Source organism: Chenopodium album, chromosome 26 (assembly GCF_948465745.1).
Source record: "Chenopodium album chromosome 26, dcCheAlbu1.1, whole genome shotgun sequence".
In the NCBI taxonomy this organism is placed as follows: domain Eukaryota; kingdom Viridiplantae; phylum Streptophyta; class Magnoliopsida; order Caryophyllales; family Amaranthaceae; genus Chenopodium; species Chenopodium album.
In genome coordinates this window covers 32,200,853-32,345,031 of record NC_137859.1, presented here as the reverse complement: position 1 = coordinate 32,345,031, position 144,179 = coordinate 32,200,853, and the positions used below count along the sequence as shown (strand labels likewise).

Here is a 144,179-nt window from a genome sequence, read left to right as displayed (position 1 = left end):
AAATAAATTTCTCTTTCTATACAAAAAAAAAAAAGAAATTATATTCACCAAAAATATTTTATTAATATGGAATGTAAATAATTAATCAATTTCTTAAATCAAGGAATGTAAATAACACAACAATCACTTAAATTTAGGGTCTGTTCTCTTCAGCTTAATTTTAGTTCAATTTAGCTCTAATTAGTTCAATTCAGTTCAGTTCAGCTCAGCTCCTAATTTCCTTCTTTCATAAAATATTCATTTCAGCTCTATTCAGTCTAGTTCAGTTCAATTCAGTTCAGCTCATAATTTCCTTCTCTCGTAAAATATTCATTTCAGCTCTATTCAGTCCAGTTCAGTTTAGTTCAGTTCAGCTCATAATTTTCTTCTCTCATAAGATATTCATTTTAGCTCTATCCAATTCAGTTCATCTCTATTCAGTTCAGTTCAGCTCCAATCAATTCAATTCAGTAAACCAGAACAAACCCTTAGGAGAGAATCGTTTTGATTTATTTATTTATTTATTTATATTTATTTATTTGTTTGTTTATTTATTTTTGCTCATGTACATTATATTTGTATATAAGGTTCATTATGGGTTTTTTTTATAAACATTTTATTTTGACCGTGTATACCATGCACATGGTACACGTGAATGTATGATGAAATTTCCATCCTAAATATAGTGTTTTAATAATTCTCTCATCTTTTATTAAAATTGAACATTCATATGTGTTATTTGGAAATATTATACATGCTTAATCATTACTAACTCTCTCATGATATCATTATTTGTTTAATTTTTTTTTTAAAATATACGATTAAACATATTAATAGTATAAGTGGTGCATGAATGCATGATCAAACAAAAAACTCTAATCATTCAAATTTATTACTACTAATTATTATGTGCAATTTTGGGGTATTAGTTGTGAGATATAAAATATTCCAAAGTTGCACATAATATTTAATGGAGGTAATACTAATATATATATATATATATATATATATATATATATATATATATATATATATATATATATATATATATATATATATATATATATATATATATATATATATATATATATTTTAAAAAAAAAAGAAAAAAGAAAAAAAGTAAGCAACTAGCATGTTATATAGGTAGCGCGCATGTCAAACATCATAATCATAAGTTAGAATTGAATAATTGAAGAATTGATGAAGGCGAAGAATATGTTGAGATTCGCATTTCACGCATTCCATTGAGACTAGTTGTAGCATCTCAATTTTTATCGGCATCATTTTTATTTATTTATAATATTTTTTTGAAAATATTATTTTTATTTGTGTGTAAACTTTAGGCGACACCTATATGTTATGAGAATTTTTGCAAGAACAGAAGAGATAAGCTTTAAGAAAATGGTAAAAAGTTAGGTACGTACTCTTTTGTCAATTTCATACGATTTTTGTGGATCACGAGAAAGTGGTGATGCTAACTCCTCCACCAAAGTTTTTTTATGTCCACCATTTCTCACGCTTCTTGGGACTTGGCTTTTGCTTACCATCGATTCTCTTGCATTAGTTTACTAGCCGGATTTCTTAATCGCATTAACAACTAATTTAGGCTATCAACATGACAATTAAATTCAAACTAATGAAGTATTACTCGTAATACATAAATCATGATACATACAATGACGGAGGTAGAATATTTAAGGTGGAGGGACACTAAATTAAAAATAAAATAAAATAAAAATGTTTGTATAAAGACTTAACCCAAGACTTCTAGCCAAACTCAATGTATTATCACTATGACAAAGCTAATTTAATATTACTTATTGCATTAAAATTGTATTTAACCTATAAATTTACACTTTTAACTTAATAAAATTTTTTTAAAAAAAAAATTAAAAAATGACGGAGCCGGTGCCACCCAGAACCCTTAATAGGTCCGCCACTGGATACATAAATATATATGTTACAACCAGTATGACTATACATATAAGGATACAAGAAATTCAATAATCCGTTATGGTCTTTCGAGCGGAAAAGAAAAAATAAATAATAAAAAGTTCCAAAGACCCTTGTATATAAATAAATAGAAGAACCAACAACAAGCAAAAAGACATCATCCACACACAACAAATACAAAACTGAGTACGTATGTACTAGTTTTTTTCTTAACTTCTAGCGTAGATTTTTAGGCTTAGTAGATTAGTTTAGCGTAGTGTACGTCTTCCATGTATTAAAATCTTTAACTTTCTTCAATTGTAGCGAGAATGATGGAGGTGATCATTTTTCTATCACAATGTCTAAGTCTAACAATTGTCCAGCCTTAATCTATCTTTTCATAATGCTTGTGTATGCAACTTTGAGTTAAATGTGTATTATCTCTTGTATGGTTTATCTTTTCATAATCTATCTTTTTATAATATGTTTAACGAACATTTGTACAAAGTAGTAAGAAATAGAACTAGGCTAGGTCGCTAGGATCAATAGGGTTGTATTTTTAACATGTTTAACAAATGAGTTATATTTGGATTGAGAAAGAGTCGCACACAATCATGGATCGAACTGGTTATAAACTAATAGGCCAAGCTCGTAGAAAGGCCACATTTACACAAGCCGGCCCAAAGGTTGTATGATGCCTAGGGTGGCCAACCAAAGGGATGAGAATGAAAAGAAGACTTGGGCCTGTTCTTTTAAGCTTCTAAATCGAGAAGAGCAGAGTAGATTTCAACAGAACAGATTTCAGTAGAGCAGATTTTAGCAGACTAGAGCAAAGCAGCTCAAAAAATCAGGGCCTTGATCTAGATTTTCTTTTCACAATGAAGTTAGTTTAGCAGAGAATCATCAGAAAATTGATTCTATTCAACAATATATTACCACATGAATAAGCATGTAATATTACGTTGAATTCATATTCACTAATCAATGCGTATCCAAACTTAAGAGGGCAATTGATCTAAATAATACGGAAAAAATACACTATAAGAAGAGTGTATTAGTAGTCCATGCACGGTGCCGGGTTAATCATACCACCTCCCACAAGCTTTTTCCAAGCCTCCAAGTAGGAGCATGCGTTACAAATAATTTGTACATGTTAGGTGAAGTTTTAGTGTCAAAACTTAAAAGAGACAAAGGAAGAAGGCAAAAAAGGAGAGAAGGACCACCAGGCCACCTAGATGGGGCACCACACGGCCATACCACTACGGCACTAATCAATGCTTGCTTTGTGCATTGTGTTGTGCATCACACATCATTCAGATTCAGCAGCCTAAGTTTATATATCAGACGTTAAAAAGTATCAGACTTAAAGTCTTATTTAATTAATACCAACATTTACTTAATCCAATGACCTTATATTATTTAACTTGTGTTTATTTAACAGTTGCATGCATTGAAAAGATGCAAAACTGCAAAAGTTAGCATTTGGCTTTAGCTTTTGCTTTTTCACTTGGTTTTATGCTCAAGTTTTTACCCTTTTCACTTAGGTTTTTGCTAGAATCTTCAACAAAAAAAAAAAAAAATAACAGTAAAATTTGACTATAAATATATTTACTGTCCTTTGTTGAAGAGCTTTTGTTTTCATTTGGGTAACAAAGGTAAAAACTTCTGTACATGAGACCTTGGCTCCATGAGTAATCATGTCAACAAGATTGCTGGTTGTTAGGAGAATAGTATAAATATCAATAAATAGCCAAACATAGAGCCCCAAAAGAAGTTGGGGAATTAAATTAAAGTGTTTCTAATTATAAATAGTAAATAATTTAATGCAGTATATTGGCATTTCTTGCATTATGATAAACGCCTAATGGTTTCATTATAAATCACACATCATTTTTTTTAAAAAAAAAATCATGTTTACAAGTTTTTATGAAATGCTAGTATATGCATTAGGAGGAAGATTAATGGAATATTGATATTAATATTTCAACTAACAAATAATAATGCATCCACCTTTTAAAAACAAATAATGTGAAATGCATAAAATTAGTTAAAATTCAGATAATATACCAAATAATATGCAAATAAATGTAGAGAGCATAATCAATTTACGTACATGGGATGATAAGTGGGAGCCATCTCCTAATCTTCAAAAAAAATTTAATTATGAAAGACACTCTTCAACTAGATAGTTTGAAAAAAGCATATCACCACTAAAGTATAGACTATAGAGTTCTCCCCCTTCAAGTGATTAATAGAAAAAGCGATATTTGTTGTGGTCATGATCCTAGAATTTGATGAAATTTGTGTAGATTAAGGTCCTTGGAATGGCTTAATAGCGAGCTTGTTCAAGGTGTTTCCAATAATGGTGTAATGGTGTTACCATTGGCTTAATAGCGAGCTTGTTCAAGGTGTTTCCAATAATGGTGTTACCATTAGTTTATGAAGAATGTTGAATAGCACCATACCTTGCATGAAATATGTTCGAAGCCATATCACTACAAGACCTCGATGTCCATTGCGGTATAAGTCTCTTTCAATTGATTCCTTGCACAAGTTTGCTTGCTTGCTTGGTAGCTTGCACAAATAATAAAGGATTGCCTTTATAGCACATTTGGGAATAATATATATACCGACATAGGATGTATGTTGTCGTAAATGTCCCAACTAATTTGGCAATACAATCTCATGCGGGGATTATCTTGGCGATATAATCTCTCAAACGTTGAATATCCAACATGAATTAAATATAATTTTTCAAATCTTAATTTCCTTTTTGATGAAGGGAATTGGCCTGAAAATTGAAATCTCTAGCAGCTGGCATTCCTATATTCCTTATTAGATTAGATAATCACTTACAACACACTCGTGTATTTAACTTGAAAAAGATATAAGATTTGATAGTAAAAGAATGAAAGTCATGCGAAAACACCTTGTAAACTTATAAAGCTATCATTAAAATTATAAATGAAGACATTTAGGCATATTTTTAGGGCATAATCTCAAAATTACACTCATACATTTATTTCACTTGCCCATTACTTTTTTAGAATTCATTTTCAATTTTCCAAACATAAGAGCAAAGAATTTAAAAAAGAGGGGAAGAAAGGATTCCTAACAACCAAGGGTTTGGAATATGTATTGGAGAAGCAGGTTAGACCAATACAAGCTCCATGGGTGCCCTTTACCCTTGTAATTAACAGTATGAGTTATCTTCTCAATACATGACTCCATATATTTTATTTCAAAAAAAAAATATATTGGGATTTTATATGTTTTTATAAATAACTATTTCCTCTATTTTTATTTTTTTTTAAATATTGTTATTTAACTTGTAACAATTTTTACTTTACACTTTATATATATACTCCACTTTGACTAGCTTTGATGATTTATACTTAAGAATAAATATAATCATGTGTGACTTTGTTAGATTTGTCTCGGTTTATACTGTAATAATATTAAAGTTTTACGAAACATAATTTTACATATTAGTAATAATAATATTAGCGATTAAAATAACATATTGATAAGCGTAAGTTGCAATTAAATAAAAATTGAGGAAGTATACTTTTTTTTTGAGGTAATTTGAAATGATGTAAAGACATCTAACGACCCACAACTGCTAGTTATTCAAGAGATGAGAAGTTTCCTTTGCTTTGACTGCAATAGATTTACTAAGACAATGTCTAATTTGATGAAAGGACATTTCATTTAACTTATTCTAGTACACCAAATTCAAATGTCCATTATCTAATAAAACAATTCAACGCTCTACCTCTCCTTCAAGGTGACCTTCCTATATTGACTATTTGACTGTATACTGCAATGTTGTTCCATCCATTCCACTAAAACTGTCTCATTTAATAAGTTCGCATTTTTTAAGAGTTGGTTCTTTAATTTGTTTTTCTTTGCGTTTACATATGTTGCTAAAGGGATAAACCCGACATATTTGATGAAAATCGAACAGCTAAAAGAAGTGTCATAACAACTACGATATCCTCATAGAGTAAACTAAAAATGTCTTACACTAGAGAACCACAAGTCATTTCTCTTGAGTATTGAGAAACACCTAAATTAGCTAGTTTAACGACTACTTTATTTCCTTCTTTGTAGCAATGATAATACAAACATCCCAATCTCTCGAACCACTTGACTCATGCAAAAGATCAACACTATTGTAGCTTTCTCTATCTTTATATCCAACATTCTTCAACATTAGATACAAACCTCATTGTTCATTTGCAACTCTGGCTTTTGATAGCCCATAGCCCAGAAATATGACTTCGTATTTCGTATGATAATTTTCTACAAAAATAAACCAAAACTGTGTTAATGTTTAAAATCTTAGATCAAATGAAATGAAACCAAGTGAATTAATGAATTAACAAACTTGAGTCACGAATAAATTTTTACAAAGGAGTGATGCTATACAAGGAATGACAGAATGGTAATTCCAGTTGAGCAGGCAACATTCGCCAACTCCTCTGTGGTTCGAAGTTTAGCTTATGACAGGGAACAAAAGAAATAGATGGTACAAACAGTGATACATACAATTGTGGCTAGATTTTCTGCTGATGATTATCATCTAAACAAAGAAATCACATATACGTCAATGTTTGAATGTTTCATGTACGATTGTACAAACAACGTACACAACACATCGAGATCCAAACTAATTAACCAAAAGAAATAAGCAACAAAAGACCTGTTTACATATTTACTAGGAGTAATGTTATTCAACTAATGACAGTTTAGAAATTCTAGTTGAGCAGGCACATCCGTTAACCTCCTCTATGGTTTGGTGTTTAGCTTACAACATGGAACAAAAGAAATACAAGTAGATAGCACAAACAGTGATACAAATGTTTAGCTTATGATTGTACAATTGAACAAACAATGTACACGACACATAACAACCCAAACTGATTAGATTAACCGCAAAGAAATGCAGAGTAAGCAGTAAAAGACCTGGCAGATTTGCTAAGAGCACCAAATAAACTTAAAACTTCAATGCTTAAAAAAAAATAAATAAAGAAAAACTCAAAATACTCAAGACTTCAAGAGATGATACGCCAATAGTTCCTAAAATTTGGAAACCACGCTCTTAGGAAGTAGGAAAGATAATATGGGCTCATGTATGGACAAATAGGAAAGATAATATGAGGCTCATGTACGGACAAGACACCATTGGCATGGCGGTATCAAGAAGAGGTACCTCTCATTGACCGTGCAGAAGAGAATGTTGATGGTGTAAAACCCTAATAAACATATGGTAATATTCTCCAGGGCACAATTTTACAGTACTCTGCCCAAATATCTTTGTACTTCTCCGCACATCGAGCTTCGTCTCTTCTCTCTCTCCAGATCAGCAAAATAAGAAGATATGTAGGATAAAAGTAAGGAATTGGGGAGCTGCAAACACGAGACAACAAGTGAATAAAGCTTCCAGGCCCATAAACAATTGCATGCATTACCATGAGATTATGAGCATGAACGTCACCTAATTCCACAGGGTAAACTGAAGGATAGTGCCAGTAACAAATCTCCTAGATAATTACAGTGCCTAGCAATTCCCCTGAAATAGCAAAGGTAAGTTGTCAAGATCAATGCATCATTACAGGAAGTGTATATTATTTTGCTATAATCATGCAAAATGTCTGCATTGGCAACAGAAACTCTTCCATGCATCCATTTCTAGAGTTTTCGCAATTTTAAACAACAATTGATATATACAGTATTAAATTCTTGTTAACTTCTACTATTGACAACATACAAGAATTATAACAATATACAGCAAAAGCAATACATAATAGACTACCAAATTTAAGCCTATTTTAATTGATACAAAGCACACAATCTCACAAATCTATGCTGATGAGCATTAGCTGAATAGGGAAAGTGTTCCAACTTGTTCTTAGCCACTGATTATAATCTCTACCTTGTGAGCAAAGCAAAGATGTCCGAGCTCTGTGCAAGAAATAATACAAGAGGAGACTTCACACAACCAAATTTTACTTGTATCTTCAGCAATCAAGTGTTCTCTAGCAATTTGCAAAAACAAGTTCAAATGTCCAACATTATTCTACCATCGATATCTCAAACATTTGCACCATAAAATAATAACAATTAAAGATTTTTCAAACACAAATCACAATTTTATTCTCAATTCTTATTTATTATACAGCGAAACTTTAGAAAATAAAAAAATTAATTCATGGAAACTTACCAATAGCCAGAAGCAAGCAATTTGCCCCCAATGACCTTAGGAGGTTTGCCCCATATCGGTGCTTTAGGATTCTTCTTAAACACATGCTTCTGCCTGTTAGCTCCCCTAAAGATGCGGTACCTGTCCAAATTAGAGCGTGTAATTAAAAGTTACAGAGTTTTTGAAAATCTCCAGTTAGGGGTAACTCAAAGAAAAGGAGACAAAAAATAAGAGGAAGAGCACAAACAAGAAAACCAACGCACAGCGCACCAAACATATTGAATGATAATTACCCCATAAAAAAGACGATGCAATTTGCCACTACTGCGGCAGTGGTTAAATCCACATTATTTCTCAAAAGCCACCACCCCTGTAAAAAAATAAAAATATTAAAAAGGAAAAATGTTGGATCACCTAGTCTTGAGAGGTAAAAATCTATATCTGTAATATACATTAAAAAAATTCCCTAATAAAGCTTACCACGCCACATGGCACTCTCTCTCATCTCATCCATATGTTAACATTTTATGTCAATTAAAAATATAAATGCAGTTGATACAAGGCTTGTACTAGCAACCTCAAATTTGATAACCAAAGACTTATCCACTAATATATGTACAACAAAACCTAATAAATGACAAATGAGGATGAAAAATGTACATGTAATTACCTAAGTAATCACACGGGCCAAAACACACTTTTATAACTCCCTCGATATCATTGACAAGTAAATTATATCCATATCCTTTATCCTTTAGCTGTCAAATTTTGTTAGTTTGTCTAGGTTGGTAGTGTTTCAACACATAAAAGGTTAGGTTCAGATTAGTTTGAACAAGCTTCTGAAAATCCTTAACGATAACAATGACTAGTACAAGAGAAGTAGAAGGAAAAGCTATGAGATGAGACTTTGAGACAAACAATGAAGAAAATATTGAATAGACAAAGATTGATTAGATAGTGAATTTAATTGGAGAAAGTGAACATGGACAATGGAGGGAGGGTTTTAGAATCGTTGACGACATCACTAGATATAGACATGTGGAGAACACACAGACACTTTGCGTGCGCGCACGCATGCACACTAGACATGTGGATAACACGCACACACACACGCAAACTAGACATTTGGAGAACACACATACACACATGTGCGCACATGCACACACACACACACCCACACCCACACACAATGTAAATTAGCAAGTTAGATGATGTCAGGTTTATCTAAATGTAAATTTTACATGGGCCATGATGCCCCACACGAATGATCATATTAAGGTTGGAGTAGCAGAGATAAGTATATTGACATAGATGTGTGGGAACACCTTACAGGATAGAATTAGAAATGAAGATATTAGGAGGAAACTTGAAGTTGTGGATATTGAAGATAAAGACATGGATGTATGGGAAGATTGGGAACACCTTAAAGGATAGAATTAAGAATAAAGATAATAGGAGGAAAGTTGGAGTTGCGGACATTGAGGATAAAATAAGAGAGAACCAATTGTGTTGGTTTGGGCATGTTAGACGGGGATCAAAAGATGCACTAGTAAGGAAAGTACAGGGTTAGGATCAAGGGGGTCTTTGAAGAGATAGGGGAAGACTAAAAGATGACTTAATGATATTAGGTTAAGATGAAAAAAAAAAAAAGTTGGGTTTGCAATAGCATATAACATTCAGACGAAGGAGAGAATCATAGCTGGCGAGTCCAGGAGATAATACCTTGGTTTAAGGCTCTGATTTTTTTTTTTTTTTTTTTTTTTTTTGGAAGACTTAAAGCTCTGAAATTTAAGCATTCTTTAAATGAGAAGGAATCATAACCATTCATTTTAATCAAAAGTCACGATGTAACACAAGCCATTCACTTTTGTGCATACTTTAATAACTGAATGTGCATATTTTTTAAACTGGATGTGCAACTTTTTCATCATGTGCATTATATTTGAATATAAAGTGCATATTTCTACACAAGTTTCCCAAAAAACTAACTTTAAGTTCAAATTGAACATATACATATTAAACTAAAAATTTAGTGTACTTCTGTTTTTGGATTTCCTCTCTTGGTAAACTCATTCCAAAATCAGGAAACAGAACATAGAAACAAAGGGAGGTGAAGAATAGCGCCACAAATTGCTCACATAACAAAAGCAATGAATGGTTCCGGTGAGGATTTTCAAATAATCAAAATATACCTGGATACTAAATGTGAAAGGAATCCACAAAAGATCCCCAAACACCAACATAAAGCCCAATCTCTCTGCAATAATGTCCCAACTACAAAATTGAGAAGATACATAATTTAGAAACAATTGTACTCCAAATATTTCCAAGTCACACCTTGATTGTGATAAAATGAGCAGCAACAATTCCAGTTTTCAAGATTCATTTTCACTTCAATGCATCCCACAATGATAATGTGCAGGTACTATATGTCACATACATGAAAAAGGCACATTTTTTTATTATAGATAATTTGGCTGTAGCATTGTAGTCTAAGAGCTCTTAAGACACCGCTTGATTTTGAGTTGTATTACACATTAAACACTAACATAAGCTTCTATTAGCTAAAAGATCACTCTTTTCTGTTCGGATTGATGAAATGAAATATAGCTACAAGCGTTTAGTATTAAAATAAGTTTGGCTAGAGACACAACACTGTCAAACCCCAAAGAAGGAAGAAGGGAGAAAATAGGATTCTTGTTGCCTCCCAAAATAATAAATATATATTTATAAATAAATAAATAATTCCCAAATCTTTTTTTCTAGATGGACTTTAAGATGGCACTGGCTGGGCCGAGCCGAGGCCCGACACAACCCAGCACGAAAAAAGCACGCACGGCACGGCACCGTACGTTACTGTGTGTGTGGGCCGTGGGTCGCCTTTATTTGGGAGAAGCATGATAAGGCACGACACGGCCGGGCCCGGCACGACAAAGCATTCTCAAATCAATGCAATTTTGCTTAGGCACGCCGTGCAAGGGCCAACCTTTTGAAAACTTCGGCCTGGCCCGACACGGACGAAACTTGTGGGCCAAGTGACGGGCCGGGCCTAACTAACCCCAAAGCACATGGGCCTGGCAAGACCCAACACGACCCAAATCCATCTTTAGGTGGACTAAGTCTACTAAGATGTGAAGACAATCAAAATAAAGCCATTCCTCACCACATAAGCAAGAAAGTATAAAAAAATGAAGTTCATCATAAGGCATCCAATATCTAAGGCCTAAAACTTTCATTGGAACTTAAGAGCATAAAGAGAAGGTGATGCACTTACGTGGAAGTCATGTATTCCTCATAGAAGAAGTAGTCCAGGATGTAAAACTGAAACAACATATGAGACAATAAATTTTTCATCCCATAAATATAGAAAGTGATGGTCTCAGCTAGAGGGTCAGAAAGAGGCATTACAGTGCAATATAGCTGGTACAAAACCATAGACCGACTTATGTTGCTATCTTGTATACTTTTAGCCAAAATTGAAAGATTAATAAGTAACCATCCCAGCATCCCAGCTCTCACAAAGAAAAATCTGCAAACAGAATGCTAAGGCATGAAACATATTTACTACACTATGTCGCTCAATGCATAATAATTAGTCAATATACAATATCAGGCGTCAACTGTAGCAAACATTACAATCTCTGCATGTTCAGATTGAGCATGACAAGTCTCTAGTCAACTTCTGTTTGACAAGCCATGTACAAGAAAAAGAAGGGGGAGGGGGGAAGGGGGTTAACGTGTACACAAAAGAACTCAAATTAACAAGAAAAAGATCAAAGTGAACCATGTACCAGGCACTTCTACAAGTTATTCGTATGCAGTATATATAAGTCACAAATTCACAAGAAGTATTAAAGATTATGAAGTAGAGAGCAGAATCCAAAAGAAGATTTAAGTGTATAAGCTTTGTCATCACAAACTATAATTTAAATTTTTAAACCAATGTCAAAAAGTTCATACAGAAGTGAATACAAATGTTGATGCATTAGTAGCATATCCTATAATTTAATCTTCGATGAGTATTTCAAGAGAGTGAAAGTTGTAATACATACTTGAGATCAATGCCCATAAATTGAGGATTCAGCTGTATTCCAAACCACCTAATAGAAATGAAATCATTAAACAGCAAGAATAAGGGGACCAAATCCTATTAAGCACTTCAAAATTGAAATTGAAAATCCATAGTCTATTCTGAATATCAGTCTTTATCATAAGCATGCAAGACAAAGGGTAATCGAATTCAAGACGCAAAATGTGTGAGACAGAGATGCATGCATTGACTTGTTGGCCGCAAATCTCTGTCCATTTCAAATGGAGAAAAGACTCACTATTCACTGGCTTTCTGTTACAGTGAGCTAAATTAAAATGTCTCATTAATATGTGCACCATTCTTGTTTGTTGTAAGATTAACATACAATTATGACTATGAGATCCAGGTCTAGTTAAATGTTTACTTATTGTTGCAAGTCCAAAGTTGGATATGCCAACCCCTTTACCCACATCATCCAAGGCAAGAACTGTTAAAAGGTATTGGGCAACATTCTTAACACGTAAATGACTCTCTCTCTCTCTCTCTCTCTCTTCACAACACATCTCTCTCTCTCTCTCTCTCTCTCTCTCTCTCTCTCTCTCACACACACACACACACAAGATGGCTTTGACAACAAAAAATTCCTAAGTTTGTAAAGTTTTACTTTATTTTTTTAAAAAAACATAGTCATGTGAGATTTTGTTAGATTCATAACAATTTACGTCCTATAATACCTAGGAAAAATTGCAAAAAATAATACTACCTCTGTTTCACATTTTTTGCAATTTTGAAGGGTGCACAGACTCCTAGGCAAAATTTGTTTGTGAGTGTAAGATAGAGAGAGAAAAATAAGAATGCATGTGATGAGGATATAGTTAGAGAAAAATGACAACCTAAAAAGGAAAGAAAACATTAGTTGCAAATAATGTTTAGCATCCATTTTTGGCAAAAGTTGTAAAATATATAAAACGAAGGTAGTACAACCTTTGGCCTGATCATTTTTTAATAATACAACCTTTGGATTACACATTAATATTACAACCATTGGGGGGTATTGAATTTAAACAGGAAAAAACCGGTTGGTAACCTGTTGTTACAAGTTATCTTGACACGTGTCATCGTTTTATTGGTTTTGTCAATTTAACTTGATTTTTTAAAATTTATTTAATGTTTTTAATTTTTTTAAAAATATACGATAGTAAAAAGTATTATTATTATTGTAATTTTTTTATATATTGTTATTATAAAAGAATAAACCACCACCACCTTCCCCTGCAAAAACTTTGTAATATCTACTAACAGATGCTCTGAAATATTAATGGTTAAAGTTGTGCATTATCGAATGTGAAAGTCATTAAGGTATTACTAAATAAATGGAGGAAGTAATGACCTTCTAATGCTCAACATAGTAGCAATTATTTATGCAGCAATGGTAGAACGGTAGAACGACTGTGTACATCAATTAATGGTCATATGTATAATTATAGGGGAAAACCCTTGGTTTAGGTTGAAAAGGCCATTAACATTTTTGGTTACTGGGCACCCTTTTATTTTCGTATTTTTACTTATCTCCATAGCAAATATAATATTGTATAAGTTTATGCCACCGGCAAAAAGCTCGAGTTGAAAGCATATGGTTTTGCTATGAACTATCTTGTAAATAGGTATGCACATTTTATTGTGGTTTCATATAGATTATATTAGCTAATGTTAATTTTAATCAAGGAACTAAGCTAGATACAATATTTTGTTTGTTGCTTTTTTGTTTCGGGTTTTCCCTCTTCTGCAGCAGCAACAAAAAAAAAAAAAAAAAAAAAAAAAAAGGGAAGATACAATATTTCCTTTTCAAGAGGTGGACTCTCTCACAATATATACTACTCATTATACACAATATATCCCTACAATTCTAACATATTCTTATGACAATTGTCCATAAAGCTCAAATGACTAATCATGGTGGGAGTAGTGGGGGGGTGGGTGTGATTCATGCATTACTCCCCGCCCAAGCTAGATATAATCTCTCTCCAAATGAAATTGTGAGTAGCTCTCGGGTCTATATGTAAGGATGCAATTGTAAATTCATAATGTGAACAATCATTGTCACTTGTTCAGCAAAGGTAGTATATAGTGATGCCACCTGTTCCTTCAAGCCGACAACCTATTCTTCAAGTGTTTCAACCCACTAGGTATAAGTCGAAGGTGCCTTGAGTGACTCGCTTAAATACCAAATTTGCTATGTATTATCTGGCAAGCAAGAACACAACATAATTTTGGGGTTTTTTATTTAATCAAGCAAAGAAGTTATGCAAACTCATAGATTGTATAAGTTAATCGCATAAATTAAGGTAGATACAATCTCTCTCTACTTTCAGGAGGTAGAATGTCTCCAAAGCAACTTCTCTCTAGAATATCTACAATTGTTCTCAATGTTTCCCTTCAATTCTAACGAACTCTTATGAAAGCTGTTAACAAAGCACAAATGACTAATCCTTGAGGTTTTATCACCCTTATAATTCTTCCTTGCATATGTGATTAGAGTGCAGTTTTTTTACTAAAAGATCTTCAAGGTGCATTGCCACAACAAAAGTAAAAATCGTGGCAAATTAGCGGTTAATTTGCATGTAAAAAGTAATTTGGTAATTCATAGGCAACTCATAAACAAAACCATTGTTTGCTACAGATTATCATTTGATAACCTACCATATCTTATAACTATTTTCAAGACCATAATCTACTATGGCTACTATGGTATGCAGTACATCAAATTTTTAAAATGTAATTATTTTTGTTCATTCAGGATAATAAGAAAACATTACCAGTCATGAATCCAATTTCCAGACACATGAGGCTTCAGTGATGAACCTTTGTCACGTGAAATGCTACCGGCAACACAAAGTAACAAGGTTACCTGACATTAAAAACTCCAGAATATAAGTCAGAATATTTTCAAGCTATAACATGTACAAGTTAAACGTCAACCACAAAATATGAATCAAAAACAATGGAAGAAATCAGGTAGACATTGCAACTTTGGAAAATCAAGATGTGTGATATCAAATGTAGAACAAACCCAATAATCAACAATTAATGAAAAATGATACAAAGAGTTAAAATAAACACAAAGACTTTGTTGCCTTTAGACTCTTACCGTCTTTTCCTCTTACTTACATCATAGACTAGATAGATAGATTCAAACTTTAATTTAACTAACTCCCATTGTCTCGACATAATTGCTATAGCTAGTTTTTCAGTTGTCAAGATACATTTTAAATAATATTTTAAATCATAAATTAGCATTTAGAAAATACATAGTAACAAAAATAACAGATTAATAATGCATATATATATATATATACACATTATTAAGGTTTTTTTTTCTTTCCACCTTAATTAATTTATGAAAATCAATAAAACAAATCATTTAAATAAACATATATACCTTCAAAATTTTTGTACAACATAAAAAAAAAAAATTAATATAAATAAATAAATAAAAATAAACCAAAAAAAAAAAAAAAACAAAAGTTGTATGTTGAAAATAATAAACCTTGTGGTTCTTTTTAGTGATCTTGTTTGGAATCTAAGATTATTTAACAATTTGAGAAATTTTTTTAAACCATTCCCAAATATATAAAAGAAGAAACAAAGTTATGTAGGGTCTTATTTGATTATTCTCAAAGAGTGCTTCAAAAATATCAAATTTCATAAACAAGATTGAACAAATGTCTTAAGCTTATCAAATAAATGAACAAAGCTCGAACAACTTCATGTTCAACTCGATTGCTCGTGAACAACTAGTTTATGTTCATTTATAAATTTGTTCACGCTCGATTATAGCTCGGTCAAAGCTCGCTCAAGCTCGAAAAATCTTTATTATATTAAATCTAATTTAGTATATTTATATCTGTTTTACTCGAGGCATATTTGTAAAAATTACAAATTATTTCACTCTATATAGGCTGGAAAGTTCTTGCTTTGTCTTTTTCTATAGATTGAATGGAAACTTTTTACATAAAATTAAATGGATGCATTAAAAGTCAAAAGAAATCATTTTTTAATTATAAATTAGGGCTCGTTTATTTAATTAAGCTAGTATTAAGTTTGTTCAAGCATGAGCTTAAATTCGAAATAAAAACAAGTAAATTCGTGAACAAAGTCTGAACAAGCTACATCTTTAACGAGCCAAGCTCGAACAAGATTTTTAAAAGCTCGTTCAAGAGATTAAAGATGTGCATTTTTAAATGTGTGCACTCTCAAAACAAGAGAGTTAAAACGAAAATAGAGGGAATAGCAATTAGCACATAACAAATGAAATAATAAATATATCTAATTTAATAGCAAATTTTCTATGTACGATTTTATATCATCATTTTCTCATGCATTGAGCCTTAAATTGAATATTTTTATTTAATATTATACCGAATGACATTAACTAGTATAAATTGAATATTCGGCGTCTAAAATTGGATTTGCATCTACCAATTCCTAATTTTTTGAAACTTTAGTTGAATGCATAACAACAAAGCATTTTTAAAGCCTAACAATTTTTTATTTAAAAAAAAAAAAAAACAATTATTACAAACTTTAAAAATGAAGACCAAAAAACTGTGAAAGTCTAGGTGAGAACACAAGTATTCTGACAAGTGTATCTAGAGAGACGTGGAAAATGAGAGCTTAATTTTTATGAGAATGATGTGTTATAATGTGATGAGCTACATTCAAGTGAATGCTATACACCAATAACACCACGCCTATATATAGGTAAGCCCCTTAGGCATGTAGGAGAAATTGCAGGCCTTTATTCAGTGCCCTTAGTTATGGAGTTTTCTAGCCTTCTTAAATATATGGTTGGAATTATGCCATTTAGTTAGCTATCTAAAATTTTCTAGATATTAAAATAAATAAGATACCGTGCTTTTCTAGAATTTTCTATTCTAGAAGGCTATTTACTAAGGGCACTAAATAAAGGCCTGCAATTTCTCCAACATGCCTCATGTGTCCTTAGCTTGTCTCCTTAGTAAGAAGCCTATATCACCTTATTTGGCCTAACGTAGCCCATTATAATGCTTCCAGCAATCCTTAAAGAAATACTTTAAACTATCTAATTTCCGTTATTTAGTAGGTAAGAAGGTGAGTTAGGAGTCTTAGGACAACCTAGACACTACATCAGATCAAAGATTGCTTAATGGACATATGTCTTCTAGCATAAGACAGCTCTAAAGTCTATCAGTCTATGTATCATCAAATAAAATGCAACAAACAAATGCAAAGACTTGAGCCACATAGAAAGAAATTTTAGTTGCTTAAAGAGCTCATACATATTATCTAGCAGGATAGAAGGGGGAACAAACGATTACACGGTCGATATGTTTGAGAATTAGCACAAGGAAAGGTGTATAAGTACACATACTCCCTCCGTGTTTTTTTAAGTGATACATTTTCCATTTCCGGCCGTGTTTTTTTAAGTGATACATTTCCTTTTTTGGCAAAACAATACATTAAAATATTATATCTCTCTCCTCTCATGGTCTCCACCCAAACCCACTACTACTTTTTTATTATATCTTTCCTCTCACATATATTACTTTTCAATAAACTATTAACCCCACTATCTTTCTTTAACAATTTTTTAATACTCCACTACCCCACTTACCTCTTATTTTATTTAAGTCAATTAAATTGCCTAAAACTATGTGCCGGTCAATATGTATCACTTAAAAAAAACACGGAGGGAGTATACAGAGTCCCTCAACACAATTTTATTTAGTTTGTCAAGAGAAAGGCAGCACTTACAACAAAACAGAATATAAAGGTCGCAGATAAAAGCTCAAGTCCCCTATCCACAATTACCTGCATATGAACAAATTGGTCCAGTTACTGCAAGCTAAAACAAAACCACAAAACCAAAGAGGCAACAATAAATGCAGACATTCTGTGTTGCTTTTTCTTGTTACATGGATAATCATCTACATACAAATAATCATGACTAGACGTCTAGACAAATACAAAGTATAATTCTGTCCAATACCATGACTATATTTCCTCGTCTCATGAGGGTGTCTGCTATGACAAGAGCAGCAGGTTATACTTCCAAACACCAACCATAGTTCATAAATTTTCTGTTCAGCAATGCATGAAGCTCTCCGGCAGAAAATTACTCTTAATAGTACAAAAACCCAAATCAACTCCCACTTAATTGAATAGAAAAATTATCCATGTTACTAAGTCTAATCATTTTACCTCAAGTACCTATGTGACTATGTCAATTTTTGACCCTTCACTCTGGCATAAACACTTCAACACTTCGTTTGATGCCAAATAACCAAAAAAATTTAATTAATTAACACAGCCAAATGAAACACTTGAACATGTATGCACCAATGTCAGACACGAGTACCTGAATCCGAGTAACATACTAAAAAAAAACATAATGCCACAACAATAGAGATTACATACTGTAGGTGATACGAATCCAGCAGCAACCCCACCTCCAAGGAGCAACACCAACAAAGTCAATGATAACAAACCTAAAACCCAACCAAAACAATCAATTTAATTAACACAGCAAAAACCCAACTTTAATTACATCAAAATAACAAACATATAGAAAAATGTGATTATAGTTATGAAATTAAAGAGGGAAAAACCATTGCAACGATAATGGAGACGAGTGCCGTCACTTAAAGTAGCGCCAGGAACAATCTTGCCGGGTAGAAGAGACCCAAATATTGCCAAGTACCCAAAATATGACAACAATAAACCCACCTATAATTTCCATGAAATCATCGAAAAGATCAATATTTATTTATTCAGCCGCAAAATCAGGTGAATTGAAGGTTCAAATCATTAGAGTTTCAGGGGATTAAGATTGAACTTACAGAGGTGAAAGAGGGAATGAGAGACTGAAGAAGTGAATTTAGATCCATATTTTTGTGAATCTGATTGTCTTCAGTTTCAGAGAAGACCAGATTTTGGTGTTGTTTCTCTGGTTGATACAGAAAAGTCACAAGCTCTTCTCGTCGTGGAGCCAAGGTCCACCCACTTAACTGTCAGATTAATTAGTTTGGGCTATTCACAAAAAAAAAAAAAAAAAAAAAAAATAGTTTGGGATTTTTCACAAGTTTAATATGTAGTACGAACTAGATACAGCCCGTGCGACGCACGGTTTGTTTGATTTTTTTTTTTTTTTTTTTTTTTTTTTTGTGTTTATGAGCTAAACTTTGTTATATATTTGGATAAAATTTCTAATATTAAAAGATAATATTTAATATTTAATTAATTTAAACTTAAAAATCCCATTCGCTAATATAATTTTGCTCACAGCATTTGAATTATCTAATTATAAAAGAAATTAATAATCTCTTATTTAATAAACTACTACTAAGATTTATAATCCTACATGGCGCGTTGAGAAAATTAGATCCTACGTGACTCTCTAAAAACTCGGAAAAAAAACTCTCCTTTATATATATATATATATATTAGATTACGAAGTACTTCGTATGGAGTACCTAACTAGTTACCCACTTACCCATATCGGTCTATCATTTATCACTCAGTTATTAGTTCAACTTTCTAGTACAACTATTACTCGGTAATTTTTAGGGTGAATTTGGTGGACCATCTTGGTGCTGGTTTGGTTCAACACGGAATAAATCTCACATGAGATCATATACCATGGGAAGTTTTTACCCTTACTAATTGCATAAAAATTGTGCAAAAGTGTTTGATTGACATCATGAAAATCAGTATTTTCTAGGAAATAACTTCCTATACATTACCAACCAAAGTTGGCTCAAATGGTAAGCAGCTTGATGTTGCTTAAGGGAGGTCTCGAGTTCGAGCCTCACCAAATGCAGAAAACGCTTGTTGGGAAACTCACCCACCATAAGCCAGGAACTCGGGTCGGATCTCGGAAATAAGTTCTGGTGGGCAAACTAAAAAAAACATCCTATACATGGTAGGAATTCACTCACCTAGGCGGGCTTGGTGAGTTATTTCCCATGCTATGTGGAAATTTACATTTCCCTTGGAAATTTCATTCCCTAGGAAATTTCTAGCCAAATATAACATATTTTGGCTATTGCCCAGGAATTTTCATTTCTAAGGAAACTATTTTCCAACCAAACAAGCACTAAATGAATACTCTACTAATTTAGTCACTCTAATATTAAGGAAAATAAGGAGTATGAAAAGTTCTGAGGACAGTATTAAGAACCCTCCCTTTGATGAAGTCATAGTTCACATGACCTTAATTTTTGGGAATAAAATGTATCCCTATGGTGAATAGTCACTAAAAAGTTTATGTAGATTCGTTGAAAAAATCATGCTTTGAATTTCCTCACCAAAACACTCATGTAGGCCTTGTCTCCTTTAAAAAATATGAAGTAACTTTTATAATTATGTAAGAGAGTGAAATATGAGAAAATACAAGTTTCTCGACATGATAAACTTCTCAAAAGGGCACACTTGTCCTTTCGCGTAAAGAAGAAGGGTTGTTTATGTCCATCAAAAATTTTGGATGGAACGGTGGATTACAACCGTTATATGCCATTATTGAAAACTGCTAGAATAAACCCACCATTCTCTCTATACCAACAATGGAACTTGAAGAATTACACAACAATAGAGCTCGAAGAATTTAATGGAGAAGGGAAAACTCACAAGCAAACAACAAAACACCTACCCTTTGGGGTTTCCATCGAAAATGGTGGTGTTGGGATCATTGGCGGAGCCAGGTGAGTAGGGGGGCCGGGGGACGGGGGGAGCTATCCCCCCACTTTTAAAAACAAAAAATTAGTTATATACAATTGTCTGCTACATAGTGTTAAACAAAAAAGGGTGGTTTAGTGGTTAGTGTACCTTCTAATTTCTATTTTAAAGTTTATTACTTTCCTTACTCATTTTCCTAGTGAGTACTTTTATTTTTGAACCGTGCATTTTCAATCTGTCCCCCCACAGGGAAAATTCTGGCTCTGCCACTGGTAGGGATTGGGGGTTTGTTGGTAGTGTTGAGGTTGGTGCTTGTTATGGTTTTAAGAGGAATCCACCATTATTGTTTATAGAAGAAAGAAGAAGAGGGAACGGAGGAAGGGGAAAGAGACAACAGACTCACGGCGTTAATTAATTGTACATGAGTCACATGTTACTTTCTCACACAATGTCCAAATGATTACGAAAGTGCCATTTGACAAATAGCCATCATTGCTTCCTTGTGAATATAGTAACGTATGAGGAAATAGTAGGAGAAAGATTAGTGAGAGAATTTTTTATTTATTTCATTTGTGGGATAAAAAAAAAATCCTCATCAAAAAACCTAATTTAGAATAGAGGGAAATGTAGACAAATAGTGGTGATGAACTTTTTTTTTTCCCTTCACCATTGTGAGTGCTATAAGGTTGGTCACTAATGATGGAGCCCCCAACAATAATCCTGATGTACAAACTTCGTATATCAAGTGGCAAATATGTAAGCACTTGTAATATTTTAGTTTTTTCTTCTAAAAAAATGATAAAAGTACTATAAATCGATCACAACATCAATGCAGTCTCCATGTTCCTCTAAGAAACTAAGGCATCATAGCCAGCATCATCTATCTCTCCATCTTCCCACCAAATAACTACTTTGCCACTACCACCTTAAATTGGATTCTTAAGGGCCAAAATGACCATAAAAATCTTAATTGAACAATATTTTCGATTCAAAAATCTATAAATTATATAGGATGTTTTTTTTTACTTTTTTTATTTACTCATGATGGTCAACGCTAGAGTCCGATAGTCAAATCTTGAAAATGAAGTACAAAATTCCTTCTCACAATCCAAACACCTGATGGTCAATGCTAGAGTTCGATGGCCAACTTATGAGAAATGGAGTAAGTTCCATTCTCACAACCTAAATCACATAAGGAGTGTATTTCGTAGTTGGTAAATGACTTTTGGAGACTTTCTCATTACTTTAGGGCTTGTATGGCATCGTTTTTTATTTTCAGTTTTCTGTTTTTTTTTAAAAACAAAAAACTAATAAAAGGAAACAAGCTAAGAAAAAGGTGTTTCCACTTTTCTGTTGTCAGTTTTCAAAATTACCATGAGTTCAATAAACTAGACAAATTTTTTATTCATTATATGAAATATATCATATGATTTTGATAAACGAAAAACCAAAAAACAGAAAACTATAGTGATGCCAAACGAACCCTTAGCTTTTGGCTTTTTCATTCTCACAACCAATAATAATATTTAATAAATGACTTTTTTACTAGCTGAGAAGTTGGATTTTTTGCCAAAAATAAAAAGATACTTTTTTTTCTTTTTTTTTTTTTTTTTTTTTTTTTTTTTTTTTTTTTTTGAGAAAAATTTTTACTAGCTTTTTGGTATTGACTTTTGGATTTTCTCCTTAGAATTTACTTTCTTATCCTTACTTTTCACTAATTTTATTTTGACAGGTACTTTTCACTAATTAATAATTAATATTATGAATTATAAAGGTCATTTTTGTATAAAGTAGCCAACAACCAACATCCAATTTTATCATACATATTCACTATAAGCTCACAGTCAAACAACCAACATAAAAAAACTAATATAAATAGCTAGTTAAACCAGCCAAAACAAACCATCAACCACCAACAACTAGTCAAACCAGCCAAGACAAACAACCAACAACCAATTGCCAAATAATGCCCAAATGTTATTTTTGCTACCTTTTCTCAAAAAATGTGAAAATTTTACAGTAGTCATTTGAAATATGACTACCATAAAGTTTTCATGTTTATATAGTTCATAATTGATATATTTTTTCCAAGTTATTAATTATATTACTTTACTTAAGGTACAAAATAGTTTTCTCAACTTTTTTTTTATTTATCAAATTTTTAGTTTCATTTATGTAATTTTTATTCTTATTTTAAAGTTTCTAGAAAAAAAATTATTTTATGTTGGATTGAAAATTTCAAAAAATATATTTGCATTGTAGATATAATAAGACTAATTGTGACCAACTGACCATTTTATAAGGTGAAAAAATAAATCAATCATATTATCACTAAATTAATGTGGTAGTCATTTTTCAAACGACTAAGAAAAAAATCAAAATTCAAAAAATCCATTACAATTGGCGTTGAGGTGGCAAGTCATTTGGATGATCTCGGTATACTATTATTAACCCACTGCACACCCTTCTGGCCTTCTGGAATCCTTTTTTACAAATTCGAAAATCACTCAGCAAGTCACACACACTCTCCCCTTCCTTCTCGCTGATCAATTTCCCTTCTTTGTTCTACCTTCCATTTCCATGGAGTTTTGGGGTATATCTCTTTCCTCCCTTCTTCTATGTTTTTGCTTCAATTCTACTTTACACGCTTTGATTTCGCATTATAGGGTTTTATTTTTATCTTATTGCATGTCCATTTTATTAGTCAATTTTTGTCTGAATTCAGTTTGATTAAGGTTTTTTTTCTGCTTTAATTTTAGTTATGTTTGTTGATTACTCAAAAAAAACGAGGAATTTCGCTTCTGTTTATCGATGTTTTGTTCCCGTTGTGCATTTTATATTCGGATTATTATTATTATTTCATTAAATTGTAAATTAGGGTCTATGAAAATTATATACTTCGTATGATGTTAATGTGTGAATGGGTATAAATATGGATAAAATTGAAATTGCAGAGTTGACTATCTACTATCTAATATTTGGTGATTACATTGGATTTTAGGGCTCTGGTTGACTGAATGGAAATTGTAGGTTGTTGTTGTTGTTATTGCCTTTGACTTTGCCGTTTTCTTTTGTAAATTTCTTTTTGGATTGAATTTGACTATCTAGTATTCAAAATTTTGGTTTTGTTTTGCCGGAGGAACCGGCCTTAAACAGATGTGAAGCCTTTTGGAGTTTTAGCGTCAAAGGCAAGTTTCTGTTTCTATCAAAATGGGATTAATTCAAATAAATAGATTTGATTAAAAATGCAAATCTTTTGAAAAACCAAATAGGACGGAGCCACGGAGGGGAAAATTTGATTGTAATTTGGTCATGTTGTTAATGAGCGAGTGAACAAGCAGTAGTTTGTAATTGTGAAGTTATAAACCGAACAAACTGCTTTTTGTTTTCTGATGCTTTCCATAGAATCAGCTATTAATACATGTAAAAGCATTGGACTGCTTGTTTCTGCATATCTCTGCATGTGGTTGCGTAGCGGGGATAGAGGGTGAAAGAGATAAAGTGATTACTTTTCTAGCATACTGTAATGTGTATGTAATCCTATATTTTTTTTTTTCCTTTTCTCTTTGGCTTTAAAAAATATATTGCAATTTCATGTTTATGCCGACTTCTTAAAAAGTGGTACTCCAATATATTACTTGCTTAATGTCCACTCTCATTGTCGCATCTGTGCCTTTGTGGCGAGCCTGATTCCTATAGTTGTTCAAGTCATGGACAACAGGTCTGGAAAAACATTAAAAGCACCAGTGTGCCCTACTTTCCTTCAAGCGGCACAAAACCTTAGATAAGGCAGTCTCATTTCTAGGGCAACCATATTCAAGTAGTTTTTTTGCATAGTGTGTATCCTCTGTCTACGAGGTCAGATTGTTGGAAGAAAGGGTTTTTAAGGGAAGGAGTGGTACACAAAGACTCAAGGGTTTAGCAAACTTCTAGCCATAGACCCTTGTCAATCATCTTTACTCTAATTGCTACCAATTCTTTGATCCTCATTATTTTGTTCGACTGTGGAGATAATTTATTACACCCTTTGTATATTCTTTGCCTTTGTTTCACATGTGAGGAATATGATAAGGTCTTCTTTATTTGAAGTTTGTAGATGAAGATGTGAAATCATTCTAGAGAGAGAAAGTGAGGGAGCTGAACTCTTTGTATCGAAATATTGGTACACCCTAGATTTGACACGCTATTAAAAAATTCCACCTTGACCATCATTTGTGATTTATATGTAAGGGAAATGTTATCATATGATACTTGTTAGAATAAGTATTGTTGAAGCATCAAGTTTCTATAAATTCCACTTTGTGATTTATATGTAATGAAAATGTGATCATATGAGATTTGTTAGAGTAACTATCGTTGAAGCATCAAAATTTTTTAGTTTTTACAAATACATAATTAGAGATATTAATGGTCAAAGTTTTATACGAAGTATCTGTAAGTGTGTAAAGGACCTAAAGTACAACCATTATTTGTGTGTGTGTGTGTGTGGGGGGGGGGGGGAAGGGGGGTTATGGAGAATACTACCGTAGGCGAAAGTACAACACATATTGCAAAATATTAAGAAAATCTCCCTTATCTCTTTGCAATTTCCACAATGGAAGGCGGAAGAGGAACTGTGACTGAAAAAGAGGGTATAAAATTTGATTTACCATTTACTGAAGAAAACTACAGTGAAAGAGAAGAAATATTCGACATTTTGTAGGGGTAGTTCAAAGAGCAGAGTAGTTATGTACTTATGTTTGGTGGGTGGGAATTAAATGCATTTTATGTTAACCATGGTTAGATTATTAGGCTTATCATCCTATTTTTTACCTCAATAATCTTATAAGAGAATACATACTAGTACATGGTTACACACTTACACGAGATAACAAGGTTTTTTTTCTTTTTTTTTTTTTTCCAGTCTACCAAAGTGAAACGAAAAAAGTATGTGGTCACCAAAGAGATTTTCCCTACTTCTAATTCTTGTAACCCGATTTCACAAGTTTTTGGTATTTTTAGTACTAGGTTTCTTTATCTATTTTTTTAAAGCTATGTTCTCTTTTTCGAAATTATTTTTGGTAAATATAGTTAGGTTTCTGTCAAGTTTATTCTAAATTTATCTTTGACAATGTTATGGGTTTCTTGCTTCTTTTTCTTTTTTTCTTCTTTTTTTTCTTTTTTTTTTCTTTTTTTTTTTTTTTTTAACAAGCAATTTATGCTCTTATGATAAGCTCATAGTTGTTCGTAACATTATTATTTCCCCCTAAAATTTTCCCATTTATTCTTTTTAGTACATAGAATTCTGCAATTTCACCTCATATTTTCATAATTATTAAAAAAAATTCTCTCCCTTTTTTACACTTTAGTAAATTTTAAGAATTTTCTGTCTAGAGTTTAGTTTATGAACTGTATTCTATTGTAGAGTATAGGACCTTAGTCATAATTATAAATCAATTGGTCTAGTATCTCCTGGTATCTTTATTCCTTGTAAATCATATGGATGTTAACCAGTAATTCAGGATAGTTAATATATGTGCATAAAATATTGTTGTTTCTAAATTCTTATCATATGCCAAAATGACTTGTTTTATGAAACAAAGGAAGTGTCTTTGTTGTGTATGTAATTATGATCTACAAACGTTGAAGTAATGGAGTTCTGAATTACTTCCTTTTGGCCTTTTGTTAGTTGAGCTACAAAGTCATTACTTTACTGTATTACTTGTTCAATATCTGCAGGTGCTGAGATAAAAAGTGGAGGCTCCCTGAAGGTGAACCCTGGTAAAGGCAAGATGTTGCATCTGTCGCAGGTGAAATAGGAGATTTTTGTCTTACTTAACTTTACTGCCTGATATCAATTTTTGTAATATTTCATCACTTGATCCTTTTGGTAGGTCTGTATTGGTGAGATCAAGAAGGACAAAGGAAATGATTATATTCGCCTTTATGTTCATAAGAATGGTCAAAAGTTTATTGCTGGAATGCTTTCCCTTGAAAGGATTCCTCAAGTAACTCTTGATCTAATATTTGAAGATGAGTTTGAACTGTCTCATGATTTGAAACAAGGAAGTGTACACGTTATTGGATATAGAGTTGATGATTCTAAATCATATCCTTTATAGCTTCCAACATCATATTTAATCTTGATTTTCTTCCTTATTATGGCTTCAATCTTTCTTTTGATTATTCATAGTGGTATATCCTGTTTCTATAATCATTTTTATATAGTTTGCCTTTTTGTATCCTCCTTGACCTTGTCTGTCATTCACGTCCACTGATGAGGATGTATCTGGTAAGAATTTTACCTTCAGTATGAGTTCCCATACCTTCTGTCTCATTGTTCTTACATTTAATTTTAAAATTCAGAGGATGATCTTGAGGAGCTTGTGCCGATTGATGCCTTGAACAATGGTAATCTGCATCAAGTCCTCCTACTTAAAATATTATCATCTACTCCATGTGACAGATTGCTTATACTTGGAAAATTTTTGCTGCTTTAGGAAAGCCTGAAGCAAATTATTTAAAGCCTTCAGGGTCCAAACCCAATGCTGGTTTGAAAACTGAAAAGGCAGAAGGTACGTCAAAGGTGAAGATTGTGGAGCCTAGCAAAGATGCTATAAAGAATGTGGAGGATGATGAAACTGAGGATGATGAAGATGACGACGAGGATGATGAATCAGTTGAGGATGAGGGTGAAGCGGATGAGGTAATTTGTTTTTAATAGTTATTAGTTAGTATAAATGTATAATTGCAGACTGATTGACTTCAATTTTCTTATGCTTTATGCTTTTTATATTTAATTACTTGGAGGCTATGTTAACCGCAGAAACCTAAGTGCTTGCATTTTGATTTTACTGGGTAAATGTGCTTGAAGAACAATGCATTATTATCATATACAAAGTATTTTCTTATTGAGTACTTTTATCGTTTTATGGCTATTCATCCCACTTGATATTATTGCATATTAAGGTATTTTGTTTATTTTGATTGTTGCAAGGCCAATTGCTGTATTGCTGGATCTTCCCAATGTCCTTATGTTTATTAGTTAGATTTGATTCGCTCTACTGTGTTTCATGTAATGCTTTGCTAAAGTGAGAAGTGAACTTCAGCTCTGTCACTTGGGATATTGTATACTGTTTAATGTTTTCCTCTATGTCTTTGCCAATGACATCCCTCTGCTTCTAGATTTTGGAGTCATGTGTTAGCATTTCTATCTTCAACAAACCACAATAGCGAAGGTCTGTAAATTTGAATGGTATTCATGTTGCGGTATGGCCGAGTTATAAAAGTTTAGTTTTTTTGGTTGAGTCATGACAATTTGTTGCATAATGCTCTTTTATTGCAGGAAATGGCGAGCTCTGATGCTGAAAGTGATGAGGAAGATGACAGCGACGAGGAAGAGGACAGTGATGAGGAGACGCCAAAGAAGGTAAAAGCTGCTGCTTGCTTCATGCTAATGTAAGTATCATATTGTTAGTATATATGAATCAGATGCTTACATGGTACCTGCTTCAGCCCGAGCCAGCCAAAAAGAGACCTGGGGAATCCTCATCAAAGACTCCAGTTCCTGAGAAAAAAGCGAAGTTTTCTACTCCACAGCAGAAAACTGGTATGTGTTGAGCCAATATTGATAAATATTTTGGTGATCATTGCAAATTTAATTTTTGGGGGATGGTTAGATGGGGGTTGTTAAAGGGTAGAAATAATTTGTTGCGTACTTGCTTGGATTGTGGAAGACTTCAATTTTCTTGATTTGGAGTTTTATGATTCTGTCTAATGCGATGCTATCTTGTGCATTTTCTGCTCCCTTTGTTAGAGTTATTGTACTGACATTCAGCTGCTGATTTAGCTTGATAAGTTTCATTCCAAGGAATGATGCAATGATGCATTGAGATGTAATTGTAGTAACTTAGATGTTACTTGTGAAAAAAGCTCAGCTCATTTGTTGGTATTATTATATAATTCAAGTTAGATGATGGCGTGACGGCATGTTAACTTTTAGTGTATGACTTTGCATTTTAGAGGGCAAGAAGGTTAGTGGCCATGTTGCTACACCGCATCCTGCAAAGCAAACTGGAAAAATGCCTGCTGTTGCTGACAAGTCTAACAAGCAGACTCCCAGCAAGTCATTTGTTTGCCCTTCTTGCAAAAAGTAGGCATTGCTTTCCTCTCTTTGTTAACTTGGTAAACATGTCCATGCAGTTGATTGACGTGGTGCTAACATGGTAAACTCCCTTTTTACAGATTATTTGGCTCTGAACAAGCTGTGCAATCTCATTCCAAGGCGAAGCATGGTGGCAATTAAGCTACATTTTGCTGAGGCCAGCAATTACTGAACTACGGCAATGTTGACATGTTCTTTTGAGAATCTGACTACTTTTATAAAACTGATCCTCGATTTTTATCTCTAGGTGTGTTATGTAGGGCCATATTATTTTCTTAGTTTCTTGTAAAATGCTGTAGACCTTACCATTGGATCATTTTGGTTTGCTAGAAGACAATGTGTAAATTGTTACTTTTCACTATAAATATGATCTCCTTGTTCTACATGAAGTTACCTTTTACCGGGATTTGTCTGTTAAACTACAAACTGCTGCTATCAGCCCCTATCAGATTTTCAGAATGAAAAGGAGCAGAGTGAGGTATTTTCTGGCTTGATGGTTTTGCATTTTCCTCGTTGCTGGGGACTTTTTTGTCAATATTGTTTGTTGATGTGGGGTGGGCTCTAGAGCTGTCAAAAGCTGACCCGACCCGAAATACCTACCCTAACCCGACCTTAACCCTAACCCGTCTGAACCCGAAAAAAATGGTTACCCGAATCCGACCTAACCCGACCTGAAACCAACCCTAGACCCGAGTTGACCCGAGTATTTGAGACCCGAACCCGACCATGAACCGACCTATAGAGGACCCGACCCGAATGTGACCCGTAAATTATTGACCTGAACCGAACCCGACTCGAACCCGAGAATGACCCAAACCCGATTTAACCCGTCAAAACCCGAATTCAACCCGACCTGTTACTAACCCGACCCGAGGTCAACCCGATCCGTTCCTAACCCGACTCGAATTTAAACCCGACCTGTTACAAACCCGATTCGAAATCAACCCGACTTGTTATTGACCCGACCCAAATTCAACCCGACTTTTATTGACCCGACCCAATTTTAAACTCGACCTATTACTAACCCGAATTTTAGGATTTAGGAGTTTTTAGGATAAAAAGAGTACTCCGTATTGACTTTTGAGTTTCAGGCTTTTTTTCAATTTATTTTGATTGATTTTCATTTTCCTAATTATCTTCAACTTCCGATATGAGCAATGAGCTTGAGCTATATGAGGAGATTGAGGATATGAGATGATAGAGGTGAGTGAGGTGGAGCTATATGAGCTGTCAATGTTTTTTAAACGCATTTGAGGCAGTATGAGGTGAGTGAGGTGGTAGTGATTTCAGCCAAATGTATCTTCCTTTTTTTTTTCCCTAAATTTATCTTCAACTTCCATATAAGTATATAGCTACTTAAAATCCTTTTAATGGTCCTTTTTTCAAAATTTATTATTATTATTATTATTATTATTTTATTTTTTTTAAGTTTTTGACTTGAACCGAACCCGACCCAAACCCGAGAATGACCCGACTTAATTATAACCCGCAAAGTATTGACTTGAATCGAACCCGACTCAAACCCGATAATGACCCGACTTGGAAATGACCCGACTTGATTATAACCCGCAAATTATTGACTTGAACTGAACCTGACTCGAACCCGATAATGACCCGACCTGATTATAACCCAAAAATAATTGACTTGAACCGAACCCGAACAGGACCCTAACTCATTTAAACCCGAATTTAACCCGACTTGTTTTTCACTCGACCCGAATGTAACCCGACTTTTTATTGACCCGACCTAAACCCGACCCGAACCCGAAAAGATGTATGACCCGACCTGACCTGACTCAAGCATGACCCAACCCGAACCCAACCCACATAGGTCCTGACATTAACCCGTATTGACCCGACCCGAGATGACCCGACCCACACAAACCCGACTCAAACCCGACCCATTTACCCGAATTGACAACTCTAGTGGGCTCACTCGCCTCACTGGTACTCAGTCTTTTTTTTTTTTTTTTGACAATAGCAAAAGAACATAAAACTAATCAAAGTTCAACAAAGTAAGCCGACATTTCCTTGCCATATCATCCGCCCTTTTTACCTGCTCTCTCGGAACCTTTAGGATTGCGCATTTCACGAATGTGGCTCCCACTTCCTTGATTTCCTTAATTAACCAGGTTATCGAAACATTCTTACCTAGATGATCCTGCAAGTTGTCCAGAAGGGAGATAGAATCAGAAAGCAGAAGGATACCCTGTTCTCCCTGCGACTTAGCCCATTTCAAGGCTTCGAGACATGCCCATGCTTCACACTGTACCGCAGATGAAGCTGCTCCACATTTTCCCATCTCCACCCCCGAGTTCCCCGAACTATTCCCTACAACTGCCCAACCAATCCCAGCCCTTGACGTCTTCTTATCCCACGAGCCATCCACTTCCACAATGAATCTAGCATACCCGCTCTTGTCTTTCCCCAGCTGCACATGATTATAACCTGGGGGAATGACTGGGTCATTGCCCCCTAAGCCCAAGGAAGGGGAGCCTTCATTGTGCTTATAAGTGAAGACCTCATGGTCTTACAAAGCCTGATTTATGAGTTCGTTGACCAGACTCGCATTCCCATTAGCACTTTTGAAACATCTCGCATTTCTTGTTTTCCATAGACCCCAAAGAGTTGCTATGAACAAAACATTACGAGTACCAAACTTACCATCCTCACTATGAAAGAGCAGGATATAACTCTGGATCCACTTCCTCAATGAACTGGAGCCAGTAGAATCATGGCTAATAGAAAGTGGGGAGTCTCCCCAAATTTCCTTAGCCAGAGAGCAATAACGGAAGAGGTGTTGACTATCTTCCGGTTCAGACCCACAGAGATCACACATTTCATCAACCTGTACGCCCCTCCTTGCTATGTTGACTTTGACAGCAATGCTATCATGAAAGAGTCTCCAAAGGAAGAGTTTCCATTTAGGTTGTATATTCATTCTCCAAATAAGCTTCACGAACTCCTGGTCTTTGGTGGAAAATGAAGCTGGATTCAACCCCCCTTCCTTCAGGAGATAGTAGTATCCTGTTTTCACCGTATATCTCCCTGATGGGTGAAATTTCCAGTAGATGAAGTCATCATCCCCTTTTTGTGGGAGTTCCATAGCCAGGATAGCCTTTGCACTATTCCACTCAAAGCACCTTCTTACCATTCCTGCATCCCAGGCTCCCGTATTCCTGTCAATGAAGTCCTCCACCTTCCATCCAAGAGCCGCTCCCAGAGTTTGGTTAGAATTAACCATTGGAACTTCCCCTTCCACCCAGGGCATACAGATGGCCTTAACATCCTTCCCATTGCCGATCTTCCAAGCGAACCCCTCCTTGAAAATTCTTGCAACTCTTTGCAAGCTTGACCTCCCCAAAGATGGGTTTCCCACCCTTACATATGGCCTAGCCATGTTGCACACCCCACAAGCCTGTAACCCTCCATGAACCCTTGCAAGTAAAAGTTGGGGATTAAGGTGCATCCTTGAGGATTGTTTGAAGAGAAGTGCATCATTGAGGACAGAAGTTCCTCTAATCCCCAAACCTCCCATGCTCTTAGGTGTCTGAATGACCTCCCTACTAACCCAATGCATACCTTTGCAACATTTGTTGGACCACCAAAACCTTGTAATAAGAGAATCGATCTTGTTGGCAATACCTTGAGGGAGCTTGAGACATTTCATAACATGTGCTGAGATACTTACTAGAATTGTGTTAATAAGAACTAGTTTAGCCGATTGTGACAAATTGAGAGAAGCCCAAGACACTACCTTGTCTGACACTCTATCCACCAAGAATTGGAAAGCAGAACTCTTCTTCCCCTGAATATCAACCGGGGCCCCCAAATGTGTTCCTATATTATCCGTCTCTGGCATAGAAATAATACTCTTCAAGACTAAACGCTTGTTGTTGTCAAAACCCGGAGAGAACTTAACAAATGACTTCTGGAGGTTCAACTGCTGACCCGACGCTTTTCCAAACCTTAGGAGAATGTCCTTAATACATAAGCATGACTCCTCATCAGCCTTAAAGAACAACATAGCATCATCTGCAAAGAAAAGATGGGAAATCGAAGGAGACCTTCTTGACACTTTCAAACCCTTAAATTGTTTGATATCTTCTGCTAGTGAAAGCATCCTTGAAAGAATATCCATGCAGAAGATGAAGAGATATGGGGAAAGGGGGTCACCTTGTCTTAGACCACACTTGGGAACGAAATGGTCTGAGGTTCTCCTGTTGATGACTGCCTTGAAGCTCACGGTCGAAATACATTGCGAGATCATCCTTATCCAATGACTAGAAAACCCATAAGCTTGTAAGACCTTTAGAAGGAACAACCAGTCCACTCCATCATAGGCCTTCGACATATCAATCTTGACTGCCGTGAAATTCGAGCCTCTTTTCGAATTGATCAAATACATAAGCTCATGACTTAAGAGAATGTTATCCTCCATGTACCTACCTGGGATAAAAGCATGCTGATTTTCCGAGATGAGACCTGGGAGAACGCTTTTCAACCTGTTCACCAGACACTTGGAGATGCATTTGTAAACTGTGTTGCATAAGCTGATAGGCCGGAACTGGCCTGCACATTCTGGGCTCCTAACCTTCGGAATCAGGACTAAAAGAGACTGATTCCATTCTTTTAACATGTTTCCTGTTCTCAAGAATTGTTGCACACTATCCACTACTAGATCCCCTACTCCTTCCCAATAGGTCTGAAAGAAATTAGCTGTGAACCCATCCGGCCCTGGCGACTTTGAACAGTGCATACTAAACAATGCCTTTTAAATTTCTGCAGCAGTAAAAGGCCTGTCTAGGCCCAACTTTTCCTCATTCGAAATTTGTGGGATGTCAAGCTGTCGAAGAAGGAGATCAATCTCCTCCCCATGACTTTCAGAATAAACCGGGTTGAAAACTCCTTTAATTGCCGCAAGAATCACCTCTTCTACCTCTTTATGCCCCTCCACCCAGACATCATTCTCATTTTTCAAAGTCAGGATTTCATTGATTGCTTGACGTTGCTTGACCTTCCTGTACATTGTAGGGGTGGGAAGATCCCCAAACTTAACCCAATTTGCCTTCATGCGTTGCTTCCAGAAACTGAAGCATAGTTGGCTTTCTGGCACAATAAGGTTTACCTGTTGAATATAGTTGTCCCCATCCTGGATTGACCTAATATCCGAAGCTGTGCCATGTAGATCCTTGGTCAACTTCCTCCAGTTAATCCCCCAAGTCCTTTTATTCTCCAAGCACCAGTACTGAAGCTTGGTCCTTACTCTCTCAAGTTTCCTTGAAAGCTGGTACATCGAGGACCCCTGGACAATTTCCTTCCATTCTGTTTCCACTATTGTCTTGACTTCCGGGAAATTAAGGCACCAATTTTCCAGTTGATAAGGCCTATTTGAGATGGCCTCTCTAGCAGTAGAGTGATAGGTAATAGCTGCATGATCCGAGCAAATGATTGGTTCATGGACTAACTTTCCCTCCGGGAAATGATGGAACCAATCCTCCGTGATATAAGCTCTATCTAGCCTTTCTAGAATTAGGCCATTACCATCCCTTTTGTTGCTCCAAGTAAACCGAGGCCCGGAGAAAGGCACTTCCGAGACATTGCTGCTAAACCTCCAATCAAGAAAGGCATCAAGCCCTCTAATTAAAACTGAACCCCCTAACTTATCACTACCACTTTCTATTTGATTGAAATCTCCTATGACTAACACATTTTTGAACTCATTCAAGAACCATTGGAGTTGTTCCCAAATTAACTTCCTATTTTCTACTTGAGGCTCGCCATAAAGAAAAAGCACATACTTAGAACTTCCATTAGATTCAATGATCTTACAAAGGATAAAATTTTTGGAAGAGTACAAGCAATCTACTACATCATTTGACCAACTTAAAACTAGCAACCCCCCACTACTCCCATCCGAATCCCAACCAAAAGTGGATGTAGGAGCCAAAACACCTAAAGAAGAAGCCGCTTCAACAAAAGCCATTTTAGTTTCTGAGACAAACATAAATAAAGGTAACTTAGAACGGTAGAGCCACACTAGGTAGGGAATTGTAAGGGAGTGTGGATCATTTAGACCCCTACAATTCCACGCCACAACCTTCATAATTCTTTTGGGGGCTGATCTGGTACAGCCTCCTTACCCCTTGACGAAACCCTCATAGACTCAAGAATGGACAATTGCAAATCGATGTCCATGTCATCCCTTATTTCCCTAAAAGCCGAAGTCACCTCTTCACTCTTTTGCCTCTTACATGATTCAGAAGATGATGAAGAGAACCCTTGGTGCCTCTTGTTGCCTGCCCGCTTCTTGATATCCTCATCAATTTCCACCCCAAACTCACGAGCCATATCCGGATCCGAAATTGCCTTAGAAGAAAACCTGTTCACCCCATTACTATCCTTGAGCCAAATGCTAAACCCACCCTTCTCGGACCATCGGTGAAGCCTTTTAAGCCTCTTGCGTTCCACCCATTCATAGTCCGTCTCACTATAGCGGACCGAATCACCATCACATGAAAGCAGCTTATGCCCCACCGCCTCTCTACTCCTCTTCTTTGTGTTAGCGCTATCATCAAAGTTAAACAAATCCGTGAAGTTGAAAGAACTAATATGTGAGAAAGGAGTGTTAGGTGATACCGGAGTGTTGGGTGGATCAAACTCCGTGAGTGGTAGATTCGGTAACCCTCCCAAGTCGGCCGGAGATAGCCTCAAAAAAGGAGTAGTACTCCTAACATTTTGATGGATAAGTTGAATTTCCCTGCGCCTAGCATTGCGAATTCCAAGAGATAAGATAGTGCTTGCCTCCATGATACAACCATACTCATCATCACCAAGTTGCTCGTCATATTCCCGCATAGTAGCCATAATAGACGAATTTTCCACCTCAACTTGCGGGATTGCAGCAGCCAGATTGTTCCCATTACCCCTTCCTAGCCAACCCAGCCCATTACTGTCAAAATTAGTTGGAGTAGTGGCCCATTCGGAGATCCCTAACGCATGAAACAAAGTTCCCGGACCTCCACCCCTCTGTTGTTGATTATGTTGGGCCGTAAAGGACTCGCCCAACTCGAATCTTGACCCAGCGAAGAAGTGACGAGGTGGCGGAGGAACATCAGCCGCCAGTGGAGGGTCTACCTCCTTGCCAGATCGTGTGCTCCTATCAAGATCCAAAACGCGTCTAGCATTTGGAGCAGCATCTCCAATCACTAGAGGTCGCTCCCTTCGCACATAAGGCGTAGCACCCACACTTGGATTTGGCTGTCTCCTTGACACAAATTCAGCATATGGATCCCCTCTCAACCCCAATCTTCTCCCTGGTGAAAGCATCAAGTCCGGCCTCACCGGGTCAACATCCATATCCGCCACTTCCAACTCGTCACCTACACTTCTTCCTCAACTGTATGATAATGGTTGCTGTCATCACTATCCGAAGATGAAAAATTCTCATCACACGGGTAACCCTCTTCAAAATCAAAGCTTTCTCTTGGTACTCTTCTATTCAATGGAGAATCAGTTGGTGCCTCTACATGCAGCAAATCTACACTTGTGTTTCTAAACCGATACCAATCCGGTAAACCCCGAATGTGATTAGTGTAGTACGGGTATTCCGCCGGCCCATACAACACTCTCACACCATCAGCTTGAACTTCATCAAGCCGCCTCCGCACCCTTCTCCTTGCTACCACTGCGTGAAGGGGGCAGCGAGAAGTTGAATGCCCTACCCGACCACATGACTTGCAAAACCTGAAAACCCCCTCATATCTCAAGTACACCCAAATAACTCGATCTCCTTCCAATGGAATAAAGCAGCCCGGGATCAATGGTAAGGAAAGATCGACTAGCATCCGCGCCCTAAGCTCAGCTTGAGGCGGAAGGTCATTCCCTTCATGCTCTAGACCCTCAATATATCCTACATGTCGTAGGATTTGCCTAGCCCAGCTTGCTGTGAGATATGCAAGTGGCAACCCATAAACCCTCACCCACATACGAGTGAGAGTGAAGCTCATCTGATGTGGAACGAAGTCCCTTTGATACCTTCTCAAGTTAATTATTCTCCCATCTATGATAGCCGAGCCTACTTGGATCAAACCCCTAAGATCCCTGCTATCTTCGCATTCAAAGAGAAAATAAGGGCCAGACTTATGAACCCTAATTTCCCCCCTCATAATCCATCTAGAATGGACTATGTGTTGCACGAATTCACGAGATGGAGGATGTGGACCCATGAATATTCCAATGACACTCGAGTTATAGTTTATATTACTATTTTCCAGATCGAAATCTGGTGGATTCGGTATAAGAGGGCCCCCTCTTAAGTCCATATGATGTTGCTCATCATTGGTTTTTGGTGGAGAATTATTTTCGTGGTTATTCATAACTAAAGTGAGAAGAATAAGACAGAAAGGAGAGAGAGAGAAGAGTAAGTAGGAAAAGATAGAAGAAGTGAAAGAAGAAGGAAACAGACAGAAGAATGGAATGAAATTGAATGAGTAACGTTCAGAAGTACTATAGCATTTATAGAAGATAAGAGTTCTTGGGAGTTAAACCACCACAAGCATGGGGAACAATAACTGAGCAAATTAAATACTATGAATAACTAGCCGCCTCCTCTACAAGATCCCTGCACTAGTAGCATTAGTGCAATAAAAGCTCAGCAAAAGATTGGGTGAGCAAACCGAAGGAGGCGCAAATGCAGCTGTTGGAATAAGAGAAAGGGAGATGAAAGGTTTAGGCCTTTTATGGAAAAACGAGGATTTAAACCACCAAGAAAACAGATCTTTGGAACAATAAAAAGACAACCAGAAAACCAAAGACACAAGCAAGAAATTGAAATCTTTCCCACTTTGCAGGAGCTAAACAGACCCTATACCAAATCTGAGCAAAGGAAGGTAAAGAATCTGGGAAATAGATTGAATCTGAGAAGAGATAAACAAGAAGAACCCTAGCAACCTAGGAGGAGCTCACTTTTAGTGAGAAATGCTCTCAAATCTTAGAGAGAGAAAAATTAGAATACAAAAGTTGAAGCAAACAAAGAACGGTACTCAGTCTTTGAGGTGCAGGATAAAAGGAATACTATCTGAAGTTCATCTTATTTGAGTACTCGTGCTCATAATTCGATCCCTGGTTGATCTTATTCCAATGCAATGCGTTTAATATTAGATTCTTTGCGATTCTGTAGTTTTTGGTAAATCAATATCACAATCTGAAAGTTGATGTATTGAAAAGTAACAAAAAGAGCAAATTTTATTGTACATGCACTGCAACTATGACTTTTTTTTTTGACGGCTAGCAAAGGAGCATATATTGGAGTCCATCAAAACGTATAGAAGCGGTCGAGAGGCGCGTAACCAGGGAGAGATTATCAGACTCGAAAATTGCTCCTTTGTAGCCAAAATTTCGGGCAAGTTTAGCTGCCATTACCATTGCTTTACCTTCAGCTACCACTGCCTCCCAAAAGTCCCGCAATCTCCTTGTGGCAGGAAGGAACTCATTTGCTCATATAAGAAAGCCATTTGTTAATAAATGAGCATGTTTGTACATGCATATGAAAAAAATGGTTATATCATGATTCATGAACATCATGAAAAAGAATAAAGCTTTATGAAAAGTGTGATGTAAATTTTACAATTCAGCTGATTGTATATCTAACAATGTTTATATTAATTTAATGCTTTATTTTTCTTAATTTGTTAAGCTCTTATTCCAAAGATTAAAAAGTTACATCCATCTCACTATCTCAGAGAATTGTCCTAGTAGTTCATGTAATGTGAATTACAAAATCATCTCAAAATCTAAGATTGTTATAGCATTGCTTCAAGTGAATTGACTTTCTTTCCCCTCCATCATCAACTAAGAACCCGATGATCGAAAAGATGTCCACTTATGGTGAATTAGCTTGTCTTTCCTTAGCCTCTCTTCTTCCTTCCATCATCAAGATTCACTATCTTCATGCTCTCTCTTTCAAGCACAACCACTTTTCCCCTCCTCTTAACCATCATCTTCACCATCTATCTAACCTCTGTTATAGCCTCTCTTTAATCCCAAAAATTATCCAAATCTAAAATCTCCTTGAAATAAGAGCAAATTCGTGTTTATAGCAATGTTCTTGTTTATCAATGTTCTTGTTTATCAAATGGCAATTTTGTAAATAAATTGCATAGATATTGGTGCTTTATGATAAAAAGAATTATTTCTTTGTACAACTGGCCACAAAACTCACTAACCTAACACCGTAAGATGAGTTTCAATGGAGCAAAGAGAAAGCTTGGAAACAGCTTCAATGGCTACTACTTCACCACTTCACGAGCAGATTTAATGGAGATGAGAAAACTCAACTACCCTTTAGGGTTAACTATGCCCTTTGTTTCTCCTTTTTAATTTTTTATCTTAGGGTTTTCTTCGTTCGATTTCGGTGCTGAAAATGGTGGGCGACAAAAATGGCATGTGGCAAAAATGGTGGTTGACGAAGGTGAGTGATGAAGGAGATGGAGATGATTGAAGAAGGAAGTAGATGAAGAAGATGAAGAGGTAATGGGTCGGTGATGAAAGGAGGAAGAAGGTGGTCGGTGATGACAGTGAAAAATTAACGGTGTTATTCATAAATTACAAAACTAACCTTCACTATATGCTGGAATTTACAAACTTACCTCTTGATAAACCTAGGTTTATCATCGTGAGTAATTGGGGCTCCCTCTTAAAATACATATGTTAAAGGTTTAGAAAACATATAAGGGGCCGTTTGGTTCGCACGAGGTAATCGGAATGGAATGAACAAAGGGAAAGGAAGAGAATGGAATGAAAATACCTAAAATTTGTCATGTTGTTTGTTTTAAAACAAAGGGAAACAATCCCTCTATTCCCACCACCACACCACCACCACACAACCACCTAAGTCATTAGCTTTCCACCTTTTTCAGCCACCAAACCACTCACCGCACCTCCCCCACCGTTCGCCAGCGTTCCCCCGTCCCTCGCCGACCCAGCGGAGGTCGTCCCTCCCCCAAAAACTTCCTTAGCCCATAAAACCCTATCACCGCTGAAACTCGTCGTGAAACTCGTCGAACGGCCCTCCCCCACCCTCGAAACCCTAGCGCCTAGGGTTTCGATGGTGGGGGAGGGCCGTTTAGCAGTGAAAAGGGGCGGCGAACGTCGGGGAAGGGGTGGCGAACGTCGGGGAAGGGGCAGCGACCGTCGGTGGAGCCTTGGAGGTGCGACTTGGTGGTGGAGGTAAGGTATAAGGGTGGTGGCTAGGTGTGGGTGTGGTGGTGGAGGGGTGGCTAAGGAAAAGGAATGGAAAAGTCTAGGGGGGTGGGGAATGAAGTTGGAAGGATTTGGGGTAATGGAGAGGGGAAAGGGAATGATAGAAAGTGTTAGACAAACAACAACAAAGAGAATTGGGGCAGTTGATTCCCCCCAACCAAACGGCCCCTAATTGTATCTATCCATGGAGCAACAAAGTATCCTCATGTCAATGCACTGCATATATGAATTTGAATATGATAGGAAATCAAGTCGTTCATCCTATAGTCAATGATAATTCTCATGTATTTTTATTATTATGGTAGACAAATCTATGACTCTATGAGAGATGATTTGATTCAAACAATGGGATATTCAAATGCTTTGCTACTCATTATAAATTACAATATCATGACAATAATTTTCAAAATCGAATAAGAAAAGATGTGTGGCAATACAAGAAAGGATCGGTGAAGAATGAGAAAATTAGGAAGATTGTAGGTGTTGTATCTATTGAGATCATAACAAGGTTGTGGAAATCACATAAAGGTGTTTGACTATGTAAATTGAATATTGAGTGAGGCTCTAATCACGAGATAGAGTGGAAATGTGATGGGATCATGAGGAATAGAAAAAGATCTAAAGAAACTTGGAGGAAAGTGATTAAGAGTGATATGAGTCTTCAAGGATTGAGCAAAATATGATGATTGATAAAGTGGAGACGAGGGACAAATCCATGCTCGAGAAAATGTCATAGTTTTATACAATTTCTTTTGCACCTAAATTATGTGTTAATATTAAACAACCCAATTATGTGTATAGCTCTGTTTTATATTTTTTATTTTTTTGAAAGAGTGTTTAGCTCTGTTTATTTATTTATCTATTTTTATTTATTAATTTTTTTTTAACACTAAGCATCATATATTTACATCGTAATTTTAGGTTTTCACTTTACACAATCCATTTTTTCTTTCTATGAATGTTTTAGATTTTTTTTTTTTTTTTTTTTTTTTTTTTTTTTTTTTTTTGGCTATGTATAAAAAGCTAAAAAAGGAAATATTGAGGATAAATTAACATTAATTATACCGATTTGCACTTGTTTTTGTCATGAGTTTCCAATTTACTTACATTTTAAGAAGAATATTTAATGCATATATATATAGCCCTTAGGGTTGCATATATATATATATATAATTTTTTTTGAAAGAGTGTTTAGCTCTGTTTAATATTGTGTTTTTTTATTTTTATTTATTTATTTATTTTTTAACACTAAGCAGTAATTTTAGGTTTTCACTTTACATTATCCATTTTTTCTTTCTATGAATGTTTTAGATTTTTTTTTTTTTTGTTTTTTTTGTGACAAAGATAGATTTTTTTTTGTTTTTGGCTATGTATAAAAAGCTAAAAAAGGAAATATTGAGAATAAATAAACATTAATTATACCGATTTGCACTTGTTTTTGTCATGAATTCCCAATTTACTAACATTTTAAGAAGAATATTTAATGCATATATATAGCCCTTAGGGTTACATATATCATTCCCCCCCTTCTCCCCCTCTTTTTGTCATTTACCATTTACTTTCGTTGTATCCCTTTCTCTTTTTTTTTTTTTTTTTTTTTTTTTTTTTTCCGTTTAGTATAACTACGGTTCCTCGTGACATGTGATGATTTATGTTAACTTACCGAAATCTAGAGATTGGCATGTTGGGTTTTTCTTTTTGTCGTTTTCCATTTACCTTCGCTGTAACACTTTTTTTTTGTTTCGTCTTTAGTATAGAGTACATTTTTTTTTTGCATACGGTTCCTCGTGACCTAGGACGATTCATGTTAACAGATCCAAATCCGTAGAATACTTGAATGACATATTGGCTCAAACCCCAGTCACTATCTAGACAAACCAGTATAAATCCTGCAAAACGATTACTTCTACTGCACTTCTTTATACTCCACCCTTTCATCACTCTTTTTCCGTTTTTCGCTAAAACTCTCTTCCTTAACATCACACAACAAATTCTCAAGGGTTTTTCCCGACAATTCTTTCACTTTGTATAAACCCTAATTTGATAATTTTAATTTCAAATTTTCAAGGGTTTTTCCAGACGCTTTGAGCCCCGATTATCTGCGCTACCATGGTTTCCGGTGAGATTTTCGCTTTCAATTTCGTCGCTTTCTGTTGTATTTTAGTTCTTGCTTTAATGGCGCTTTTCATTTGCTTAATCAATTTCATTTTCTTTGAATATTGTTACAGATGCGGATATGGAAGATTACGGATTTGAGTATTCCGACGATGATGGAGACGAGCAAGATGTTGACATTGAGAATCAGTACTATAATTCCAAAGGTTATTTTTCGATGCTTCTTCAATTTGATGGATAATATAGCGATATGTGGATTTCCTTTGAATTATTGATTAGTATAGCAATTTGAGAATGCCCTTTTGAGTTCATGATTAGTTTTGCAATTTGTGAATTTTACTGTTAATATCTTGGAAAATTATACCGTTATTCTGCTCTTGATTCTTCTGTGAATCAGAACTTGTGGGTGTTCGGGGCAATGTTTGCTATAGTTTGTTTTCTTTACTGGGAATATTGGGAAAAATGGGGGTATCAATCAGCCTTCGCAATGCCTTTATGGTTGACTCAAATTATCAATATCCTTTATATTGACAAGAAATTGGGTGTTAGTGTAAAGGAATCTGGTTTATGATGTAAGACAACTTTGAAAAATATTCTAATGGCATGATAATTGTCCATTTCTTGGAGATTGTGCTTTATATTGCAAGGTTAATCGTAGAAGGAGCTGTGGTGGACTTGTATCTTGTATGAGGTGGTTGTACATAATAGTATTGGTGAAGTTGATGAATGAGGCAGAAAAACCTTGATCTTGCATCTGCCTTTTTTCATACTGCTTGGGCTGAGAAAAGGGAAGACATCAGTTTGGGATAAGGAAATTGACTGTAGGAATAGATTTTGTTTCCCTCTGTTCACTCTCTCCTTGTACTGGTTAGGAGTGTAAATAGTTTGTGATTATTTTGTGTTTAAACAAGCTCAGAATAGGGGTAAAAGGAAGAAATTGATCTGGTGAATCTAGAGGCATAGGTTGCAAAATTGTTTTTTTTTTTCTTCTCACATCCCTTACTTTTAAATAAACTATTAAATTATTTTCTCTTTTTTACAGTATTAAATCCCAACAGACTCTACTTATATATTATTTAACAAGTTCAACTCAAACTGTCACAAAAAAAAAAAAAAAAAAAAAAATTCAACTCAAACTCTTAAAACTCTGTGTCAAATAGCTTATGTAACATGTAATGTGCACAGGGGAAGTATACTTTTTCCTCTTTATCTTTGTTAATGAATGGGTGCTAGATGAGGTGAGATTAATGATGATACTAGAATTGTTATCTGGATTCCATTTCTGTTTTTTAATTATTTGTGCATCAGGAGTAGGCTGGCTTGGAAGTCAAAGAGGACTACCTTGTGTTAGGTCAAAAGATGGTGAATATATTTGACATTGAGATTGAGAGAAGTTGACACAAATGCCATTAATTTCTACATGAAAAATCTAGCATGATTGATTTTTGGTTGTATATCTTTTGTTTGGGGACCTTGTGCTAGGTCAAAAGATGGTGAATATATTTGACATTGAGATTGAGAGAAGTTGACACAAATGCCATTAATAAGTGTATGATGAAGCATCTAGAAGTTGACACAAATGCCATTAATATCTTTTATTTGGGTGGGAGTCATGATTATGTTGCTGCTCTGTTATTTATTGGTGATTGTGGCTGTATGTGTCATTTAAGCACCTTAAACAACACCTGAACTTGAAATTATTTGTTGGGGGTTCTTGTGTTGCAAAGGATGTACTACCTAGTAAAAAATAATATTTCAGGGTGAACTAAGGTAGAAAAGTTCTGCCTCTAACAATGTATGTGATTAAGGCTTTGGTTCCCATATCCTTTTACTTCTTAATTTTCTCTTGATCTTGTATTGAGCTATTCTGGTTCCCCCTGGGGAAGTAAGAGTTGACATCATTGCTACTATTCATACTTCAATAGATTTATGTGACCAAATGACAGCTACATCTATGTAATTGGCTAATCATAGGATGTTTATATTGATAATTTATTTGATTCCAAACATCCTATGACTAAAACTTAGAGTTGTCAATTCGGGTAAATGGGTCGGGTTTGAGTCGGGTTTGTGTGGGTCGGGTCATCTCGGGTCGGGTCAATACGGGTTAATGTCAGGACCTATGTGGGTCGGGTTCGGGTTGGGTCATGCTTGAGTCAGGTCAGGTCGGGTCATACATCTTTTCGGGTTAGGGTCGGGTTTAGGTCGGGTCAATAAAAAGTCGGGTTACATTCGGGTCGAGTGAAAAACAAGTCGGGTTAAATTCGGGTTTAAATGAGTTAGGGTCCTGTTCGGGTTCGGTTCAAGTCAATTATTTTCGGGTTATAATCAGGTCGGGTCATTATCGGGTTCGAGTCAGGTTCGGTTCAAGTCAATAATTTGCGGGTTATAATCAAGTCGGGTCATTATCGGGTTCGAGTCGGGTTCGATTCAAGTCAATACTTTGCGGGTTATAATTAAGTCGGGTCATTCTCGGGTTTGGGTCGGGTTCGGTTCAAGTCAAAAACTTAAAAAAAATAAAATAATAATAATAATAATAAATTTTGAAAAAAGGACCATTAAAAGGATTTTAAGTAGCTATATACTTATATGGAAGTTGAAGATAAATTTAGGGAAAAAAAAAAAAAAAAAGGAAGATACATTTGGCTGAAATCACTACCACCTCAGTCACCTCATACTGCCTCAAATGCGTTTAAAAAACATTGACAGCTCATATAGCTCCACCTCACTCACCTCTATCATCTCATATCCTCAATCTCCTCATATAGCTCAAGCTCATTGCTCATATCGGAAGTTGAAGATAATTAGGAAAATGAAAATCAATCAAAATAAATTGAAAAAAAGCCTGAAACTCAAAAGTCAATACGGAGTACTCTTTTTATCCTAAAAACTCCTAAATCCTAAAATTCGGGTTAGTAATAGGTCGAGTTTAAAATTGGGTCGGGTCAATAAAAGTCGGGTTGAATTTGGGTCGGGTCAATAACAAGTCGGGTTGATTTCGAATCGGGTTTGTAACAGGTCGGGTTTAAATTCGAGTCGGGTTAGGAACGGGTCGGGTTGACCTCGGGTCGGGTTAGTAACAGGTCGGGTTGAATTCGGGTTTTGACGGGTTAAATCGGGTTTGGGTCATTCTCGGGTTCGAGTCGGGTTCGGTTCAGGTCAATAATTTACGGGTCACATTCGGGTCGGGTCCTCTATAGGTCGGTTCATGGTCAGGTTCGGGTCTCAAATACTCGGGTCAACTCGGGTCTAGGGTTGGTTTCAGGTCGGGTTAGGTCGGATTCGGGTAACCATTTTTTTCGGGTTCAGACGGGTTAGGGTTAAGGTCGGGTTAGGGTAGGTATTTCGGGTCGGGTCAGCTTTTGACAGCTCTACTAAAACTGTACAATTTTGTGTATAAATGTATTTTTATATAAGAGGAGTATGGTAAAATTTTCATTCATGTCACTGTTTCCAGTTTTCCTCAGTCAATGTCAGTTTTACTTTGAGTTCCCTGCTGATCATATACCATCTGATTCCCCAGTCACCCTAGATGCATAATTTTAATTCGACTCCAATCATGTTGTAAGATGTTGGACATGGTCCAGTGAATATTCTGCCCCTGTGCCCCCAACAGAATAAAAAAAGGCTGTGGTGACATATCTGACACTGTTGCCCCTTATGTTTCTAGGATTGGTTGAAACTGACCCTGAAGGTGCTCTTGCTGGTTTTGCTGAGGTGGTTAGCATGGAACCAGACAAAGCAGACTGGTAAGCTTTACATATACAAATTTTATTGTTTAGCAAGTTGAATTTAGTTTTTGCTGAACTTGCTCAGAAAATTAGCACACGCTTCAGGTGGTTTGCACTGTATATTGTCTAAACATTAGAAATGTGAATTTGAAAAGAATATTGTGTGCGAAATTTACTTTGTAGAGTAAAAGGGAACAATCATGTCGAGATAGCTAAAATTGAATTTGGAATGGTAAATGGGCTATTGCGGATATCATTTTGGCTGATTACCTGTGTACAAATGACTGTTATGTAGTCAGTCGTATTTTGACAAGTTGAGTGGGTTGATGCAAACAAGCTCATTTGGAGATCAGTGTTCACTGTTCAGGGATCTACACAAGAGATGACTTATGAATGTGTCAGAATTTATATAACTGTAGGTTTATTTATTAATACAACACCATTTTCTGACCTCTGATTCATCATTTAGGGGTTTCAAGGCATTAAAGCAAACAGTAAAGCTGTATTATCGACTGGGAAAGTATAAAGAGATGATGGAAGCATATAGAGAGATGTTGACTTACATTAAATCAGCCGTAACAAGAAATTATAGTGAAAAATGTATAAACAACATTATGGATTTTGTTTCTGGGTCAGCCAGCCACAATTTTGATCTCCTGCAAGAGTTCTACCAAACAACCCTGAGAGCTCTTGAAGAGGCTAAAAATGAGGTGAGGGTTTCTTGCATTTGCAGTTTATCTTATATAGGCATTTCTCTGCTTCAAATGTCACTGTGTTAATGCCATGCTTTCTCATTTTGCAGAGACTGTGGTTCAAAACTAATCTAAAGCTTTGCAAGATCTGGTTTGACATGGGTGAATATGGGCGAATGAACAAGGTTTCATGTAACTGTGTATTTTCTTTTGTGGTTAGTGATAATACTACCAACTGAGGTTTGTGATATAGTTTCTCTCTGTTTGGATTTGACAGATATTGAAGGAACTTCACAAATCATGTCAAAAAGAAGATGGTACAGATGATCAAAAGAAAGGAACTCAACTGTTGGAGGTTTATGCAATTGAGATTCAAATGTATACCGAGACCAAGAACAACAAGAAACTCAAGGTGGGCACATTCAGCACAACATAAACGACATTATTTATTTATTTAATTTTTTTTTTTTTTTTTTGGGCGTCTTATTTGTACTCTCTGGCTCTCTGCTCACTTAAAAAAATTACTTAATTACTAGAACTATAGAATCCTGATGATTGTATGGAATACTATCTCTTTCGAAAAATGAATGGCCTTGAAATGAGGACTGCAAATCCTGCAATAGGGGTATGAAATAGTTTGATTAATTCATTTTCGGAATCTTGCCTTTTGAAGTATAAAGTTTTTTAAAATCCTGCATTTGAAATAGAAGTGTTCAGAATTACTATTCTATTTGTTGTTGTCTTTGGGTTTGTGATCAATACGAATTTAAGTTTTACATTTTGTGAAGCTTGGGTTTCTGAATATATAATTATGTAATTTACTTTTGTATGTGTAATCACTGTAAATTAACTGCAACCTTTTTTGAAATTTAAATATACAATTTATGTATACTAGAACAATTGCTGTGATTGCAGTCCATATCATCATGTACTGTGATATGTTTTAACTGCCACTGTTGTAAGTTGCAATTCTTACATGTAGACTTTTCTGGTTTTGGGTGTTGATGTACACATGTATCTGTTTTGTAGTTGTTTCTGAACTCTAACTTATGATGAGTTCTCCAATTTGTTAAAAATTTTCTATTGTTATCAATTTTATAGTGATATGTTGCCATCATCTCTATGTGGTCTCGTTTAGTTTAAGTCTTTTATGATCGCTCATCTCATAGATTGATGTGGTTCAATTGCAGCAACTGTATCAGAAGGCACTAACTGTTAAGTCCGCAATACCACATCCAAGGATAATGGGAATAATTCATGAATGTGGAGGGAAAATGCACATGGCAGAGCGTCAGTGGGCAGAAGCAGCAACAGACTTTTTTGAAGCATTCAAGAATTATGATGAAGCTGGAAACCAACGGCGTATCCAATGTTTGAAGTATGTTTCAGTAATCCTTTTGTTTTATCAATTGATTTTAGAAGTGAATCTCTATATCACATCTGTAAAGTTAATTCTTCCCAAGTCTTATGTCACTTTAAAACTCTCTCTGCCAACTAAGATTTCGACTCTTGGATATCAGAGTACATCACTGCTCACAGATATCTATCTGCAAATAACCATATCCTACTTTTGACCTTTGTATCCTTCTTTCTTCTGATTGCTAGTAGTGAATCCTGGATTACACTGTAACATAGGGCTTTGGGCTGTAAGTTATGTCTTTGTCTTTGTATAATGCATAGACTCTTTTCTCTTTTGTGTCTGAAAATTCTTCCAGTTTTGTGTATTGACTAAATGTTTAAGGGGATATATGTCTTTGTCTTTGTACAATGCATGGACTCTTTTCTCTTTTGTGTCTGAAAATTCTTCCAGTTTTGTCTATTGACTAAATGTTTAAGGGGATATATATATATATATATATATATATATATATATATATAAAATTTTAAATAGATACTGATCTAGTTAGTTGAGTTGGAACACTAGGGGTTGAGCGTCCACCTTCCAACCTTGTGGTGAGAGGGGGATCAATTCTTGTCAATCTGTTGTTGATATTATCTTTTATCCTTTGTATATTGTTCAGCCCTTTGATCTGGCCTACTGAATAAAGGGTTGGATTGAATTATTATGTAGTTTCTGAAACAAAGCATTTTTAGCTAATGATAAATGGGACTTGAATTTAGATACAAATTCACTCTTATTTTGGGACATAAGATTTTGTCATATGTTCTGATGATTCGTTTCTCCTTGTCTCACATAGTCCTTTATCCTTATTGACAGATATTTGGTACTTGCAAATATGTTAATGGAATCTGAGGTGAATCCATTTGATGGACAAGAGGCTAAGCCGTATGCTCTTGATCTCTATTCTTCTCTCTTCATGCTGTTATAATTTGACGTACACGGTCCTTATGAACTTCATCTATTTTTGCAGTTACAAAAATGACCCTGAAATCTTGGCAATGACAAATTTGATAGCAGCTTATCAGAGAAATGAGATTCTGGAGTTTGAGAAGATTTTGAAGGTCTGGATGAATTCTGATTTTCACCTTTTAGAATATGCTTTCTATTTATTATTATTATTATTATTATTATTTTTTTTTAATTTTTAATTTTTTTTTTTTTTGAAACCATTTATTACTTTGTATATTTTAAAAATGTTTAAGAAATTGTGTTTGCCTTCACATTTTGACCTTTTTACGAATAACTGTTTGATGCTGCAGAGTAACAGGAGGACAATTATGGATGATCCCTTCATCAGAAATTACATTGAAGACCTGTTGAAGAATATAAGAACACAAGTATTGCTCAAACTAATCAAGCCATACACAAGAATCAGAATACCTTTCATATCCAAGGTAAAAAAAATAAATAAATAAAATAAAGTAAAACTCTCTTAACATAATTATCCGCGGTAGCCTATTTTACTGTACTGTGTTTATCTTCATGTACTTGTTAATGATGTTACCATAGTGATATAGCTATATGTGATGGTCTAGTCTCTTTGTAATGGTTATATACTTGCTGGGAATTATGTTTTTATTTGATTATGTTGCTTGGATAACCAACAGAATTGGGAAAACAACTCTACAGTAGGTTGTCTAAGAAACACCTGGTGCTGGGAAAGTGTATTTATGTATCTTATGTCGTCATGCAAAAAACTACAAAAGTGTGTCCTTTTCTCTGAAGGGGGTTGCAGTGGCATAAAGTTTTGTAGTTGGTCTATGGTCATTCTGATAAGAAGGATCAGTAATGTAATTTCACTCAAGGTGCTTATCCACACCTTCCCTGTGGGACTAGGCTGAGAAAATTGTGCTCTTATAGTCGGGAGTGAAAAGTCAATGATCATAGTTATGTACTATGTAGACTCTGATATCCCCTTATTTTCAAAAAAAGAGTTTATACCAATGCACTACATGGTTTGCCTATTTGTTTGTGAACCCTGTAGATCTTATCATCTGTGCAACTGATATGGGAGATTGTTATCAAATTGATCTTGTGGAAATGTTGTGAAAAGGTACATCAAATGTCCTATTGAACATGCGTGGACTATTAATACTTTTGGGTCGTTAGTTACCACAATCAATCAATCAAAGCCTTAATTCCGTAAGTGGGGTTGTTAGTTTCCACGCTATCAATATATTTTTTTTATAAGAAATAGTATCAAGTGTTCCGTGGATGCACCTCCTTATCTTGTTTTCTACTCTGTAAGATTCAAGTCATTAAACATGACTTCTAGATGTTGCAATGCAAACTTGAATAGAGATCTGTTAGCTATGCTAGGAATGGAGGTTTAGGGTAGAGATCTGTAGTGGCTCTCAAGTAAAGGTTGTGGTGATAATGGTGATGATTAGGAGGATGCTGATGGGATATGTTAAAATTTTGCTGGGGGTGATGGATAAAGTTCATCAGTATATCAACTAAATTGTATTCTCTTGACTTTTTTGTTCTGTCCTCAGGAGCTTAATGTCCCAGAAGCAGACGTTGAGCAGTTGTTAGTGTCTCTAATTTTGGACAACAGAGTTCAAGGACACATAGACCAAGTGAATAGACTGTTAGAGCGCAGTGACAGGTAAATTTTGGTGTTTCTTTATTCTCAAATTTGATTCTGTTAATCCTAATTGCAACGGTAGTAACTGATTCTTGTGTTTTGCAGGTCTAAGGGAATGAAGAAGTATACAGCTGTTGACAAATGGAACACACAGCTCAAGTCACTGTATCAAACAGTCAACAATAGAGTTGGTTGAGATTGCTCTTTGTATGGCTGGTTGATTGTCTTCAATTTTTGTGATTTCACCCCTTTACTTGAATGGGGACACAGTTGGACAAATGGGTTTCGTACTGGAGCTGGAGTATAGTCTTGGTAACGGTCATATTTTGCAAATATTTTTCTTTTCCCACACTTGGTTATCTTTGCTGCTTCTCAAAGATACCTGTAATTGGGAGCCTTTTGTGCCGTGCATCTACTGTAGTTAATATGCTATACATCGGTTTTGGTCTGTTGCTGGTCAATCCGTAGAAAGTGTTCCATCTTATAGATTAAACTCTGTACTGCCTTATGTTTTTGAAATGTTGGTTTATTCATTTAGGAGCGGTTTAGCTTCTCAGTAAGCAAACCTTGCCTATTTGTCTGAGTCTTTGAATTGGTTCCTCAGAGTGCAAGCCTAGTACAAAACAGGAGATTCAAATGATAATTTGGGCACCGAGTAGAGGAAGTTTGAGGTTGTGGTGAGTAGGGATGCTACATAAAAAAGAATACAACTCAAATTCACTAGAATACTTAATAGTATTAGTCACATTGTGCTAACCCTTGATACATTAATTCACGAAAGTAACAAATTAATTAATGGCCTGTTTGGTAACTAGAATTTCATTTGAAATTCTGGATTTGACCCAATTATGTTGTTTGGATATGTTTAGAATTTGGGAATTGAATTTGGCCCAAATCCAAGATTATGAAGACGAGTATTTTTTGATATATTGAAATTCTAAACCTACACTTGTCATTTCAAATTATGATATTCATAAAAAAGAAAGCCCAATTTTATCTCTCCTATGTCATACAACGTAGACAACATTTTCCCCAATTTTTCTCTCTCCTAGGGTTCTTTACCATGGAAACACCTCATCCATTGAAGTAAGCTTCGAAATTCTGTACTTTCATTTTTCCTCTTGGTACACTTGAAGTGTACGCTCATTCCACTTGTTCAACGTTTAAGTACAATTTGATTCTCCATTGAAGCGGCATGCGAACTTTCTCTCTCCTCTATTGAACAACAAAATAAAAATACCAACATTGTAGCAAGAAATCAACGAAATTTTGAATTTTTTCGGCACGAATTTACTGAAAATTTGGAGGAATTTAGATTTAATAGAGGATTTTTGGGAATAATTTGGGGTATTTATGAACTTCTTTGGTAGTAATTTACTGAATAATTTGAAAAAATTTGGGTTTAATTTTAGGATTTATTGAAGTAAAAAATTGATAATTTAAGCAGAGAAAGAGATGAAGATTTGGGAATTTAAGATTGGAGGAGAGAGAAAGGAAATTTGTATGAGTTAAAAGTGTAATTTCATTTGCTTAATTCAAAATTTCACTCATCTCCAAACATAGGTTAGAATTTGAAATTTTAGAATTGAAATTCTGATATTTCCCAAACACCCCATATTAAAATTGAATATCAAGATTTTAAATTCTGAAATTCAATTCTAACATGTGAAATGAATATCTTGTTTCCAAACACAACCTAAAGGAAATTTTACATGGTTGCCTCATGGAATCAAAATCTATTTGGGAGAAACTTTTTTTTAGTTCTATCAAGTGGCACTATAGTCTTGTAAAATTGAGCATAGTGCCCTTTTTATTTTTTATTTTTATGGGTAACCTCTATGATTGAAATGGTTAAACTTAGTTTTTTTAAATGAACTAGTCGTTGGTGCACGCGCTACGCACGTGCCCCCTCGACGGTTAGATGAGTAATACTCGCGAATCTGTATAGTCCATCTAATATTCGTTATTACGGTGCGGGTTTGTAATAAAATAGTCGAGACTATTATAGTGTATAATCTATAAACCGTTTATTAGAATTAATTTCATTTGTGATTTATAGACTTATTTAGTATTTGATTTGATTTATTTCGTGGGTTGATCGAACTACTTCTTAGTTAATTAAAAGTAGCATTGATGCTTATTTTCTGATTATGTAAATTTGCAACTGATACTACATCAAAAGCGTTGAATTTCATTAAAGCAACAATGATAGAAGAAATTATCCAATTTTCACAAATCTCAAATTTATTTAATCACGTATGCTACTTTAAAACGAAAATGCAAAATTAGACTAACGAAAGGAATGCATTTAGTAATGATTTAAAATAACTAAATCAAGAATCATTATTAAGCTGCAGATAAACATCGAATGTAATAACACTCCCCTTCTTAAGCTTTAGCACAGCGCCTTCATTAATTTGTACTTCATAATAATCAATCAATTTATCGACACCTTTTTTTATAAAACATTTCACGATTTTATCTTTAACAATTTGAACCTTCAACTAAGCCTCGAAATTTGTATCATAAAGACGCAGAAGAACCTTAGTCGTGTCTGTAAGGTTTTTAAAATGCTTTCGGGCAAAATCTACCGGGACATTCTGCATTTGAAAACAGGAAATCAAAAAAAATTTAAAAAATACCAAACAAGTCAAAAAAAAATATAATAGACAAATTATAAATCAATAGGAATACACATACTATGATTCCCTGCGAATGATAGGATTCAGAGAATACAAATTGAAAGTTACGCCTTTTCAATCTTGCCGAAATAGCATTTGCCCAAGTATTTGTTTCGATCATCATTGTCGAACAGCTTTCAATCAAAGGCTTTCGACCACGTTTCTTCCTAACATTACTATCTATAGCTGCCATATGTATGAAATTAACTTATAAACTAAGAAAATGTTATTGCAAACGTTAATTTATAGGCAGCAACCTAACTATAAGTTACTAATTTTGCACCTAAGTCAAATTACACTTAATTACAATTACAAGTTTCACAATTATATTTGACCTAATTAATAGCTTAGATCATGAAACCTATACTAAACTATACTATACGTTCATAACTTATACAAAGTCGGGAAATTTGGTCAATGACATTAATTGTGCTTTGTGAGTTTTTGGATGGCTAATATGATGTTGATGTTTTAATTTTGGCCTTTTTTATTCTAATATGAAGGAGGATAAGTAGTTGTAATTGGTCTTATTGGTTCTTAGTTTCTATATATAGTGGCCTATATCTATTGTAAAGTATAGTATGCATGGTTGTAGATATAGTTGCAGTTTATATAATGGTATGTATATTAGCCTAATTTATTGTAAAGTATAGTATGCATGGCTGTAAAGTTAATAGTATGCAAGTTATTCAACTAATGCAGCAGGTATAATCTAAATCTAAGTATATTTATTTTGACAGGCTTATGAAAATTTTGTGATGAAATGGGTAATCAGGATTGAGGAAAAGCATCAGTCTTCTGCCGTATGTTATGTTCATTGTTGTTTATTTTACAAAGCAATTTTATTTAGATTTTTAAAACGTTTCTTTGTTAACTGCCTTTGTATCTATGTTCAGGAAATCCCTCCAAATTTCTAGCACATCTTAGCAAATCAATGTGGAGAATTCAAGGTTTTTCGGGGTGATGAAGGACTTTCATGGAATGTCACCATTAAGAAATCTTGTAATGTGAATGGTATTAGGCGTTTATATATTAAAGAAGGGTGGAAGAAATTTATATCAGATAATGATATTGAGGTTGGAGATACATTAGTAATGTATTTCAAAGGTAATGGCATATTTCATACGCGAATCTTTGCCTTTCATGGTGAGGAAAAGACTAATCTCAATGGCATACTACCAAGGGGTGCTGACTTAGACAGGAGACCTGCACTAACTAACTTAGAACTTGATATTCATCTATCTGTAATGCAGCAGAAGTGTTCTGCTCCTGCTTTCAGGCATATATTTCGGTCACCTTATATCAACGAAGGAACTCTTGTATGTTTGACTTTTTTGCTAGATAAATTGTATCATAGTTCTTTACTTTTCTTTGTTTTTTTGTTTCCTTTTGATTGTCATGAATGATTTTGTTTGTGAAAAGTCTTATAAAATACTATTTTGTGCAGGTTATTCCTTCATTATTTGCTAGAACTTATCTGAATGAGATGAAGCCGTGTATTGTGGTGTTGATTCGACATAGGCTTAAACAATGGTGTGCTGAACTTCACATTGCTCGTGAAAGGAATGTAATAACTGCTTGCTCGCTTAGAAATGGTGTTAATCTCTTTTATGAAGATCAGTCCATTATTGAAGGCTTTGGTGCTGTAGTAGTTTATCGACGAGGCTATCATGTCTTATTTGAGTTCCTACTTGGACCAATGTAGGTGCCTCAGGATAGCTGTTTTTCTAGTTTCATGCTGTAGTATTTAAGTAGTAGGTGTGTAGGGCTTTGCTTTTGTAAGGACCAATCGTGAATGTAACTGTAGTTCAGGATGTTTGTTTAGGAAATAAAGCAAAATCTTGGTTATGCAGTGGAATTCTATGTTGTATTCAGGTTTTGCTGTAGTTTGACAGTATCTAAATGATACTAAGCGTGTGGTTGAAAACTAGAATAACAACTTGGTTCTTTGTTTAAAGAATTCTGTGTGAGGAAATGTGTGAAGTTAGTAATTGAATTTAAATTGCATACTTATGAGCAGCAAAGCATAGCTTGTTTTAAAACATTACTAAGGGGTGCAGGAAAGAGTGACGGGCTATGTATGTTTATTGCCTTCTGCTTACACCTAACTGGAAATATATGTTCTAGTTCAGGATTCTACAGCATGTATTACATCTAATTGCTGGTGCCCTGTTGAAAAATGTGTATAATAATACAGATAAGTAGGAGCTATGCAGTTGGTAATCAACTGATGCTGATGAATTTCCTAGCCAGTTTCCTGCTATGTTTTAAACAGTGCTCTGTTGAGAAATATTTGGTGCGAGTGCGGATAATATCTATTGATATATAAATGTATTTTTCAGGTTTGGAATATAAATGTCAGATTCTGAGTTCTATTAGTTTTTTGATCTAAATGAAGAAGGAATTGTAATGAATAAGTTGCATAGTCAAGTGAGTAAACAATCAGGAAAATTAAATAACTTTTTCTTATATTATAAATAGATATCCTAATTTAAGGATATTAATATATACAATACAGCCATATTATAATGTTCAACCTAATACCCTAAACATCCACACTACAGCAGATACATACTAACTTAAAGTAGGATTCCCAAAAGCTTACACTTATTTCATAACATGTCTTACTACATTACTGCATTACTATATACACAATTGATGTTTATAGGGAACACAAGGTGAGCAAAATGTTCCTTCTAAACACCCAAAAGAAGCTGACTTGTTGTCTAACTTTGATACCTAAGATCTTCAACTTAATGGCAAAAGCTGCTGCATTTCCATGAACTATAATTTACTTTCATTATGCATCATTGAGGTTGCAGGTAGCAGAATCCTTGTTCTCAGCAGTATCTTTCCCAGCATTGTCCTTGAAAAGAGCTGTACGGAGTTTCTTTCTAGGAACAGGGTCTTCATCTTCCGTGTCCTTGTCCACATCTTCATTGAGTGTTTGTTGATTCTTTGCATTGCTTCGTGGGCGAGAAAGTTTGGCCCAGGTAGGTAGCTCAGCAGCTGGTTCTGGTGATTCTGAAATGACAATGCCCTTGCTTGGTGGCTGATCTGGAATATCAAAGCAATCTGTATCAAATGCTTGTGAAGCCATTCTGATCTCTTGGAATTGCATTGCTTCAGCAAAAGCTTCATCAAATGATGCTGCACTGTTTGAGTTGAAATCAGCACTGAAATCTGATTCAGACACAATGGGTGCTTTTCCATGAGCCTTAGCTGCAGCCGCATAAGATGAAGCATAGTGCTGCTCTGTGTTGGTAGTGCATGTCATGGGCACTACTGAAGCTGGGATCTGAGTACTTGATTCATCATCCCCTACATCAATAGTTTTCAGAGTCCAAAGCAATACGCTGTTCATGGCAAGCTCCTGAGTAGGAGTTACTTGAACGAAGAATGGTTTAGTGGAAAGCATTTTCTGCACCACTGTAAAAGCCTCCAAATTTTCCTGCAGTGATGAAAGTGTCACATTGGATAGGCAGTATATTAAAGGATTTGTAATGTAAATGTTATTGGGATTGGATCCATGAATTAACTATAAACTGTAACAGGGAAGCCAAGATTTAGAAAGAAAACCATAGAAGGGAAAACTGAAGTAGAAGAGTTATATGTATAGTGTAGGCTACTACTGCGGTTTAAATTACATGAGATACATTTAATCGAAGATCTTAAATTCAAAAGGATGTGGCATCAAGGCTGATTCTTACAGTGCTTTTAATATTCCAAATGTCATTTGCTTTTTTCCAGAAAAGCCTTTCTGTATCATCATTAAATGCTGTAAACGACATTGTGCCACTTTCATCAGCAGCGTCGAACTTGAAAGTCACTCTGTACAAATATGCATTTTAAGAGTTAAATTTCGTAGATAATTTTACTATACTAATAAAAGAGTGTGTATAAACTCTCTTAAAGCACCTGTAACCAGCAGTAGTGTCTCCTTTTTTGCAAGAGATGCAGGGAAAGGTAGTTCCCACAGGAAAGTGAGTTCGCTTTCCACAACCTAGACAGCCAATGTATGCATTAACTTTCTGTAGGTCAGGGTCTGGTATAGTGACTCTAAGCCATGCTACTTCATCTGGGACCGCGTTGGATGCCTGCATTAATTCAGTCATACATGCTTTAGAAATGTTTATATGAAAGCATATGCATGAGCAGGAAGTTGTTTTCAGTGCTAGGTATTGAATAGAAGCACAAACCTTTTTGCTCCTCAGTTTAGCTATGGTCACAATATTTTTCTCAGCACTTGGGTACCTAACATTCAAGATCCTTTCCTGTCTGTCCAGCAAGACATGATGATATAATTTGACCCTGCAGTTTAATATACATTCAATTAAGTACATGACATAAGCTAATGAACTATTTGCTGTTAAAAGGATACATGTAGTTATTACCATTCGCGAAGAATGTCCGCTCTCTCTCCTTTAGGGTTCATAATGATTCTAGTTGACATAGTAGTGTTTAAGCCAAATCCTGCATTAAAGCACAACAATTATTTCATCCAGGTTCTTTTAGTCACAGTACAATTATTCAAGCACATGTACTGATGTTACCTCTTGTGTGGCGGGTTTTTAGTGCAGTAAAGCCAACGACATTAAATCTCTCAGTCCAGTTACTCAGTGCATCACAGGGTTTACCCGTGAGATCATTCCATGCTGAAATTGTCATGGGATGGTCTTGGCTGATACATCGGTGAACATATGTTGTTAGCTATTAGAATTAAGCAGTGCATGCAAGCAAAAATACATGTAAAAAAGATTTCATAGTATATGATTACCTTGAGTCAGTAACAGCGATTTCACAAACAGGACTGTCACGCCCACGAATATTAGATATCATTCGTGGTGCATCTTCAACAAACAAAACGACAGCGACAATATCTATTTAAGAAGGTAATTACTAATTGGTTGATTATATAAAAAACATAAATCAATTTAATATAAAGTGGGTAGATGAAATGGAGAGATGGTGAGCATTCACCAAAATTACTATGAAGGAAGTGTACATTACTCACTTGTTGGTCTATTTGGTGGGATTTACTATGTACGTAACTATGTACTACGTTACAAGATCAATAATAATAGCAACACATTACTTTGTAAGGGATCTACAATATTTTATAATTATAATAATAATTTTCCAAATAATGAAAATAATAATAATAATAATAATAATAATTATTATTATAAATAATAATAATAAAAATAATAATAATAATAATCGTAAAAAAATAATAATAAAACATTAATATTGATTAAAATTAAAAATAGAATATTGAAATAATTAAATTAAGTTCGGATCAGAAAAAATAAGTTCAGATCAGAAAAGATAAGTTCAGATCAGATCATATCAGAAAAAATAAGTTCAGTTCAGATCAGATCAGAAAAAATAAGTTCAGATCAGATCAGATCAGAAAATATAAGTTCGGATCAGATAAGATAAGATAAGATAAGATCAGATCAGATCAGATCAGACCAGATCAGATCAGCTTAAATCAGGTGAACTAAATAGGGCCTTACATGGTGAAATCAATTAGCATATATAAAATGCACTGCAGGCCTAGGACGAGCAGTACGTCAATTACACTTTACTTCACCAAATTAATCAATACAATCTATCTTGGGGTTATTGATTTCTCTAATAAATTGTTGTGAATTCTATGTTGATACTAGTTCGTAGCAGTATGTCAGAGCATTCTTCAGCGATACAAGTTGATAATAATGAGGAGGGGTCGCCAACAGGAGAGAAGAGGGGTGGGATGTCGGGTGGGAAAGGGGAAGTGGCTGCAAGCAGGGGGAGGGGGAAAAGGTGGCTGGCCAGCGGGTGTGAGGGTAGTTAGGGAAGGATTAAATTGAGGGTAGGTTAGTCTTTTAATCAAATTAGGTTAGAAAATGAAGCATTTAACCATTGGTTAGTTGATTTAATGACAATTGGGCCACTTTAGTGAGTTTAATGAGTCTAGAGTGCCACTACAAAGAACCCAATAAAGTTTTGTCTTCCAAATAGAATTTTTGCAATTGGTCTAAGGTGCACCCTTGTACACCTTAGATAGGTGTAACAGCAGCCCAGAAGCCCAATTACACACAACCCAATTAAAAAAGGCCCTAAAACTAAAAAAACACGGTAACTACAATATACTCACTCACACCCAATACACCCACCCACACCCAATAAATGTAACGTCACTTCCAAAATCAAAACTCTTCTTCTATATGGATTTCTCTCTCCTCTTTTTCACTTTCTCTCTCCTCTATTTCATTTTCTCTCACTAAAAAACTGCAAAAACATCAATGGACATTAAAAAAGAGATGCAAAATCAAAAGGATCTTCCCTAAAAGAAGGCAATTTTTATGTAAATTTCACTTAATTTTGTTTGAATTATATGATTATCACTTAATTTTGTTTGAAATTGTTCGAAACTCTATTGTTCAAAATTTTTTATTGGAATTGTAAAAAAAAATAGTGAAATCAAACGATTACTTATGTTCACATTTTGAAGTTCATATGTTCATATTTTGAATCCATTTATAAACTTTCTGAAATGCATAGATTCACTTTCTAAATCCATATGTTCATATTTTTTTCATGTATATGTTCACCTTCTGAAATGCTTAAGTATGTTCATACGCATTAAAAAATGAACCAATGCATATGTTCATATATTTGAATGCTTATGTAAACATTCTGAAATCCATATATTCATATTTTTTTTTATGTATATGTTCACCTTCTGAAATGCTTATGTTCATGCGCATTCAAAAAATGAACCAATAATGCATATGTTCATATTTTGAATACGTATATTCATTTTCTAAAATGTGTATATTCATATTTTTAATGCATGTTCATATTTTTTTTAATACTTATAATGTGCATCTTTCATAATCATTTTATTTCTTCAATTTTCTTGTGTTCATAATTAAAGGTCGTAAATTCAATTCACATGAATTACATGTTCACAAACCTAATCGAATTGATCAAAATTCATTACAAAATCACCACATGATAAATCAAAATTCATACATAGATCAAATTGATATAAATCTAACAAAATACAATTGCAATTGAATAAAACCTTTAAAAATAAACTAAAATGGACACGTACAAAAATGAACGTGATAAACAAAGTTATAAACAATTAGTATATTAAAATTGAACATGATTTTCATATTCAAATTCATTGTATATAGTAAAAGTGTTCATTTTTGTAGTAAAATGTTCATGTTTAATGTACTAATGTTCATTTTGTAATAAATGTTCATTTTAAATTATTACATGTTCATTTTTCTTACATAAATTATCAAATATTCGATTATAATTATTCCAACTCAAAAATTGATTATATATCTTAAATCTAATCCTGACTCATCATCGATAAAATAATTACTGATCTATGATTGATTAAGAATAAAAACAAAAAATATATATAAAAAAAAAGAAAAAAAGAAAAGGAGGAGAGAGAAAATAAAATAAAACCCACCTTCTTCTCCATTAGTTCTCTGAAACTCAAAATCATTTCACAAAATGACGAAGGGATGAAGATCATTGTAATTATATCATCATTATTGCAAATTTTTGATCAAGAACAATGTTCAACAACATTCGTGGTTGGATTTGATGAATCAATTGAAATAAAAAAAAAGGAAGGAGAAAAAATAGAGTAAAAGAAAATCATAATGAAATTTATGATCGAAAATTTTGATGAGAATTAGGAAAGAAAAGAGAAAAGATAGAATTGGGAAGAAGGAAACTAAAAATTTTAAAAAAGAAACAAACTTATGCGGGAAAAACATTTTGTATGATTTGAGTTTGGGCTGCGTTTCATCCATAAATTCTTGTGTTTCATGTTGTTGCACCTACACTAGGTGCAGGAAGTTACACGTAAGAATATACCAATTTTTTATTCCAGGAGGCCATCATGTAGAATTTCCCATTAATCAATTATAATTCTTATTTATCTTATAGTTTCTTATCTACCTTAAATTTAGCCATGTTTGTTCTTGTATACATGAATTTAGAGGTGTCAATTTGGATAACCAGATGAAGTTTGGGTTAACATGTGAAAGGTTGTGTCTATTCGGGTAAAGGAAATCTTTTTAACCTGCCTCAGGTTGGGTCAATTTCGAGTCGAGGTCTGTTGAGTCGGGGGTCAAGTTTGGGTCGGGTCAAGTTTGTGTCGGGTCAATCTCATCTCGGCTCATATTTGGTTTGGATAAATTCAATTCAGGTTGTACAATCCAATAAAAAAACAAAAAGCAAAGAAGACTTCCTCCACTTATTGAGACAGAACGAATTACTAGCTTTAAAATGTGTTTGACCATGTTAGTTTCGGGTGGGATAACTTTGAATAGGGTTGATTTCGGTTCAGTGGATCAGTTCGATTAAGTTCAATTTAATTAAAATAAAGTAAATTCTGTTTTAGGTCAATTTCGATTCAAATCCTTTTCGTGTTTGCTTGAATATTGGTCAATAATTTCAATATTCAAATAAGGTTATTTTTAAACCAAAGTAACTATTGGGGTTTTACCTTATTATTGGGTTGATATCGAGTCATTCAAATGTCGTTTTTCATATAGTGTCATTAAGAATTATGGGGTATTAGTTTTTTCATCCGATCATATTTTGTGTAATTTTCATTTTTTAAGTCAAATTATACTCGAACTATCGATCACTTATCAATTTAAGTGAGACAATAAGCAATGAACTAGTGACAGAATGATAGATAATAGCTACATCTACTCTTCAAGGTTATTAGTGATGTAGACACAAAAGAATGTCATTATTTAAGGTCAATATTACTTTTCAACCGTACGATCTTACAAGGCTACGAGTATTGTTAGTTTGCTCTATTACCAAGTCAATTTGTATAAGATTTTTGTTGTTCTTAAGTTGGGTTAAATTACGTTTGGCTTACAATTAGGTTTGGTTTATTATTATGGTTGATTTGAAATCATGTGTGGTTTAAATCGAGTCACATTAATATCAGTTTGGATAAAAACAAATCAAATTTAATGGAGTCCATTTCGAAAGGGTTGAGTTGTGGTCGGGTCAAACCAGTTCGATTTTAGTTCAAGTCAAGTCAAAGGGTGCCTTAATGTGACGAGCGTAAATATAAAGAAAATTATCACCATATAAAGTAATTTTGTAATTAATATGCTAAGTGGATTTTTTTTTTTTTTTTTAAACAAGTGGATTTCATATATGGTGTATTGTCTTTCATACTGAATGAAAAATAATTATTATTTTTATTAGATAAGTAAGATGAACTACCTTTTCAGACCAAAATCTATCTCAGGTCAAATCTATGGGCTAGACACAAAAGGGAAAAAGTGAAAGGAAAGTCTTTAACCTCAAAGTGCCCTAATGAGAATTATACATTTTTTTTTTTTTTGAAAGAATGAGAATTATACATTTAAAGTCAAAGCTAGCTCAATTCTTGCGACTAGACCAAGCTATGTTTGGTGAGGAACAATTATAATTAAAACTGATTTACAAACTAGTTTTATTTTGCTGATCCCATGAGGGGTTTCTTTAGTTTCTCGCATTCTAGGTAAAATTGTGAAATGATAAATGAATACGATAGGAGCGCTCTCAAATATACACATCACAGTAACAAAACTTCATCACCAACAATTTATCCTTGTTGCAATTCACTAAATTTTCTTAAAAACGCAAGTAGATTCAATGGTGTACATTTTAACTCGATTGGACACAGGAAGAAATTTCATGGGTTAAAGATTTTTCCTCCTGCCTTGCAGCTTTTGTACATTACATACTACGTATAAAATAACACTGATGAGCGAAGTAAAACCGAAAAACAGGATAGAATTTAATACATTTCCAAATTTCCAGTTAGATAGTCTTCACATATGAAAGCACAACAGTCTACTAAAACACTAGCAAAGAAACTTTTTGACACTGCAATATGGTCCCTGAGAAAAAAATATTACACACCAAGAACTAAACTGAAGCTCCTTGTCGGCGCGTAAAATCTTCAATCCATCCATCACTTCAACTTTAAAAAGATTCTGCAAACGAGCTGATTCTGATAACAGACAACCTGTATAGAAATATTAACAATAAGCTGCTATAAAAGACGAGGTCTCTGCCATCTTACAGGAAAACCTGGACCTGCACACCTTGACAAACTACGTAAGATTAAACGACCAAAAACCATACTGGGATAGTTCCCACTAAAGCATGAAACCAAACCTATAACGTATTTGTAACTGATTTCCAGGCGGATGGGAATACATTTCATTCTCCATATTGCTTATGAACCAATATATCATGTTCTGGAAAATAACAAGATTAATGCAAGTGCAACTGAATACTAAAGACTCAAAACTGCTGAACTGAAAAGGCTAATAGCTATTCTAAATTTCTAACCAGCTGTCAACACTTAACTGGCACTCTCAAAAACATTATATCAGCAGGGTTTATGTAAAGAGAAAGGATTGACTTGGTTGAATTTAATCAATGTACAATTCTAGTATGCCTTATAGCTTTTACGCCCAAACTTGAACAAGGATTGACTATATGCTACCAGAAAAAATAACATAAAATAAAATAAAATAGCCCCCTCCCCCTCCCCCTCCCCCTCTTACGTGTAACCCACTTTTACTATTCCTGTTTTATTTTTTGCATAATATACTACTCCCTCCGTCCCCTTTTGATAGTCCCTTATGGGCATTTTTCACGGGAATTAATAAACACAAATAAGAATAGTTAAAGTACATTGAAAAAGTAAATTCACATTGGATATGCAAAAAAGTAGAGAAAGAAAGTAATAAAAGTACATGGAAAAACAAAATTTACATGGGAAATTTAAATTTGCACAAGTATTGTTGCAAATTGGAGGGAATTTTGGTAAAAAAATTAATATTAATGGTTGTTGGAAATAGCAGATGGGGTGAACATTTTGGGTCTAAAATTTGTCCATAAGGGACTATCAAAAGGGGACGGAGGGAGTAATAGAGCTAGGTCTTAGGTCTAACCACTTTCACTGTTTCTGTTATTTTTTGGAGGCCAACATATTACTAATGTTCAGCTCATAATATAACCTTACAAAAATAGATAGTCCCCCTCCCTAAGTCAGCCATTCTGTACTCTCTGCACTTCATCAAAAATCCCTAACAAGATTTGGTGTGTTAATTGATTAAAAGTTTTAAGGAATTGTTTGATCTTAAAATTTAGTAAAACTTCTATCGTTGAATGATTTTTAAAAAAATATACAAAAAGCATGTCAAATACAAAGCTTTGACCACTCTCTATGTTCATTAACACAAATTTCCATATTCATTAATCATTATTGCTTATTGAGTTGAAGTTCATTTGTTTTGTTAATGAAAAGAGCTTTAAGTATGCACACACATGTAACCAGTGACCTTGCACCAGCATAGCCCACTAGGCCCGCGTGCAGTGCTGTGCCATAAAATGCCTGGGCCAGGACCATGGTCACCCCAGGACAGCAAGATCATGTTACCATTGCAAACTCATTAAAAAGTTGAAGAGATTGGGCTTGAAAGGGAAAAATGAGACCATAATAAGTTAAAAAGGGGAAAAAAAAAATAAATAAAAACCTTTAAAGATAAAGATTAGACAGAAGGTCTTGCTTTAATCTTGTTTAATTAGAATTTTTTTTCATTTACCATTTCAAAAGTTGGAAAAAAGGTTTTACTTTCATTATCTTTAAGCAATGAACCTGTACTCCACCTGCACAGTGGAAAATGGGTGGTAAGCTATAACCTTCTATGGGGCTGTTTAAAAAGGGCAAAATATGCTTCATCAAGTTCTTATCCTAAGAAGACATATACTTCAATCAATTTGAAACAGGGTAGATGATGCATACCAAAAGTAGTGTATATTGTCTGCTAAACCACTTAATCCATTTACTGTTGAGGACGGTCATAGTAATCCTCCCCATTCTCCACGGACCCATTCGCATGGTTATCATTGGCATCATGACTAACATCATTATTCCCATTATCAGTCTGGTCTCTTTCCCTGTTCCACTGCTCAATCTTTGCTCTTCTTTCCTCACTATTCTCCCTCACTGGACTCCTATCCCTTCTACCTACAGGACTCCTTCCCCTATGCCCAGGACTACGGCTTCTAGGCCTCCTACCCTTGTCAGGGTATCGCTGATTTCTATCATCCTCTCTTCTACCACCATATCCACCACGGCCACCATGGGGACGATCTCCATGTCCCCTATCTCCATGTCCTCGATGTCGTGAAGGACTATGACTTCTACTACGGCTACGCCTCCTTCTATACCTTCCAAACAACTGACGTCTGAGCTCCCTGAAATTGATGTAAACAACCAAAACAAGTATGTTACTAAAAAGTATAAAACTAGCCAACCAACCAAATAATGAGGGAGATAACATAAAGATCACCTGCTTATTTTTTTCAAATGCATAAAGTTGCAGTAACCTCCACGGTTGCACACATTCTCCTCATATTGCCTACATGTTGCTTCCCTGAAGTCCGTTACAGGAGAGAAGTCGACAATAATTGGACGACCTGCAAGACATAATATAAAATGGCATCAGAGCTTTGAAAGTAGATGCTGCAGAAACTTGATACAACTATGTTTTTCATAGCTCTCCAAGAAGAATTTCATATCATACAACATTCATCAAAGCATAGGAGACATCATTGTTACTTTATTTCTCATGGGCCATTCATAGTTACAGACCAGAATATAATTCATGGAATTATGACCCTTCAATTAACCATTGAGCAATGTATTACACTATAGATTCAATGGAAAAAAGGAATAAGAAAAAATTCCATGGAAAAAAGAAATAACAAATATATTTAGTGGAAACGCAGTATTAGAGGGAAAGAGATTCCCAATTTAATTAAATAAAAAGTACAAACAAAAAGCATCACAACAACAAAAAAAACAGATGCAAGGAATTCTTTAAGAAGTAGAAGATAATATACCAGCATAAAACCTTCCACTCAAGTTTCTAACAGCTTCAGCAGCATGTTCTTCCTCTCGAAATTGCACATAAACATTACCCACCTACACACAGAGAAACCACTGTCAAAACTTGTACTCATATATGATAATTTAAACAATCAGAGTATGGTAATCGGAAACAATACCATATGGTCAGCCAAATTGTCACAAATGTTGAGACTCTCAATCTCCCCATATTTGTTTAGTTCCTCAAATAAGTCCTCATAAAAATCCTGCACATTCATGTTAAAACATCAAACTATCAGTACATCATCTAATGAAAACCTTAAATCGAAACAAAAACAAATTATTGAACAAGGAACTTCTACACAACTACAACCATGTATAACAGAGACAAAAAGCAGATTAAACTTATAACAATTAAGCTTCAACAAATTCAAGTTTACTAAACCGAATACAAAAACCTAGCATTGTTGTAATCTCACCCATCAACTAGAATTCTAACCCAAAAAGCCCTATATTTAATAACTCAAAATCACCAACAGACATATTTCATTATTCAAGGGAATCTTACAACTTAAACAAACAATTCAATACAAATTAGACTAACTCGAACCCTAATTTGAAAAAACTTAAGTCCAAAAAATGTTACAAATTGGATTGCAAAACACACACTCCTACTCCGTAGTAAACAAATCAGATTGAATCCAACCCTAATCTACCAAAAACAGCAACCAAACACAAATCTCAAAAAAACACATAAAAAAATCAAAAACCCTAAACATCAAATCAAGAAAATAAAAACCCTAATAGAAATCAAACCTCAAAGTGCTGTTGAATTTTGGTGGGATCAAGGGGCTGGCCTTGAGGATCAACACCAGGAGTAATCATATCAGGGCGTTGATACATGTTAGCAAGCAGCAAAGTAGGGCTAATACTGGGCTTAGTATGAAGCCTTGAACATCGATCGCCATGTCTGCAAGCTCCGATCTTAAAGTAGAATGGACAGTTAACTCTATCTTTCTCTGTCCCGAATATCGAAGCTAGATGTTCCGCCATTGTTGTACTTTCTCTCTCCTCTTTGAGGGTTGGGTTTCAGTTTGACGACGTTGGAGAATATCAGGATTTTGGGGTTTTCAATTTATAGGGTGTTAATTTTGTTTGGTAAAGGGGATTATTTATTTATTAATATGTATTTATATAAGTTGCTTTTGGATTTAACCAACAATTAAGCAAGTTTGCCCGAGTGGTTAAGGGGGAAGACTTAAGATCTTCTGCACATAAGTGCGCGTGGGTTCGAACCCCACAGCTTGCAAATTAAAGTATATGTGGTTTTTTTTTTTTTTTTTTTTTTTTTTTTTGACTAAAAATGATTTTTAATACCTCCAAATAACAAATTATTTTAACACTAGAAATATTTTAAAAGTTGGATTTTACACTACTTAAAAGTCTCCGTCCAAATAATCCGTTAAGTGGGAATCCATAGTGACACGTGACACCATTTTATTAGTTTTAAAAAGAAATATAAGCACTACCCAGCTACCCTAGCCCCACCGCCGCCACCTTCTTCTCCACCCTCACCCAATGCAGCCGCCGGCCCTGTTCTTTTGAGCTTCTGGCAGAGCAGAGCAGGGGTCAACAAAGCACATTTTAGGATAACAGAGCCGAGCCGAGCCGAGCAGATTTCAACATTATTATTAATACTATTATTAATGTTGTTGTTGTTGTTATCATCATCATCATTATTAAGTGCATATAACATTGATTTAGGTGAGTGAAAACATAAACATATGTGTACCATATTTAACATATGTTAATAGTAGAAAGAAAAAAGACAATTGTTTACTTATATTTATTTCACAAAAATTTTAAAATAAAATGATTTAATGAGTAATAATGATTTTACTTATAAATTTGTCTTAATCATATATTTTAACTTTAAAAATAATAATGATATACAAAGTACTACTTGAAAACAACCTTTTTTTTTTAATTCCTAAATTGTATGGAAAGATTTGAAAAATAATTCAACTCAATGAACTAACCATCAATACCCACATAAAATTTTTCTACACATTGTGATTCTAATATCAAATATTTATAAAAGAAATTGTTATTAATTTTTATTATTATTATTTATTTATGTTGAAAGAATTGTTATAATTATTAGAAATTATTAATCAATAATATTATTAAATATTAATTCTTAATAGTTTGAATTATTAAATATTATTATTAATAATTATTATCATTAATTATTATTATGATTAATAAATATTAATTATTATTAATATTAATAATTATTATAATTATTTTTAATATTAATAATTATTATAATTATTCAGAATAATAAATTATTTTCATCAATACAATATTAATTATTATTAGTGAATATTAATTTTTAATATTGTTATTATTAATTATTATTTGAAAATAGAGCAGAGCACATTTCTTTTGAGCAGAGCAAAGCAGAGCAAAGCAGATTTGATTTGAGCAGAGCGGGGCTCAGCACAGCAGAGCAGCTCTAAAGAACGGGGCCTTAAAGGTCTCCGTCCAAATAATCCTTTAAGTGGGGATCCATAGTGACACATGTCACCATTTTATTAGTTTTAAAAAGAAATTTAAGCATTACCTAGCTACCCTAGCCCCACCTCCGCCACCTTCTTCTCCACCCTCACCCAATGCAGCCGCTGGCGCATTCCCTCCCCCTCCTTTTACCCGACCCACCTGAACCTTCCCATTCTCTTTTCCCCTAGCCTTAAACCTCCCCATCAGCGCCAAACGCCCAACTGTAACCCTTCGGCCACTAATGGCTAAAATCGACCGGTTTTGGGATTGAGTGACCTTAACCGGCTGATTCTACCATTAATGGCCGAATTCATGGTTGTTTTTGTGGAAGGACGACTACAATTAGGTGGTTAAAGGGCGGTTTAAGACTGCGAGAAAGGGAGGGGGTTCAAGTGGGTCAGGTTTAGGCTTGGGGAGTGGGTGGGCTGGTGGGTGGCGACTGCACTTGGCAGGGGAGGAGACGAGGGTGGCAGTGATGGGGCGGTGGTGGGGCTGGGTAGATTTAGGTTTTTTTAATTTTTTTTTTGTTATTGCTTTTTTTAATTTTTTCTTTTTTGGACAATAACAAAGCGACACGTGGCTTTATGGCCCCACTTAACAATTCTTGTATGGAAACTGGTGGTAAAACAAATTTTAAAAAAAAAAATTGGAAAAATTGTCAAAAATAATGCAAACTTTGAGCAATCCGCTAAAAACAAGTCAATCCTTTGATTATTTCTGAATAATGCTAACTATATGGAGTATCTGCTTTAAATGAGATAGTTTACGTAGAACCTGAATAACTGATTAATATTCTTTATTAACTCCTAATTAAAGCTTAATTATAGTAAATTAACAAATAAAAAACTCGTCAAAAAAAAGTACACCCCTCCCTCACCACGACACCACTGGCCACTCTCTCTTCCCCCATCAATAGCTCCCCTCCCCCACCCCCGGCACGCCAGCCCAGCTACCCCGCCGCCCATTATTCTCACCAGTTATCGCCATCGCCCTCCTCCCTCAAGCCACCATCATTGAAACCACATTCTCCCCCCCCCCCCCCGAACCACCATTGAAAGTCCCCTCCCTCCCTACAAAAAACCCACGAAACTCCCTCCCCAACCTCCATCCACCGCGCTATCACTCACTGGAGCTCTGTCCCATCACCAACAGGGGCGTAATTAGAAATTTTTTGATGGGGTAGCCAGCCTAATTGATAATGTAAAAAAAAATACCTTGACAAGTCATAAATGCGTATATAACTGGGTAAAAAAAATTCAGCATAAACCATTAAAATAAAAGGTATGTTAAAATTTGAATTACAAAAAAAAAAAAAAAAAAAAAATCACTGTTCCAAGCTCTCCTAGGTTTCATAGAATAAAAGGCATCTATAAGAGTCTCCGGATTTCCATCAACATTCGTTTCGACAATCACGTTAGGAGACGTGTTTTAAATGTTTACTTCAGAAGGAGGTTTTGCTTTCTAAAATAAGAGTCAATTGTTTTCCTCTTCATATTTCAACCCAGAAAAATTAATATTATTTTGATCAATTACATACTAAAATAATACATAGTATAATTGAGTTATAATAGTTATTTATATAATCTAATTTTAATTTCTTAAGTTTGATTATGTAAAACTAATACATGTATTTAAAAATAAAACAATAAAATTTCAACAATAAAACACAAAAAATAAACCCAAAAAAAAAAAATCACCTATATATATAGGGAATGGGGATGTATGTGTATTATGAAGTATCCAATGGGTAAAAAGTTGTGTTAATAATTGTAAAAAATACCTAATCCTATATATATATATATATATATATATATATATATAATAATATTTAAGGAGTATAAAAAAGTGGAGTCAAGATTCTTTCCTTTGTTTTGGTTGTGTGATAGCCGACTAATTTGTGGGACTTTTATTTGGTTTTATTAAGGGCCTACAATGGTTCCAAGTTGTAGGTTGTTTTCGTTTGACAACTGTCGTTTGGTTTGGTTTGTTTTGGATGGTGTTAAAGGTAGTCTTCAGTTGTGTGTCTTTGATAATTGCCTTAGTTGTTTTCACGATGGCGGTATCATCTTAGATTTTCCTATTTTGAGTCTTTAAAAGAGCAAAACAGGTATTTTAAAGAAAAGGAATTTCTAGGGTGTTACACGCACCTCCCAATTGTCATCCCTACTATTGGGTTGATATTTTAATAGTATTTGTTTTATACTACCTCTGTACTTTTTGTTTTTTGTTATATTCACTTACGTTTGTGATGAAATCTCCAACGTTAAATTTTCACCAAATATTTTAAACATGTTTGAATGTATGTAAATATGTAAATTTGATATTTTTGATGTTTGGATAATACTGAGTATACATTAAAATGATCATAGTAAGCTTGTACATGAAAATTTTTATTTGTATATAAATAGCAGATGATGGCCATATTTTTTTAGTTTGACCCCACAAATAAAACGATGGCCATAAGTATACAAGTTTATATCATACTTCGTATTATCTTTTTCATTAATATCTAAATTGGCAAAAATATTACATAAGATCAATAGTCATCATTCTAGTATATATATTCTAATATCAAAATTATATTCAAGTTATAATAATTAACTTTCTTGTGTAATAATATTTAATTTTGACAAATTTTTTGATATGATGATTTTTTATTTTAAGAATAATAATAAATTATTATGTACATATATATACATCTTAAACTATTAGACAATAATTGTATCACATTAGATGAATAAAAGTTATATTTTTTTGTCAATGTGTCATGATTATTGATAACTTTAGACCAATTACCTTTAAAGGAAAAAAAAAAGTGTATGTGGAGAAGGAAAATTTTTTAAATGTTGGGAAATAATTAGCTAGATTTGGTTGTTTTTTTTTTTCTTTTTTTTTTTTTTTTTTTGGGGGGGGGAAAGATTTGGTATCTATATCATAAGTTACACATACAAAGTATTCATTATCAATATTTTTGAGATAATTAATTTGATTATGCAAATATTTTGTTATCTTATGTTATTTTATATTATCTTTTCTCACTATTTTGTCAAAGATATTATTTTATGATATATTTCATTCTTTATTATATATAGTGGAAATATATTGTGAAATTTTCTACTTTTAAGGTTAATGAAAATATTTTGTACATAAAAATCAATAAAAATCATATTATTTTTGGCAAAAAATATTATACAAGATCAATCAATATGATTTTAGTATATATATATATATATATATATATATATATATATATATATATATATATATATATTATAGTTTACGTAATATTTAAAGGAAATAGAAGATCTTAGATTATAAAGTGAATAAATTGCTTTAATTAAGATAGCGGAAAAGGGCAAGAAAATTTTGCATAAGAAAGTGACACGTGGAGCTATTTTTTTTAGTGCCCTCTATTTTAGCATATTTATAGATAGATTCTACATATTTAACCCTCTAAATACTAAACAAGCAACCCGTGTAATAAGTAATCGCCTATAAGAATTACACTTTGGGCCTGTTCACATTTACTGAGCTGAGCTGAACTGATTAAAGCTGAACTGACCTGACCTAATTGGAGCAAACTGAACTGAACTGAATAGAGTTGAAATGAATATTTTATGACAGAAGGAAATTAGGAACTAAACTGAACTGATTAGAATTAAACTGAGCTGAACTGATTGGAGCTAAGCTGAACTGAATTATACAGGCCCTGTATTTGAATAGGAAGAAATGGAAGGAAAAGAAGAAAAGAGAAATGGAGGAGGATAAAGGAAGGAGAGGGAGTGACCCATTTTCCCTCTCCTTAATAAGCATAATCTCTCCAAAATTTGAGAAATTTAAAGGGAAAATAGAGCTCACCTTCCCCTCCCTTTCTTTTCCCTTCCCTTCCTCCATTTTCCTCCCCTTCTTTTCCTTCTTTACTATCCAAACAAAGCTTTAGTGTATAGTCTATATGATGCATGCATACTTTAATTAATTACCGACATATGAGACACGCTGGTGCAACGTATCTTTATAAGTAATGTTTTGCTCATCTGTTAGGAGGGCATCAAAGATGCATTTGCTATGTGTCGCGCCTTTTGCATTCCGAGGTGGTCATGTTATTCACAATGTCACTCACTGTTAAGCAAAGGGGAAAAGCATCTTAAACATAACATGACCCTATCAATTCATGGGAAGGGCGGGCAGCAAACTTGAGCTATGCAAAGATCATTAACAAGACTCAAGCTAAACATTCATTCACTAGATGAAATCAAAAACCATAAACAAAGCAACCGCCAGATTCCAAAACATTTAACGCTAATTAGTGTTAAAGCTCTTAACAAAACTTTTAACAACAAAGTTGCTCCGCAACACTCTAGGCTCTGGTCTGTTATTAACGGATAGTAAACAAAGCTTCTTTCTCAAAAACCAGTAACTCTCTTGACTGCAAATTCTACTCCTTAGTAGGGTTTAACAGGCACACGGAAGTTAGCTCCGGCATAAATAGCTTTGTTACCAAGCTCCTCTTCAATACGCAAAAGCTGTACACATCAAAGATGGCGCATTAGAGCACATCAATAAATCTTTCCCCCAAAAACCCCACCCGTTGTTTCATGCTGTATCAAAACTGCTCATGTCTCGCTCCCCAAACTACCTAAAGTTACCTAAGTAGAAACACATCCGTAAACAAGTGTGTATGGCATTGGTAAAATATAGGGGCTACAACTGACCTGGTTGTATTTGGCAAGGCGCTCAGATCTACATGGAGCTCCGGTCTTGATCTGACCCTGTTGACAAAAGAATCAAATAGGAAACATGTCATGACGAGAACAGCATATTGACTCTATAAAGTTCTCAAAAGTAGCACAAGTGTAATACCGTAGAAAGACCAACAGCAAGGTCAGCAATGAAAGTATCTTCGGTTTCACCACTGCAGCCAAGGAAAGCAAATCATTAGATCAACCATTCAAAATGTTGCAGAAGAATATGGACATGTTTAATTGTTTATACACAAACCTGCGGTGGCTGGTCATCACTCCCCACCCAGCACGCTTGGACATCTTCACAGCCTCAATACTCTCAGTCACGGATCCGATTTGGTTAACCTGGACCAAAATGAAATAAAGGGTCAATTACATGGTTTTATAACTTTTTTCTTTTCGAATGGTAAGAGAGATCTCAGTTATTTGGTCTAGTGATTGCGGCACAGGCACTTGGAGTAGAAAAGAGTTTAAGGAGTTGAATTCCCTACCCCAAGCACCCTCACTTGGTAGGATTCGAACCTCAAACCTCTAAAATTTGAGGAACCTTAACAAGTGAGCCAACACTTTGTTGGTACATGGTTCCATAATTGATAGAACAAATACAATAAGCTTAATTACAGAAAAAGTATGGAAGGGTATCAGCATACCTTTAGAAGAAGAGCATTGCAGGACTTTTCATTGATGGCCTTCTCAACCCTCTGCAAAGATTGAATATTATTTGGTTAAATAAGGACTAAACTAGGCGGCTTCAGCTAATCCTACAATACGAAATTCTAGCAGTCAAGAGTGCAATCATGCTAACCTTAGGGTTGGTGACCAAAAGATCATCTCCAACAATTTGTACTTGCTCTCCCACTTCTGCGGTCATCTTGGCATAGTGCTCCCAGTCATCTTGGTCAAAGGGATCTTCAATTGATACAATGGGGTATTCGGATGTGAATGACTTGTAAAGATCCTTAAGGGCAACCCCAGAGATCTTTTTTGATCCGTCATTGTTCTGCAATATAATCAAAGCGATCAGCATTTCAAGACAAGGATCTAAAAAACTTCAGATAGGGAATAAAGCCTACAAACTAGTCCATTATGTTATCAATCTTTACAAAATCAAACTAACAAAAGCATACCTCTTCCTTAAAGTTTAGGTCATAGGTCTTGTCCTCGTTGTAGAACTCAGATGCAGCAACATCCATTCCAATGACCACCTTGCCTGTGTATCCAGCCTTCTCAATGGCAGTCTTTAGCAATTCAAGACCCTCCTTGTTCTCCTGTAAATGCAAAGGTAATACATGAATAAATAGCCCTACAAACATATATACACTGGTTTGTGGATGGACTAGATACTGAATGTTGTTGGTCACCTGGATGTTAGGAGCAAAGCCACCCTCATCACCAACATTGGTTGCATCTTGACCATACTTCTTCTTGATCACACTCTGGATTCACATAAACGGGAAAAAGGAAATAAGTATTTAGAGCTAAGGCAGAGGTTAAAAGTATGATGCATTACTGCATTAGATAAGGTATATATATACTACCTTCAAGTGGTGGTACACTTCACTACCCATCTTCATTGCCTCCTTGAATGAGGAAGCTCCAGTAGGCAGAATCATGAACTCCTGCATTGCAAGCTTGTTTCCGGCATGAGATCCACCATTGATGACATTGAAGGCGGGGACTGGCAAAACCATCTGAGGGTTACCAGCAATCTCTGCAATGTGCTGAAATCGGAGCAGAAAGAATGTTAGCACACTATCAGAAAATCAATAGGAAAATGTACTGTACTGCCAAAGAACTAATCATTGTACCTGGTATAGAGGAATTTTCTTGGCCTGGGCTCCAGCCTTGCAGACAGCAAGAGAAACAGCCAAGATGGCATTTGCTCCCAACTGCCAGCGGCAAAACGTTTCAATTAGGAAAGAAGCTATGAAGGAAATCAAGCACATTAAAGAAACAAATGCTAATCTTTGAGAAGATGACCCAATCCTAACTCTCAACATGGGTCCTACTTGCACCCCACAAAACAGCAAACCATACAAGAATAAGATTGAGTAAAAACCTTTTGTTTGCACCAACCCCATTCGTTGACAGTTCCATCAAGTTGTTGAACCATGAAGTTGTCAATGTCAGTCTGTGCGGTTGGGTCCTATATGATGAAATTGAGAATTATTAGTATAAATCAACATAAATGAGCCTGAAACGAAATACAGTAGAATACAAAGTACTGTTTTGTAAGACAATCAATCCAAGATTTCATCCAAAAACTTTTTTACTGAGTTCAATAATAAAGTGAAGATTGAACAGCAATAGGTTCTCATCGTTAAACATACCTTGCCAACCAAAGCAGGGCCAATAATCTCATTCACATTTTGAACAGCCTTGGAAACACCCTTTCCCATGTAGTCTTTACCTCCATCCCTGAGTTCAAGGGCTTCGTAGACTCCTGATAATTCACAAGCATAAGTTGTTAAAACATGTATAACTTTGAAAACGATAATCAATCAGCTAGCAATACAATTTATTGATTCTACAACTGGTAATTTAACTTTAAGAAGCCGCAGTTATAGAGCGGAGAACTCACCAGTGGAAGCACCACTTGGAACAGCAGCTCTGGCAAAGGTTCCGTCATCTAGATGAATATCAGCCTTCACAAAAAATATATCCATACAACATAAGTCAACAAACCAATCACTTAAAATTCATTAAGTTAACTCACCATCTAACTTCAGTCTTTAGAAACAATTCACTTGAATAGGTCAGCAAAAGAATGTCATATAACAGCTCGAAGCATGACTCAATCAAAGACTACAATCATTTGTTTTACCCCTTAACCACTCTTATGCATTCATTTGAGAAGCTAAAATAACACTAAAATACATGTAAATGATGTAATCTCAACCACTCTGAAAACTTCAGTCCAAAAATCAGCTTAAAACTTGAATAAAATTTTCAAATTATATCACTTAAAGCAAATTATTGCGTCGATTATGGAAACATACGAGTAATGATTATACAATATGTTAATCCATAAATCAGGGGCACAAAACTTTTCACTCTGTACTTCAACCAATATCAAAATAAAACTATCAGTAGATCATACTAGTAGCAATAATAATACAAACATAAATGTAATCTTAGTCAATTCAACAAAAATTTCAGTCAAATAATAACAATAAACAAAATATTCCACCTTTACTCTGTATCTCAAACAATAACACCTCGTTGAATTTTTTTAACCAATCAACAAATCATTTCAACAATTTATACAACAAACACGGTCAATTTTTATTTTTTTTAATCATATTTACAAAAATTTTAATCTAGAATTCAAAATACAGTTAAAACTTGCTGAAAATTATGAAAACACTCATTTAATGCGAAATATCACGTCGATTATGGATATAATGAAATATTACGTCGATTAAACAACAATGATGATAAATCGAACTAAATTAGAAGCAAAATCCAATTTCTTAACTCAAATTGCATCACAACAAATTCAAATTCCAATTCAAATTCATCACTTCAGTTTTCAGTAGCAATAACACAACAAACAACACCAGAAAACAAATCAATTAAAAACAGACGAATTTATGCAAATATAATCACGAAAAACGTCAGATTAACCAAAATCAAACATCGATTAACAGATCGAATTCCGATGATTATCGATGATAACGAGGTAGAAAAAAAGGAGAAAAAAAAAAGAAGAAAATAGAGAAAGAGGATACCTCAACGGTAGGATTACCACGGCTGTCAAAGATCTGCCTAGCTTTGATGGACTTGATGGTAACCATGGCTGAAAATTAGTCGATCTGTGAGAAAACTGAGAGTGAGAGAGAGGAAGAAGACGGTTGGTTGGTGGAGAGGAGAGAGAAAGTGGGTAGAGATGTTGAGAAGGAGACACCTTTTATAAAGCCCAACTCAGTAGAGGAAGGAGTGTTCGTCTATCAGAACTACCAGATGAAGCCTGTGCGATGCACGGTTTGTTTGAATTTTTTTTTTTTTTTTTTTTTTTTGTATTCATAATATTAAAAGATAATATTTAATATTTAATTATTTTAAACTTAAAAATCTCATTGGTCAATTTTGCTTACATGGCATTTGAATTATTTAATTTTAAAAGAAATTAATAATCTCTTATTTAATTGGCTATTACTAAGATTTATAATCCTACATGGCGCGCTAAGAAAATTAATTCCTACGTGGCTCTCTAAAAACTCGGGAAAAAACTCTCATTTATATATATATATAGATTATAGATTATAGGATTATAGATTATAGATTTTAGCTTTTGATTGATCGTGACCGTTGGTTTATGTACGTCTAAGATTGGTTAATTGTTCCTCAAGAAATTTTTATGAGATGAATTTAATTTGGAATTTTCTTATTCCTTTTGTTTTTTTGCATGGTGATTGGTGGGGTTTTTCACATTATGACCTCATTTTTCAAAGGAAATTTTGGGTTTTAAGATCTTGCTCACAAAATTGCTTTAACTATTTTTGACTTGATTTAAGCCAGTATGATACATGTTGAACTATGAATTGAATATGGACCTGACTTACTTAAGCCTTCTTTGTTTAGTGAAGAACGACAAGGCACAATCTGATGACATGACAAAGCTTTTAATGAAATCTTGCTTAGGGACGCAAACAAGCACCGACCGATACGATGACACTGCACGTGGTTTTGGGCTTTGCATGGAGCAACGTTTTGAAAATTTCGCATGCCATGTAGCTCATGGCCGATCCTAGTGAACCCTAAAGCCCGTGGGCTCAACACGAGGCACGACCCGACATGGCTTATAACCACCTTTGAAGTGAACATGGGTGAAATTAGGGATGATATGCTTCAATTAGCTCTAATTAAATTAGTTTAATTTATATAAGTTCATGTAAAAAGAATGGTGCTCTAATCATTAATTTAGGATTATATTGACACTCTATTTTAGAAAAGACCCCAATATTATTGTATCACTACATACTAATTTTTTTGCAATAAAATTATTAGGGTTTTATACTCTCTCACATTCAACAATAGATATTATAATATCTTTCATCAAGTCTACTTTACGAATAAAATTAAACATCCTAACTAATTTTCTAGCAACTTAAAATTTGATTTTCAAATACGAGTAATGCTACTGTAAATTAACAACTTATCACCTAAATGTATGGGTTATAATAAATGTCAAAACCAATATATTACCTCCGTTTCATATTATTTGCAACAAAGAGATATTATTTGTGATGAGACAATGTGACAAAACAATTGGAGTAAAGTCAATCATAATTATAGTTTTCTATAGTATTCTTTATATTAAAATACTCGCTTTAGTCCTAACAAGACACAAGGAGGGTTGGTTTGGTCCTAACTCTTTAATATCCTATAAACTATGTGCTAAACTTATGGTTGCATTTATTAGAAACAAAGAGAGTATGAATTATTAAGTAGACAACTCAATTTAGAAAAGTTAATATTTATTTTTTCCCCTTTTATGGGTAGGGTAAAGAAGAGGCTTTGTCATGGAACTATTAAGTTGAATTTAATTAGTTAGAAAAGTTTGTATTCATTTTTCCTTTATTTTGGTATCATGGTATGTAAGGAGGTGGCTCTGTTGTGGCAAAATCACACGTTGATTAATTTGACTCGAGTTTGTGATCATGCAAGACCCTTTAAAAGGGGATGGTGAGGGTAAGGTAATCACCACCCAAAAAAACTCTCATATGAAAGGATAAAGCAAACATTTTCATTAAATTTTAGAACAAGTATAGCTTGGGTAATAGCCATTATTCATTCACTATTCTCTTTGTCCCTTAAATAAACTTTACTTTTCTTTTTAGGTTCTCCCTTCGAGTTTGTCCCATTAATTTTCTCTTTTATTAAAGTTTAATTAAATAAACATACTCCTATGGAAAACGACATTTATAAACTAACATGCACTTGTATTAATCATTTGATTAAAGCGTGCAATGCAGCGTAAGAGAATATGGTGTTGCCATGTCCATGCCAATATGCCATAGTGGTTTAGAGCTTTGAATTAATTAAATCAACTATAACAATACGGTATTTTCAACAAGTGTCTTCGAATACTTTAAAAAAAAAATATATATATAAAATTGCCTGCTTTTGATAAAATTATGCAAACTGCTTTCGCAATCAGAAAAGAATAATGCCATTATTAATGTGAAAGTAGTCAGCTGATTAAGAGATCCACAAACATTATTAAAAGCAAATTATTGAATTCTTTAAGAAATTAAGTCATTATACAGACGCCATCTGGTAATAATTGGTGTCCCTCGTCATTTTTGACCCTTTAATTAATTATTGAAGAAAATTTGATACGAGGGAATTTTTTTAAGATATGAGGGTTTTTCACTGATCCAAACTTAAACAAATTTGAAGATTAAAATCAATTTGAGTCAATTTTAGAATTTTTTTTCACTATATTTAAAAAATAATATAAAACTGATATTAAAGTGGCCAACGTATTCAAGGAGAAAATTAATTATACTAGTATACGAGTTTTAATTCAACTTAAACTATAAGAAATTTTGCAAAAAAATCACCTTTTATAAGCAATTTTTTGCAAGAAACTACCTTATAAATTTTTTTTTGCAATGACACACTAATCAAAATTTTTTTTGCAAATCAATACCTTTTTGTCGGAAAATGAGGTTTGACCCCATTTTCCGGCGTTGACTACCCCAATCTACCCACGAAACCACCTCTCTCCCCAGCCCCACCCACGAAACCACCTCCCTCCTAAGCCCCACCCACAAAACCACCCATTCATGGCGTTGACCAGCATAAACACACCCCCTTTTACGGCATTGACCACCCTAAACACACCCGTTTAACGACGTTGACCACCCTAAATCCTCCTCTATAGCTCTAGCCACCCTTCTCCCCCTCCACTGTGAGTTTTGTGGGTGCAAATGGCGTAATCAACGCCGGAAAATAGGGTTTGACTCTATTTTCCGGCATAAAGGTATGGTTTTGCAAAAAAAAATTTGATTAAGGTGTGTCTTTGCAAAAAAAAAAAATTTATAAGGTGGTTTCGTGCAAAAAAATGCCTATAAAAGGTGATTTTTTGTAAAAATTTCCTAAACTATAAACAGATCGGATCCAAAACGGATTAGACTTTTCTTCAATCCGATGCGACCCATTTTTCAGTCTAAATTGATCTTTGAACACTTCTAGGCATTCTAGCCAGGGACGCCCAGGGTATCGATCAGCTTACCAGTAAGCCACCTAATCTATACTATATATTAAAAGGCGTTCCTTTAAAAGGAACGGTGCCACATGTCACTCTTCAAATGTGTGTCTATGTTACAATGTCACGTCATCAACCAACGTATATGCGCAACGTAAGCTAGCCACTTCATTTAACAAAATATAATATGCTTTCAACAAAATTCGAACCCATAACCTCCAATATATATAGGTAATACAGTACTATTTACCATCTCAACCAACTATTATTAATGTTTCAAGTTTCACATAATATTATAATATTCCTTTCATTTATTAAGTAAATTAGAGGTAATATAATTCATTTATTTTTTACAAGATTAAAATATAAATGCATATGATGTAAAAAAAACAAAAAAAACAAAAAAGAAGGTGACATCCAATGCAATGCCTGAACCACTACACACACTTACTACACAAATAGCTTAGTCCAATTTTGTTGCGGATGAAACGCCAATTAGGTTTTTAACTGCTTGGGTGCGAATTCCACAGCTCTCTGTAGAGTATTTCGATAAACAATTTTTGCATAAAATTGGTTCTAGTATTGGAAAGGTTATTAGCATTGACCGTAATACAGAGGAAATGAGCAGGGGACAATATGTGCGCTTTAGTATTGAAGTGGATTTATCTAAGCCTTTGTTATCTAAATTCAGATTGAATGGAAAGGTTTGGAGAGTCCAATATGAAGGATTGAAGCTAATTTGTTTCCGGTGTGGAAAACTTGGTCATAAGGATCAGGATTGTACTCTTGAAGTTGTTCATGATGAAAATGGTGAGCAAGTTCTGCGGAAAAATTCTCTGGAAGTGGTTAGAGATGAGGTACAAAGACCAAGACCTGAGGAGCAAGACAGATATGGGCCATGGATGCTTGTTCAGAAGACTACGCGCAAGTACAATACTAGATCGAAGGCCACTGGCAGTAAACCAGTGGAGCAGGTGAAAGCTCAGGATAGCAAACAAAAGGCGAAGGTGAATGCAGAGAATGTTTACAGAGTTAAACAAGGTGGTGGTCCGAGTAAGAGCCAGGATGGCTTGGGTTCAAAGCAGGGTCCAGGAACTGGGTCAAGGTTCAATGTCTTGGAGGTTGAGAAAGATATGGAAATGACAGATATTGTCCAGCAACAGAATAAAGCTATTTTAGGAAATGATGAGGATATGATTTCATTGGATAGTGTCAATAATGATAAGGTAATTAATTTAGGAGATGATGATAATTTGAGTAATAAAGATAATTCTGGTATGGCAAATCCCCAAGTTGGGATGGAAGTGGATCTTGAGAGTCAATCAACAGTTGATTTGGGTCTATCTTTGAGGAAAGAAAATATTCCTAGGCAAATTAGTGAGAATATAGAGGGAAAGAATAAAGATAATATTGTGTAAAATAAATCTTTTCATAAAGATTTGGACCCCCTGCCAATTTCCAATTCTCAATTAAATTTTTTGAGAAATAAGGAAAATATTGACCCTTTGGACCCACGCAATATTGATCGAGGAAATAGTGTTCCATCTATTTCCCAGAATATACACCAGCCTATCTTCGAAATCGCTTCTTAGACTCCTTCGGCTTTAAGAAATCATAGCAATTCAGAGAGTCTAGAAGGTGCAGCATTCTTTGGTCATCATGAATTACCCTCAAATTCCGATAACCCTGAAAACATTAGCCCCTCCAGCTTATTCAGCGTTCATAGACTACCAGATGGACGGTCCGACATGCATCAAGATTCATCCGGTAGCGAACAAAGCCGAACTCCAAGTGAGTACGTTCCTGCCACCAATCCACAGCAGACCGGAGATGATGGCAACGATAGATATCCCATTGAGAACCAAGGGTCCTATGTATGCGCTACGGGAAGCGTATCTAGGGCTTTTGAATAGGGTGCCTGCTCTACCCTATGACCGTTTCCCTTCCTTCCAAGCGTTTAATATGTCGATAAAAATCATGATATGGAATGTCCAGGGAGCGGGAAGTAAATTAGCTGCGATTAAGGAGCTAATTAGAATCAATGATCCAACTGTTCTAGCTTTGGTTGAAACTCATATTAGGGGTGATCAAGCTCAGAAAATTAGTGATAGAATTGGGATTTCAGGACAAACTCGTGTGGATGCTCAAGGTTTTAGTGGGGGTATATGGATTTTTTGGAGGGAGGAGATAGTAGAGGTGACAGTGTTAGAGGATCATACTCAGCATATTACTGTAGAAATAGTGAAACGAGGTGAGGAGCCTTGGGTTTTCTCTGCTATCTATGCTAGCCCTGATTCCACCATTAGAAAGGAATTGTGGGGTGAATTGGAAAGGTTAAAACACTCGTTTAATGGTCCTTGGTTGGTAGCTGGAGATTTTAATGATACACTACATATGTCTGAGAGATCAGGCGTAGGAGGTGCTGAGATGGTCAAAAGATGCAATGACTTTAAGTCATGGGTGGATGGGATGAATTTAATTGACTTAGGATGCTCGGGACCGGAGCATACTTGGAGCAGAGGACTTTCGGCTGCTACATACAAGTCTGCTAGACTAGATAGGGGTATGGCTAACGAGGATTGGCGCCTTAGATTTCCTGAAGGGTCAGTTCGCAACTTAGCAAGAATTGCCTCGGATCATTGCCCTATTATCATTAGCACGAATGGATTTGCCCCTATTCCTAAGGCTCTAAAGCCTTTTAGATTTCAAGCAGCATGGATTCACCATAAGAAGTTCGATGAGTTTGTAGAAGCATCGTGGAACAATGAATTGCCTCTACATTCGTTTCTGCCAATTTTTGCTGATCAATTGAATAAGTGGAATCGTGATGTTTTCCGCAATATTTTCAAGAAGAAATCTGAATTGTGGGCAAGATTAGAAGGGATTCAGAGATCGCTTTCGACTGAAGGACCTCGGCATTTATTGAAGCTCGAGACTAAGCTCAAGGAAGAGATGAATAATGTTCTTGATCAAGAGGAAACTTTTTGGTTTCAAAAATCGAGGGCGGATGCTATCTGTGATGGTGATAGGAATACACGTTATTTTCACTTGTCTACTATCATCCGTCGAAAGAGGAATCGTATTGAGACTCTATAGAATGCAGAGGGAGATTGGGTCACTGATTCGGCTGAAGTCAGGGGTCTTGTGCTAGATTATTGGCAGAGCTTATTTACTGAAGAGGATTTCTCTAATTCTGGAAGAGGTTTGCTGCTTGATTACTTTCCTTCTATTTCGAGTTCTGACTGGGAGACCATTAACAGACCTTATGCTAAATGTGAAGTTTGGGAGGCTTTGTCAAGCATGGAACCTTATAAAGCCCCGAGGCCCGATGGTTTTCAACCATTTTTTTATCAGAATTATTGGGATTTAGTTCACCCGAGTTTGGTGGGAATGGCGATGGATGTGCTTGAAGGAAGAGATTTTCCGGAAGGATTTAATGATGCGTTCTTAGTGTTAATTCCTAAGATTGATGTCCCACAACAAGCAAAACATTTTCGGCCAATTGGGTTGTGCAATATCACTTACAAAGTGGTAACAAAAGTTTTGGTGAATCGGTTGAAGCCCCTCCTTCCAAACTTGATTTCCCCTACTCAATGTAGCTTTGTTCCTAAGCGCCAAATCACGACAATATTGTTATTGTGCAAGAGATGCTGCATACTATGAGGAGAAAGCAAGGAAAAGTTGGGTTTATGGCGGTAAAAATAGATTTTGAGAAGGCCTACGATAGACTAAGATGGAATTTCATTAGGGAATCGCTTCTTGAATTGAGATTACCGCAACATTTAATTGATCTTGTCATGCTTTGTATTAATTCTGCCAAATTGAGCATTTTGTGGAATGGAGAGCCAACTGAAAAATTTCTTCCTTCGCGTGGAATAAGGCAAGGCGAACCTCTATCTCCGTACATTTATGTAATTTGTATGGAACTATTGGCGCATTTAATTGATAGGGAAGTAAGGTTTGGTGCGTGGAAGCCGGTTAGGGCTAGTAGAGGGGCCCTCCGATTACAAACCTTGCTTTTGCAGACGATCTAATCTTGTTTTGTGAAGCAAACTTGGAGCAAGCGAATTTAATGAATCAATGCTTGAATAAATTTTGCAGTGCGTCTGGAAGTAAGGTGAGCAAAGAGAAATCAAGAGTTTATTTCTCCCCGAATACTAACCTTGATGTTCGAGAATCAATCTGTCAGTGTTTGGGTATGGAATCCACTGAGGATTTTGGTACGTATTTGGGAGTTCCTACGATTAATGGAAGGGTTACCAAAGCCAGCTATCAACATCTCGTCGAGAAGGTGGATATGAAATTAGGGAATTGGCAAGCTAAAACGCTCTCGCTTGCTGGGAGGGTGACTTTAGCACAAGCTTCCTTAGCCTCTATGCCATATTATACAATGCAATCTACACGAGTCCCACGTGGTGTTTGTGATGAGCTTGACAAAAAAACTAGGAATTTCATATGGGGGAGCACGGCAGAAAAGCGTAAAATTCATTTGGTTGCGTGGAATTCTATTGCTAAACCACGAGAAGAAGGTGGACTAGGCTTCCGTTTGATGAGGCAAGCTAACGCGGCTTTCTTGTCAAAATTGGGGTGGAGGGTGCTCACGGAACCCAACTCCTTGTGGTCGAGGGTTTTAAGACATAAGTATTGCGAAGGAAGGTGCGATATTGATATGTTCAAACCTAAAGCGGACTCGTCGAATGCTTGGAAAGGAATTGTGGAAAATATCGATGTCCTACGGAAAGGTATTAATATGGCAATTGGTAATGGCCGGGCTACAGATTTTTGGCTGCATCGATGGGTTAATTCGACTCCCCTGATTGATCAAGTCATTACAGACCCTCCAATTGAATCGAGAGATGTCAAGGTGTTTGAGATGTGGGACTCTAACCGTGGTTGGAAAATTGAGTTATTTGCGGATTATCTTCCAGCAACTGTATTGCAACAAATTCAAGCTTTCGAACTTGTTGAGGATGAAGATGAGGTAGATAGCATTTTCTGGAATGGGACTCCGAATGGTGGTTTCTCTATGAAGTCAGCAATGAAACTTATAAGGAATGAAGAGGGGGTTGATCTTAGTGAGGTTCATAACAAGTCATGGAAGAAAATCTGGATTTTGCAAGCCCCGCAACGAATTAGATTTTTCTTTTGGTTGGCCTATCGAGAGAAACTGATGACTAATGCCACACGATTCTTGAGGCATCTCACTCATGATCCTAGGTGTTTAATGTGTGGATATGTAGAGGAAAGTATTGAGCATGTTCTCCGCTATTGCCCAGCTGCTAAAGTAGTATGGAGCATGTTGGGGAATAAGTTTGAGGGGGGTCAAAGCAATTTCAATTTCCAGGATTGGGTGCTTGATATGTTCATATTATGTAGTATTTTACCCCCGTCCCTTGGTCATAATTAGTAGTGTTTATGGCTCCTTAGAGCCATTTTTATTACTAATATTCGTTTTCTAGTGTTTTCGTAGTGTTTGTTGAGTTTTGTAGGGAATTGCACCTTTGGAGCACTTTCCCGGGATTTTATGAAGTTACTACGAGCATTGGAGGAGTTTGACCGACATTGAGGCCCAAGGCCGGCTAGAAGTCATTGAGCCGGTGATTAAGGGCTCGGTATTTGGAATACCGAGGTTTGGACCGGGCAATCAAGACCCGAAGAGGAAATCCGGATCGGGCCGTGGAGTCGAGCCCAATCGAAGTTTCAAGCCTCGGAGTGAAGGCGCGCCCGATCGTGCGAGCACCTAGCACGATCGGGCAAGGCTGTTGCGTGGGAGCACGAGGAAAAAGGCGCGCCCGATCGGGCGGCCCTTAGCCCGATCGGGCGCGTGTTTCTGGGATGCCTTGTTTGTCGAGGCACTTAGTTCTAATTAGGAGTTGTTAATTATTTTCGTTTTTAAGTACGTTTAGGATTGTAATTTTTGGATCATGCTCCCTTTTCACTTTCTCTCTCTACTTAATAATTTTTCTCTCTCTAGACTTTTCTCTCTACTTTTGCTTTTGATCTCGACTACTTTGTAATTTCGCCGTCTTGGTACGATTTCTATTTCAATTAATCTCAGTTATTTATTTTCTTCCCTTAATCATGTCTCCTTTAATTCCTTTGTTTAGTTTAATTTTAATTATGTCGGAGTAGTTTAATTCTAGGGTTTATGGGGATCCATAATTAATATGAAGGGATAATTTGTTATTATTGATTATTGATATTGCATGATAATTTCTTATTGAATTGTTTTAATTCTTTGTAATTGGATTATGAATCGAGCAGATGTAATTTGATTGTGAATGTTTAGCAATATTGAATTGATGAATCGAGCAGATGTTAATTTAATATTAAAGGCTATTTTCAATAGGAACTTAGATCTAGTAAATTGCGAGAGCCTGTTAGATCTATGTTGGTTAATAAATTGCGAGAGCCTGTTAATCATGTTATTGTGCAATGTTAATTATTGATTGTTATGTTTTATCCCGGAATATTAATTATTGGTGAACCTGTGACCCTAGACCTTCTTATTATTAATTTTCTCCCTAAACTTAATCTTCATAGTATAATTTCATATTAAACACAACAAATTGGTTACCTTAATAATTTAGATTATATTAATTAATTAGGAGTAGAAAGACCAGTTTCCCTGTGGATTCGACCCTACTTCCATATCTACTTTAGTTAGAGGACTTAGGTATTACTTTTGATTAGGGGATACGACTTTACCCTGTCAAAATTTGGCGCCGTTGCCGGGGAGACGGTTTTATTTTTATTTCTAATTGTTTTTATAGTTTAGATTATTTTCTCTTTTGCCTCAAGGGACATTAGTTCTTTGAGGTAGTACTAATATCTGTTTTTTTTTTTTTAGTTCTTTGTTTATGCCCAGGTGTTCCAGATCAGGTTACATTCCATTCGATCCTGAGATCGAACGCTCGTTTCATAGACAAAAGAATCTTTACAGGCAGATTTTAGCAGATTCCGGGAGTAGTGATATTCCTGGAAATCCATTACCTTCCTCTAGTGTTTCGGAGCATTCTTCTGATTCAGAACTAGAGATGGGTACACCACCACCTCCACCTCGTAAGCTTAGCGATTATTCGCAACCATCGCTGACAGATTTTCCGCATCTTTCTCCTACGCCCGATCTCGAGGGAGTCCAGTTCGAGATCAAGCCCCAATTCATAACGATGATAGAAAGAAAGCAATTCAGTGGAGCGAAGGGTGAAGATCCTAATCTTCACATTGCAGATTTCTGTCAATACTGCAATACTATTAGGCAGAATGGGGTAACGCAGGATCAAATCAGGGAGATTCTTTTTCCCTTTTCTTTATGTGGAAAAGCTAAATTATGGTTTAATGGTTTGAATAGAGCTGCACTTGGTATTACTAACTGGGAGACTCTTGCATTGAATTTTTATAATAAATATTACCCTGCAGAGAAAACAGCTTTATTAAGAAGCGCCATCCAGAACTTTGCCCAGGAAACAGATGAAGCATTATATGAAGCTTGGGAAAGATTCAAAGATCTGCAGAGAGAGTGTCCTCACCACAATTTGGCTAAGTGGCAACTGATTCAAGCTTTTTACAACGGATTAGGAAATGCATCTAGGACAATTTTAGACTCCGCAGCTAGCGGTAGATTTATGAATTTAAATGTTGATGATGCAGGTCAGGTTATTGAAGATATGGCAATCCATAATTCCCAATATGGGAATGCTAGAGGTTTTGCTAACAAGGGCAAGCATCATGTTGATTCAGTCACTCTATTGCAAGCCCAGCTTACTTCTATTTGTCAGAAATTAGATAATCTTACCACTAACAATTCCAATTCTGTTGCTAATGTTTCTGCTGTTGCTAATAATGCTAATGATGCTTTTTGTGAAAATTGTGGCAGTGTAGGTCATTATGAACAAGATTGCAGGAGTTCTATGGAGCAAGTTAATGCTTTCCAAACCTACAAGCAAAATAACCCATACTCCAATTCCTACAATCCTGGCTACCGGAACCATCCCTACCTATCTTACCGTAGCACTAATGTTCAAAATCCGCCACCTCCACAACAACCACAACAAGCACCCCCTCCACAGCAGAAATATTACCATCCTCATGCCAATCAGAAACCCCCATCACAACCCCCCACTACATCTTCTGACCCTGCTTTATCAGAAATTAGGGCAATGCTGACTAATATGCAAAAACATATGGAGAGTAGAGACCAACAGATTGACTCTATTATAGCCCATAATAAAGTCATGGACACCCAAATTGCCCAATTGTCCTCTACCCTTCAATCCCGTCAGCAGGGAGCTTTACCAGCACAGGGAATGCAACCAACGGATCATGCAAATGCAATCACCCTAAGGAGTGGTTCACACTACGATGGGCCCCAAATGCCCAAAGAGGATGAACCTGAATTATCTGACATTGCTAATCCTGATTCCTTTATACCAATTTCCCCTGCAGGGCTGCAGGGTAAAATTCCTGATGCTAATATTTTTGATGATTCATTGCAGGGTACAACCCCAGGGAAGGATGCACCCCAGGAGAAGAGTAGGGAAGCACCACCAGTTATCAAGCTACCTTTTCCCAACCGTCACTTGAAGACTAAGTTGGATAAACAGTTTGGTAAGTTTTTGGAGGTTGTTAAAAATTTGCAGGTAACAGTTCCTTTCACAGAACTTATTACTCAGGTTCCTGCATATGCTAAATTTATGAAAGACATTCTGACTAGGAAAAGGGCCTTTAATGAGGTAGAAACCATAGCATTCACTGAGGAATGTAGTGCACTTTTACAGAATAAATCCCCTCCTAAATTAAAGGATCCCGGTAGTTTTTCTATCCCCTGTCATATTGGTAATGTCTTCATTGATAAAGCATTATGTGATCTAGGTGCTTCTGTTAGTGTAATGCCATCGTCTGTTTGTGCTAAATTAAATATGGGAGATTTAAAAGTTACTAATATAACATTGCAAATGGCAGACCGTTCTGTTAAATACCCCTTAGGTATTTTAGAGGATGTACCTGTTAGAGTCGGTAAATTTTTTATCCCCGTTGATTTTGTTGTTCTAGACATGGCTGAGGACACGCAAATTCCCATTATATTAGGTAGACCTTTTCTCCATACTGCAGGAGCCATTATTGACGTCAAAAATGGTAAACTAACCCTTTCTGTAGGCAACGATAATATCACTTTTAATTTAGGGAAAGTTTTAAAAGGTCCAATGCTTGAAGAAAATTGTTATTTGATTGATGTGCTTGATATAATGGATGATATTTGTGAGGAAAGCTTACCACAGGTTCTTGCAAGGGACCCCTTGGAGGAAATTCTTTGTGGAAATTTGTCTGCAGGTGACATGAGCGTATGGAGCAAGGAGGTGGATGATATAGAAAGAGCTCTTGCCACCGAGGAATCTGATCTTAATGATTGTGTGAAGGTAGTAAATTTGGTTCAGGAATCACAACCTGCAGAGGTGAAGAAACCTGAACTAAAACCTCTCCCTTCCCATTTAAAATATGTTTTCCTTGATGAGCAGGAATTGTACCCTGTGATCATTAGTACTGCACTGGATGACCCACAAATTTCTCAACTTTTAGAGGTTCTCCGAACCCACAAAAGGGCAATAGGGTACAGTATTGATGATCTCAAGGGTATAAGCCCTGATTTTTGTATGCACAGGATACACTTAGAGGACAATTACAAGCCCTGCGTTCAACCCCAGAGGAGGTTGAATCCTAATATGCAAGAGGTAGTCAAGAAAGAGGTTATGAAGTTACTCGATGCAGGTATCATCTATCCTATTTCTGACTCTAAATGGGTAAGTCCTGTACAGGTGGTTCCTAAGAAGGGTGGGATGACTGTCGTTAAAAATGATAAAAATGAATTAATTCCCACTAGAACTGTTACAGGGTGGCGTATGTGCATTGACTATCGTAGATTAAATATCGCCACTAAAAAAGACCACTTCCCTCTCCCCTTTATTGATCAAATGCTTGAGAGGTTAGCAAATCATAAGTTCTTTTGCTATTTGGATGGGTATTCGGGATTTTTCCAAATCCCGATCCACCCTGACGACCAGGAAAAGACTACATTTACATGCCCTTATGGCACTTTTGCATATCGTAGAATGCCTTTTGGTTTATGTAATGCACCTGCTACATTTCAACGTTGCATGATGAGTATCTTTTCTGAGTTCATAGAGTCTATCATGGAAGTCTTTATGGATGATTTTAGTGTTTATGGTTCTTCATTTGATGCATGTCTAATTAACCTAGCTAAAATCCTGAAAAGATGTGAAGAATGCAACTTGGTCTTAAATTGGGAAAAATGTCACTTTATGGTGACAGAGGGAGTAGTCTTGGGTCACATTGTATCTGATAAGGGCATACAGGTAGACAGAGCAAAAATTTCAGTGATTGAGCAATTACCTCCCCCAGTTAATGTTAAGGGAGTTAGGAGTTTCTTGGGTCATGCGGGGTTTTATCGCCGTTTTATCAAGGATTTTTCTAAAATTGCTAAACCACTAACTCAGCTTCTGCTTAAGGATGCCCCTTTTGTTTTTACTGACGAGTGTCTTGAGGCTTTTGACAGGATTAAGCAGGCTTTGATATCGGCACCCATCATATGTGCTCCCGATTGGAATCTTCCATTCGAGATTATGTGTGATGCAAGTGACTATGCTCTAGGAGCCGTGCTTGGACAAAGGAAGGATAAAGTTTTGCACGCTATCTATTATGCAAGAAAAACTTTGGATGAGGCCCAAGTTAATTATGCCACCACGGAAAAGGAGTTTCTTGCTGTTATATATGCTTTAGAAAAATTTAGATCATATCTTGTTGGTTCTAAAGTCATTGCTTTTACTGACCATGCAGCGTTGAAATATCTAATAGCTAAGGCGGAATCCAAGCCAAGGCTACTCCGGTGGGTTCTTTTGCTCCAAGATTTCAATATTGAGATAAGAGACAAAAAGGGAGCAGAGAACGTAGTGGCAGATCACTTGTCACGTATCAGGTATGATGAGGGTAAGGATTTTCTTCCTATAGATGATTCGTTCCCCGATGACAACCTGTATGCAGTAGTAGAGAATCACCCTTGGTATGCAGATTTTGCTAATTATTTGGTGGGTGGTACTCTACCTCCTGACTTGTCCTACCAACAGAAAAAGAAATTCCTTTCTGATGTTAAACATTATTTTTGGGATGATCCTTTTTTGTTTCGTGAGTGTGCAGATGCATTATTTCGCAGGTGTGTTCCCGAATGGGAAGTTCACGGCGTCCTTACTAGTTGCCACACTTCACCCTATGGTGGACATCACGGCCCCTCTAGAACGGTGGCCAAGATTAACGAGTCAGGCTTCTTTTGGCCTACCATGTTTAAAGATGCTAACACTTTTGTGCAGGCTTGTGACTCTTGCCAGAGGACTGGCAACATTTCGCGGAGGCATGAGATGCCCCAAACTGGGATACTTGAAGTTGAAATATTTGACGTTTGGGGTATCGATTATATGGGGCCGTTCCCATCTTCCAATGGGAATTGTTACATACTTGTGGCAGTCGATTATGTGTCCAAATGGGTTGAAGCCATAGCATCACCAACGAATGACTCCAAGGTAGTCATCAAGCTATTCAAGAGAATCATATTTCCCAGGTTTGGTGTCCCACGAGCTATTATTAGTGATGGGGGTTCCCACTTCCACGAGAGACAGTTGGACAACTTACTTAAGAAGTATGGCGTGTATCATAGAACCGGGCTTGGTTACCATCCCCAAACTAGCGGTCAAGTTGAGGTCTCTAATAGAGAAATCAAGGCGATTTTAGAGAAGGTAGTAGCCAAGTCTAGGAAGGATTGGAGTATGAAGCTAGATGACACACTTTGGGCATACCGAACAGCATTTAAGACACCGATTGGTACTTCACCTTATAGACTAGTTTATGGCAAGGCATGTCATCTTCCCGTAGAATTAGAGTACAAAGCTTTTTGGGCAATCAAGGAGCTCAACATGGATTCTAAGGCCGCGGGCAAGAAGAGACTTCTCCAACTCAATGAGTTGGATGAGTTTAGACTATCGGCATATAACAATGCACGCATCTACAAGGAGAAGACCAAGAAGTGGCATGACAAGAGGATCATACCGAAAGAGTTCGCACCGGGCGATAAGGTTCTTCTCTTTAACTCTAGATTAAAGATTTTTCCAGGAAAGTTGAAATCTAGGTGGTCCGGTCCCTTCACTGTCACAAAGGTGAACAAGTTTGGTTCGGTGGATTTGGTGAACGACAAGGGCGAAGAGTTCAAGGTAAATGGCCAAAGACTGAAAGTGTATCATGATGGTGCTACTACTAGGGATGTGGAGGAAACTCTCCTAGCTCCACTTCCTTAATGAGCTCAAAGGTGGTAAGGAGGTCGTGCGGGACCTAGATAAACCAGCGCTTTGCGGGAGGCAACCCGTATTTCTTGCTTTCTAGGCTAGTTCCTTTTCTTTGTTTTTATTTTTATTTTAGAGAGGAGAGAAGAGTGATTATTTCACCATCTACTAGTGTTGTTGTACAGGTAAGAATTTGACAGGTAAAGGACTTAGAAAAATTTTGAAGAAGAAAAAAAAAAAAAAAAAATCGGAGCCAAAGCTAGGTGCGGGCCCGATCGGGCAAGGCTCGCCCGATCGGGCGCGCAAAGGAGGTTGCAAATTGGAGTAAACTCCGCCCGAACGGGCGAATACACCCGATCGGGCGCGCAAGCACACCTGATTACGGAGACAATTTCGCCCGATCGGGCGAGGTTTGCCCGATCGGGCGAAATTTTGTGGAAAATCGAGTGAAGGAAAAGAAATGTCGGGCAAAGCTTGCCCGATCGGGCGAGAAAAGATGAGAAAAAAAAAGCTTCGTGTTCGCGCCCGATCGGGCGGAGTCCGCCCGATCGGGCGCGCAACTCACAATTCAAAAATACGGAGGCTCACCCGATCGGGCGAGGCGCGCCCGATCGGGCGCGCCTCCAGGCCGTCCATTATATTTTCTTTCTCCTTCCTTCTTTTCTCACTTTCTCCTTATTTCATCTTCTTCATCTTACTTTCTCTCTCTAAAACCTCCATTTTCAAACCTTCAACAACTACTTCAATCTTAGATCTTCTCAAATTCCTTCATCCAAACTCAAAAATTCTTCCATTTTACAACTCCTCTCATCTTTCTCTACAATCTACACTAAATTTTCAACACTTTCTCTCAATTTTCACTCAAACCCTAAGAGAGAGAAAGCTTCAATTACCACAATTTTTTTTTAAAGAAAATGGCATCAAAGAGGTCTAGGACTCAACGGGGTGAAAGCTCGAGGCAACAAGCTCCAAGCATCGACCCGGAACTCCAAATTCCGGGATGGGAGAGGGTGGTCATCACCACCCAAGAGCAAAGGGCTAGGATGCTTAACCTCATCGCGAGGCAGGTAATTCCTACCCGTTTTATTCATCACCCTACTTTATCTAGACTAGGAATTGATAAATATGTTGAAAAATTGTTTAAAGGAATTGGCATGAGTGGTTTGTTTCAATTACATTATGATACTTATGATTATTTGACCCTAGAATTCATTTCTAGTTTTAATGTCATAAAATCGAATGCTTTAATCTCTCATGTTCAATTTCGTTTGTTTAATAATGATATTAGATTGTCTTTGAAAGAATTTGGAAAATTGTTTGATTTAAAATCGGATAGACCAATTGAACCACCCCAAGACAACATCACCTTTGTTTATCATGCTTTAACGGGGAACCCAAATTTGAACCTCCAACATGCCAAGGGCACTTGGATTCAACATCCCGTGCCAAAACTTTGGCAACGGTTTGTTGGCCTCACCATCTTTGGGAGGCATGAACCCGCGAATGTGAGGAGGGATGAACTAGAATTGCTAGGGTCCTACATGATCTCTAGGAGCGACAAGTTGAACATAGTTCATAGGATGGCCCAACACTTCCAACGGGTGGCTAATGCGGCCGAGTCGGGTAGGTCTAGAGTCCCGATTTACTTTGGGGGGTTAGTTACCCATATAGCGGTCAAACACCTAGGTTGGACCCCCGACGGAGATGGAAAGGTAGACGGCCCAACCCTTATGGATGGAGTCTACTTGGGAGGGTTAAATTGGATTAACGTGATTGGGGGTGACACTTGGTGGGTAATCCATAGGGAGTCGGGTAGACGGGACAATGCTTTCACCTTACCCAACTCGGCCATCACAAAATTTGAGAAGGGTCTTCCCTCCTACACCTTCGAATTAGGAGACTTAGGAGAGGCCCAACCTCACCACCAAGCACCTCCCTCACAACAACACTTCCACCAACCATCTCCACCACAACATTTTCACCAACCACCACCCCAACACTACTCACATGACATTCCCACTTCCTCAACCAACTACAACATCGACCCTAACGCCCCATATGACTTCTCGGCTTTTAGGAGCCAATTAGATCGGTTAGAGAGTGGGCAAGGGAGGATAGAGGGTATGGTTAGGAACTTGGACACTAGGGTAGGATCCCTAGATACTAGAGTTGGGGTGGTGGAGAGGAACCTAGGGCGGGGTTTGTACCCCATGTATGATGATTATGCCCGTCGGGGGGCTATTCCTCCCGAATCACTAGTTCCCGATTGGTTCCAACCTCCCCAAGGGGGGTATACGGACCCAAGTGCCTACGGTACCTATGTGGACTATTCGTCGGTCCATGGATATGGGACCGATGCTCCTTTTGGTGGGCTTGGGGGGAATGTGGACCCTAACTATTTTGCAGGTGGTTCGGGTTATGGTGGTGGTTCGAGCCATGGAGGGGCGGGACCTAGCCATGGTGGGAGTGGCTATTCGAGGATGGATGAGGACGAGGAGTAGGTTACCCTCCCAAGCAACAGCCTTGCCCGATCGTGCTAGTTGCTCGCATGGATCGTGCTAGGTGCTAGGTGCTAGGTTACCCTCCCAAGTCAATGAGGGCATTGCTTGATTTGGCCTGGGGGGGTAATCCTTCGCTTGGTAACTCTCTTTCCTTTCTCTCTTTTTACTTGCTTTTTAGTGTAGTTTTATTTGCTTTCCTTATTTGAAAAATACAAAAAAAATTGAAAAATCAAAAAATAAAAAAAATACGAACCAATGAACTGTAAATCATGCTTCCCTGTGCCCCATACTTGAGAAAAATTGTTTTGATTCTTGGTATTTGATTGTGAATATTGTGGATTTGTTGATCATGATTTGAAGTTTAATTGCTTGGATTCCTAAACATGCGTCAATTTTGTCTAACTACTTGTGAATATAGTGCTTGACTAATTGATTTGGTTAGGAATGTGTGATTAGTTCCTGGTATGTCAATGAATTTTAGTATTGATCTGCAACGATGAGTAGTGTTTCATAACTCACTATTATGCACATGTGGAGGACGAAGGCATTTGTTCTTTTAGGTAGCCTTCAGATTTATTAGATACATTTGTTCCCTTCTTGCTACCCCTGTTGTTGCCTTGACTTTTTATTGTTTTTAGCCACATTACAAGCCATGTTTGCCCCATTGGTTACTAGTCCCAAGCTTGGCTTGGGGGAGCTATTAGTGAGTGAGGTGAGGGAGTTTGTAGTGTGCACATTATTTGCACAATTTGGGTGAGAAGTATTTTGTTCTTGATCATATTTTTGTTTTGATGAGTTTAAAAGTGTATATATTTGAGAAAAAATAAAGTATGATGATATGAAAAAAAAAGAAAGTGAACTTCTAATAATAAAAAAAATGAAAAAAAAGAGCAAAAAGAAAAAAAGTGTTTCATGTTCAAATTATCTAAGTGAAGGTTTATCAAAAAGAAAAGAAAGAAAAAATTGAGTTTCAGTGCTGTATAATTTGGCTGAGGAAAGAAATAGAAATTGTGAGGATTGGCCTCCTGTGTTTGCTGTTTCTTGCTGGTGGTTGTGGCGTTGGAGGAACGAAAGGAGCTTCAATAGAGAGTGTGAAATCCCAATCGATCAAGCAGCCTTTATTTTGACTAGGGTGGGTGAGATTCGAAGAGCGTATGCACGGGATGAAGGGTCTAGAGCTAGCAAAAAAAGGAAGACTGAACGGTACATTAGATGGGAGGATCCTCCAGTAGGTTGGGTGTGTCTTCATACGGATGGTGCAGCTAAAGGGAACCCCGGGCCAGCTGGGGCAGGTGGGATCATTCGAGGTGCGAGTGGGGAGTTATTTGAGCTATTTGCCATGAACTGTGGACATTGCACTTGCACTCGAGCGGAGTTATTAGCTGTGCTTCGTGGGCTAGCCATTGCTTGGAATGGTAGCCATCGAAAAGTTCAGCTGAGAATTGATTCACAGGTGGTAGTTCGTATGTTAGTTGAGGAAACTCCAACTAACTCCCCGTTCATTCATTTAATCCAGAAATGTAAATCTCTTATTGCTCGTGAGGGTTGGGAGGTTACTATCGGACACTGTTTTAGAGAAGCCAATAGAGCGGCAGATTGGTTAGCCAACTATGGGGTTTCGTCGAAATAGAAGCTAGTTATCTTTGAAGCGGTCCCGAGGGATCTTCGAACCGTTTTATTGGAGGACTTGCGGGGTGTAGCTTTTCCTAGGCTAGTCTAGGAGAGCTTTTGTTTTTTATTTCTGTTTTTTGCTGTTCTTTTCTTTGTTGCTTGGTTTTCGTTTTTCTTTGCTTTTCCTTTCTAGTTTGTAAGGTTTCTATTTCTTTCTTGGGGCTTGCCCCTCGTGTTCACCAAAAAAAAAATAGCTTAGTCCAATATAATTGTTAAATTAAAGCAAGAAGTGCACTAATTAACAGCCAGGACATCGCCCGGGATACATACTAGTTATATACTTACAAGTCACAAGTTTGGTTGTAGGACGTGTGGTTTTTGATAAATTGAATTAGAAATCTTAGCTTTATTTATCCCTCATTATTTTAGATCTTAAAACTTTATTATTACATTAATATAGCCTTTTTGAACTTCATATTCCTTCTTATTTTTGAATTTCTTTTATATTCATGCAAATAATTTTTTTTTTTTCAAACAAATCAATTCATTAATTAATAAAAAGCCATTCGGCATCTACAAATGAAATCTTAATTAACAAATACATAAAATTGAATCAAATTAGGGTTTCCTTCATCAAAGCTACGATCGTTGAAGATATCTTGCATTGTGGTACATCTCTCGCACACATCGCTGGAATATACAGCTAGCCTTTTCGAAGAGACAGTCTAACGATTTGTTGTAGCTGTAAGGATGATTCTCATCTGATTCGCCTGAACGCATTTGAAAATTTGACATCCGTTGCGATTCTGAACAAATCTTTATTAAAGAATTAACAATAGGGCAAAAGATGATTACTTTTTTATGAACCCTAACACACAAACAAACCCTAAACATAAACAAAAAGCTAAACTAACAAAAACTAACGACTCCACCATAGGGAGACACTCCACCATAGGGGACGGACGAATATCTACACTACTTGTGTAGATTTATTAAAACTTAAATTGCAAAACTAAATAAAATTAAGGGAAAAGGGTCGGAAATAGCCTAATTTCCTTGAAAATTAGACTATTTCCGGCCTAAATGACCAAGATTTTGGAGAAACCCTAAAAGAGAGGAGAAGAGAAGAGGAGAGGAGAGAATCGACTCCTTTCTTAGATCACTGATCAGGGTGTAATTCTCATGCAAATAGAATTTAATAATCTATTAATCAACAAATAACTACACATATGGCCTTTCAAAAAATAAAAAAAATAAAAAAGTAAAAAAATTACATACATATTCACGTAGAATCTTGATTAATTTATTTGTCTTGATTAATTTCTTTGTCTTGATTTATAACTCCAAATTAAAAGATCAATTGTTTATACTTAAGACCACATAAATCATGCATGCAAATCACCCAGAAGAGCCCAAATGTTTGAAACTCCCCTCCCCCTCCCCCTCCATTTTACTTCTATGGGTAAGATATTGCATATGTTGACGTTATCAACTTAACTGATTAAATAAACGACAAGCGTCTTTAAATAAAAAAAATATGACGGATTGATTGTCATTTTCGATGGCCAATTTTTATTTGAGTTCATAGCATTTCAAGCATCTAAAAGGTTGAAAACAAATTTAATGAGGTTTGTAAGCATATCAATATATTTAATCAACTTGTTGACCTCTTACAAAGTTACAAATATAGTTGATATATACTATATAGTATATTAGTATATACAACTTCAATAATTCATTTTAAGTCAATATGTTGAGTGTATAATTCATTAGATTATTGTCGGCATCTCTCTTTTTAAAATAAAATAAAATAAAATTGTAGGGAGTATTGATCTCAAGCACAGGTTCAACAATTCATGTAGCTTATTTAGGCCCTGTTTACTTCACCTTAAATAAAATAAATAAATAAATAAATAAATAAAAATAATTTCACTTCAGTAAAAATAAGTTCAATTTAACAAAAATAAATTTAGTTTAGTAAAAATATATAATTGCAGTTCAGTAAAAATAAGTAACTATAAAGAAGAATTATAACAAAAAATCATTAGTAAAAATAATTTCAGTTCAGAAAATATAAGGTGAAGTGAACGAGACCTTAATGGCGGATCATATTTATGAATTAATGTTACTCGTACTAAAATTTCATGTTTTTTATTAATGAAATGGATTGATGTGTTGGGTAATGAGACATAATACTTGAACTTGTGGTCTTTGGTATAAATAGAAATAGTGTTATATACCTGGGTGTACGGTACATCCAGGGCTATAATTGTCATTTTGTCAACCCATCTTTAATATTTCTGTCCAATTTCTTCCTCCTTTTATTAGTTATTATTTACACTTTATTTAGTCTTTTTTTTTAATTTATTTTTTCTTTTTTTTAAAGGGTTGGATTATAATTGCTCCATTTTCAAATAATTGGTGTAAATTTTCTCATTTCAGAGTTGGTTAGATTATACAGTTATTGCTAGGCTATCAAATAATTGGTTTATATTTGCTTATTTTAGAGTTGATTAGATTTTATTTGCTCATTTTGAAATGGTTAGAATTAATTTACATTTTTCAAATGGTTAAATTATAATTGCTCTTTTTCACTGTAAATTTGCAATTTCAGTTTTTTCAATTCAAATCGAAAAATTCATCATAATGAATGTTGAAATATGCCTTGAATTTGGGTTTAGGAGCAGCGAGCTATAGCTCGAGAGGTAGCTCGGTAGCTTCGGACGCATATGGAGTTGCGACGAAATTGGAGCTATAGCTCCTATGCGAGTGAGCTATAGCTCACGAAGGCAGTTTTGGTTCGACTAGGCCGAGCGATAGCTCGCTCGGTAGCTCGCGTGGTAGCTCGTGAAGGTCGAAGGTGAGATAGGGGGCGAGCGATAGCTCGCTCGACCATGAGCGATAGCTCGACTGGGGTCCGAGCGATAGCTCGCTCGATGGTGAGCGAGAGCTCTCCGTTTGTGCACGGTGAAGCCCACAAGACTTATTAGGGTTTCGTGGGTCTTTTTTATGCACTTATCTATCTTATTTAGGGAAGCTATATATAATCCTAGTTAGGGATTATTCATAGTAGAGTCTATTATTGATAATTGATATTATCAATCTGTAATCTGGAATTTCCTCAAGATTAATAAAGCTTTTCTCTCGCCTGCCCGTGGACGTAGCCAACACATTGTTGGTGAACCACGTAAATCTGTGTGTGCTGTTTATTTGTTTTGCATTCATTAATTTGTTCTTTCTCACATCCGTTACAACAAGTGGTATCAAGAGCTAAGGTTTGATTTTGAGTGGGAGAGATGTCTGGGATGAATGTGACAATTGATAAATTCACAGGGAGGAATAGTTTTAGTCTGTGGCAGATCAAGATGCGGGCTTTGTTGAAGCAGCAAGGGCTATGGGCGCCGTTGGCAACGAAGTCATCGGGTCCAGATGACGCGGAGACACCATTGACAAAGAAGTCATCGGGTCCGGTAACCGCTGAGATGGAAATCTTGGAGGAGAAGGCACACTCAACAATCATGTTGTGTCTGGCAGACGATGTTATCACCGAGGTCGCGGAGGAGGAAACTGCATCGGGTCTGTGGTTGAAACTGGAGAGTCTATACATGACGAAGTCTTTAACCAACAAGTTGCTATTGAAGCAACGTCTGTTCGGTCTGCGAATGTCTGAAGGTACATCCCTTAGAGAACACTTAGATCAATTGAATACGATTTTGTTAGAATTGCGTAATATTGATGTTAAGGTTGAGGATGAGGATGCTGCCTTAATTTTGTTAGTGTCTTTACCAGTGTCATATGAGAATTTTGTGCAGTCTTGTATTATTGGTAAAGAGACAGTGACTCTAGAGGAGGTTAGATCTGCCCTCCATACTAGAGAGTTGTGCCATAAGGCGTCTGGTACAGGTACAGATGATCAAGCTGCTGGATTAGTAGCCAATGAAGGTAATGGACAGGGGAATTCAGGGAGAAAATCTAGAAAACCTTATTCTAGGGGTCCTAAACCTAGTGATGTCTGTAATTACTGTAAGGAGAAGGGGCATTGGAAATCCGAATGTCCCAAGAAGATGAGACAACAGGAAAATTTAGAGTCTGCAGATATTGCAGATGGAGACACCCATTCAGAATAGGATTATGTCCTGATTGCTGATAAGCGTGCACATCAATCTGATGTGTGGGTTCTAGATTCGGGGGCGTCTTATCATATGTGTTCACGTAGGGAGTGGTTTATGAACTACAAGCAGGTTGATGGAGGTGTTACTATGGCCAACAACGAAGTCTGCAAAACAGTTGGTATAGGGTCCATCAGAATTCGGACACATGATGGTAAATTTTGTATTTTGAACAATGTTAGGCATGTTCCACAGATCACGAGGAATTTGATTTCACTTAGTCTTCTAGACAGAAAAGGGTTCAATTTCAAAGGTGAAGGTGGAGGGTTATATGTCTACAAGGGTTCAAAGGTAGTTCTGAAAGGTGTTAAACGGGAGACATTGTATGTGATGCAAGGGTCTACGTTATCTGGTTCTGAGTCTGGTGTTGTCACATCATTTGTTTGTGGTAGTGTTAAGAAACAAGTGGAGCATAGAGTCACTCTAGGTAGGGGTGGTGATCCACATCCGGGAAAGATCAGTCAACACGCACAATCTGAGTCTGAATCTGAAGCACCACAGTCTTCGCCGTTGAAATCGGGTCAGCCTAGTTTGGCTCTTGGTCGGCAAGTAAGCTTTGGGAACTCTCCCCAAAGGAAAGGTCGCGAAGACAGGGTGGCTTTTGCACTATTTGTTGGAGAGGTGGATAAATCTGAGCCGTCCAAGGGAGGTGTTGCTCGTGCTAGGAAGAAGCATTGGCAAGCCGTTCGTTCGAATCTGGTTCCACAGAGTAAGTCACAAGGTTGCTTGGACTTACAAATTATTCGAAGCTGTTAGTAGCCCTTAGGGGCTAATCTGGAGCTCTACGGAGCTAATCTGGAGTCCTACGGGACTAATCTGGTCTGGTTGTCATTCGGGACAAGTCTGGTTGCAGGGAGAACCTGGGCATTGTGATCAATGCGTCTGGTTATCTGGTTTTGTGAGAGGATTCAAGTCAAGGTGGAGATTGTTGAAATATGCCTTGAATTTGGGTTTAGGAGCAGCGAGCTATAGCTCGAGAGGTAGCTCGGTAGCTTCGGACGCATATGGAGTTGCGACGAAATTGGAGCTATAGCTCCTATGCGAGTGAGCTATAGCTCACGAAGGCAGTTTTGGTTCGACTAGGCCGAGCGATAGCTCGCTCGGTAGCTCGCGTGATAGCTCGTGAAGGTCGAAGGTGAGATAGGGGGCGAGCGATAGCTCGCTCGACCATGAGCGATAGCTCGACTGGGGTCCGAGCGATAGCTCGCTCGATGGTGAGCGAGAGCTCTCCGTTTGTGCACGGTGAAGCCCACAAGACTTATTAGGGTTTCGTGGGTCTTTTTTATGCACTTATCTATCTTATTTAGGGAAGCTATATATAATCCTAGTTAGGGATTATTCATAGTAGAGTCTATTATTGATAATTGATATTATCAATCTGTAATCTGGAATTTCCTCAAGATCAATAAAGCTTTTCTCTCGCCTGCCCGTGGACGTAGCCAACACATTGCTTTGGAATTAATTAATTAATCTAGATGATTGGTCATTATTTATTTTTGACCTTGATTTTATTAGAATTTGGCGCCGTTGCCGGGGAAACGGTTTTATTTTTATTTCTAGTTGTTATTAAAGTCTAGATTATTATTTTTTTTATCTTTTATTTTATTTTTATTTATTTTTTTTTATGAGTTGAAATTACCCATGCTTACGCCACTACAAGAATTATATGATTTTTATGCAGCACCTGAATACTGTTGTTGTCAATATCGTCTTTGTCATGAAAATCCTGAATGCCCTTATAGTGAGTTTTTCGTGCGTGCTCCTGATGATTTTAGAGTCTTTCCATATACATATGATCATATTCGGAAATGATTAGTTGCTAATGACAGTTATTGGAAGACTCTTGATGAAAAAGTCTATGGACACTATAATAATACGAATGTTATTGAGGTTGAAGAACCATTGGTTATAGAATGTGTGGTTGAAAAATCATTGGGTGACGAATCAGTGATTGAAAAATCATTAGTTCTAGAAACGGTGGTAGAAAATTCCTTTGTTGATGATGAGGTTATTTGTGAGGGTAAAATTTTCAAGTCATTATTGGATGATAAAGACAATGACTACCTCCATGTTCGTTCTGTTAATTCTAAATTTTTAACGGAGGAAGTAGAAGGTTGTGGTGTATTTTCATCTCTTTCTTTTGATTTTAACTTCTACCTTGAGTTCTCTTTATGTGCTCCTAACCTTTTCTTTGTAGGGATTAATGTGCTTGCTATTAAGCCCTATGTAGTGCTTAATGAAATGTTTGCAGGGGCGTTTGATAAGTTACTCAAGGCGTTGAATTCTTCCGATTGAGAGAAAGAGTATGGTCGAGCGGGACCTTGATAAACTAGCGCTTTGCGGGAGGCAACCCGTATTTTGTTGCTTTTTATTTAGTTTTTTTTTTTAGTCTTTTATTTTTGTGTATTTTCTTTTTGTTTTGTTATAGAGAGGTAAGGAGAGTGTATCTTATGCTTGTGGGAGTACCTTTTTGTGCAGGTTTTGATCAAGAGAGCGAAAAAAAGACGACAAACTAGTACAAAAGATATTTGGGCAGAGAGTAACAGCGATCAGCCCGTCAAATCAGTAGCACGGGCCCGATCGGGCAGAGCTCGCCCGATCGGGCGCGCGTACGCGACAGCAAAGTTTGTGAACTTCGACATGCCATAACTTTTGCGTTTCTTATTCAATTTTGGCGTGTGACCTATCGTTGGAAAGCTCTTCAAGTCTAATTTCCAATGAAATTAGAACCACTGCATTATGATTTATACATCAAAAGTTACGATCAGTATAGTGCACCTGACTTGATTTTGATCTTTTTCCCACTAACACTTTGTTTCATTCTTGCCCAAATTTGCTCCAAAGAGATGCATTGCGATCCTCGAGGCTTTGGTGACATTGATGTGGTGATGATGAAGAGTAGTCACCTTGACTACTAGCTTCCCTTTAAGACAATGAGGACATTGTCTAATTTAAACACACGAGTGTTGTGAGTTATGACTTGACATATTCCGAGTCGACTATTAGGTTGAGTGTATGTCTTTTTAAACACACGAGTGTTGTGAGTTTGGGAGGGCATTATTCACATAAAGGGGTTGGGACGGAGAGCGATCGAGTACATCTTTTACTCGCCACATAAATGAGAGTTGAGTGTCTGAGCACTAGTCTTGAATTCTATATGCTCATTTGGTTTGCTCTACTTGACAATTGTTAGGGAGGAAGAGTAATTGGATGAATGAGATTGATTGATATTGAAGCATGTTCATTAGATTTTCCTTGAATCGTTTGTGCTTGATTTGATTATTGGGGTGAGGCATGTTTTATATGTTCATTGATGAGCTTTTTGCTTAGGGACAAGAAAAGGTTTGGCTTGGGGGAGTTTGATATGTCTATTTTATATAGTATTTTACCCCCGTCCCTTGGTCATAATTAGTAGTGTTTTTGGCTCTTTAGAGCCACTTTTATTACTAATATGTGTTTTCTAGTGTTTTCGTAGTTTTGGTTGAGTTTTGTAGAGAATTGCACCTTTGGAGCATTTTCCCGGGATTTTATGGAGCAACTACGAGCATTGGAGGAGCACGACCATCTTTCATAGCCCAAGATCGGTTAGAGTAATCAAGCCGGTGAATGAGGGCTCGACTTGTGTGAAGACGAGGCATTTGGACCGAATGATTTAAGCCCCAAAGAGGATATTTGGTTTGGGCCAAGTTACGAGCCCAAACGAGGAGTCCAAGCGGCCCAAAGGTGTCCGCCCGATGATCCGCCCGATAGCGCGCCCGATCGGGCGCGTGTTTCTGGAGGACGTTTTAAGCGTCGTTTAATTTGTTTTAACTTAGGATTTTCTAGCTTAGTATAAATACGCTTTTGTTAAGCGAATTTAGGGGGGAATTCTTTTCTCCCTTCCCTTACTCTCTCTTTTCTCTCTCTAACTTTTCTCTTTCTCTCTTCTCTTAAACTCTTAGTATTATTTTCTCTCTCTACAACTCTTGTTCCTTTTAACTTTGGTAACGATTTCTTCTCTTTTAATCTCAGTTATTTATTTTATTTCTTTACTCTATCATGACTACTTTTATTGCTTCGTTTAGTTTAGATTTAATTATGTCTGAGTAGTTTAATTCTAGGGTTTATGGGGATCCATAATTAATATGAAGGGATAATTTATTATTATTGATATTTGATATTGCATAATAATTTCGTGTTGAATTGTTTTAATTCTTTGCAATTAGATTATGAATCGAGCAGATGTGATTTGATTGTAAAAGTATAGCAATATTGAATTGATGAATCGAGCAGATGTTAATTTGATATTAAAGGCTATTTTCAATAGGAACTTAGATCTAGTAAATTGCGAGAGCCTGTTAGATCTATGTTGATTAATAAATTGTGAGAGCCTGTTAATCATGTTATTTGTGCAATGTTGATTATTGATTGTTATGTTTTATCCCGGAATATTAATTATTGGTGAACCTGTGACCCTAGGCCTTTTCATTATTGATTTTCTCCCTAAACTTAATCTCCGTAGTATAGTTTCATATCAAAAACAACAAATTGGTTACCTTAATAATTTAGATTATAATTAATTAATTAGGAATAGAAAGACCAGTTTCCCTGTGGATTCGACCCTACTTCCCTATCTACATTAGTTAGAGGACTTAGGTAATTACTTTTGATTAGGTGATACGACTTTAGCCTGTCAGTGAACCACGTAAATCTGTGTGTGTTGTTTATTTGTTTTGCATTCATTAATTTGTTCTTTCTCACATCCGTTACAACAATGAATTAATAAACTAATCGATGGTTAAAATTACTCGCACTTGTATTAGATTGTTGAATGAATTTTTGAAGAGGATTAGTTGCACCGGAACCAATTCCGCCATTAATAAGCAACGGAAGCTTTTGATTAATTTTTCTACTGTTCAATTTCTATAATTTAAAGCTTCAATAATTGTAAAATCTAAATTATGGCTGAGTTAAATTTTCAATTTGAATGAATTTTCGGAAGATTTGCTAAAATTTAGGGCTTAAATTTTGTAGAAGAAGAAAGAGAAAGAAGCAAAAGCAAAAGGATGGAGAAGTGTTAGCATGCGTGAGTCACATGTTAAATATTGAATGTAATTACAAAAATGCCTGTGGATGTACTTAGAGGAAAGTACACCCGGGTGTACAGAACAAGAGCTGTGGTATAAATTGTAGACTTTCTGCTGTTAGGCTCAGAATATGGAAACAAAACACTATTGATTGAAACAAAACACTAAGGGCCTGTGAAACAAAACACTAATTTATGTGAAACAAAACACTAAGGGCCTATTCTGATTGACTGAAATGAGCTAAATTGAACTGAATTGAACTTATTGGAGCTAAACTGAACTGAACTGAATATTTTATGAGAGAAGGAAATTAAAATAAGAACTGATCTGAACTTATTGGAGCTGAACTGAATTAAAAATAATTTGAAGAGAACAGACCCTAATTAGATTATTTCAAGATATAATATGGGTTCAAGTCTGAATCCATATTGGAGTCGCTATTGATTGGCCGCTGGCACTATGCCGCTATTTAGGAAAAATATACCGTACTATATTATGGTATCAAATTTTGCTTACATCATAATTAATTGTATGTCAATTTTTATAAATAAAATAACGTATCTCACAAACTTATATCATATGTGTCATAAGAGTATTATTTTGAACCGTAAAGGCGTAAACATTGTGCACATGCATTGAGAATTATGTGCACAATGTTTACGAAGTCCTATACACTACGAAGTAAGCAAAAGACCAAAAATTACTCTAACAATTATTAATCACAAACTTCAAATTAAATACGAAGTATTATAGCTATGATTACTTATAGAGTTAAGACCAAAAAACAATGCAGAACAAAACGTAAAGATGTAGAACTACAACAAGCAAATTGTCCTTGAATAGTACGAACATGTATCAGAGTTTGAAGTACTTGATTATTCATCAACCTCTAGAAAGTTTTACCAGAAATAAAAACCAGTGGGTTAGATATCTGAGGGGCCAATATTTGTGGGAAAATGTGGCTCCTCGAAAGGTAGAGGCATCAAAGAATATCCTAGATTTGATGCCCAACTACAATTATTCTTTATGTCTATGGTCGTAATCTGCTACCTAACCACAGCTTTTCGATTTTACGGTTGTTTGGTTTCCATTTGAATTTTGCTTCCCAACTTACCAATAATTACTCTCACTTGGACAAGATATTTGTCCTCTCGGAAGTGGTCGTTTTAACTTCTCAAAATTTGATACATCGTAAAGCAATTGAGTGTATGCTACTGATAAATATATAAGAGTTACTATAAATTAGACCATCTCCAATGGTGAGACTCAACACTCAAGTGAGTATTTTTAGGAGAGAGTGAATATTTTTTGCATGTATATCAATAAGTTGGTATCTTAACTTAGGGCCTGTTCACATTTATTTAATTTCAGTTCAGCTCCTAATTTCCTTCTCATATAAAATATTCATTTCAGCTCAGTTCAGTTCAGCTCCAATCAGTTAAGCTCCAATCAGTTAAGCTCTAATCAGTTCAGTTCAGTTTATGTGAACAGGCCCTTAGCAACTCTAAAAGAAAGTTGCTAAGTTTAGATACTCAACTTTGAGTCTCATTTGACAAAAACTGTAGGCCCTTGTCAATATTCTAATATGTTCCAACCAATATGCATATGCATCACACGATTCAAACTATTACCCCCGTTAATAGTTTAATACAAGATAGATTGACCAATGAGAGGTTTCAGTCCGACATGATGCATTCTTCTTTCCTTAATAAGGAAAACAAAAATACACCCGCTCCCCACCCCTCCACCCCCCCCCCCCCCCCCCCCCCCCCCAAGTACTAGAGAAGTGCATATACATGCAAATTAACAGAAAATAGTTCAGACTAGGTAAAATCATCTTATTCATTTAGATAGAACTCTGTATTATTCGTGAAAAGGCCAAAATAAATAAATTTGATAACACGGTAAAGTACTTTGAATAAGCAGCCACTAGGCAGACACATGATTAAGCAAAATTGAGACCATGACAAGTATGAATGAGTTGAGCAAAGATACAATAACAAAGACAAAGTGTTCAACAGACGTAGCCACCGAGTTCTTTGTCTGCTACCACAGTACCATTCCTCCTGCTGGCATTGTTGCCTTGTATATCAGGCCAAATGAACAAATGATCCCTCTTCCAATATGTTTGTGAAATTCTGAGTAGGCTACTGAATATTCCTGGTATTAGAATATAGACCTGTATAAATAGCAATTACACAAATTGCTTCATGAATTTAATTGCTGTAATATGATTCTGACACTATCATCAATAAAGTCGAAAATTGATTTGCTTTATCATGGAGCGATTGTAGGAAATTACTTAATAAACCAATACTTGAAATTCATGTCATTAACAAAAAAAAAACAAATTAGTGAGTCAGTGATGCTGAGTACATACGAACACTGCTCATCTTCACTTAAGAAAAACATGGATCAAATGATAACAACGTAAAATAACATATCCGAATATCTGATCATATCTGGGTTTTTCTTTGACTCGAGATCTTAATTTTTAAAGGGGATGTTAAAAAGGAAGGGGGAAAGCAGAAGGGAAAAAAAAAAAGAGAGATTTGAGAATGGAATACTGCTTGAAGGGATCTGCTGACACAACACCTATGTAGAGAAACAATTCAAACCAAGTCTATAAGCGGAATATTGTTTTATCAGTTGCATGCAGGAGCAAAGCAACATTCCTATGAAACTTCAATGGAAGTTTCACAATATCCAGACTTCTAAGACAAGGTCCTATGGAATGACATAATGCAAAATGTAGTGGGTAAACATGAACTCAAAATCAGAACCCCAAGTACAAACTTACCAAAGAGTTACTTGATTGATGGCCTCCTAAGCTTGTTGTCTTTCTTCTTCAATTTAGCTGCAAGTAGTCACCAGAATACCAACATCAAGAGCCATTATTAACTGAAAATATTAGACAATGCGATGCAGTAAACAATTATATTGTGGTAGAAAGGCCTCAGAAAAAGACTCAATGAAGGTGGGCAACGATACAAACATTAAACAAACGAAAAAGGCCTGGCTAATCACACAACATCACTTAGACACCCATGCGGCCACAACCACCATTTTAATTTGATACGGAGAATGTTATTCCTGCTCTGGTTTATGGTCCACAAGGATGTCAAATAAGAAGTTTGCAAACCGTATCATCTTTAAAACATGAATAATAGTGATCAAAATAATCTAGCTATTCAAGATAAACACTGCAACTCTCTTTGTGATGAACCAAAAGAATCTTCTAATGAACCTCTATTTTAAGATGAAGCTGACAGGAATCAATTAAGATGCTAGTATTCATAACTCAATGCTAAGGTTACGAATTTTCCATCCAATTCCCACCAAAAGTAAAAGAATTGCTTCAAGAATCCCTTATAGTCTTGGCTGTCGTGGTACAATAGACAATCAAGCAACAGAGAACTTTTCACTATATTATGCAATGAGCCAGTCAAATTAGTAAAGTTCAAATTTCTCTTGTAAATTTACATATATTTTTAATCTCTCATAAAGGCATAGTCACTAAACAGTCATTCTACCCATTAATATTTAGGCCTTAGCATAGTAACATGGATTCTTTACATTGACACACTGACACCATTATGAATGCAATAAGATATTGAATCGTATTGATTGCTAAGCATATGCGGAAAATCAGAATAACTTATGATTTATCAGATGTGCAGATGAACCAAAGGTTGCAGTTCCTTATTCCTGTCATCCTGTGCCAAATTTTACTCGGTACTGAGTGACAATAGATTTATTCTATGGTGTAAGACACGATAGTATCTGATCCCAATTACATCAAGAGAGGGTTTTAGGTTAACAGGGCTTATCCCAATTACTCATTGATGTAATGTATCCAAACATAATTCAACTTATACACTCAATGATGTAATGTATGTATATATACAGGTCCATGTTAACTATTGCACAGACAAGGCAGAAAGAGATAAACATAAAATCAAGAGAACATGACTTGATTCATTATTGTGCAGTGAATAACCATCCTTTCCTTATTACATTCCCCAACACACCTCATACACATTATGTGCCCTGTCCTGCAAGATCCAGCATGTTGACATTTCATTCACATTATATACTCAATTTATCTTTATCTAATGAAATGGTTTCTGCCTTGCATGCTTTTCATTATTAAATGAATGTGTGTGTGTGTTTATTTATTTATTTATTTTTTTTTTTTATTTATTTTTTTTTTTTTTTTTGTGATAGGATTAAAGGAATGTGTTTTTATCAAGGTGATATAAATTTTTATGCGAAATGTGATTAGCTTCAATAACAACATGCAAATGCAGTATGTTATGGATATAATATAAAACAAACAGTTTGGTTACAGATTGTGGGGGAAATTCATTTTCTGAAGGGCTTTTGCAGTGCTTTCAGCTTACATTTTTAAAGGAATTATGGTCACTTTTCCTTTACAACAAAGATTGGCTGTTGTCCTTAGACTGTTCAAAAGAACCAAAATCCCGAAGACGGATTCAAATTTGCAACTACGTTAGTCTTAAGATTCATGACACAAGATATTATTTCACATTGTATCCATCAATTCTCTTTTACCAAATCCACCTATGAAACCAACAAAGATACAATCAGAAAAGTGTGTAACTTTTTTTCATGCTACGTGTACTTTGGCATGCAAGTGAGATTGATGCAGAATGTCCCAACAGATTATTTAAAACCTGACAAAATCTAGAAGTACCTGGAAATGGCAGTGAAATAAAATGCAATCAATTATGGTTTTGAGGAACTAGGGGTTGCTAAGCGCTGATCCTGAACTCAAGGGCACCTAAATCCAAAAACAAAAACAATAAAAATTGTTAAAGCATTGCATATCCAGCTGGTAAATAAAATTCCTTGAAACAAAAACAAATAAGAGAAAAAGCCTCTATATCCAACAAATATTGCATTATAAAATCGAAAAATGTTATCATCATTAAATCTAAATGCATAGAATGCAATAATTAAACAGAATAAAATGATATTCTAAACTAATTAAAAAAATGCAAAACCTAAGATTTAAAACAAAGTCAGAGATTTATAATTCTTGTTCATCAAATCCAGAATCCTTTGTGAAGCTGTTCAAAAGTAAATCAACCTACATGATATAAGATGCACAATATCTAAAAGATTTGACAAGCTAATAGACATTCAATCTGTGACTTTTTAGGTATTTAGAATTTAGATAATACTCCGTACTATTCATAAAGAAAAAGGTTATTAATTATATTCCTAAATATTAAACCTGACTTGAGGCCTTAAATAGTTTATTTTACTCAGTAAAAATACGGGACAAATATATAAATAGATTCACAACATGGCATGTAGCATCAAAATGAAAAATAAGATGAAGAAATACAAACATGAAATTAATTAGAAACAGCTGCAGACTCCAGGCAAGTTGAGGGTAAAAGGCAAAACACCAACCAGTGAGCCACACCCCACTGCCAAATGCTGAAACATCATGTCAAAACACACAATAATAGGATTTATTAAAATAAAGGGACAGAAGGGAAAAAAGAAAGTACCTAGAGCTTTCTAGTTTATTTAAGATTTATGCATTTGATAAAAACAGTTCTGCCTTTGTGGCGAGACAAGCTTAATTTATAACACCAGTAAAATGCCAAAAAAGTCAGGCTTTCATCAATTGTCCGTGATAACAATGCAAACACATGCGCCAAGAGCAGCACTGTGTAACAGTGCTGAACCTTTTCACTGAATAACCCACAATGAGCGAATCTATGTTACCAGGAAGACATCAGCCTTCTTCAGCTGGATTAAAATGCATGAATTTGATACCTAATAGATGTCTCAACACCCATGTAACTGAATTTTTTTTCAGCAATTGAATGTGAGGATTTTACAATTTTTACATGAACAAACCTCCGACATTAACATATTTAAACTTTGATATTTGTATCAGCACCCCAACTTCTAGAAAGGATTGAGAGGGGAAAACTCTTCATTTGCACAGAATTCATACGATCAAAGATAACCTCGTACTCTCAGAATTTCAGCAGGAAGCTCTGAAGAACATTTCTCTAAAAACTAGACTGTTTGGCTTGCACATTTGCAAAAATTAAACTATATCACTGGAGCCAAAAATATAAAACCTCAGTGAATAATTAAATACCTTACAATGAACGACTACCTTACAATCAACGTTGAGCAGTCTTTGACCCTTCTTCCTTACAGTTTTTATCACCGCTTCCGTTTCCACACCAAAACTTGCCAGTTGCCACTCTCCTCTGGATCCCCAACAACTGTGAATCTACCCCCGAATTGGCGAATAGCAGTAGAGTAACATACAAAGAGCAGATTTTGCACACTCTTTGCAGCCTGATTACAGGGAAAATTCCAATTATCTAACCTATCTGCTGAGCTTCACCTGTATGAAGAGCTTAACAGGCAATAGAACACTTTACAGTGTGGTTCAACTATCACAGATGATGTTCTCCACCATGATACTTTGGGGAAATCCCCTGGAAGCAAGTTTTACAACTTGTTGATTTTAGAAACTTCCTTTGCTCAGAGCTGGATCCCAGCCCTTACTGCTGCATAAGACCTCTACCGCTTGTACTTTCTTTACTATCCAGGTCAGTAAGCTTATAGCAAACCTCGTCATCTGATACAGTAGCTATCAACCCATCTAACCCAAAGCTTATCTTTTTCAAAAGCTTAAGCCCACAGAAGTTTGGCGATAGCAGCTTCGTCCCCCAAACTTAGGTTTACCTGAAGATCTATGCTTAAACAAAGTATCCCAAGATAAATCATATAAAGGAGAATTTCTAATACTATCTAACAGTAATATCATCCAAATGGTCTTCAACATGACTACTGCCACCTAAAATAAAGCCATCAGCATCTTAATTACCTGCATTACTTTACAGGCAACAGCTCAAATCTGCGGCTTCATCTTAAGAAAATCTTTTAGGATATTCTCAACAAGTCAACAGTTAGTAGCAATATTCTTCTGATATTACGTGATTAACCAGCTAGATGCTCGTCCTTTTCTAATATTGTTTATTTCCATTGTATTTCTGACCTTTTTTGCATCTTCCCACTGTTCCACATCAGCATACATGTTGTGAAGCAACACATAGGATGCTGAACTTTCTGGTTCAAGCTTTGATAGAGCCTCTGAAGCAACTTGAGCCAGCTCTACATTGTTATGTATCCTACAAGCTCCTAGCAGAGCACCCCATATGGTTTTATCAGGCTTGTGGGGCATGCTATAAATCAAATCCATGGCCTCTTGTAGGTTGCCATGACGAGCAACAATGTCGACTAGTGCAGCATAATGTTCGGTCTTGGGTTCAATTCCATAATCCAAAAGCATAGATTCAAAATACTTGTGGCCTTCTTTCAGTAAGCCAGCATGGGCACAAGCATTCAAGACTGATACAAATGTAATAACGGTGGGAAGCACTTTGAGCCTCTTCATTTCTTCAAAAAGCTCTAAAGCTGCTACTGCATGTCCATGAGATGCATATCCACCTATAATTGCATTCCAAGAGATTACATCCTTCTGCATCCCCATCTCATTAAACATGATCCTAGCCTCTGTTATTGCCCCACACCTTGAGTACATAGTAACAAGTGAATTATTGATAGGTATATCAGCAATAAGTATTTTGGTAATCAGCTGATGGATCTGCCTTCCCAAATCCAGGGCAGCAAGGCCAGTACAGACACTAAGAACTGATGATAGAGTGTGCCTATCAGGCCTCACCTCCGCAGCCTGCATTTGTACGAACAACTTGATTGCTCCTTCAAAGTCTCCATTCTTATCACATCCTGCAATTAAAGAATTCCAAGAGACAAGGTTTCTCTGTGGAGCCCTGCTGAAAAAATCAAGAGCAGATTCTAAGTTCCCATTTTGGGCATAGCCTGACACCATCATATTCCATGACATTATATCAGTGTTTGGCATTTGTGAAAAGAGTTGTGCCGCTTGTTTCATATCTGAAGCTTGAACATAACCACTAATCATTGTATTCCACGAAAATGTATCCCGGTCTACCATCTGATCAAAAAGTTTTCTAGCAGAAATGACATCACCCACTTTTATATAAGCCATGATCATAGCATTCCATGACAACACATTCCTCTCAAATCCCATATTTTTTCTCATTCCCCCATGTGGGCAATATGACAATTGATCAAAAAGACTTCGTGCTTCATCAACTCTTCCCTTTTGCCCATATCCTGCAATCAAAGTATTATAAGCCGGGACAAGATCTCCCCTCTCTTCGCCGATTTCTTTTCCACATTCAAGCAAAATTTCCTTTGCCTTGTCCCACTCATCAATACGAATCAACCCTGATATAAGTGCACTAAATGAAGAGGCATCTCTATTTGGCATTGCCCTAAACCACTCAATAGCTCTACCAGCATCACCATTATGCAAAAAGCCAGTCACCATTGCATTCCAAGTGATAACATCCCTCTCTGCCATTCTGTTAAAAAGGCATATAGCATCATCCATTCTCCCAACTCGAGCATAACCACTAATCATTGTATTCCAAGAAACCAAATCTCTCTTTGGCATTTTATCAAACAAAAGCTTACCCTCCTCAACATATCTCATCCCACCCCCACGAAAAGAAACATAACCCGAGATCATCAAGTTCCACGAAACAACATCTCTCACTCTTTCAGGCATTTCATCAAACAACTTACGCGCTTTTAAAACCTCTCTATTCTTAACATATCCACTCATCATTGAATTCCATGTTATGGTATTTCTTTCAGACATTCTATCAAACAGTGATCGCGCTTCCCTGAACTGACCTAATCGAATAAGCTGAGATATGCGCTTGTTCCAACTACGAATGTCAGCATATTCAGCACTATATTTTTTCGACACGAAATAACACATGGGTCTTCCCCAACACATTGCCAATCGAGATGGGCAATACAGAACTCTTTGAAACTGCATTTTTTCTAATACCTAGTAACCCTCACAAGTCTGAAGCCATTACTGACCTATTGTTTCAGAAAATTAAGTAAGTGGCAGGAATTAAATCAAACCAAAATTGTTTGAAAACAATAGAATGATAGTTCATCATAGTTTCATGTCTAAAAATTCCAAACTTCTGAAAAAAGCAAACAATTTTCAATTAGAACTACTTATAACAGAAAAATTCTCCTAATTTTAATCAATAATTAACAGAACCCGTACAAAAAATACTGCCACATTCAATTCAGGTACAAGAAAAGTCATACATTGAGAAATAGAGCAAATTAATTGAAAAGAATAATTGATTTGATTCGAGTAAACATATGATTACATAAAGACAAATAATAGGAATAGGTAGAACAAATTTCAGATATATAATACAAACATTAGGAAGTATACCTGAAGATAAAGCAGTAAAGGGGAAGTGAGGAGTGGAATTTGGGGCAAAGAAGTATAGTTTTTGGTTTGGCATGAAAAATTGAGAAGTTCATGTTGTTCTTTGGAGAGTGGCCAACAGACTTGATCTAGCGTTGCACGAGCATACCATTTTGTGTCCGGCTTGAGCCTTGCCTATCAAAACTCTAAGCATGACTACATTTGAATGATTTAGGACTTGTTAACTTCAACTTGTTTCGGTACTTATTACTTAATAAATTCAGATCAGATTAGACTAGACTAGAAACATTCAAATCAGATCAGATCAAAATTTTTAATTATATTTTACTTATTGCTAAATATCGTTAATTGTGTATTAAAAACAATTATGAAAATTATATATTTGAAAAGTTCATAATGCGATGAATATAACAAAATCCATTTTGATAATGTTTTTCTTTATAGATTAGTATTAAAACCCGGTCAAAGTTTAGACCAGACCAGACTTTAATAAAATCAGACCATATCTACTTATTTCAGGTGAAGAGAACAAGTCCTTAGACTCAAGCACGGGTTTTAGTTCGGATATCCAAGGTCATTTATCCTTTTGTGTGAATGATTGGCTTGGTTTAAGTTTGAGTACGGGTTGTGTCAAGTTATAATAAGTAAATTCAAATTAGGACTAGGTTTGAGTCTAATAACTATTATGTCTAACTCAACTTTATATAGGGTCAAAGTTTGAATCAAAAAATTCTTTTTGATAAAGATTGCAAAACTGTTCTATTTATTCAATTCATATTGAATGAGTTTTTACAATTTTCGATTAGTTTTGTTTATGTCTTATGGATTCACTTTTTGTAGCTTATTCAAATTTTGTAACTTGAACGTTTAAGCTTGCTTTTGAAAGTAGATGATTGATTGATGAAATTGATTAGTTTACTTGAATTTGTTCCGGTCTGGGTATTAAATAAGAAGGTATTGACTTTCTAATCTTATGTTAGTTTTGGCCTTTTCGGGTATAGTCAATGGCAGGTTTATGTCACAACAAGTTAAATAATTGGCCCCAAGTCACCATAAGGTTTAGGTTACTGTTAATATTAGGTCGAATGCAATATATTATAAAGTACTAAGTCAAATTGATTATTAGTTGTTTAGTCATTTGATTTTAAGTTACCCCTTCTTTAATTAAATTGAAACCCATGGGGTTTGTAGAAGGTTTCAAAAATGCCTTATATTTTGGAATAAAAATTTTGATTGTTGAAGGACATAATCTTATGACATTCACTTCTAATCAAGTTCGATAAATACCCTTAGAAAAATCTTACTTGTGCCGCACATGTGGATGCATGTATCAAGGTGTTTTGAAATTCTCCTAAATTCTAAGGAGATCCATCGGTGAAACTATAAGGAACGAAGAGTAGTACGTGCCCAAATTCTTAACCATTATTCTTACTTCGTGCATCATTGCTTTCAAGAGGCAAATCAAATAGCGAATTTCATTGCAACTGGAGGGCATGCTACTCTAAATCTTCATGAGAAAATTCTAGTTTATAAATTTGATCTACCTATTTAAGTTTATAATTTTACAAAAATTTGTAAATCAAGAGGGTCATTTCATATACCTAGCCGCCAAACACTCGCCGAAAATTCCATCCCAACCCCAAAAAATCCCACCCAACCTCCCTAACCACCCTGAAAACCCCACCTAGCCGTTGTAAACCCGTCGAAACCCACCCAGCCGCCGATAATCCCACCCGGTCAAAGGTTAAGGAGGGCGGCTGGCCGGGTTTTGGTGGTGGCTAGGCCGCTAGGGTTTCACGGTGGGGGTTAGGTTTTTTTTTCTTTTTTTTTAATTATGTTTTTTGTATTTTTTTTATTATTAAAATATGAAATAAACCTATTAAATTTTGACACGTAGCATATAACCTACAAACACCGGTCACTAACAAGTCAAGGTCTATTAAAAGAAGATGACATGGATTGTCTCGTAATAATCAAATGTGAGATTGTCTCGTAATAATCAAAGGTGAGATTGTTATTGTCAGGCCACATAAAGGTGAGATTATTTATTTTCATTTTCCTTTTTTATAAATAAATATAAAGTTGCTGATTTACATATTTTGTAAGACAATATGATCAATGAGATCTCCCTCAATCTTCATTATTGATTCTTCTCAATCCCTTCTATGATCTCCCTCTCATCATCCTTACTATATACAACTTCGGATTTGGTCATTGAATTTGGTCATCCACTCATCCATAAGAACACTTTAGGTTAACCTTCCTCCATGGACTACCATAACTTTTCCCAATCCTTATCAAAAGATTTTTTTTATAGACTACCCGAGTGAAATGCACTAAATCACTAATGAGACGAGGACAAATCACATTTCATCACACGAATTCTTCCAAATTGAATTAAAAGAGTTAGAATTTGTTAAATTCAACCCCATTTATTGTCTTTCCTTCAACAAAACCAACACTTTTTCAGTATTTCCTCATAAAATTTCTCAATCTCACACTTTCACTTCACCCAACAAACATATCTTCTTCGTCTTCTCACCCACTCTCACTTTCTCTCTCCTCTGCAACAATGGCGGCATTTACTGCAACAACCACCGCCGCAGCAGCAGCAACCAGACTCTTCTCTCTCTCCACCCCAAAACCCTCCCTCTTCCGCCGCAACAACAACCTCCTCAACTCCACCTTCACCCCTTCATTCTCCCTCAACCTCAACCCCTCTTCCTCCCTTAAACCCCTCAAATTCTCCACCAAAACCACCATCAACGCCGCCATTTCCGTCGGTTCCAAGCTTCCCGACGCTACCCTCTCCTATCTCGACGCTTCCGATGAAGTCCAAACCGTCACAATCTCCGCCCTCACTACCTCCAAGAAAGCCATCCTCTTCGCTGTTCCCGGCGCTTTCACCCCCACCTGCTCCCAGAAACACGTCCCTGGTTTCGTCGCTAAAGCTTCTGAGCTGAAATCTAAAGGCGTCGATATCATTGCTTGCATCTCTGTTAACGACGCTTTTGTTATGAAAGCGTGGAAAGAGAGTTTGAATGTTGGTGATGAAGTTATGATGTTAAGCGACGGTAATGGCGACTTTACGAGGGCTATTGGTGCTGAGCTTGATTTGAGTGATAAGCCGATTGGATTAGGTGTTCGATCGAAGAGATATGCTATGTTGGTTGAAGATGGTGTTGTTAAGGTGCTTAATATGGAAGATGGCGGCGCTTTTACTTTTAGCGGCGCTGAGGATATGCTCAAGGTGCTCTAATTTTTGGGGATTAGGGTTTTTTTTTCTCGAGTTTCAAATGTGAGTTTTTTTTGGTTTTTTGAATAATGTTGTATTAAGCAAACCCTTGTTTTAGATTAATGTAATTGGTTTGTTCAAGTTTATATTTAATAGTATTAGTGTTATCTGTTGTTTACTTGATTATGATGATTGTTGGAATGATGGATTGAGTTGGAGTAGAACCCTCGAACTTATGATTTATCGAAATTGATTCGAATTTCGGGATTGATGGAAGTTGAATTGCCAAATTTAGGATCTATGTTGTTGATGTTTTGGTAATGCGGATTGATCAGTTTGAATTGAGCTTGGTTTGACTTTTGTCGACGTAATAGAAAATTTGATCTTTGTTCTTGATAATGTAAGTCAAATATGATTGGAAATGAGCCTGTACTGTATCTGTGTTGTTGGTGTTCTTTTGGTCTTTTGGATGGTTAGGAGTGGCATAATTGGGTAGATTAAGACGAGTAATTGATGTTCAACATAAGTATTGGTAATGAAAATTTCCTCATGGACTGGTGATGTTCTCTTTGATTTCGTTTTCGGGATGAATTAGGATCCTCTCTTGTTCTTCTCGTCTAGTTCCCATCTTCAAATTCGGCCCTACATAAAGGTACTGGACCTTGGAGAGGATCTGATTCCTTCGGAGATGTGTTGTTATTTGATTTTTGCGTGATATTTGATGGAGACTTGTGTATTTATGTTGACGTTGCTTTGTGATGAGTGCTTTGCTATGTGGAATTGGTGCCCTTTTTCCTTTAAAGATTTCTTCTTTGGTACTTTTGAATGGATAATGATGCCTATTCCTTTTGATATTGGGCCTTCTATTTGATGGTGCCTAATTGACTCATTGGTGGTTGTATAAGTAAAGTGGTGGTTCGGTTCATCTATGCTTTGCTTGCTTGAGGTGTTGTTGATTTACTGCTGTTTACTCTTCTGAACTGCCGGTGTATCTGATCAAACCGTCTCACATCATTCATTATTTGCTCTTATTTATAGAGAATAAGTGTCCTTGTAGTGTAATAGGGATTAATTGATGCATCAGAATTAGAAAACTTCAAAGTCTTTGAAGCTTATAAAAATCTTGTGAACCAAATCTGCCTGCTTGCTTAGTGGACAATTGAAATGGTTGTGCCGTGGATACTAGATGTGCTTGTGTTTGCCTGGTGTTATAGTGTATGACAATTGAATTGCTGCTTTTAAGTAATGTCGGTTGGCCAATCGCGCATGATGTGACCACAGGGCATTTATGGCTTGAATGATTTATGTCTATAAGTCATAAGTTTCACTGTGCCCTTCAGCACATTACCTCATCTGCCCCAAAGTAAATGTATTAGAGTACATGTCCTGCATTTGCTATAAGCTCTCATAGAATAGTAGCTGGACGCCTGGACTACTCCCATACTTACTTGACTATTCATTTTGAATTGTGACATTAGTTTTTGGGCGAGGTATTTTTTTTTTTTTTTGACAAAGGACAACTCGAAACAAAAGACAACTTAGAACAAACAACTAATTAACTGACGACGTCTAGCCAAAGTAGCCAAAAGATGAGCTGGACGAACACCATCTCTAGGAACCTTCTGGATAACACAAACTTGGAATGAGGAAAGGATGTGTCGAAGTTGCTGCTGAATCCAAATAGTAGAAATGTCCGAAGGGGAGTTGCGTAGCATAGAGATAGACAGCTGACAATCTGTGCGAATAAGAACTCGGGAGAAGCCACGGTGAAGAGCCATTCTTAAACCATAAAGACAGGCCAATAACTCTGCTTGTAGAGCTGAAAGAGCAAAGCAGGCACGAGCTGCACCACCAAGGCTAACATTAGAATCTAAAGAGTAAAAACACCAACCAATACCTGCCCGACAATCCTGGGAGCTCCATGCTCCATCAACGATGAGAGCGACAGTAGGAGGGGTACAACTATTCCCTTCAAGTTGAAGAGAATACAGTTGAGAGCCAAAGCCTGGAGGGGGAGAGGTATCTTGAGCTATCTCAAAAACAGAAGATGGGGAACAACTAAAGATGGGGAACAGATCGCCTGTCTGAATCGGATGTTTTTTCGAAGAATCCAAATAGCCCAGGTGAAGGATAAAATCGAATCTAAACCATTCCAGTTCTTAGGAGAAATAACAGATAGTAATAGTGCAATAAACCATTGATGCAAAAGGGCTATCTTGAAGTGGAGGACGAACACCCAAAGGACCACAGACCCAAAGCCGTCGAGTGAATGGACAATTGAGAAATGTGTGATCGATGGATTCTGAGTCAGAGTGACAAAAGGAGCAAGAGGAATCCACTGGAAGACCCTTAGCTCTTAAGTTGACAGCAACAGGGAGGGCATTATGAAAAATTTTCCAAAGAAAGATCTTCCACTTAGGAAGAATAGGTAAAGCCCAAACCTTACTCCAATGAAGAGGATCAATCGATGGTAAAGTTTGAGGAAGCCATTCTGATGAAAGAACATAAACAGATTTGGTAGAGATAATCCCATCCTTCGTGAATTTCCAGTAAACATAATCATCCATAGGCTGCGGAGGTCGTTCGAGACTGAGGATCTTAGCGGCGATGGAAGAAGGGAATAATGTATGAACCAAAGTGGAATCCCAATTATTAGAATTGGAATCCAAAAGAGAAGACACCAGAGTCGGTGAAACCGATCCAGCAATGGACTCTTTGAAATGCACAATTGAATTAGGCACCCAAGAATCCTGGAGAATGCGAACCTTAGAACCATTTCCAATCTTCCAAGCCAGACCCAGTTTTAAAGTCTGAACACCATGCATAATGATGCGGCATCCCCATGATGGACTAGAAATGCGACCCGTAGAGTTGTGGAGTAAGCGCGAAGGATACTTAGCCTTGAGAACCTGTGATAGAAGAAGTTGCGGATTCTGCATAATTCGCCAAGCCTGCTTAGCCAAGAGAGCTGAGTTGAAACAACCCAGATGTCGAATACCTAAGCCCCCCATACCTTTAGGAGAAAACAATGTCGAGGATGGAGTAAGAGCTAAACCTTTGGACTGATTGTTTGACTTCCACCAAAATTTGATGAGAAGATTATTAATTTTGTCGATGATGGTGGAAGGAATCCTAAACACCGATAACACATGGTTGATAGAGGCAACTAAAACAGAATTAATCACTACCAATTTAGCTGCCGCTGAAAGATGCAGAGGGGCAAAATTAGTCAGACGAGTTGTAATTTTATCCACCAGAGGTTGGAAAGCTTTACATTTACTTCTCCCAATATCAACAGGAAGACCCAAACAAGTACCAAGAGAAGGGAGAGTCTTTAGTTGAAGGGAGGAAGCTAAATAATCTCCATAATCATCTGGCACATTAGGACTAAACCGAACAAATTATTTTTGTAAATTTATCATCTAACCTGAGAAACTGCAGAACTGCTGCATGACATGTAAAACATTGGCACACGCCGAAGGAGACGGTTGAAAAAACAGAAGAGAGTCATCTGCAAAAAGCAGATGGGAGATAGAGGGAGCATAACGAGAAACCTTAATCCCTCTGAAGAGACAATTTCTTTCTGCTCGTCGAATCATAGCCGAAATTATTTCCATACAAAGGACGAACAAAAAAGACGAAAGAGGATCTCCCTGACGAAGACCACAGCTAAGTCTGAACACTTTTGTCGAGTTACCATTGACTAGAATCTGATATGAAACCGAAGAAACGCATTGTTGAATGATATGAATCCAGTAGGGAGGAAACCCAAAACACTGAAGGACTTGCCACAAGAAGTTCCAATTAACTCTATCATAAGCCTTATTCATATCAAGCTTGAGAGCGGCAGACATTGACCGAACCCTTTGATCGATTCATATATGATAAAATCTCATGAGCCAGTAAACTATTGTCCGACATAATTAAGTCTGCCCGGAACAAAACCATTTTGGCAATTTGAAATAAGAGAAGGCAAGATTTGACGGAGCCTAAACGAAAGGCATTTGGCTATGCTTTTGTAGAGGACGTTGCATAATCCAATAGGCCGGAAATGCGAAGGTTGCTGAGGATGATCAATCTTTGGAATGAGAACTATAAATGTGCGGTTCCACTCCTTGAGCATATGACCATGTAAAAAGAAATGCTGGACTGCATTAATAACCGAGGGACCAACAACCGACCAGTGAGATTTAAAGAAAGCCGAAGAATAACCATCGGGTCCCGGAGACTTCGAATCGTCAATGCTGAACATAGCTCTCTTAATTTCCTCGGCAGAAAAAGGTTTCATAAGATTCACTCTATCTTCATCTGAGAGATGGGGAAGATCCAAGGAAGGCCAATCAAACTCAGGGATTGGACTTTGATGTTGCTGAGTCTTATAAAGAGCTGAAAAGTAATCGAGAATGATAGTACGAATGCGACCTTGATCATGTATCCATTCACCTGAGGAATTCTGTAAACCTCAAATATCATTTTTCCGACGACGAGCTTGAACATGAGAAAAAAGAAGATGGGAGTGAGAATCCCCTAGAACATCCCATTTGACCTTAGCCCGTTGTTTCCAATGGAGATAGGCTGTCTGAAAGTGTTTGATTTTTTCTCCCCTTAAAGAAAGAAAAAGATGTCGATGAAGCTTGGATTCTAAATTTTGGGCTAATGGGGATAGTGACTCATGTAATTCCTTCCAATTAATACCCCATAATCGCCTATGAGTAACACACCACTTAAGCAGCTTCGAACGCAAATTTTCCAATTTTCGGGAAATGACATACATAGGGGAGCCCGAGATATCCAAGGTCCAAGATAAACTAATTATAGAAGCCACCTCTTTTGAAAGTAGACACCAATTGTCGACCCTATAAGGTTTGCGTCCTTCCAAATCCCTTTTTTCTCGAAGAATAATAGCAGCATGATCTGAAAATAGGATCGGCTGATGCAGGAGAGAAGCTTGTTAATACTTTAGTAACCAATTTTGAGAAGCATAAGCTTTATCTAGTGGGCGAGGTATTTGATCGTTAAGGGATGGAGGAATATTTTTATGGATGATTATACGGAAATACGGAATAATCACTTTTGGTTCATGTAGCCGACCCCACTTATGGGGAAAAGGCTTTGATTGATTGATCGAGATTGGGGGGGGGGGGTTAATTTTGAACAAACAGCCATTGTTATTTGGAATTCCTCTCTTTGGTTTTGCATTTGCTGGCCTCCTGGATTGATTCGATTTCAAATTTCCTGTTCGTGACGGTTGTGATTTCTTCTATTATTTGACTTGAAATGCTCAACAACCTAACAAAGGTTACACTTAGTAATACCTTTATAGTTTATATGGTACACTATTTGGTGAAAATGGCATAGAGAGAACAAACACTTCCTGACTACAAAATTTGAGCAAAGATAAGAGTTTGTGAAGAACCCCTTTGAACTGTTGGAATTTTATTTCTTACAGCTTGCACGTTTTTGTGTAACCATATCTATAAGACTACAACAAATCTTCTGACCAACTAATTTGATCCTGAAGGTTTCCAAACTTTACACAAAAGCAAACTACATCTCTCAAACTCTGGTTTTTTCTGTGTCATTGACTTTACAAAATTGATACATGTATTCACGGGAGTTGCCACTAAAGGCACCATTCCCTTGTGCAGCTATAAGAAGGATAGAAGAACCGGATCTTGCAAGCCAGTTCCAGCCAAGTGAAAAAGAAGGTATGCAGTCACATTGTCCTTATATCAGAGTTAGGAGCCTGGAACAAAGGTGCCCACATATCCAAATCCTGCCACAAAGAAGGCGAAGGCTTGAAAGAAAAGGTAGAGGAAGAAGTGGTTCTTTCCAAATAGTAGGTCGTAGCAGCCACAGAAGAGGAGGTAAGCTCCAACGCCGAGCTCTAGTATATGCAGCCTGTTCAAATGAGTAAAAATGAGAGTAAAATCAGCTTGTGCGTTGGGTGGGTAGTCCATTAGAAATAGCTAGGCAATGATAGGATAATGATTTTTATTAGTGAGGTTATACCTGTCTCCAAACCTAAAACGAGGTTTCCTATATCCTTTAATTATTGATTTGAACTTGAGAGCATCACCAAGTTTCTCAGTAACAACCCACTCATTCACTCGTACACCCTCCATCAAACCAATAAAGGTAGCTTTGGTACGGTGCAATGACATAACATTTTCAAAGAGAATCCAGAAAACTAGCAGATGAAGTGATCTGCAGTACGTAAGAGATAAGACCGGTTGATGGCATCAGGACGACAGAACATAAGTTTGGAAGTTTATGCAAAATGAAACAAGATAGAAAAAGAATGAGAGGATTGAACTAAACCTTGGCGTCCCAACTGCATTGAGGAAGGTAATAATGGTAGGGATGTAAACGGCTCCCCACCTAGGCACTTCAACTTCGGGTATTAATACAGTGGCAGGGAGGACGATGCAGTAGAAAGCAAAGGTAACTACGTGGGCTATGACCTTCCTGACTATGAAGAAGCTGTATATCACATGTACCTTCTTCCACAACGAAACTTTCTGCAAAATATTGAACGCTGAAATTTTTTTCTCTCCAGAAAGAATGATTTTTTTGGACAAGAATATCGTGAAGAAGATACCTACCTCGTTTCTTATGATCTCCAACGCCATTTTCCTAAACAAGTTAGCAGGGCCGCAGGACCAGCGATGCTGCTGGAATCGGTATGCTTTGAAGGTACTTGGCAGTTCATTTTTCACCTGTATCAACATCATTGCATTAGTTTTAATTTCTCAAAGAACTTTTATTGTTGTTATCTATTGAGCTGCAAACCTGAATGCAATACTTTCTAATGAACTATGCTTACGAGTCTACTGGGCTCATTTGCACCCTTAAACCTTACTCCCCTAGTTCCATCTAAGAGTTCACACAATTTCGAACCTAATTCATAGGCAAATTAAGTAGCATTGATTCATTATGACTTAAAAAGATACCTGGAGATCACCAAGGTATAAAAACTTCCACCCCTTGAGACTAGCTCGAACAGCAAGATCCATGTCCTCGACTGTTGTCCGATCTTTCCATCCGCCGGCTTCATTGATAGCTGAGATTCTCCATACACCAGCTGTGCCTACATTCCTCGCAGACTCGCAGTTATGAGCATAATAACTTGTTGATCAACCATTGAACGTTTAATTACTACTTTGTGAAACAATGTTAGTTCATATCACTAAGTTCTGTTCTGAAGTCGACCAGTGTATGCCATTGTAAGATTTTCACTTGGGTACTCATAGTTCTTTACCTATTCATATACTATGTTCAAGAGATGAGTATGATAATAAGTATGTTAAGGTTAAATTAAATTCATTTTTACAAAATGCCTTCTAATTTGGGAATTGTGTGAAAATACATTGGATAAGGTTTAGTAGTCATAGAATTTATTATCTTGAAAAGAGTAAAGTGAGGTTACCATTAAAGCCAAAGAAAGCATAGGTAGAAGATCCAACTTCTTGTTCCACTGTAAAATGATAGTCCAATGACATTTCTTGCATTCTTGTCATCAAACACTCGTCAGAATTTACTGCCAAAAGAATATGTAAATGGTAAATTATAAAATTATTGTAATGAAGTTAATAAATGATACAAGTATTGTATACATTGGTGTAAGTTGCATCCAAGCTTAGCTTATATTTTTGCTCATTTGATGATTAAATGAGTAATAATTATCCTTTAATTAATCATTAAAATGAGCAAAAAATCTTATTACATCATGCACCCGGGTTTATGTAACAACCTTTGTTACTCTGCAATTTCATATCATTGTTAAACTTGCAAAATCTGTTTACATAGTTCTTCAACAAATAAATCGTTGTTCGGATTAATATGAAGTGCAGATTGCAGAATAAGAGTTCATATCATCTTATGTACAAGCAAGTGACTAACAAAACTTGATTTAATACTGAAAAGCAAGTTATAGAAGTGAAAATAAATTTTAATCACATAAAATATGAAATCTAACAAATGATTAAAATAATTCGAGATTAAAAAAATTATTATAGGTGAAAAAAACAGGACAATTTTTCAACATAGAGTGCAATTTATTTTAATAAATGGGGACTATGAGAGATTGTGAGGTCTCTATCAAATTACTTTTATTTTTTAAAAAAATAAATTGTAAAATAAATTACTCCAAAATAAAAGCTATCATAAATTCCTAGACTTTAATTTTTCCTTGATGAGGCAGACAATGGTAATCACTAATCACTGGAATATCACTGAAGAAATTTCCCAAGCACATGGAGCTAGCTGTAACTACTTAATAACATTTGATACACTGAAATGACAGATTTGACCTTTATACTTGATTTTGGTCCATAGTTAATTTTTTTTATATTTTTATTTTTTGGTTCGAAGTAAAAAAGAAATGAAGGATAAAGGGAGCATGTGGGTCAATTGAACCAATTTGGAACAATCTATACTTCTGCAAGTGTAAGTCTTACTCATGGGATATATTCATATTGCCATTTCATAACTTTAAAGCAGGAAAATTGTATTTCATGTTACAACTTTTTCTATTAATTGCTTAGAAAAATCTGGAAAAGAGAAAAGTGTTACTTGGCTGGTGTATCACCTTGCTATATCATGGAGTGGTTCATTAGAAATCTTCCATCATTGGAAAAGTATTGTTGAGATTCAAAGTGTTGTAAAATGTATTAGTACTAGTAGTGTCCGTCTTAAATCTATAGGTGCCTACGACACAAACAATAATACTACTTCTGTTTTGTTATTTTATCGTCTCTCATTGATCGCATGTCTAATCATTCATCAAAAAAGATTGCTAACTTACAAACTAATACAACTACGATTACAATTTTAGAGACCGGTGTTTATGTTTTGAATCAATTTGCCCTTATGATATACTGTGTAATTGATGCAATTTCTTTTTTCCTATACATATCCCTAAGAAGTAAACATAAACATTTAATAATGTTTTACAAAGAACTTATTAGTATTAATTAACTCTTGTTAAAAAAAAAAAAAAAAAAAAAAAACTTAGTATTAACATAGAAATTTATAACAAAATTAAGAGTTGATTAATGTTAGTAGTAGTAGTATAGTACTCTATATGTAGTTCAACTCGTCTTTAATGTTGCCACTCTTAACTTTTAGTTAGCTCTTAGTCCTCTCATGAATACAAATTGTTTTATCAATTTTAGAAAAAGGGTTGTAGATAAAAATCTAAAAATAGAAACATTAAGGCATGTTCTCTTCAGCTTAATTTCATTTCAATTCAGTTCAGTTCAGCTCCAATCAGTTCAGTTCAGCTCTTAATTTCCTTCTCTCATAAACAATTCATTTCATCTCTATTCAGTTCAATTCAGTTTAATTCAACTCTAATCAGTTCAATTCAATTCAATTCAGTAAATTAGAACAAGTTTTACAGATGCACACCTGTAATATTTAGAGTTGCATATATCATTGGCTTTGTATTTTATAATAAAACTTTCAACATTAATTCTCCTCTATTAATATGAGCATGTGGAAAGCTACCCTGAATCAGATTCCTACCAACAAATGTCACACTTGAGATTGGCCAACAAGGACCATCAACTTGAGCCGCAATATCACTTTCATACACCTTATGTCCTTACTTCTTAACTTATTGCCTTGATTGCAGTCCTCACTCATCTATACTCCCATACTATGATACTAATTAATACACTACGTATTATGTTGAAGAAAGAATTTTTTTTTTTTTAATCCCGTAAAGTAATTTAAAGTTAAGAAAATACACCTAACTATATAAACTTCAAAGTTACCTAATAAAATCAATTATGTAAGTCCAACATCTACAAATCCAATTGGTTCTTCTTCTCAAAATTCTTAATCCAATGACTATTGTACACTTTTGCACACATGAACATTAAATTAAAGCACGCATTATTTTAATATCACTATTCCAATAATTCAAGGATTTAGGAAAAACCTTCAAATATTAAACCTTCAAGTATTAAACACAAGACTTAAAAACTTAATTATGTCTAATGCCTTAAGATATTGTCGTATGTGCATATACTATACATAGAAAAAGAAGTTAAGAGTAAGCGAAATTACCAAATTTCCAACGAGCTTGTACGAGGGCAAGCTGAGGATTATGCATCAAAAAGGGGATTGTGCGCCATAGAAAATCAGGTTCAGGTTGAAAATCGGCATCAAATATAGCAACATAATCACAATTCTTGACATAGTTATGCTTCATTCCTTCTTTGAGAGCTCCTGCTTTGTACCCGTTTCTGTTATCCCTAATCTCATATTTTATGTTTATTCCTTTATTTGCCCATTTCTTGCATTCCATTGCTACTAATTCCTGCTCTCCCATAAACAAAATTCCACAAAAACAAAAAGAAAAAAAAGTTATGAACATATATTGTTATGAATTGAATTATTATGTTATTTGGGAACCTATGCTATTATTGAGATATTATAAATTAATTTGTGAATGATTATTTGATGTATGAGATAAAAAAAAAAAAAAAAAAAAAAAAAAAAAAATTGTCAATGTACAAGTAGTATTTTTGTTTTTTTAGTAAGTGGTAATCTTGTACATACTATTTTAAGTAAGATCAACTCAGACGTGTCATCTAAAGTGCTTCATCACTCTCCAAACTCTTCTCAAAATTTTGTATACTCCATATATAAGAATTATGGTTCTTCATGACTCTAAAGTTTATTATATAGGGGACAATCGCAATATTTTGAAATAATACCATCTGATAAATTTTAAAATAATCGATCTCATTATCCCTAAACAACTTTGTCTTACTAAAATAGGACGGACGAAGTGGTATATATATACTGTAATTTTTATCATATTTTTCATTTTAATTGAATATTTACAATAACTTTTATTTTTGACACCTACAATAATTTTAATAGCTAGTTGAAAATACAAGTTTTTTTATTTTTATTTTTTTGAGAAAAGTTGAAAATTCAAGTTATCTTAGAGGTAAATGTTTTCTAGTTTAAAAATTTTAAATCTCTATTTAGATGATGTAAAGTTGTAAATGTAATTTTCTAAATTTTTTACCATACATAAAAAGAATACACATGTAAAAATAATCTTAAAATTAAAGATGAAATAATTCTAAAAATCGATTATCCATGAATAAAAAGCCGTGGTGCACGGTTGCCAAAAACCCAAAGTCTATACATTTTGAGGTGCAAATTCACCACGGCTGTAAAAAAAAATTGAACACTTTTGACCCCAAAAGTCTATACATTTTTATTTATTTATTTATTTATTTTTTGTGAGTACTTATTACTACATTAAATCATCGGTTTTGGACAAAATTTTAGTCTTTTAATCCCAAAATTTTCATATATTATGCTCATATGATGAGAAAGTAAAAAAATGCATCACTAGCTAGCTCACTACTTCACTAGTCTACTTTACTATAATTAGTGTAGTACGGAATAGTACCTTGATGGTTGAGTCAGTTGAATCATCCAAAACTTGAATTATAATTCGATCAGACGGCCATGAAAGTCCACATGCTGCTCCAATGGAGAGCTGATACACCTGCGCCATAGCCATTAACCAAAGTTACAGACTCGAACTCAAAGATACATCTTAAAGACCGTGAAAAATCAAATGTCGCAAAATTACAAAATTAAAAAAAATGGGATAAAGGAAATTTAATACAGTACCTCTTTTTCATTGTACATTGGGATTTGTACAAGAACCATAGGATAAGCTGAGCTACCAAGCTCTACATCATCCTTAATAGTTTCCCATTTATACTTTTTTTCTGGTTTTTTTCCAAACATTTTCACCAAAACTATCACAATTCCCATATAAACTCTCTCTATAAACAGCATTATTGACATTCCCAAACAAATAATGACTGCTAATTTTAGGATTGGCACAAAAATGGGTGTTTTAATTTGCTCCCAAATTAACCCAATTTGCCCTGTTATGTCATCTCTCTGCCTTAGCAACCCTTCTGGAAAAAGAAGCTCTTGATTTGATATCTTTTCCATTTTTTCGTCGAAGCGAAAAAAACAGAGGAAGATAATAACAGGGGATGATGTTTTTTTTGGTGAAATGCTGAGATTTAAATATGATGAGAAAGAAAAAATCTATGTTTTTCTAGATTTGTTTCTTTGGGAACACGTAAAACAATTTTTATTTGAAATGGGGTTGTCGGTACAATTACAGAAAAATTAACACAAAGTCCAGTTTGAATTGAAGGAATTCACTCATTTGATGAAAAGAAAAGCTAGAAAAAAGAGGGAAATAAAGTTTAAAAAGAGGAGTTATTCTTGGGTTTTTTTTATTACAAAAAATGAAATTAAAGTGGAAACTGCTTCTGTAATCAAATGAAAAACAGAAGCAGTTCCAAAAAATTACAAGAAATGAAATTATAAGATTGTTTAATGTGGTAATGAAATTGAGAAGAAGATATAGAGTATTTATATGAGGTTCCCCTGTTTTTGCTCTTTTCTACCTAACACATATACCTTCTATTATTTTTGGATTTATTTTAATGTTATTTATTATGTCAAGTTTAGGTACATATATCACCTTTAATATTTTACCCAGCTAAGGCTTTATTGTGCATTTGTCCATTATCCATATTATATTCAAATTATATTCAAAAATAATTTAAGTTCATTAATTTTATTTTTTTTATTACTTGTGTTTTTTTTAATTTGCAACAAATAAATTTTTGATCTCTTATATAATAATACCATTTTATTACAAATAAAAAGAAACAAAGGTAGTAATTTAACTTTAGTAAAGTTAAGTTTTAGTTAGTAAAAATCAGTAACTTCATAGTACATTTATAATATGCTATAAGTAAAGTAAGTTCAGCAAAAATAATATAATTTCAATAAAAATGAATTCTATATATAGAAAATAAAATCTGTTCAACAAATTATCATCACCATTATTATTATTACCATAATTATTATCATTATCATACTTACCATATTATTAATATTATTATCACCATTATTATTATTATCTTACTTATTCTTATCATCATACTTACCATATTATTATCATTATTATTATTATTATTATTATTATTATAACAAAACCTATAGAGTCAATCAATTTACAAGAAATTGGTAGGGAGCCGAGATACAATCTGGGTCCCCACCCCTCTAGCTATAGCGAACCCGATCCTATTGAAGATGTGAGCAGCTGCACGAGCACCAATATCCTGAGACTTAGCGAACGCCTGAACCCGCTTCAGCAACGTAATAGCATCCTTGTCTAATTCCCCTAATGAAGAAAAGGAGAAAGGAAGAAAACCATAGCCAATAGCCCTACAACGTGCCCCATACTTGTCCCACTTTCGCTGAGCCGCCGCCGACACAACACGACCAGGAACGAAGTCAGACAACCCCGAATGTGTCAAAGGAGAAGACCCCGTCAAGTCGACACATACATCACGACCTCTATCCCAGGAATAAAGCAACACATCTGCTGGTCGTAGCGCCCCCTCGTTCCCACCAGTCAACCCAACGTTAACCTCCTTTCGAGCAGAAATCCCAGACCGAAAACAAATATCAACAAGGGTGTCACGAACAACGTTGTGCCGATGTTTAATACCTACTATCCCAGCACAAGATACTGCATGATCCCCATAAATATCTCCATCAAAAACCCTTGAGCAAGTAGAACACGGTGCTGAAACGGAGAACAAAGGAACACCCAATCGATAGCAAAGAACACTACGGTAAGTCTTACCATTCATAGTCTGACCTAAACCCGATATCGGGACCGTTCGCAACCAGGCCGAAGAGTGATTCCCCTGTTGGGACTTCCATAAGGCAACCTGACGCGGAGATAAGGAGAAAGTGGAATCCACAGATGTAGTGACCTTCGTGAAATATATATCTGCCAATTTTTTCATGAGTCTGGGGGCAGCGATCTCACTAGGGTTACTCAAAAGGTCAGTCTCCACAGTCCTGTTAAAAAGACTAAGAGCACCATCAAAGGCCGATCCCGGACCAACAATACCAGAATCGCGAAGAAGCGTAGCCTGAAGACCAGAAGACTGGAGACGCGACGCAAGGAAAGCGTAATGCCGAACATCACCCGCCGAATAGACACCCAAACCACCATAAGAAAAAGGTAAGGTGGCAAGTCGTCATTGCCAATCACCAAAACCAGGCCCCGAAGCAGTTACAATACATTCCAAAGAAGCTCGAAGGGCCACGTCAAATGAAACCTGCGCCGTTTCAAAAAGACGAGGAGGACAAGTGCGCATAGCAAAGTAGAGTTTTGAAACCCCAGTACACGCACGAAGAAGTAACAACTCGCATTGGGGATCATCGAGCTTAGCAACAGCATCCATTAGCACAATGGTCTTCGACACTCTCTGCGAAACAAGCTCACCACAAAAAGAGGAATCAGCACTGACAGGACCACCCAACAACTTAACACCATGCACAGGACGACCAATATCTGGAGGAAAGACACCGACGAGATGGCTACGAGGGTCCTCCGAGGGCCAGAATACTTCTGTTTTCTCAACGTTGACATGGAGTCCGAGACGAGGTCCCTCCACCAAAATCAACTCCAAAACTTTCCCTACCACTAAGGTATCACCAATAATAGTACCATCATCTAAATACCAAGCTTGCAAACATAAGTCAAAAGAATCCCTGATTTGGCACACTAACGGGTGAAGAACCAAAGCAAAAAGCAAAAGACCTAGAGGATCACCTTGTTGCACCCCCTGACATGACCATAAGATATGCTCCCCGTAAAACAACCTGGCTGGAGTAGAGTAACAGAATTCAACCCAACGAGAGAGAGAAGGACAACGGAGACGAACCTCACGCAACAATGCCGACCGGTCTACCAAATTAAAGGCATTCTGGAAATCCACTAACAACATGGAGAGGCCAACATCACCACCACGCGCCTCAACCAAACGATTAACTGCATGAAGAATAGCCTCACCACCCGCCGGCACCCCAACACCAAACTGAAGACCTCCTAGATAACTTCCCAGATGCGGACCAATCAAAGCAGCACCAACCTTTGAAACCAGACGCCTCCAAACAGTACCCACAGCAATAGGCCGAATACCACCACCAGGCTTAACAAGTGGCGTAAGCGGAGCACTCACAATGTATTCTCCCAACACAGCAGGACATTTCCCAGCGAGAAAAAGATTAACCACTTGAGTAATAGAGTCCACCAACTCATCTGAAATAGCAACTGCAGCACCACTCAAACAATCCATAAGGTGTTGAGCACGCAAGCCGTCTCTACCGCATGACGTACCTCGCGGAAAACCCCTAATCTGATCCAAAACATCAGCAGGAGTAGCAATAAGGTGCTGATCAACGGGAATATCAGGGAAGATAGGAGCCGGAAAGGAAGGGTGCTAGCTTGTAAATCAGAAAGAGTAGCGTCATTGTAAGGGGCAAGACCAAAAGACGAAAGAACCCTAACCGCAGCAGTGTAATGTCCGTCAGAAATCTTTCTCTTACACTGCTTAATATTACGCTCAGACAAATCATGGTCCTCATCAGCATCCAACAAAGGTGGAGACACATCAGCCAACGTGTCACGTACAAGCTGCACAGAACCACCAGGCTCACACCAAGAACGAATAGCAGAGGTGATACTCTCTTCCTGTCGCTGACGCCTGACACCCGAAGAACACTCTCGACTACTCCTTGGGGAAAAGGTTTTAAGGACACAGAGAGGCAACACAAGCAATTGAACCCAACAAGAGATGTCATCAGGCTTGCAAATCACCTTATCAAGGGCCCCTTTGAGAACCCGAGAAAAACCCAAGCGACACTTAGGAGGGATAGATTTCACTGAACGAAACCGCTTAGATAGCAAACTATCAAGAAGAGCAACATCAAAAGCAAAATGAGGCTCAAGAGGCCCTCCAGGAGATACCATCGAAGGAACCTGCGGTTTAGGAAAACCGAAAAGAACAAACCGAACAACACCATCTCCCAAGTCAGGAGGGGCCACAAAATCATCTGGACCAGGACCATGCCGACACTTCATACGAAGAGAATGCGTCTTGAAACACTCCCCACAAATCCAAATGCCCATACGACGGAAGGTCGTCTCGGCCTCCAAGAAAATAGCCAAATCCGAAGTAAGAGAGTGTCGGGTCAAATCCCGCGCATCTTCACAACAATGACGGTCACGAAGATGAGTGATCAAAGAGGTTTTAGTGAGCCCATTACCCCTGCCATCTTGACACCCATTAAGACCCACAAACGGGCAATGAAAGAGAACAGAAGGAGCCATAATATCAACCACAACTTGCCACAAGAGAACCGCAACACAACACAACGCAAAGTGCACCCAAAACAGCAACAAATACAGCAACAAATGCACCCAAAACTGCACTAAAAACGTCCCAAAACAGCACCAAATTAACACCAAAACTGCACCCAATACTGCACCCAAAACAGCAACAAATGCACACCAAAACTGCACCAAAACCACACCAAAACTGCACCCAAAACAGCAGCAACTGAACACCAAGACAGCACTAAAAACAGCACCAAATGTACTCCAAAACTGCACCGAAAACAACCCGCAAAACTGCACTAAAAACAACCAGAAAATGCAGCAGAAAAACCCCCAGAAAATGCAGCAACACGGCACCCAGAAACTGCCCAGAAATCGCAACAGAAAAAGGACCCAAACAACCCTTAAAACAGCAAGAACAAACAACCGAAAAACCTACCAAAATCACGCTGAAAACAAAGCAGAACACCACGAGCAAAAAACTGAATGAACAACGACCAGAACCTCGACCAGAAACACGCCCGAAACACCTCTAGATGAAGCCTAAAAACAACCTGAGATCGGAGCCGGAAAACCTGAGCACTAATGCAACCAATCTGCCTTGGAAAACCAACGGAAAACCACCCTCGAGGACTGCACTAGAGGAGCCCGATTCCACCCGGAATTCGCCCAAAAAGAAGCACCTAAGACGCCTGAAACCACCGAACCTGAATGCACAGCCACCAAGACACTGAAGCCGCCGGAAAATACGCCGAAAAATGACGTGGAACCCTACCCAACCCTGCCCTAATCGCCTAAAACGAGAGAAACGTTTATTATTATTATTATTATTATTAATACTACTACTACTATTATTATTATTACTACCTCCGTTTCGTATTATGTGCAACAAAGGGGTATTATTTGTGAGATATAAAATATTCCTTTGTTGCACATAATAAGAAACGGAGGTAGTATTAATATTGTTAATATTATTATTATTATTATTATTTAATTACAATAATAATAATAATAATAATAATAGTAATTTAATAATAATAATAAATTATTAATAGTACCTTATTCTATTAACTCAAATATTGATGAACACAAATTAACCTAATTGTTGTTACTGATTCAGTATTATATTTGGTGTATCTAAAGCCAGGTCCGGTTTCTAGTCACCTTGTTCAAATAATATTCTGTAAAAATCAGTTCAGTTCAAAAAAATCTATTTTTAATAAAAATGACTAATTTTAAACAATAAATATAATGGGGAATCAATAAAATTAATTTAAGCTTGTAAAATATAATTTAATTTAAAATAAGTAGAAACAAGGTAATAGGGGCATACTGATTTTTAATGATTAAAGTTGTTCAAATAACATATTTTTACTAAACTTAACTTTTTTTTTTTAATATAATTTATTTTTATTGAACTTTATTTGAATAATGAGAGAACATGACCTAAGTAATAAGGTTTTGAAACAAGGGGAATTAAAAAAGACTTAAATTAGTTTTTTTTAATAGTAAAATTAATTCATTAATAAAAAGTCATACGACATTTATAAAGGAGCTCGATTATAACAAATACTTAATAAGATATTGAATCAAATAAAAATGTCCTTCATAAAAATTACAATAATTGAGTAGATATTACACTGTGGAGCATCTTGTTGGAGAGACAATATAACTATCATTTGCATTCGTGAGGATGTTTTCCATGTAATTATTCATTTGATTGTACTCCAAAACTTGATAACCTTTGCGATCTCGCACAATTTTTCACCAACGGAATAATTTCACAGTGTAGGCATCGCGCGAAGTGAGCCTGCTTTAGCACGTGTGAATATGCTTGACAATAATAAGAAGTCGGATTTGACATATACGATGGGAACAAGGGATAAAGTAGGGATCTGCCAACAAGTTTTTAAGGAACTTGTAAATCGTTAATGGATTTTACCACCGAAAAGGATAAAGGCAACCATGAATTTTATCCATAAATGTTATACCCCATTCACAATCCATGAGACTGCTAACTCAATATGATCAACAAACCACGACTAGAGGATTGGGGATGACATATAATACAAAATTGAGTCAAGGACACAAATTCGTCGCTTCTACTCAATTCTTATTGCGACAAGCCGACAAGTATTAATTTGTGATTTGATAGACATACAGTCTAAATTCAATTCGCTCATATTAGTGCATATAATTCTAAATATTGTAATAACTTATTAAGTCCACAAAATTTAAAGAAAATTTAAACCGATTGTTCAAATTATCTTATTAGGCATGATTTTCAATTACATATTCTTAGTTAAACATGCAAAAGGTGATCAACATATATAAAATAAATACGACAAAAATATTGAAAGCAACATATAGTAATAAAAGTAGGAATTAAAGCATCCAAATAATAATAACAATTAAAATCTAGACATACACATAATACTACCAAAATACATAAAAAAAAAAAAAAAAAAAAAAGTAATTAAATATATTATTTACATATATTGCATTATTGCGTGCGCTGCATTAAATTAATTACATACATTACGTTAAACTTTAATCGTGACCTAAATCTTTAATCGTGAGGTCACATCGAGGGCTTCGTACATAATGCAAATGTAGCCTGCTGCTTCAGGTTTAGCCCCTGGACATTTGGCTCGAATACACTCTCATATTACTTTAACTATCTTTTTATTTTATTTTATTTTATTTTTTTATATTCACTCATCAAATCAACACTAAGGGTGAATATGGTCTGGTTTGGTGCGGTTTGAGTCTAAACCAAACCAAACCACAACATATGGTTTGGTCAATTTTCCAAACCATATTAGTATTGAAACCAAACCAAACCAAACCGTAATAATGCGGTTTGCTGCGGTTTGGTTTGCGGTTTATGATGAGACGACATTTTTCCTAAAAACTGTCAAATATTAATAAATTTATAATAAAGTTTAAATAATTAGCTCAAAGGGATTAAATTTTACTACAAAGTTTTAATAAAAATAACAACCAACTAATCAAGTGATAAGTGTTAACACAATAAGAGCAATATTAGTTATATGACCTATTGAATTTTAAGTATTGATATTAGAGAATGAGTATAGAGTATAGTAGTATACAGACCGTATAGTCTTCTAATGATTTTCATTTTTTTTTTGTGTTTTTAATTTTTTTTATAATATATAATAACTATTTTAATTTAATTAAAAATAATATAAATATTAAAATGCGGTTTACTGGTTTACGGTTTGGTTTGGTTTATAATATTCGAAAAACCAAACCAAACAGCAAACCATATTTCCCTAAAAATCGAAACCAAACCATATTTTTTCAAAGCGTAAACCAAGGTTTGGTTTGGTTACGGTCCAGACCAAACTTTGTACAGCCCTAATCAACACCCATGCACTTACCTATTTTCTCAATACTTAAACTAACAAACCTTACTCGTTAAGAGTACACCCATTAGTTGCCTCTTTGTAACGTAGTGGCTATAACAAGAGAGAAGATGAAATAATATATTTAAAAAAATTATCATTTTTGGAGAGAGAAATGCCATGAGGGCCCATGACCAGTTGACAAAAGATTAAGGTGCGTCATTTGTCTCGCTATAATTGAACGATAGTATTTTATTTTAATATTCTTTTTAGTGTTTTACATGCATTAGAGTACAAGTACAAGTAAAAAAAGAAAATATTAATAATGACCTGAGCCACCAGTGAGAGTATATAGGCATAAGTGAGTATGAAAATTGGGTATGAATGAGGTGAAAGAGAGAGATGCTCCATGTATTAAATATTTGATGACCATCGGCCACCACTGGTTTCGATAACCAATGGCTTTGCTCTAAGATCAATAAGAAATGGATGTAATACTTGAATAAAGGGTGTGTTTGGTAAAGAGCTTTTAGCTTATTTTGTCCAATTGGATGTTTGGTAAATAGATTATTAAAAAGAGCTTCTTGGGCTAAAAAAACTCTTTTAGAAAAAGCTCATTATAAGAGCTTTTTAAAAAGTAGCTTTTTGTACAAATAGTTTTTTGTCTCTTAAATACACTAAAACATCTAACAATTAACAGTTATTTACCAAATATTTTTACACAATCAGCTAATCATGACCAGCTAGTCAAACCAGCTAATATAACCAGCTAGTCAAATTAGCTAATATAATAAGCTAACAGCTAATAACCAAATGGGGCCAAAAACAAGCTAAAAAAACTTGATTTAGAAAAAAAAAAAGAAGAAGCTAAAAGTAGCATTAGACTATCCTTATGCATATAACTATGCTTACTATGAATTAGCAATTTAGCATGGTTATTATCTTACTACCAATACTACCATTTAAAGTGAGCACGTCTAGTTTAGATGCAAAACTCCACAATCCACTTCTTCCTATTTATTAATCAAGCAAAGCAAAATTGATTGCAATAATAGTGAAACTTTTACTCAATAAAGCGTGTATGGTCGCATGCGTAGTTTGGTACCATATCTACATTTGGTAAACTTTGCTTATATAGTTAGCCATGTGTTCAGACTTCAGATCGCAAACTAAATACGGGGTGTAAGACTATAAGTACATCCTATTTCTTAAATCTGTTGTCAAGTGCTTTTGCTTGCCACCACTGTAAATGATTCAAATGGTTCCTCAACACAAATAAAGATCTTTCGAGGTTCTTGAATCGACTTCACTAAGAAGGTTACATCAAAGATCAAACTCCCTGGCCCGATTTCAGAAAACTCCTTAAATTGGAGTGTATGTCATTGATAAATATATATAAAGTTACACGACTAGTTAAAAAAACCTAATAAAATAAATATCAATACAACATAAAAATACTAGCTACAACTATGATAACGATTATTCTTATAATCTCTATCACAACCCTGCAATCATAGTGGGAGGATGTCATATTGAATCTAAAATCCAAAAAAATTAAGCTTCTTGGGAGGCCTTTATTTAGTGAAAATGTCTGCAAATTGATACATTTGTCGGAACATGTAGAACCTGTATACAACCAGTACAACCTATTCTCGAATAAAATGAGTGTTCATCTCCACATGTTTGGTGCGTTAGTGTCTTGAAAAAAATAGGCACATTGACATTATCACAATAAACAATGGTAGTATGATAAAGTGTACGTAGAAGGTAAAGCAAGAGATTACGAAGCCAACAAACCTCTAAGTCACATTTGCGACGTCTTTATATACTGTTTCCGCACTCTATCGGGATAGAGATCGAATAGGGCATAAATTAAATGGATTGGATTGAGCTTCATCAAAAGTCCAAGCCTAGCTCAAAGTTATTTGGATTAAATTTGACTCCACGAATTAATTTTCCTTAAAATATAATTTATGAAATTGTGGGAGTGCCTTGTAGCAGCTTTCAAGATCCATAAACAGCAAAATAATATTGGTGGATTTGTGAGACAAGTTGCTAAAAAGTGCATTATAACATAAGAAAAGATGTATCATCTGCCTTGTCTTCAAAGACCTAATTAAACAAGATTGAGTGTGTTGTTGACTACATTCTCTTGTTGCACCTTTTAATCACAGCTGTACTTTACCAGTTACCGCAACAATTTTGAATCTTTGAACTGAAAATGAAAGTTACATAAATTACAAGTAAAATTTCATCATCTTTTATTCTAATTTTTAAGTCCCGTTATTAGCATAATCATCATAGATGAAATTATTAACAACGTTGGTGAGTTGGTGAGCTGTAGCTTAAGCCCCACTAACCAGCCAATAAATTGCCAGTTTAAGAAATGTCTAAGATTTAATCTATGTTAACTTATTGCAACTTTCATGATTGTAACATTTGCTACTTAAATTAGGTATTGTCTCTATCCTTTTCATTTTCATATTTTGAAAGCAAAAATTAATAAACTTAGTACGTGAATTATATATTCGAATTACAAATTTATACTCAAATTAATCAAATAATTACAAAATTGTCACCAATTTTACAATCGATTGTATAGTACGTGAATTGATGAAAATTTAATACCCTATCCGTCCTTTTACTAGAGACCCATTTCTGAAATTTTGCATAAAACCACCTTTTAATCTTGTTTTTTTGCAAATAATCACCTTTTAAAAAAATGTTGCAAAAGACCACCAATTTAAAAAATTTTGTTACAACTTACCACTTTTTTAGCTAAGTCCACCAATAGTTCTTCATTGAATTGGTGGTAAACTGCAACAAAATTTTTTAAATTGGTAGTATTTTACAATATTTCTTTATAAAAGGTCATATGCAAAAAAAAAACAAAATTTAGAAGGTGGTATTATGCAAAATTTTCAAAAAAAAATTATACTAACACTTACTCGTTTGGGCTTGGAGGATAACTATATTGGTTTGGGCTGGGGTTTCATTCGGTCAGTTTGATGATCAATTGAACTGCCATGGGTCATACAATCTTCAAATGTAAAACTTTAAACTCAACAATGAGAAAAGGACTAAAAATGCAAAATCCTAGTAGGCATTCTGTACTTTACTCTGTAATTAAGGAATCGGGCAAAATTTATTCAGACCCAATTACCCATCTTGAAAAATTACACAAGTACGAGAGTGAGGGATAGCTCAAGTGGTTAAAACTTCCCTCTCGGTTACAGGGATTTTGGGATCAATTCTCATCTCCGCCCTTGTGGCTCTCTTAGCACTAAAAAAAAAAAATTACACAAGTACCAAAATCACATGATCTAATTTTAATTTGAACCAAAACAAACACCAATTCATTTAGAGAAATAAAAATGATCTAACCCAAACCGACTTGAAATAAACTCAAATAAGGCCCTGTTCTCTACACCTTAGAAAATAATATTAAATAAAAATAATTTCAGTTCAGTAAAAATAAGTTCAGTTCAATAAAATTAATTTTAGTTCAGTAAATAATTTCAGTTCACTAAAAATAAGTATAGTTCAATAAAATTCAGTTTTCTTAAAGAAGAATTATAATAGAAAATCAGTAAAAATAATTTCAGTTCAACAAAAATAATTTCAATCCAGTAAATTAATTTATGTTCAGCAAAAATAATTTCAGTTCAGTAAAAATAATTTCAGTTCAGCAAAATTAAGGTGAAAAGACGGTGCCTAAGTCTTACAATCAATTGCCATACTCCCTCTGTGTTTTTTAAGTGTTACACTTCCCATTTCCGGCCGTGTTTTTTTAAGTGTTACACTTTCTTTTTTGGCAAAAAACTACATTAAAATATTATATCTCTCTCCTCTCATGGTCCCCTCCAAACCGACTACTACTTTTTTTTATTATATCTTTCCTCTAACTTCATTACTTTTTAATAAACTATTAACCCCACTATTTTTTTTTTACATTTTTTAATACTCCAAATATCTCACTTACTTCTTATTTTATTTAAGTCAATTAAATTACCTAAAACTACGTGCCGGTCAAATTGTAACACCTAAAAAAACACAGAGGGAATACCTATTGTCAATTGATATTATACCGTATACAAATCGAACTTCTCAGTTCTCAACCACTGTCTTATACGGAGTAAGTTCTTTACTTCTTTACCATTAATCAAGCATTTTTTTTAAGGGATTCATATAAGTTTATTTATTAACACTATTTATTTAATTTTTTAAACTGGAAGGATTCATATAAGTTAATGTTAATTATAATAAATTACGACTTCCACAGAATAGTAGCTAGAATCCCTTAACATGCATATTAAACAACATACAAAATGTCAATTAATTAAAAAAAGCTTCAGCAATTTCATTGATATCTTTGTAATCAAATTAGCATACCATTACAAGTTTACAACTGCTTAATTGCTGAAACTTCAGATCAAAAGTAGAAAAGGAAAACAACATAATGAGATTAACCCAAATTAAGCAGTTAATTAAACCCCATAACATGCAAATTAAACAACAAACTAGTAGATAATTACAAAATCTCAAACACTAGTATTATTAATAAGCTGAGGATCAACCTCAACTCTAGCAACACCCTCTTTATCCTCAACAACCTTAGCCACCTCAACTTCACCTTTCACTCTCTCTTTCACTTCTTCATCATCCACCACCTCTTCCTCCTCATCAACATAATTAGGATCACCCTCATCGATAGCGGGTTCGGCCTCGAGTTCGTTATCGGCCTCGAGGTCGGGCCCTTCCCAAGTATACTTCCCACCGTGGCCCTTCTTAGGAGGGGGTTTCTTCACGGACGCCCTTGTGTCAGCTGAGTGTCGTTCGAGACGGTGTAAACCCGTGTCGACGAGTTTCTTCTCAATATGCTTAAGTGTATCTTTGTCGTGTGCGTGCAATTCTATCTTCTCGGTTATGACTTTGCCTTCTTCGTCGCGGTGTTTTGCTCGGAGTGTCACTGGCTCGTCCCCTGCTATTGGCTTCATGATGATGATGATTGGTTTGAACGATTGAGATTATATTATGAAGATGCAATTAGATGAGTGAATGAACGAATGAATTTGCGAAGATTATGATTTGGAATGTTTTTTTTTTTGATTTGGGGAAATGTTGTTGTGGTTTTAATAGAGGGTTAAAGAAGGGAGTGTAGAAAATGCTGGAAGGTTTGGAAAATGGAATAGAGGAGATGAGAACAAAGACGAAGGGATGCGGTGTTGCTAGAACATTCTAAGCCTAACACGTGGGACCACTTTTCTATACAGGATCCATTTTTGACAAAAACTATTTTAAGCCCATGTAAGATGTA

The 144,179-nt window shown here is 35.8% G+C and overlaps 10 protein-coding genes, 2 non-coding genes and 1 pseudogene across 20 annotated transcripts; 4 read left to right on the top strand and 9 right to left on the bottom strand.

Moving 5' to 3' along the window:
* Window positions 1–5,834: 5,834 nt before the first annotated feature.
* Window positions 5,835–19,176, bottom strand: LOC145616570 (delta(14)-sterol reductase-like). The gene is made up of 14 exons (XM_081671321.1): window positions 19,025–19,176; window positions 18,794–18,911; window positions 18,603–18,673; window positions 17,940–17,996; window positions 14,963–15,054; window positions 12,169–12,216; window positions 11,525–11,645; window positions 11,391–11,437; window positions 10,309–10,390; window positions 8,410–8,486; window positions 8,138–8,257; window positions 7,412–7,486; window positions 7,127–7,323; window positions 5,835–6,216 (listed from the first exon to the last, which is right to left on the bottom strand). The coding sequence occupies exons 1-13, from the start codon at window positions 19,070–19,072 to the stop codon at window positions 7,170–7,172; spliced, it is 1,110 nt and encodes a 369-aa protein (XP_081527447.1). The 5' UTR covers window positions 19,073–19,176; the 3' UTR covers window positions 5,835–6,216; window positions 7,127–7,169.
* A 4,125-nt stretch (window positions 19,177–23,301) lies between these two features.
* Window positions 23,302–29,390, top strand: LOC145617592 (histone deacetylase HDT1-like). 2 transcript variants are annotated; one of them, XM_081672303.1, is made up of 10 exons: window positions 23,302–23,451; window positions 26,577–26,647; window positions 26,732–26,946; window positions 27,113–27,129; window positions 27,204–27,248; window positions 27,338–27,543; window positions 28,183–28,266; window positions 28,353–28,446; window positions 28,860–28,989; window positions 29,082–29,390. In XM_081672303.1, exons 1-10 carry the CDS (start codon window positions 23,439–23,441, stop codon window positions 29,140–29,142), a joined length of 936 nt encoding a protein of 311 aa, XP_081528429.1. In that variant the 5' UTR covers window positions 23,302–23,438; the 3' UTR covers window positions 29,143–29,390. The 2 variants fall into 2 exon arrangements, with proteins under 2 accessions (XP_081528429.1, XP_081528428.1); XM_081672302.1 differs by having other exon boundaries at window positions 23,304–23,451; window positions 27,107–27,129.
* A 1,607-nt stretch (window positions 29,391–30,997) lies between these two features.
* Window positions 30,998–33,640, bottom strand: LOC145617039 (uncharacterized). Its single transcript, XM_081671740.1, has 2 exons — window positions 31,666–33,640; window positions 30,998–31,476 (listed from the first exon to the last, which is right to left on the bottom strand). Exons 1-2 carry the CDS (start codon window positions 33,638–33,640, stop codon window positions 30,998–31,000), a joined length of 2,454 nt encoding a protein of 817 aa, XP_081527866.1.
* Window positions 33,641–33,775: 135 nt separating this feature from the next.
* Window positions 33,776–34,987, bottom strand: LOC145617038 (uncharacterized). The gene has a single exon (XM_081671739.1). It carries the CDS (start codon window positions 34,985–34,987, stop codon window positions 33,776–33,778), a length of 1,212 nt encoding a protein of 403 aa, XP_081527865.1.
* Window positions 34,988–42,110: 7,123 nt separating this feature from the next.
* Window positions 42,111–51,201, top strand: LOC145617471 (COP9 signalosome complex subunit 2-like). Its single transcript, XM_081672173.1, has 12 exons — window positions 42,111–42,382; window positions 42,492–42,584; window positions 46,049–46,127; window positions 46,579–46,819; window positions 46,912–46,986; window positions 47,079–47,213; window positions 47,992–48,179; window positions 49,020–49,088; window positions 49,174–49,264; window positions 49,463–49,597; window positions 50,699–50,811; window positions 50,896–51,201. The coding sequence occupies exons 1-12, from the start codon at window positions 42,373–42,375 to the stop codon at window positions 50,984–50,986; spliced, it is 1,320 nt and encodes a 439-aa protein (XP_081528299.1). The 5' UTR covers window positions 42,111–42,372; the 3' UTR covers window positions 50,987–51,201.
* A 12,075-nt stretch (window positions 51,202–63,276) lies between these two features.
* LOC145617388 (splicing factor U2af small subunit B-like) lies at window positions 63,277–67,530 on the bottom strand. Of its 4 annotated transcripts, XR_014107721.1 has the most exons (7): window positions 67,228–67,530; window positions 66,591–66,677; window positions 66,426–66,507; window positions 65,873–65,999; window positions 65,323–65,777; window positions 65,123–65,186; window positions 63,277–63,531 (listed from the first exon to the last, which is right to left on the bottom strand). XR_014107721.1 is itself a non-coding variant. In XM_081672084.1 (6 exons), the coding sequence occupies exons 1-5, from the start codon at window positions 67,462–67,464 to the stop codon at window positions 65,363–65,365; spliced, it is 948 nt and encodes a 315-aa protein (XP_081528210.1). In that variant the 5' UTR covers window positions 67,465–67,530; the 3' UTR covers window positions 63,277–63,619; window positions 65,323–65,362. The 4 variants fall into 4 exon arrangements, 3 of the variants coding, with proteins under 3 accessions (XP_081528210.1, XP_081528209.1, XP_081528211.1); XM_081672084.1 differs by lacking the exon at window positions 65,123–65,186 and having other exon boundaries at window positions 63,277–63,619; XM_081672083.1 differs by lacking the exon at window positions 65,123–65,186.
* Window positions 67,531–67,637: 107 nt separating this feature from the next.
* Window positions 67,638–67,720, top strand: TRNAL-UAA (transfer RNA leucine (anticodon UAA)). The gene has a single exon. It is a non-coding gene; the product is annotated as a tRNA-Leu (tRNA).
* Window positions 67,721–73,253: 5,533 nt separating this feature from the next.
* Window positions 73,254–77,606, bottom strand: LOC145616325 (enolase). Its single transcript, XM_081671025.1, has 14 exons — window positions 77,447–77,606; window positions 76,297–76,360; window positions 76,046–76,158; window positions 75,775–75,861; window positions 75,524–75,604; window positions 75,254–75,436; window positions 75,077–75,151; window positions 74,843–74,983; window positions 74,521–74,715; window positions 74,366–74,416; window positions 73,972–74,060; window positions 73,834–73,885; window positions 73,686–73,742; window positions 73,254–73,496 (listed from the first exon to the last, which is right to left on the bottom strand). The coding sequence occupies exons 1-14, from the start codon at window positions 77,510–77,512 to the stop codon at window positions 73,416–73,418; spliced, it is 1,335 nt and encodes a 444-aa protein (XP_081527151.1). The 5' UTR covers window positions 77,513–77,606; the 3' UTR covers window positions 73,254–73,415.
* Window positions 77,607–88,361: 10,755 nt separating this feature from the next.
* Window positions 88,362–88,468, bottom strand: LOC145618758 (small nucleolar RNA R71). Its single transcript, XR_014108011.1, has one exon. It is a non-coding gene; the product is annotated as a small nucleolar RNA R71 (small nucleolar RNA).
* A 20,044-nt stretch (window positions 88,469–108,512) lies between these two features.
* Window positions 108,513–116,174, bottom strand: LOC145618028 (pentatricopeptide repeat-containing protein At1g62260, mitochondrial pseudogene; annotated as a pseudogene). Of its 4 annotated transcripts, none has more exons than XR_014107833.1 (5): window positions 115,996–116,174; window positions 112,768–115,622; window positions 111,337–111,423; window positions 109,420–109,476; window positions 108,513–108,798 (listed from the first exon to the last, which is right to left on the bottom strand). The product of XR_014107833.1 is annotated as a pentatricopeptide repeat-containing protein At1g62260, mitochondrial pseudogene, transcript variant X1 (transcript). The 4 variants fall into 4 exon arrangements; XR_014107835.1 differs by having other exon boundaries at window positions 108,513–108,779; XR_014107834.1 differs by having other exon boundaries at window positions 112,786–115,622.
* Window positions 116,175–118,260: 2,086 nt separating this feature from the next.
* Window positions 118,261–119,375, top strand: LOC145617441 (peroxiredoxin-2E, chloroplastic-like). Its single transcript, XM_081672144.1, has one exon. The coding sequence runs from the start codon at window positions 118,565–118,567 to the stop codon at window positions 119,249–119,251; it is 687 nt and encodes a 228-aa protein (XP_081528270.1). The 5' UTR covers window positions 118,261–118,564; the 3' UTR covers window positions 119,252–119,375.
* A 1,390-nt stretch (window positions 119,376–120,765) lies between these two features.
* Window positions 120,766–123,081, bottom strand: LOC145617036 (uncharacterized). The gene is made up of 3 exons (XM_081671738.1): window positions 122,655–123,081; window positions 121,423–122,600; window positions 120,766–121,311 (listed from the first exon to the last, which is right to left on the bottom strand). The coding sequence occupies exons 1-3, from the start codon at window positions 123,079–123,081 to the stop codon at window positions 120,766–120,768; spliced, it is 2,151 nt and encodes a 716-aa protein (XP_081527864.1).
* A 1,562-nt stretch (window positions 123,082–124,643) lies between these two features.
* Window positions 124,644–131,523, bottom strand: LOC145616235 (glucomannan 4-beta-mannosyltransferase 9-like). Its single transcript, XM_081670929.1, has 9 exons — window positions 130,895–131,523; window positions 130,668–130,766; window positions 129,302–129,554; window positions 126,657–126,767; window positions 126,181–126,317; window positions 125,833–125,946; window positions 125,549–125,748; window positions 125,240–125,434; window positions 124,644–125,128 (listed from the first exon to the last, which is right to left on the bottom strand). The coding sequence occupies exons 1-9, from the start codon at window positions 131,225–131,227 to the stop codon at window positions 124,966–124,968; spliced, it is 1,605 nt and encodes a 534-aa protein (XP_081527055.1). The 5' UTR covers window positions 131,228–131,523; the 3' UTR covers window positions 124,644–124,965.
* Between the last annotated feature and the right edge of the window lie 12,656 nt (window positions 131,524–144,179).

What these genes read in the sequence shown, in the direction of transcription:
- LOC145616570 (XM_081671321.1), bottom strand. Translation starts at nt 19,072, where the DNA reads ATGGATCTAAATTCACTTCTTCAGTCTCTCATTCCCTCTTTCACCTCT. An exon ending in CCTTTATATTCTGTTTTGTT is followed by an intron (nt 15,055 to 17,939) that starts GTAAGTGCTGCC and finishes TTTTAATGTCAG; the next exon opens with GTAACCTTGTTACTTTGTGT. An exon ending in TGCATCGTCTTTTTTATGGG is followed by an intron (nt 8,258 to 8,409) that starts GTAATTATCATT and finishes TAATTTGGACAG; the next exon opens with GTACCGCATCTTTAGGGGAG.
- LOC145617592 (XM_081672302.1), top strand. An exon ending in AGAGTTGATGATTCTAAATC is followed by an intron (nt 26,947 to 27,106) that starts ATATCCTTTATA and finishes TCTGTCATTCAC; the next exon opens with GTCCACTGATGAGGATGTAT. An exon ending in GATTGATGCCTTGAACAATG is followed by an intron (nt 27,249 to 27,337) that starts GTAATCTGCATC and finishes TTGCTGCTTTAG; the next exon opens with GAAAGCCTGAAGCAAATTAT.
- LOC145617039 (XM_081671740.1), bottom strand. Translation starts at nt 33,640, where the DNA reads ATGTTAAAAGAATGGAATCAGTCTCTTTTAGTCCTGATTCCGAAGGTT. An exon ending in GCTCTTTCATAGTGAGGATG is followed by an intron (nt 31,477 to 31,665) that starts GTAAGTTTGGTA and finishes CCTTGGGCTTAG; the next exon opens with GGGGCAATGACCCAGTCATT.
- LOC145617038 (XM_081671739.1), bottom strand. Translation starts at nt 34,987, where the DNA reads ATGGCTTTTGTTGAAGCGGCTTCTTCTTTAGGTGTTTTGGCTCCTACA.
- LOC145617471 (XM_081672173.1), top strand. An exon ending in TCAGTACTATAATTCCAAAG is followed by an intron (nt 42,585 to 46,048) that starts GTTATTTTTCGA and finishes TTATGTTTCTAG; the next exon opens with GATTGGTTGAAACTGACCCT. An exon ending in AGTTTGAGAAGATTTTGAAG is followed by an intron (nt 49,265 to 49,462) that starts GTCTGGATGAAT and finishes TTGATGCTGCAG; the next exon opens with AGTAACAGGAGGACAATTAT.
- LOC145617388 (XM_081672084.1), bottom strand. Translation starts at nt 67,464, where the DNA reads ATGGCGGAACATCTAGCTTCGATATTCGGGACAGAGAAAGATAGAGTT. An exon ending in AAATTCAACAGCACTTTGAG is followed by an intron (nt 66,678 to 67,227) that starts GTTTGATTTCTA and finishes ATGAATGTGCAG; the next exon opens with GATTTTTATGAGGACTTATT. An exon ending in ACAATTTGGCTGACCATATG is followed by an intron (nt 66,508 to 66,590) that starts GTATTGTTTCCG and finishes CTCTGTGTGTAG; the next exon opens with GTGGGTAATGTTTATGTGCA.
- LOC145616325 (XM_081671025.1), bottom strand. Translation starts at nt 77,512, where the DNA reads ATGGTTACCATCAAGTCCATCAAAGCTAGGCAGATCTTTGACAGCCGT. An exon ending in TCCAAGTGGTGCTTCCACTG is followed by an intron (nt 76,159 to 76,296) that starts GTGAGTTCTCCG and finishes GTGAATTATCAG; the next exon opens with GAGTCTACGAAGCCCTTGAA. An exon ending in GCCTTGCCAAATACAACCAG is followed by an intron (nt 73,497 to 73,685) that starts GTCAGTTGTAGC and finishes TGATGTGTACAG; the next exon opens with CTTTTGCGTATTGAAGAGGA.
- LOC145617441 (XM_081672144.1), top strand. Translation starts at nt 118,565, where the DNA reads ATGGCGGCATTTACTGCAACAACCACCGCCGCAGCAGCAGCAACCAGA.
- LOC145617036 (XM_081671738.1), bottom strand. Translation starts at nt 123,081, where the DNA reads ATGTCTGCCGCTCTCAAGCTTGATATGAATAAGGCTTATGATAGAGTT. An exon ending in GCAGTTCTGCAGTTTCTCAG is followed by an intron (nt 122,601 to 122,654) that starts GTTAGATGATAA and finishes CTAATGTGCCAG; the next exon opens with ATGATTATGGAGATTATTTA. An exon ending in ATAGCCCTTTTGCATCAATG is followed by an intron (nt 121,312 to 121,422) that starts GTTTATTGCACT and finishes CATCCGATTCAG; the next exon opens with ACAGGCGATCTGTTCCCCAT.
- LOC145616235 (XM_081670929.1), bottom strand. Translation starts at nt 131,227, where the DNA reads ATGGAAAAGATATCAAATCAAGAGCTTCTTTTTCCAGAAGGGTTGCTA. An exon ending in CAACTGACTCAACCATCAAG is followed by an intron (nt 129,555 to 130,667) that starts GTACTATTCCGT and finishes ATGGGAGAGCAG; the next exon opens with GAATTAGTAGCAATGGAATG. An exon ending in AATGCAGTTGGGACGCCAAG is followed by an intron (nt 125,435 to 125,548) that starts GTTTAGTTCAAT and finishes TACGTACTGCAG; the next exon opens with ATCACTTCATCTGCTAGTTT.